The following is a 144,179-nucleotide window of genomic DNA, read 5'->3' as shown; positions in this document are numbered from 1 at the left end:
CATGTCCAACTGCAGAACAATGTGAAGATAAACCCCATCTTACAGATGAGTGAATCGAGGCACAGGCTGGCTGAGTAACTCGCCCAAGTACATACAGGAAGGACATGAAGGGGTAGGGACTCCTCTCCAGACTCCATCACAACGTCCGATTACTTCAGAGTACGAATGAGGTGGAAGAGCAAGCGTAGGAGATGGTTATTGCAAAGCTGCAGTGACGTGTCGGTGACGAGTCCAACTGCAGGGCACCCGGTGAGTCAGCGGGAGGTGAAGAAGGGAGACAGGCAGGGACTGGTGGGTGAAGCAAAGGGGGGTTTGCCCTTTCACACGTGTATTTGTTATTTCCCCCATAGTAAGAAGCAACTGCCAGTTCATACTTTCATAATGTTAATGTCTTTAAAAAATTGCCTTAGCTGTTTCTGGGTAGCACGTGGGGCTTGAGGCCGAGAACGTCCTGTGGCCACCAACATGAAGACTCTGTACCGCATCCGGTTCTTGGTGCTCCAATGTCCCCACCGGAAGCTGAAGAAGCGGCCCCGAGCACACCACCATGACAGATTATGCTCTGGTGGCGCTCTGGTGGTGGTGTCTCACTTCCTCCTCACAGGAGGTGTCTTCGTGGTACCGTCAGGCCTCCCAGCGTTGGCTGTAGGACTGATGAACATGGGCCGCAGAGGCCAGTGGCTTTCTTGGCCTATAGAGTAGATGGACCCTGTATCATACAAAAACTCGCATCCAGCTTCCTGTTCACAGTGGGAGGTTTGGCTTTCATAATCCTGCACCCAACAGTCCAAAACGCAGTAGATTTCTTCTATTCGTTGCATTTGTGTCCTATTGAGTTTCTTCATGGCCAGAATGTTTATGAGAATGGAACTGTCGGGCTGTCCAAACGGTTATGGTGCCTTTTGGGAAGAAACCAGTGGATGATGGACTTGCTCCTGCTAATGAAGTTTTGAAGGCTGTGCCAACCTTCTAATATGAAAGGTGGAAAAGGATGAAGAGCCGCAGAAAAGGAAGCATCTATGAAAAGATAGGAAGCATATTAAAGCTTGCACTAGAATGTTTTCTTGGCATCAAAGGAAAAGCTTGTCATAGTACTTTTTCCTGCTGACCTATACTGACGCACCAATGATGTAAAGTGGCATTTTCTTCTTAGTTTCTCATTTCTTAAAGAAAAATATACTCCATTTCTCCAACTATAATATTAAAGAAACTAAATATTTTTTGCAACCCCCTTAAGAGTTTTTGGAGATGACATTTCTGATTTTCAGAAATTAATGTAATATCAGGAAGCAAGATCCCCTAGGCCGAGAACTCTGGACAACTGGTCAGCTTTACCCATGGTGCTTTGCCTTTATACAGCGTGTGTAATAGTACATTACCTCAGATACATATGTAAGATTGTTTCCTGAACAATAAGACACATGAAAGGGGCAGAAATAATTTTTCTAATTAAAAAAATTACCTTTGAACATAGCAATGAAAACCTAAGCACTGCTCCATTACTTGTCTAATGTCTTCCTTATTGCAAAACTGGCCATAACAAACATTGCAGGCCTTTCTGTTTGTTATTCAACATTATGGTTTTTCTTACATTTCCTTTGTCTACAGACTCTCTTCCAGAGCTATGCTGCATGCAGAGTCACCTGGAAAGGTAAGGAGGAAGGAAGGGCCCTCCATCCCTCCTGAGGACTAGGGCAGCTCTGCCTGGGGCCATCGCTCAGGTACTCCCTTTGCCTAGAAGGCTCTTCCCTCAGGTCTGCCTGGCTGACTTCCTTGCCTCCCTCTAGTCTTCCACCATCGCAATGAGACCTTCCCTGACCATCCTGTAACACTGCGGCCAGCTTTGGGAGCACTTCATCTCCCTTTCCCTGCTCTCTTTTGTTCTTTTTTCCATAGCAACTGTCAGCTGCTAAGTAAGTAATGCTAATTATGCCTTATCTTTAGTGTTTACTGCATGTTCCCCCCCCCCCCCCATTACTACAGTGCAAGCTCCCTGAAGGTAGTCATCTTTTCTTTTTCTTTTCTTTTTTTTTTTAATTTGTATTGGGGAAGAGTGTGGTTTTCCAGAACCCAACAGCTCCAAGTCAAGTCATTGTTTTCCCTCTAGTTGTGGGGGCTGCAGCTCACTGGCCAGGTGGGAATCAAACCGGCGACATTGGTATTATGAGCACCGCACTCTAACCAACTGAGCCAACCGGCCGCCCAAAGGCAGGCATCTTTATCTGGTTTGTTTTCTGACCTATCCCAGGCGCCAAGAGCAATTCTGGGCATGCAGTAGGCTCTCCATTCATATTTTTGGATTTTAAAAAAAGGAGTATCCCAGAGGGCTGTGAGTCCTTTGTGAAACAGGAAGGGCTGTAGCCAACCCTTGAAAGATGGTTAGCCTTTCCATAGGAGAGAAAAACAGGTAAGATAACCCAATAAGGGAGCGACATAAGCAAATATTGGAAGATAGAAGCAAGTAAATCATTTGGGAGACAGTGAGTAGACCGATTTGGTAGTGCCCAGGATCTGTGGCATCGAATGACAGAATAAATGATGTGGATTTTCTTTTGTAGACTATAGGAGGGAAGGGAAGGGCTGTGGAAGGATTTTGAGCAGGGAAGGGACTCTTGATGCCAGTGACATCTTAGGAAGATTAATCTGGAGACGGGTGCCTTTTAGATGGGAGTGGTCCCTCCCGGTATGTTTTCCTCACACACTCCCCTCCCCGTTCCCCTTCTTCAGGATCACTCACCATCTGAGGCTTTCCTGTGCCCCCATCTTCTCTGTGCTCTCACTACCAAGCAAAGCCAGAATCAGAATCTGAAGGTGTGTTGCACATCTTAAATCTTGAGGGAGGAGGCTTTGGCTCTGCCTGCTCTCCTATCTCTAGGTAAAGTCGGGAGGCATTACCATGGCCTCTGGTTAGAAACGGCATGTGGCACTGACTGCTTCCTCCTGCTTCTCATCTTCAAATTTGTGCTGTGGTTCCCAAGGATGCTTTGAGATTTTCTTAAGCATCACTGAAATTCCAAAGGAGTGAAAGGCGTGGGGATCTTTGCCCAGTACATCAAGTATGTGGACAAATTTAGAACTGGAGCCTCGTGTTACAATTGCTAGTCAAACTCCAAGAGGGGCAACCAGCCCATTAGTGCAGGCACCTGGAAACTGACATTTCTGCCATCTCACACACATACACATGTGCAAACTCACATACACACATTCATTGGGTCCTGGAAAGATCAAGGCAAACAGCAAAGCACCCGTTCCCCAAGACTCCTAATTTATATTGGGAACTAGCTGTACAGCTCCCCCTGGCCCCCAGTCTTCCCTTGCAATGATAAAGAGCATGCCACATCACACTAAATGTGACACTTGATCAAAACCCATTTTCTTTAACAAACCCTTAACCTCCAGCACACAAGAGTCACCAAGGCCAAGGGACGAGACAGGGAGCCGACTCAGGTGGCACATGCTTTGATTAAGATGATACAGAATTTCTTTTATTTCACTTTCATCAGAGTTGTGAAATTCCAGATCTGTCCCCTTTTTGATTTGACAACAGCACATTTCAGTCGAGGTTGACACCAAAAAAGAAGGCTGGGACTTGTTCTCTCTTCAACTAGGAGTAGGCGATAATTTCTCTCAATCTTCTTCAGTAATGATCATCAGAGCTTCTGATCTTCCCATAAGCAAGTTTCACAGGAAACGTGGTTAAACTGAAGCACAAACCTGGCTAGCATCTGGTTCCTTTCTTAAGTGGTATCTAAATACCCTTAATCTATAGGCCCTGGAAAAGACCTCCCCTGCTCTGCCTCCTTCCTTGGGCCTTTTTTTTTCTGAGACTTAAATCCTCAAGTGAATTCTTTCGCCAGATTTCTGGGGCAGGAAATTTACTTCCTTGTCACACAGTACTTTAGAAACTTCTGGGGGCTCCAGTCACTGTCCTTTCCGATAGCATGGGCCATGGCTTTTCTCATGACCGATGTGGGATTTGGTTTTGAAATTATTTCATCACTAGCTAGTTCTATCTGTTCAATATACCTTTATGGAATCTCAATTATGGACGATGTAGGTGTTATAAGAGAGAAAAATTTACTTCTGCTTTTAAGAAACTTTCAATCTCGAAGTAAAATGCAATAATGGTGATATATGGTAGAATGTGACAAGTGAATACACGAATTCCAAGCCACAGGCAGTTCATGCATCCAGTAAGTATTAAACACCTACTGTGTGCCAGACCCTGTTCTAGGCACCGGGGTGCAGCTACGTGCACAATCCCTGCCTGCACGTCACTGACGTTCTGGTTGGAGCTGGGCAACATTTTCCACTTTTGGATATTCAGCATTTAACAACCCACACTTGCAAACTTTATACATTGACCTTCTCCACTCACCTTTTGTAGACTAAATGTGGATTTCTACATACCCACTGACAAGTGTAATGTTTGAACTGCTGTGTGACATCACACCAGTGGAACTCCAGCTCAGTACGTGCAGTGTTAATGCCATTATTATTCACTAAAAATTGGGAAGAAATTTAAGAAATGAAAGTGTGTATGCTATTGGTATGACTTGTTCTCATCAACTTACAAGTGAGACAAAAATGGAAACTGTGAGGAAGGAAAAAAGCAAAATTGGAGAACCTATTTAATATGTTGTAGAAATATCAAATATTGAGTCTGGCAAAGTATAATTAGGATTTTTAAAATTGGTTTTTTGTTTCTGTGAGAGCAGTCTTTCTTATGATGTGTTGGCAATAGCTCAGGCAGGTTTTTGGTCTTTTTCCACCGTGGAGGGCTGGGGGCTGTGGTCGGTACTTACCTTTTACTCAGACACTTAAAGGAAAATTGAATACCTAGCATATTTCAAGGCAGAAGGGTAAAAAAATAGTTTTCTAGAAAAGCCTGTGTCTCAGCTAGAAAGAGGAGCTAAGAAAATAATACAGAATCTTTCCCTTCCCAAGGCCAGGTTGAGACTAATGATTGTAGACTGACATAGAATGGGGAGGTAAAAAGGTCAGAACCAAGAAGAAAGTAAACATCAGGCCTGTTTTGCCTCTTCTAATGGGAGGCCTTCTCCGTTACACCCAAAGGACGGTCTTGACCCTGCCCCATTCCTCACAAGACGACTGGTGTAGAATTAGTCCAGAAGCCAAGTCTCAGTGAATCAGTGCAAGTTGACAGCCAGCACACTGACGGATAGTGTAGCGTGTGGGGGATGAGGGGAGCAAAAGCAACCGGAAGTTGTAATAGCGGGAACTTGACTTGGTGGCATACGGTCTGTGTCCTACTTTCCCTCACACAGGCCCCTGAACTGCTTGTGCAGTAATGCGGCACACACAGAAGGAAACCACAGCCATAAAGGCAGCGAGAGCTGGGGTGAGGAAGCTGCATTTGCCCTGGGACAGACTCTCCTTCCCCTTTCTTGCCAGGCAGAGATGCTGAGGGTGGTATTACGACCCCTGGTCAAAGATGGTAGGAGTCATTTTCGATTGGCCCTCTCTGTCACCTCCCAGTTGGGTCTGACCGTCAGGACTAAGATCCTCAGTACAGAATTCAGTCACCATCAAGGTGGGTAAACAAGTGTGATTGGTTCCTCTCTGTGAGTTTTTGGGATAAAATAGCTTATATTTTTAACTTTTATTGTGAAAAAAATTTCAACAGACATAAAAGTAGCAAGAGTAGTGTAAGGGATTCCACATTGTACACCTTAAATGTACACAATGTAATTCATTAATTATATCCTAATTTTTTAAAAATTTAATTAAAACAACTACAACAACAAAAATCTTTAGGACCAGCCCGGCGGCTCAGGTGGTTGGAGCGCTGTGCTCCTAACACCGAGGTCACCGGTTCGATTCCCACATGGGCCAGTGAGCTGCACCCTCCACAGCTAAGATTGCTAACAACAGCTCTCCCTGGAGCTGGGCTGCCATGAGCAGCCGGAGGTTGGCATGAGCTGCCGGCAGCTGGGGAGAGCTGCCGTGAGCTGCTGTGAGCAACCAATCCACTACGGCAACCAACTGCCTCAGCTGAAGTAGGGTTGGGTGGAACACAAGGCTCATCATACCAGCACGGGCCAGGGAGCTGTGTCCTACACAACCAGACTGAGAAACAATGGCTTGAACCGGAGTGGGGCGGGGGAGGCGGAAGAAAGCGGGAAAACAAAACAAAACTTTAACCATTAACACCTTGCCATATGCTAGAAACTGAACGTTTGTGTCCCCCCACAAATTCATATGTCAAAGCCTAATCCCCACTGTGATGGTATTTGGCGTTGGGGCCTTTGGGGAGTGACTAGGTCATGAGGATGGAGCCCTCAGGAATGGGATTTGCACCCTTCTGGTAGAAACCCTGGAGACCTCACCTCTTCCATCATACAGGGTTACAGTGAGAGGAGAGCAACCTATGAACCAGGCAGAAGGCTCCTATCGGACACCGAATCTGCGAGTGCCTGGATCTTGGGTTTCCTGCCTCCAGAACTGTGAGGAATAAATATTTGTTGTTCATAAGCCCCCCTGTCTACAGTATTCTGTCGCAGCAGCCCAGACGGACTAAGACACCATATTTGCTTCATCAGCTTTTTTTCCCCTTTAAATATTTTAAAACAAACTCCAGACATCCTGTTTCACCCCTAAATATTTCAGTATACACGTTTTACAAGATGAGGATATTTTCTTACGTAGTCACACCATCATCACACATCGAATTAAAAATCCGTAAATATTTTGTAATATTCAGTCCAAATTCAAATATTCCTGATTATCCCAAAAATGTCTTCTTAGAGTCGGTGTGTTTAAATTAGGGTCCAAACAAAGTGCACACCCTGCATTGGCTGGTTATGTGTCTCCAGTTGCTTTAATCTAGAGGAGCATTTTGCAGGACTTACCGATGGGTTACTCTCACCACCCATGCCTCTGTCCTCAGCTTCATTGACTCTCTCCAAGTGTGCTCCGAGGCCCCTCCCTGGCAGTCCAGGCGACCAGACCAGAGTGACTAGGGTCGGAAGGAACCAGCCTTGGCATGGAACCAGAAACACAGATTTTCAAAATTCCAGGTATAAGACCCTGAGATGTGGAATAAAGTACAATGCAGTTTCTGTCCCCTGACTCCAGACAAGATAGAGTTTCCATCTGGAGGAGGGAGAAGAGGAGGCTGGAGGAGGGAAAGAGAAGAGGAACCCCACAATTAAAGCAGAGCCAAGAGGGAGAGCAGTGCATACACCCTGGGCCCAGGCAAAGGGGCTCCATTTGTGGCTTGAACTGAGGAGCTGGGCACCTGCCCTTCTGAGGGGCCTCTGGTGAGCCCTGCCCAGCAGGCTCCTTTCGTTTGTGCCATGGGAGGGACACCCATCTCTGCCAGAATTTTGCAGTCAAAGGCCCACAACATGGGGAAGCTCCTTCATGAGGAGTGGGGCCCTAGCTCCTTGGAGACTTGGTGCTTGGAAGGAAGCCCCTCCCACCCCTTACCTTACCCCCTAACCTGGCCAGCAGCGTGTTGAGGTCATCCACACAGCAGGGCCAGGTGACACATACCCTCTGCCACATCTTCATCGAGCTGGCTGGCCACTGGCATACTCTCGTGCCCCCTCTGAGAGTTTAGCCATATACTAGGCTGGTTTCCCCCAAATTGGAAACTTTGACCAAAGGAATAGCATGAGAGTGGGCAGTGCCTGAAGCCTGAGCTTTGTCCCCTAGGACCATATTCCAGCTGACACTGCGCCCTGGACCTCTTAGACTAGAGCTAAGCATGTTGGTGAACAGAGTGGAGAGGCTGTGTGCCAACATCCAGAAGACAGCTGTGCGCTTGGCCTGGGCCATTCCGGAGCGCTGGCCGCCTTTCTGTTTGTGTCTGTGTGCAAACTTCCTGAGGAGCTCGTTTGGGGGACATTCATCTTTGATGACCCAGTTAGTGCACTTTGGGCTCTTGTCTCTTATTGGCTTTGGTGACAGTGGCACTGGGCAGGCCTTGCTGTCAGAGAGACTTCCCGTGGGACCTCCAAAGGTCCTGACTGTACCAGGACGGTGGGAACGTTGGGAAGCTGCTGCTCTGCTGGCCTCCACATGGAGCATGGAGAGCTTGGCAGCTGGCAGTCTGGTCTGTATCTGATCAATTTTATCTGCAAAGCATTCAGAAAATTTCTCCCCCAAAGAACATGTTGACCCTCTGAAGGAGAGATTGCAGTGCGGGTCGCTTGTTTGAAGACATTCTCCGTTTTGATGAGGCTTGTGCAGAGACCCAAGATAAGCCTCAGAACGTGAGCCAAGCGGGTGGGGAAGAGGCTCTCTGGTGACACTCCGCATCTTCCCCTGCCTTCCATTTTACGTGTTTACCAATTGTGAAAGCAAATCCAGCTGTTGGGAGGAATTGCTTCCAGATGACATTATGGGAAAGGAAAACACACTTTATTAAAAAGCTGCAGAATAAAAAGCAGAACATGTACGTTCTGTGGGCCAGGATTTCATATGGACTATTTCCTGAAATTGTGCAATAAGCCAGCTCCTAGGGTAATAATAACAGGGCAAATGTTCCCTGTACTAGAGTCAGGAGACCAGAGCTGGGACCAGACTTGGCAGAACGTGGGGAAAATCACTTGAATCACTTGACCTCGCTGGGCCACCGTATTTTTTACTCTCTCAAGAACTGCTTGCCACCTTCACTGGGGATCCCTGTCAGAGCCTCAGAAAATGCCTTCTGTATGCTGGGTGATGTGAAAGAAACCATGAGAAAGTAAGGACATTTTGCTTTTGAAAATGGCATGCGTTTCTCAGCCCCCCAACACAGAAATTTGCTGTGTTGGCTTTCTCAAAGATTTTAGAAGCTCTCTAGCGAGCTGGAATTAAAGTGTCCCTTTACTAATTTGGTTTTACAGGTCACTGGATAAAACCTACTTAGAGTGGTTTAGAAGAGGATTAGGACATTTGTGTCTCTTCCAAGTTGACTTTCCAGGCAGGGTCAGTCAGCAGCTGGAGACTCCCTTGGCTCAGGGCCAGCGCTCTTTTGTAAGCTGCAACTTTGTAAGGGCCTGCTGAGCACACTGTAACTCTATTATCCAAGAAACAGAAAGTTTGCAGGGAAATGAACATGTAAATGTATAAAACCAAGGCACACATTGCCAAGTTTGCCTGCAAGAGAGAGAATGCCAGAAAGCCCAGCATTTCAGTTCCCCAGGGCAAGGGAAATAAACAGCCAAGGCCATTGAGTTACTGCCTTAACCCCTTTTGGGGCAGAGTGGACTTCAGTAGCTAGAGAACTGCCTTATGCTCAGGAAATCTCCTTAGGCAGGCGCCATAGCCACTGGCTACGTGTCCTGTATGAGACAGCACAGATAAAATGAACATTCACTCACTTATTCAACAAGTATTTATTGAGTGCCACAGCAGTGAAGGAAACATACAAAATATCTGCCCCTGTGGAGTTTACGTTCTAAAAGGGAAGGTAAACAATAGACAATAAACATGAGTAACTTTGTATCAGTTGTGGTTCCAACAGGAAACAGATGACTACCCCATTGAGAATGGAGAGGATTTGAATAGTGGGAGAATTTACCAAGACAGGGGCAGACTTCAGGGAAACCTACAATGAATGGTGCAGCACCCAAGAATTACCCACTGTGGGGAACCACCACCCACGCCTAGGCCTGCCGCAGCAAGAGGAAGGGAGATCACCAGAACCAAGCGAGGGGAGCCATGGGGTGGGGCCGTGGCCTCTGCTAGAGGGACCCAACCAGGGGAGGCACACAGGTAGGGAAGGGGCCTAAGGACTCCATGCCTCCTACTGGCCGGTCCCAGGGCAGACACTGGTGGGGAAAAGAGTGGAGAGGGAATCCAGAGGGACAGAGCCTCTAGCAGAAGCATACCGTCTGTTAGAAGGTAGGAGGTGTAGGAGGAAGAGGAGTAGGGGAGAAGATTGCCGGTCGGGCAGCGCAGCCAAGTAAAAGGAATTGCCTGACGTGCAGGGTCTCCTTCGTTTGCTCTCCCACCACCCTTCCCTTTCCTGTTTTCTTATGACTAATTGTGCCCGCTCCTCCAGGTCCTTCTGTCACGTCGCGCCATTTGTCTCATCCCCTCTCCCTGGGCACCTTCACAAGTCCCTTGGAGCCAAACCAGGGCAGCTCTGCAGAACCTTTGGTAAGTCTCTACGCTCTGTTACCTTAGGAACACGTGGGGCCACTTTTATTTTAAATGTCAAGAGACTTTCTTTTTTAGAATAGTTTTAATTTTACAGAAACATTGAGAAAATAGCACAGAGTTCCCAAAACTTCACACCCAGCTCCCCTTATTAGGATGGTATATTTGTTACAATTAATGAACCAATAATGATATATGATTAACTAAAGTCTATGTTGTTTCTGATTTTCTCAGGTTTTCCATCAACGGGCGCTGTCTCCATGCCCACTCTGCCGCTCCCTAAGCTGGCTGCCTGTTTTCTCTCATCCCCTTCCAGGCCTTCAGCAGCTCACAGAGAAAAGTCATAAGTCTGAGGTGAGTTTGGATGAGAGAACTCACGGAAATACTAGTGACAAAGCCATCTGCACATTGCAGGTATTATCAGTAGCCTCCTACCCAGGCCCTCAGCTTCTTAGCACTCCCCTCATTGAAGCCATCATGTAGAGTTCCCGTAGACCCTTCATCCAGCTGCCCCTAGTGTTAATTTCTTACGTATCATGGCACAGTTATCAAAACGGAGAAACTAACATTGACATGAGACTGTTAACGAAACTACAAACTTGATTCCGATGTCACCACTTTTTCCACTAATATCCTTTTTCTGTTCTAGAATCCCATCCAGGATACCACATTGTATTCACTTGTCATGTCTCCTTAGTCTCCTCCAATCTGTGACAGTCTCTCAGGCTTTCCTTGTCTTTCATGACCTTGACACTTTTGAAGAGTATTGGTCAGGTATTTCGTAGAATGTCTCCCAGTTTGGGTTTGGGCCTAATGGTTTCCTACGACTAGGCTGGGGCTATGAATTTTGCGGAAGACAACCCCAGAGGGCAAGTGCCTTTCTCATGACATCGAGTCAGGGGGGTCGTGATATGAGCATGACATATTACAGATGATGTTAACTTTGGTCACTTGGTTAAGATGGTGTCCCCACTATAAAGTTCCTCATTTCCTTTTTCCATACTCTGTTTGTTACCAGTAAGTGACTACATCCAGCCCACACTCAGGGGATAAGGAACGAAGCTCCTTCTCTAGAGGAAGGAGTATCACAGCATTTGTGGACATATGTTTAAAAAACCTCCACAGTAATGAATTAATGTTTCGGGGTAGATACAAAGATCCTGTTTCTCCTTAATGTTTCACCCATTAATTTCCCGCATTCCTCACTGGCTCTTTTCTGCAGCAGTTATTACTGTGGAGCTCGAACGGTGATTTTTCTGCTTCCCTCATTCCTTCTACATTTATAATTTGGAATCCTTCTGTAAGGACAATTTGTTTCTTCTACTTATTTATTTATATAGTCAACCATTTATATCAGTATGGACCCATGGATCTTTATTTTTTCTTTGCGTTATAATCTAACACTATTGTTATTAATTTTATTGCTCAAATTGTTCCAGTTTGGACATTGGGAACTCTTTTAGGTGTGCTTCTATGCGCTTTTGACATACCCTCATCCTTTTTTGTTTTGTTTTGTTTTGTTTTGAGCACTACTTTACTTTCCGTCAGTATAAAAGGCCCAAAGCTGCCCCAGCCCTAGAATCTGCCATTTCTCCAGAGGGCCTCCCAGGGCATTTTAAACCTCCCAGCTGATAAGCTACTTTATTTAGGGGCTGCTGCCCTGCCAGGATCAGAATCCTTTCTTTACAGGCAATTCTCACAGGGGTCGAGAGTCTGACAGATCCATTGTCCCTGCCCCGGCACTTACTAGTTAAGTGGCTCAGTGTTCTCTTCCATAAAATGGGACTAATCATACTTTCTTGTGGGGTTTGTGTGAGAATTAAATGAGAGAATGAATGTGAAGCAGTTTACATGCCTAAGTATTCAACAAATATTGTTTGATGATAATGAAATAGTGGGGGTGTTTGGTTGTAAGGGCATGAGGCACACTGCCTGGCTATGTAACCTTAATAAGATTCTGTGCCTCAATTTCTCGTAAAATGTGCCTTAATATTCTCAATTTCTTGTAAAATGGGGAAAGTAACAATAACTATCTCACAAAGTTTTTGTTGGGTTTAAATGACTCAAGACACACAAAGCACTCAGAACAGGGTGTAGCATATAGTATTCATTAACTGTTAGCTATTATTGTTTTTGTAGTTTTTATTATCATTATAGAGTAAATCTCAGGTTCCTTTGGTGTTATCCTGCTTACGGTTGGAAGGCCAAGAATTATGGTAGAAAAGTTAAACTATCTGTTTTTTTTTAACTATGAAATTTAAAGGTAATAGATGGCTAATATCATATAGTTAAAATCCTTAGAAGGAGTACAACCAAATTCAAATTCATTACTAGTTTGATCACTGTCATGCACTGCTGATATTTTCTCTTCTGAGGTGTTGGCAAATGGCTGAGACGGAATTACTAAATTCCCATTTGTCCTGCACCGATGCATGAGGCCCAAATGGCCAGGAGCTTTGGGGAAACTCTTTGTAAATCCATGAAATTTGGCCATTAAAAAATGATAACCGTGATCAGCCAATGCTGATGGACCCATTTTGTGGAAAAAAGAATGGAACCAACACGGATAGTGACCCAATAATTAGGACGCAGGGGTGACTGCTGACAATTTGGAGCTGTTTTCTCAGAGAAAATAACAAATAACTTACAGTTTGCAGGACATCGATAATTAAATTGGCGATTTATTGGTGCAGAGTGACAGTTGCGGCCCTCTCCTCTGTGTACATGGAGTCAAGTATCCAAAGGCAAATCCTACCCTCTCTCAATTGTAAGATACAGAGTCGTGAAAACTCCTTCCCTCCCACTGAAAACCCCAGTGAGTTTTCTTGTCAAGAATGTTAGGATTTTCTCTTAGTGGTAAAGTGCAGCCAAAGCTACACTCAAGGAAGAGTGTGGGGATGTGATGACATGAGGGGAGGCCCATGGGCTCAGACCAGTCCTTACAGGATCCTGTTCCCCTTTCTGTCTGTCACTCATCTCCAGACCCCCGGCCTCCCTCCGGCCCCCACACCCCCAGTTCAGGCCTAAGTTATTCACTGATGAATGTTTCCCCAGCTATAGACATTTATGAACAACTTTCATGATTTTGCCTTATTCACAAACCATATGGGTTGTCATTTATTTAATATTTTTCTTTTAATAAACTCACTTTTGAACAACATGAATGCTCAAGTTAGCCTCATGCTAACCACAATATCCACGGAACCACCGGGCTCTGATGACGATGAGGCCATGTGCCCTCAGCCAATGGCTAGGCCCTTGGCTAGGCCCTCCCCTCTGTATGAGGGAAAATCCACTGTGAGCAAGCTGGCTGGGAATAGAAGCAGAACAGGCAAAGGTCTATAGGACAAACTGCGCTCTCTTCATGGAGAGATGAAGACGTTTTCTCCAAAATAATATGACAGCAGCGGCAAGCCCTTCTAACATGAAGGGACACATGTCTGTTCACTATTGACAAACATTAGGGTTCCTGAGATCCAAAAGGATGAAAAGACATATCCAGATGAGCGATGCACAAAACCAATGGAGTTTGTGGAGGTGAACAGGAGCTAACAAACTACCGAGATCAAATTTGATAGCTGACCCTACCTAGGATGTAGGAAGAAGAGGAGCTTATGATGATGACACCTGGGCTTCTAGCGTAGGTAACAGACATCATGACCAAGGACAGGAATAGTGTCCATGTTATAATGGAAGTTGTGGGCATGGATAACCCCATCCAGGAAGAAGAGAAGGAAAGCAAGGATTCACTTTACATAACGCAAGGAAGGACAGAGAGGAGCCCAGGAAGGAGACTGAGAAAGGACAGTCAGAGAAATAGGAGAGACACACAAAATCAAGAGGCGTAGTTTCAGAAAAGGAGGAATGGGTAAGCAGTCAGAAAATACTGAAAATTAACCATTGAGGGTTTGGCCAAAGAGAAGGTACTGGGGACTTTGGAGCTTTTTCTGAGGAGCGGTGAGGGCAAAGGCTGGACCATGAATGGGAGATGTGGCTTGAGAGGGAAGCCTATTGTGATGAAAGCAAGGTAAAGGCAGGAAGCTGATTTTAAATTGACTTTGTCCATGAGGTGGGCAGGGAGCTTGGTTATCTGCTGAGACAGGGTTGGGGTAAATCTCATGCCTATTTTACATCCTGTATCTGTGACACTGGTATAATTACACTTTCTCACAGTACACAGGAGAGGCTGTTAATTCTCGCTGTCTCTCCTTTGCCTACATTTTCCTTTCGTTCCTCACAAATCCAGCATCCCCACCCAACAATTTGAAAATTAAAGTAATTTTTGGTTTTGGCCAAATTAATCAACTGCCTATTTGTTTCTCCTTGAAGTAATCTTAGCTAAACTGTCTGGATGGTATTTGGGTCTCTCTTGAGTAAACCCTTCAGCGTCTTTGAAAACCCTTCAGCACCTTAGAAAACAAACAAACTATAGTTGGGTGACATGTTTGGCAAAACGAATGCAAATTGTATTGGGCAGCAGTTTTAAAACAGAATTGTCAATTATGTATAGTATGTGTGTATGAGTACATGAGGATTCTTCCACAAATTCAAGTATTCTAAGAACCTAAAAGGATGGGATCATAAAACAATATTTTGGATTCAGTAAGCATGTCAGTTCCCCTCACCATTTCTATTTATTTGCTTTGCTTTGGAAAACTTAAGAGTTTTTGCCACTCAGGTGGGGCCAGGTTCTTTTATTTTTTTATGTTTTTTAAATAACTATTTCTTCTTTTTTTAAAAAATTTTTATTGGGGAATATTGGGGAAGAGTGTGTTTTTCCAAGACCCATCAGCTCCAAGTCCAAGTCATTGTTTTCAATCTAGTTGTGGATGGCTCAGTTCAGCTCCAAGTCAAGTCGTTTTCAATCTAGTTGTGGAGGGCGCAGCTCACGGGCCAATGTGGGAATTGAACCGGTGACCTTGGTGTTATGAGCACTGCGCTCTAACCACTGAGCAAACCGGCCACCCAGGGTTTTTTATTTTTTTAGTTTTTTGATGGGTAAACTGAGGTGCAATATCCTGGTAACTTATTCACATGGGTTATTACAATAGGAACAATAATAAAACCAGCACATACTGTGCCCATAATAAATATTTGTGGTTATGAAGATTAAATATTATTTACCTGGGACTTATGCTTCCTTTAGTGATAATAGCTATAAAGAAGCATTTCCCAAACTTCTTGTCCCACTTTTGAATAGTTTTTAGTGACATGGATAGTTAGTTGCAGGCCAGAAGTTACAAACTGACAGCCCACGGAATGAGTTTTGATGGTCCCGCAAGTGTTTTTCTAGAAGTCTGAATTAGCTGATATTTAGAAATCAGGTGATTTCATGTAAAAATGCAGATTTCTTGCTTCTCTTGAAAGATTGGAGATGTAGTAACCTGGCCCTGCATGTCAACAACTGTTGACATGTGCAAGGCGGCTGCCCCTCCAGCCCCCAGGCCCATCTTCCCTGATTTGCAGGCCCAGCCTCTCTCACTTTTGTTACCTGTCTCCTCTCTGGTAGGCATTTGAGACCAGACCCCTGCTCCAGGCCAACTGACAGCTGCTCAAAGTGAATGGCTGGTCTCATTGTCAGTCATTATTTGTGCTGATCTCCTCCTGAGATTGGGAATTCCTTGAGGGCTGAAGTAACACTTGTTTCATGGGCTTCTGTACCTGTAGCCCTGTGCTATGCCTGGCATATAAGCACTCAATAAAAGTTTGGTCAAGAACCTATAAGGTTTAATTCTTTGTAAGCTTTTGGCTACAATGAGGAAGGTGAAATTCCCATGACTTGCCTCAAATCCAAAAGCTTAGAAATCCAAGTATGAGACTAGTTCAACCTGCCTGTGAGGAAGTGAATAAAGGAGAGGCTTGGTGTTCAAGTGCATTTCTTGACAGATTCATCAGTCCTGAAATGCTTTTTCCTGGGAATCTCTTTTGAGTCACAATAGTGTACACATACCAGAGGTTCTGGAGTAAAACAACCTTTGTTATTTGGTTTAACTGAATGCTTCCTAATCTTCATCTACCTTTTCACTATTTGACACAATCTTTGATTCACAACATTTCCTCTTCTCAAGCTATTTAAAATTTTTTTTTTTTTTTTTTTTTTTTTTTTTATATTGGGGAACAGTGTGTTTCTCCAGGGCCCATCAGCTTCAAGTCATTGTCCTTCCATCTAGTTGTGGAGGGCGCAGCTCAGCTCCAAGTCCAGTCGCCATTTTCAATCTTAGTTGCAGGGGGTGCAGCCCACCATCCCATGCAGGAATTGAACCGGCAACCTTGTTGTTGAGAGCTCGTGCTCTAACCAACTGAACCATCCCGCCACCCCTCAAGCTGTTTTTTAATGATGGTGAAATACAAGTATCCTGGTTAAGACAATTGTGCAAGAATTTTGTGACAGTCCCACAGGTCCCTGGGGTCTCTTCAGGGTATTACTCAAACAGTGTTGGGAAATATGGTCTCCAAGGAAGTCAGGGTTAAGCTATTTTGTTTCTTTTTCTCCTTAGACTGGGCCATAAATCTCTGAAGATATAATAGTTTATATTTGTATGGCATTTTACGGTTTACATTATCATATACAGGATTCCAGTTTCTCCTCACAACAGCCCTGAGGGTAGGGATTATTATTCCATTTTATAGATAAAGAAACAATCTCAGATCTTCAGTGACTAACACAAGGCAATGCTGAGATTTAAGCCAATTTTCTTTTACTCTAGATCCCACATTCTTCCTGTCCTTCCAGCTGAGTTTTTTTTTTTTTTTATCCTTGAGAACATCATTCTGCTTTTTGGTCAAATCAGAATGTTGGCACTAAATTCTTAAGGTTTGGGGTTGTAATCCCCTCCCCCAACAGAATATACTGGTTCTAGTGTTCTCTAATGAAGCCTTGAGGGCACCAGGGAAGGTGCTAAAGATGGTTCTAGACCTCAAGGGCCTGGGGCGCACATGCTGGGACGTGGGGGGGGGGGCGCTCAGATCCCCTTGAAAAGGACCAGGGCATAGGCCAACTGGGTCTGACCTGGAACTTTTGCTCCTTGACCTAAACTCTTTCCCACTCTCCACCGTGCCCCAGCGCCCTATCTGCGTCCAAATATTTTCTCTAAGGAGTTGCAATCGTGCCTCTTCGGTCCGCCCCCCCTCCCCCCCACCCCCGGTCCAAAGGAAGGAGCCACTCGTGCGAAAAGCTTCATTCGCTTAAGAGCCTTCTCGGAAACCCATTTGCTCGCCCTTAACCGGCTTGGCGGGTGTCACTGGCTCAGGGTTTGCAGATTCCAGGTCCGGCAGCGCCGGGACACAGGCGGGCAGCGAGGCCGGGCCTTAAGTTCCACAGCTTCCAGCTCCCTGGGGAGGGAAGGGGTCTTCACCTCTGCCCGCTGCCCCCCTCCCAGCCGAGCGGGAAGCAGGAAGGGGGAGGGGGAGGCGATAGAGACCCGGGAAAGATAGAGGGGTGGGGGAGAGGGGGAAGAAGAGAGAGTGGAAGGAAGGAGAGTTGGAGGAGGGTAGGAGGGCAGAGTGGGGGATGGGAGAGAGGCAGCGCGCAGGGCGGGGAGAGGAGGCAGGCGGAGAGCCCGCCAAGATTGCGGGCCCCGAGGCCGCGGGAGCGGCGGGGCGGCGGCGGGGAGCCAAGACCCGCCCACACCGGCCGCTGGTGCCGGTCCTGCCCGGGCGCGCGGTCCGAAGGCGAGCCGGGCCCTGGGGAGGTCCTAAGAGAGAGGCCGGCGAGCGACCGTAACGTCGACGGGAGCGTCACCGTCTGTTTCCCGCGCTGACTGAGCTCCGGCCGCCGGGCCCGTCCGGCCCGCGTCCCCGGGGAGGCGGGGGGACCGCCCCCGGTGTTGGAGGCCTGGGGGAGTGAGCGGAAGTCAGGCCCGAAACCGCGGGAGGAGGGGCGGCTGGCGGAGGGCGCCGCGGCTCCGAGGCCCGTTCACGTTTGCTCTTGCCTCTTCAACTTGGGTGAAGACGAGTGTGGCCACCTCTGCTTTCTGTAGACAGCAATGGCAGAGAGTGCGTCTCGCTTCTGGTGCTCGGGTCTGAAGGACGGGACTTTGATGGTCAGGGGGCTTCAGTGCCACTCACGTATGAGTCCTCAACCAAACCCTCCAAGGGGCTTCTTGTTCTGAAAATGAGGCCTGTGTGCACGCGTTGGAAATTTGCAGAGAAAGGGGGACAGGGCTCAATCTTAAGGTTGAAGGTGTGTGTCAGTGGGAGGTATGGAAGCAGGATGAGGACTTTTGTTCCAGGAACCCCGCTCCCCAAACCTCTAGTAAGTGGTGGGGTGAAAGGTTATGATTCCCTGAAGGCCATTCAGTTTGTCCCCGTTCAAAAGGGCAGGAGGTCCCCAGGGAAGTTTCATAGTCCAATATAACCCAAGTGCTGAGAATCTCAAATAATGGTCCAGAAACCTTGCCTGTGTCCTATCCTGCTCATGGTGAACTCCTGGGAAGCTTATTAAATAGTGACGTTTATTGCTTTGTTCTCTCTTCTTGCCTATTAGTGTCTGCTCCCATTCCCAGATTACACGTGAACGTGCCAGATGTTAGAGTTGGAGCCCCGATGTAGGAGGTTTATGAGTGGGGTTTTTTTCCTCCTGCTTTATAATTTTGTTGCTTTCCAACTTTTCCACAGTCAGTATGTATTACTTTGTAACTCAGGAAAAGTACTTTAATTATATGTATTATTTAGCTAATAAAAAATGATCATATTTTTGGATATTTAGAGATAGAGGGGGGAAAATGCTGAGAATAAAGCAATAGTTTTCCTTCGTTTTTTTTCCCCAGACAAGCTGATTATTTATAATTTGTGCTAGAAAATCAACTCATCAGTTTGAAGTGTAAGGACCTTTCCTTTTCTGTGACCAGAATACCTATCTTGCCTGCTTAGGAGACTTTCTTTGAAGTGTCAAGATCCCCCGCAGGGAACCAAAATTATAGATGGGTTCATTTTCAATGCAGAGTTAAAAGCAAAGTGAGTGGAATGGTCTTAATGGTTATTTCAACCAAGCTGTGACAGTCCAGTGAACTTTGACCTTTCCAATGATGCACCAGTGCATCATTACTAAACGCTTTTTTAATTTCCAAATTTCCAATTTACTTCAGTTACCTTCCATTTTTATGGAAAATAAGGACCAAACTTTGATTTATCGGTGCACAGAGTCATTCATTCAACAAAAATTTAGTAAGCACCTGCAGAGTGCCAGACCCTGGTCTGATGCTGAGAATACCAGGCAAGACCTGGTCCTTATCTTTAGGAGCATTGGGGTCTAGTTGGTGGACATGCATATGTAAACAGTGATGTATAGAGAATTATTTCAGCAGCTTTGGTAGGTCCCTCAGTAGACAGACTTAAGCCTCCAGACGGGCATGAAGGAGTAGCTGGATCTTGGGCAAGAGGACAGTGCGAATGAGGAGGCAGGAAAAGCTGCATAGAAAATTAGTTGTCTGGGCTCATTATGAATCCTTAGTTTATAAATGGTTAGTCCCTCCTGATGTGAGACTCTTATTTTTTCTGTACTTTTCCCTAATCATGTCATTCTCTGACATATTAAAGGTATGCTTTGTGATTTCTTCCTTCATTGACAGGTGCAATGAGTTTATAATATTTCATCACATGCCAAGGACTGGCCAAAATTTAAAAATCTATAATTCCTTTTGTCAGGTATCACTGAGATTATAAAACACATTAAACCTTAAACTTTTTATTTAAGGCACATAATTGTACATTCATTCCTCAGTCGTTAGGTGTTGGTTGACTATATGGGTGCTCTGAAATTACTCATTGTTTTTCTTGTATTAGCTCCACTCTTGATATCCTAGGTTGAGGATTTCTAGCCTTTGTTTTTCTATGGTGGAGAGAGAGCTTAAAGACACCTGTAAAACAATATCACTGAGTTCTTTTAGGCTTTACAATTTCTTTCCTCATCTTTTACACTTTTCTAGCTCATAACTAATTTACAGATTTTATTATTTATTTTTTAAGCGGCCTTCCTTTCACAGCATTCAACTTCATTTTTATATCATTTTTCATGTCTTTTTTATTTGGGTTCCCCCCCCACACTCATTTCATTGTTTTATTAGGCATAAACACATTTTAGAACAAACAACTGATTCCAAGCATACAATTCAACCTTTCTGTACTGTCTCATTTTTAAAATGCTACTCATGACCCTGTGAATTTATTTCAACCCAGTGAATTGATACGAAGCCGAACAATGTGAAAAACACTGTGTTAGAGTAACCTTGTGGTGTTCAGTACACCTGACATCAGTGGGGGTTAGAGAGGGCTAAGGAGTGCAGGCTAATCCTGTGAGTTGGTTAAGCAGCGTTCTGATAACAGAGCTTCTAACTGTATTAAAATTTTGTTGGATTAAATTTCTGCACCAACCACTAGGGTTTGGAGAAATATTGTACTCAAGTTTTGGCTGTTGTGATTTGAGTTTTGAAGAAACCTGGCCTGGATCTAAAACTCTCATGCTTAGAGTTAGTGCTAATGGCCCACAGAGTTCATGTTATATATTTAACCAACCATAACAGCCATTTTAAGACCATTTGATTATATCCTTTTCTGTGGCTAGAATAAGGAGATTAATTGATAAAATGTCCAAGCTAATGTAAGAAAACATTTCTCCTAGTTTATGACAATGTCTGGGGATTCTAAGACCCTCTACTAAGTCTGAGCCCTGTATTCTTTTTAGGGACACAAGACTTGAAAGATATTTGATGAAGCCAGGAAAGGATATTGGCAAGCAAGAATATTTGTTTAAATTGAAATCAAGACCTTCCTTCTCCTTGGTGGAGGCTCTCACATACAAAAGGTATTGGACTATTTTATGAAAGAGTTTAGTAAAGTCAGGTGGGTATTTTCCTGGGTTGACATCTTTATTTACCTTGGTCTTCAGGATGAGCTCCCTTTTCAAAATGCCTGTTACTCAGGGAAAATGGGCCAGTGAAAACAAGGACTATCTGTGGCAAAAATCTGAGAATCCCCACCTGTGACCCAGGTAGCTCTATCCCCTTTGTAACAAGGGCACACAGTACGACATCTTTCATTTCTGAGGATGTCAGATCTGGAGGCTGAGAAGTAGATTTTGTGTGGAGCTTGCTGGGAGGCAGGGCTGGCGAGAGATGTGCGCTAGGCACCTCACCCGGCTTCGCTAGCTGGCTTTCTGAATTTTCTAAGATGGAGGTCCCTCTTATAGTTACAGAGAGGGCACAGTGATGTCAGAAAGAGAAGCCAACCCATTCTGCAAACAGAATTGAGGGGTCATCACAGTTATGTAGTCCCCAAAACTCATGCTGTCAGTGCCACAAGAGTGACTAGACTCTCGGGAACTGATTCATGCTGGCCAGACTCACTGAAGACTCTGAAGGGAACAGAATGCCATTCACAATGGGGACATTCATGTCCAGTGACCAACATACTCATGTATGTTCTTCAGAACCCCCACTGCTAAAGCCTGGGCACCTGGGGAATATTAGTAACCAGAAAGGCGCTTGGTGACCTCAGAATCACAAGAGAGAAAGGGATGGTGTTATGAATTGAATTGTGTCCCCTCTAAATTCCAATGTCGAAGTCCTAATTCCTAGTACCTCAGAATGTGACGTTATTTGGAAATAGAATCATTGCAGGTGTAATTAGGTTAAGAGTAGAGTGGCTTCTAATCTAGTATTACTAGATTATCCTTATAAAACGGGAAAATGTGGACACAGACACACACATAGATAGAGGACACCACGTGAGGATGAAGGCAGAGGTCTATAAGCCAAGGGACACCGCAGGTTACCAGCAAACTGCCAGAAGCCAGGGGACAGGCATGGGACAGGTTCTCCCTCACAGCCCTCACTCAGAAGAAGCCAACCCAGCTGACACCTCGACCTCAGACTTCTAGCCTCCAGAACTGTGAGACAATAAGTTGTTTAAATCAGCTTGTTGTTTTAAACTTTTTACAGCAGCCCTAACAAACTAGTACAGGTGGTTTTGCAGACTATTTCACGTTGTGGAGCTTGACAAATTACCTCATAAACCTGTCTAGTGGCTAGATCATCTGTAATCCCTAGATCTAGCCTTTGTTCCTGGGTCAGTACCGTAAAAACACTCCCCAAATTTTTGTCTTTGAGTTTCCTTTTCCTGAATGCAAGAACATCTTTCTTGTTCTGTTTATACATTCTTTCGTCTGTTAGGTTAATACCACTTATTTATATCTCAGTTCTCTTGTCGTATTCCAATTAAGTCTCAGTGCACCTGTGGTGCTCTATGCCAAGCATTTACACACACTCACCAGACTATTTCCAGTTTTAGTGAATAGAAGAATCACCTGGGGGCTGCTGATTACAAAAAGAAAAAGGAAAAAAGAACAAGAAAAAAAGATTTATGACCCGCCCCTCAGAATTTTGATTTGTAATTTTGTGGTGGGCCCGAAGAATGATGGTCTTCAATAAGCAGTACAGGAGCTGTTAACCTCAGGATCTGTCGATTCTTACCAGTTTCTTTCTTAGAGCATAATCTAAATTCTAAGCTCTGGAGACACTCAGCTCAGTCCAGAGCTGGTAGGTCCTACTCCCAGCTTTAAGGATTTAGGCATCCCGCCCCTCCACCCCCAAAAGCTCAGAAGTAGAGTGGGTGTCCAAGTCAGTCTAATGTGTTTATTCATTCAACAAAATTTTTGACTGCCTGCTATGAACTAGATACTATTCTAGGGTCTGAGGGATACATCAATAAAATAAATAGACAAAAATCCCACATTCTGGCTGGGAGGAAATAATAAATCAAGAAACATTCTAGGTGAGCAGCACTATGGGAAAAACTAAGCAAGGTAGGGGATCCTGAGTGCAGAGGGTCTGGGGACACTGCAGTTTTCAGTGGGGTGTCCTGGGTAGGCCTACTGACAAGGTGACTCGAAGGTGAGCCATGTGGGCCCCAGAAGAGTGTTCCCAGCAGAGGGGACAGCCAGGATAGAGTCCCCAGTCAGAAGCTGAGCACATCTGGTATGTTAACAGAAGCAGGAGACCAGTGTGGCTGGAGTGGAGTGAGAGAGGGGCAGGGTGGCAGGAGCTGAGGTCAGAAAAGTTACAGGGGAGGCACCTTGTGCCCTTATGGGTGGTTGGCTTTTACTCGGTGAGAGGGAGCCACTGGAGGATTCTGAGCAGTGACACGATCTGACCTACATTTGTAAATATCACTCAGGCTGCTGTAGTGGGGACAGGAGTGGAAGGAGGGAGATCAGTTAGGAGATGATTGGTAATCCAGGTGAAATGTTCATGGCTGGCAGTGGGGTGGTAGCAGCGGAGATGGCGAAAGGTGGTTGGATGCTGGATATATTGTGAAGGTAGACCCAACAGTTTCTGACAAACTGGTTGTGGAATGTTGGGAAAGAGAGATGTCAACCAGGGCGACGCTTGGAATTCTTGCTCAGAAAGCTGAGCAGAAGCACCCCCAAACGAGGAAGCACGTGGCCCGCATGGAGCTGGCAGCCGTCCTGGGCCCTGGGCCCGTGAGGAGAGCCAGCCTGAGGGTGGAGCCAGCGCTGAGTCTGGCAGGGCAGACGGGCAGAAAGAAATTGTCCTGGGGGCAGTGCAGAGCCACTGGGTCCGCACCTGAAGCCTGATCCGCCTCTGCACGTCTAGTTACAAGAGCCAGTGAGTGCCCCTTGTGACTTGCATCCAAAACGTGCTTCCTACTGCCCTGATCCAGACTCCGAGACGTCCCTGATATGTACTATTTGCTTAAGGAAACTTCACAGTTCGGCCAGAGGTAGTCACCAGACCTGCAGATGCTTTTCCCAGAACGTGGTTCTTCCTTACGCCTCTCTCATCTCATTGGTCTCTTGGCAAATTGTAAGCCCTTGGAGTACTGTGTCAGGAGTGGGGCCAGACGAACCCAGCTTGGCAGAATGCAGAAATGATTAGTACAACATCCCTGATGGTGGTGGTGGTGCTGCTGAGGGTGGTGATAGTAGTACTAATATCGTCGCCTGTGTTTTACAAAGTTGAGAGCAAGGTTAAGGGACTTACCCAGGACCAGAAACTCTTGATTTCAAATCTCAGATCGGTTTGTTTCATTAACCAATCACAGTCCATCTGCCATATAGAAGAGAATATTGCTTTTCTGGAGGGGGCCGTCTGGCTGGCTGCTTCACTGGCTGGCAATATATTGGTACAGATACCACAGATCTGATCCTCAGCTTTACAGATGCAATAACTACTGGGCCCCTTGACTGGGGTGATTAAGCTTGAAAGGATCAATTCATCATAGCCAAACTTATAAGAGACTGATGTATAAACCAGCCTGTCAGATTATTTACAATGTGAACTGTTTCTCAAAATTGAAAACTTGGAGACTCTTGTATATATTCCAGTTTGAGAAACATTAAATTCACATTTACATTATGAGACTTTAAAAGGCAAGTCTATTCTGGTCATTGATATTACATGGCATGTAAAGAAGGTGGTGATCTAGGGGATGTATGTGTTAAAATGTTTACATATCTTTAAAGTGAAAACACTAAATTTAAAATTATTCTAAAGAATTGATGGGTATCTGAGAATATGATTGAAAAACAATGCAATAGGAGAAAGGCTTTATTTGAAAACTGTGGCTGGTTATGTATACAGGATACCCTAAAGCAAGTCCACTCAGGAAACGGGATTGAAGATCAGAAGGCAGATTGGTGGGTGCAGAATAAGAACACAGGGAGTGGCCTTTCTCAGGGAGCACAGCCCTCAGACAAGGGTAGCTGGTTATCCTATCTGCATTTGCTCTACCGATATTTCTGTTTAGGACTCTACCAGTCGTGGAAAACAGCACCATCGTCCTTGCATTATGGTAGAGAAACACTGACAAATCATTAGTCACTGATTTCCCTTTTCCTAAACTTCATCTTGAATCCATGCACCTTCTCTGCCATCATTTCTAGGGAAATAGGAATTGTGCTCTCTTCCTGACAGGGAAGGGACTTGGACCAGATCAGTGGAACTCCGGAGCCCGTGCTCTTTCACTTAGTATGTTGCTAATTTCTGTCACTGAACTAAAATTATGAGGGACTCTTATATGCAATAGAGCAGGGGTGTCAAAACTGCAGCCCACAGGCCAACTGCAGCCCGCAATCCATTGTTAATTGGCCCGCAGCAAATTCCAAAAATATATTTAGTTTACTTAAATAAACCAGGTGAGGCAATACGTACTTCACCTCGAGTGAGTGGCCCGGCTGTTTGTGTATTTTACCGCATATGGCCCTTGGTGAACACCGTTGAAAAAAGTTTGGACACCCCTGCTATAGAGGATGGCAGAACAACTTTTTAATCTCTCCCAAGTCTGTCTATAGCAGACTCAGAATCAATCATTCTTCTCAAGTGAGTTCTCCAGTGGTCTCTGCCTACTCCTCGTTTAGATCTGCATTTGACCAACCTTCCCCTTTCCCACCTCCAGCCTCAATTGAGTGAGTGCTAGGAACTGGGGAGCCTCACTGCCCATGGCCATGTACTCCCTCCTGGCTCTGAACCAGATTGGAGGAGAGCCAGGCTCAGCGCTGGGCCGCCTCCAAGCTGAGAGACGGCATCCTGTTCCCAGGCAGCAATTCCTGGGGCAGCATCCAATCGCCAGTACTTCCCTGGCCCTGTCAGAGCAAGGCATGTAATCCCTTAGGCCATTTGACAAATGCCTACTTGTCCTTTAATATGGTCAGAACAGAGGGAGGGGGTTGCCTGGCCAGTTTAGAAATGAGAGGGCTCCCAGGGAGCACTGCTCCTGAGTGTGCAGTGGCTGCTGACCCCCTTAACTGTCTGACACCCCACTCCGTGCTGATGCCTGCACACGTGCCTCCAGCCAGGCTGGACTGCAGCTGTTGCCTTCGTGTATCCTACCGGTTCTTACCTACACGCGCCACTTCTTCCCCAGCCCGAAACACTTGTCCCTTGTAGCTCTTCCTCACCAAATCTCCCCCACCCTTGAAAAGCCATGGCTTGCTAAATTTATTACTATTAATATGTATTTAATTCTTTTTTATTGCAATTGCAAAAGAATTGTTTGTTTCATTTCTTTTTCTGAAATTTCATTGTTAGTATAGAGGAACACAATGGATTTTTGTACAATGATTTTGTAACCTGCAACTTTACTGTATTCTTTTATTGTTTCTAATAGTTTTTTGGTGGAGTCTTTAGGGTTTTTTTATATAAAGAATCATGTCATTTGCAAAAAATAAAAAATAAAAAATAAATGCCATGGCTGAAATAAGCCGTCCAGAAAACCTTCTCTGATCTACAACCAGAAAGGATTCCTCCTTTTATTCCCAACTGCCATACCTGTTTTCCTGGACCTATCTTCAAACAGACAACTTTCTGGTTTCTAATGTAGCTACTGAGGTACATTTCTGATCTATTCTACCAAGAAATATGGTAGGACACGGGGGGGCATGTTTGACTGTCTTTGTTTTTCCCATAAGCTTCTGCATGTTGTAGGTGCTTAATATTTGTTCAATAAATAATAAATCAGAAGCATGTACACATGGTACACAAATTACAGAACATGGGGTCCTTTACAAGTTTCCCTTCCAAAGCTGGGGTCTTATACCTAAGCTGGGCTCCCCTGGGATCCCTGTTAGCTCCCCATCCACACCCAACAGACACACCCCTGCAGCTAAAGGGACCTCCTGCGTGGGAAGGGCAGCCTCCAGGTCCTTGACCCAACCAGCGTCCCTTCTGATTGGTCGGTGCCTAGGCCATACCAGTTAAATGCTTTGGCTGTCAGCCCTGCATCTAAGACAGGCAGCACTCAAACAAAAGACAAAGAAGAGACACTGGATACAAACGCATGTTACAGCAGTAAGCTGTTCCCTCTGCGTGAGGCACAGGCCAGATGTGTTGAGGGGAGGGAGAAAGGGTGGGAAGCTGGATGTTGCTGGAAGCTGGAAGGCAGGGACTGAGTTCGCCTTTTGTTAATTACTTGTGTAACCTTGGACAAAAAAGCACGGGCCTGTCACTCAGGAGACCTGAGTTCTAGATCTGGTTCTGACCCCTGCGTTTGGATCTTGGGCATATTCCTTCGTCTTTTCACAGTTAATTCATTGACACAATAGATGGGTGACTGGGGTTATAGTGAAATACAAGTTGCTCCGCAGATGTAGAAAGTCATGAATGGAGCCTCGAGAATGGTTAAGTCACAGGGAAAGCATTTATATATTGAGCCTTCCTATGGAAGAAAACAGCCGTTTCTTCCTGTGCTTTAACAGGATATGTTTATTGGTTCTACACCAAGCTTTGGAATTGAGCATCTGGCAAAAGATGGAGAAAATAAACAGGTATATTCAACATCAACCTGGCAATGTATCCAATGGTCTGAAGTATTTTTGCTTGAAGCAGATCAGAAGTGTTTCTTGTCAGGTCAAATCACAATTAAAAGCCACGCTGCTGCTGTTCCTCCTCCTCCTCCTCCTCCTCCTCCTCCTCCTTCTCCTTCTTCTTCTATAAAGATGATTTTTGTCGTTTAAATTCTTTGTTATTTCCCCGCTGAAGGGCTCATAAGCCCTTGCCAGATGAGCCCAAGCTGTGCCCAGTGAGCATGGAATAGGTTATATAAATATCTGGCATAGTTTAATTTATTATTACTTTTAGTACTTGGTTAAAAAAAATCACTTGTTGGTTATATTTTTCTGTGCAAATAGAATTGCTTAATAGAAAAAAAGGAAATAGAGCAACTGTTAGCTAAATGACCCCAAAGCAGAAGTTGGGTTCCTTCCACCCAAGTATGAAGTGCTTCAGCCACATACTCTGGTGTTGGCAGCTCAGAACTGGGGACGCCTGAGCTGTGCTGCGCAAAGTAAGAAGTGAAGATACATGAGGTGCCCGAGGACTGCAGGCAGGAGGCAGACCCGTGGCAGTGGGAGTATTGGGATGAATCTTGGAGCAGAGTCATTTAACGGCTGTGAATACCACTCACAAACCCAGTTAGAATCATGTAACAGAAATGCATGTTGTGGACTTTCTATTTCTCAGACACACATTGTGTTTCAGGAATCTTGAAAGCTTCCCACAAGAACATTCTCTAAATGGGTTCCCTTCAAGACCAGAGCCCTGACCAGTAAGACAATTTTCTAGATTTGGGAGCCATTTGGAATCTGAAAGTCTTCAAATGAAGCATGTTACAATAATGGAACAGAGATGACAATTTTAACAACATGCACTTAAACGTAAGTTGTTATCATTGGTTAGACAGATACCAGATTTATCCAACAGGCAATTCCTAGCCTCTTTTTACCCCATAAAGGCCAGAAGTATAGCACCAAGTGAGAAATAAAGGCTGCTGGGTGAGTGCTAAGGCAGCTGATTGTTTCTCTGGCAAAGGGAGTTTTCATAACTCATTCCTACACCACTGAATGCTAAGACTTGCTGTTGGCTATTAATTAGCTCCTACAAATTTTGCTTTCTGTTTTTAATCTTGATAAGAGAGTTAGTGGCAGAACAAATTGCCACCAACTGCAAATTCAGAGAAAGCATGGACCCTGAAAGAGAGTCGCACTGACAGGTAGGGCCAAAATTTTAACAAAGGTAGCTTTGTTACACGAAAAGGATTTTGGAGATGGAATTTTAACACATTCTGCCTCAGAAAATTAACTTTTCTGGTTGCTTTTGTTGTTAAAATGCAAGTGTATAAAATATGTGTCTGATTAGTTTCATAATAAAAGGGCCAGTCCCCAATTTGGCTTATAGCAGATACAAGCTGATGCTTTCATTTTACCTTAAGTTTGATGTTTCAAGAAAGACTTTAAATTTAAGAATCATAACTAAGGGACAGCACAGTTACCGCCTTCAGGTCTCTGACGAATGTCACAATCTCAATGAGGCCTACTTTAACTATCTCATTTAAAATTGTGATAATGTCCCCAACCCTTTCTTTTCTCCATAGCACTTACTACCTTCCAACCTACTAATTGACGTATTTGTGATACTTACTGTTTTATTCTCTCTGTCCTTAGACTAGAAGGTAGCCTTCACGAAGGCAGGATTGCCTGTGTTGTTCACTGGCACATTTTTAGTGCCATGAACAGTGCCTGGTATATAGTAGGCACACAGGAAACGTGTTAAATGATTGACCGGGCATCTATATATCTGCACTTTCAAATCCTCTGCTGTTCATAGAATACGACCAACATCTAAGAACACTGAGGTGCATTTCTTAAAGGCAAAACCCCTGTAGGTGTATACTTTGTATGAAAGCATAGACAGAGAAATGACGTTGGACACACATGTTTGAAGCTCCAGTACTCTTCAAACGTTTGCTAGAAGCAGCTAAGTGCCAAGTCTGTATCGGACATAGAGAGAAAGCTGTCTGTTCCTAGGAGGTCAGGCAGCACATATGTGTGAAGCGCTCACGTCTGTACCCAGAGCTGAGTGCTGAGGGGCCTCCAAAAGCACAAAGCCCTGCCCTGGTGCTCAACAAGGCGGCCCTCTGGCTGGGAAGCTTGTCCAGTAACGTTTCCTTGTGGTTCATGACTTATGAGCAAGAGGATCCTCCTAAGTTTGACCAATGAACTGCTTTAAGAAAAGAAAATCTCAAGTCAATGAAGATCATTAAAAGTACTTGCAATCACTTGCCCAGACCAGTAGCCAATTCCTCTGATCTGGTGACCAAAGATTTTAAAAAGTTAATTATTTGTACAGTGAGGCAGTCCTGAATATTTTCAAATATCTCCATATCTGAGTACTTTCAATGGAGAGCTTGTATGTCTCCCTGGTGTCTTCTACTTGATAAACAATTCGTTCGTGATGGAATGCCTGACTCTCACCCTCGCTCCTCAGGCAGAGCCCCCAGGTCCTCCTGGGTCAGCTCCCCCCCTCCCCCTTCTCACCTGATGGAAGCTGCCATCTGCTGGTTTCACTGTCTCTGGTCCCTCCACCTCTAGCCCCCCCTACTCACCAGGAATAGATTAATCCTTCTAAATCATGGCTTTCACCTTGTCAGGCCCCTTTTTAGAAATTCATTTTACAACAACGCATAGAACTAAATCCACATTCCTCACCCTAGAATGTCAAGCCCTCCGTCAAATTGTCACACCTGGTTGAGATGATATCAGCTCCTACCCTTTGTCACCATGAGCACTGTGCTCCAGTCTGGTCTCTTGGCTCTTCTTTCCCCTTCCACTATCTCATTTTCCCTTTCCCAGTCCTTGCTCTCCATCCTTATATCTATCTCCTTGCCTTTGTACAGTTTCGCATTCATTCATCCATTAAATAAGCATTGAGCTTCTGCCATATACACTTGACCCTAGAATAACACGCTGACCCCACACACAGTTGAAAATCCATGTATGACGTTAGACTCCCCCAAAACTTAACTAATAGCCTACTGTTCTCTGGAAGCCTTACTGTTAACATAAACAGTCAATGAACATTTATTTTGTATGTTTTGTGTATTATATACTGTACTCTTACAATAAAGTAAGTTAGAGAAAAGAAAATATTAAGGAAATCATAAGGAAGAGAAAATACATTTATAGTATTGTATGTGTTTATTGAAAAAAATCTGTGTATAAGTGGACCTGTGCAGTTCAAATTTGTGTTGTTCAAGGGTCAACTGTCTATACTAGGCAATGTTTTAAGCCCTGGGGATATAAACTCAGCAATTTTGGAACATGCCCTCCTCTTCTCCCTCAATCCAAGGCAATGCAAGCCATACACTACCCTCAGAACCAATTCAAGTCTCACCTTCCCAAAGATTTCCTAATGGGCCCCTCAGGACAATGAAAGGCAGTTGAGTATAATGGGTGAGAGCAAAGGCTTGGGAATCAGATAAATCTGGGTTGGAATTTTTGCTCTGCCACCAACTATCTGTGGACTATTAGGCAAGTTGCTCAACTGTTCTAAGCCTCCTATTACCTCATCTATAAAATGTGGATCATGGTACCTCATGGGTTTGTTACGAGAATAGAGATAATAGTCAATTGTTATGTTGCTGTTATTATCTCTTTTTTTCTCTGAAACCTTATAGCAGATAAGTGATGCCTGGACTCTTAAGAACAAGTGAATAATGCTTGTAATGCTTTTCATGAAACTCCTTCCTCGCTCAGCAGGATTTAACAAGTGTGTAATGAATGGATGTACAGTAAGAAGGCACTTGACTGTCTCATTGTCTCTTTCTTACTGGATCCCCAATTGCTCAGGGACATCAGCTTCTGGCTGTCCTTTCTATACCAGCTCCCTGTCAAGATGAACCCTTTCCGTGGACTGAAAACCATCAAAATAGAAATGGGGATACCTCTGTCTGACCTGGGGCCAATGAAAGAGTGGAAACTTCTACAAACTGGAGGGTACCTGAATTTCCAGCTAGTGTTAAGTGGCCATAGCAAATTATAACCCATGGCTTCAATTTGGTCTGTCAAAGATGGAATTAAAAGTAAATTTGAAGTTTCACAACATAGTTTTCTCTATTACGGGGGCTACTGTGCATTGAAATCATCTGTGTGAGGCTCATTGGGATGGACAGAGATTCAATCACTGTTAATGGCTTAGGGAAATGGGGTGGTGAGAATTAGGGTCATCCATCCCAATTGGGGCAAGAAAAAGAACCAGGAAATGTGTTTTTCAATCCTGACATCTTGCCAGCTGGAGCTAGAAGGAAATGTTTTTTTGAACTACTGAGCAGCCTGTTCACAAATCATAGAGATAGCTGCATGCAATGAGAATAGGTATAATTTTTCTGTGGGCTAGTTAAAGGCTTGTGCCACCCACTCAGAGCTGTGCAGAGCACCCCTTAGGGACCGTTGAAACAATACTACGTTACTAGGTAGAAGCCACTTTAGCAAATGCCATGATAACTGGTTTTATGCAATGCGGCTGTTTACACATCCCCAGTAACAGTTTGGAGTATTATAAGAAAAACACAATATAGCTGATGTGCCCATAAAATCCTGCATATTCAGGCATCAGTAGATAACTAAGATATTATTTAGGTATAATATGTAGGTGTGGTATCTGGTTTTGCATATCTATTGACGTTAAGTAGTCTTAAAAAGAATGAACATTCAAAACAGGTGACAAATCAACTTTATAGCTTTCAAAAATACTTTCACAGAATCTCATCTGGTTCTTATGACAACCCTGGCCTAAAGGCAGGGTAGATAATTATCACTGTTTTACAGGTGAAGAGAGGGGTTACAGGACTTGAGCAAAGTCACACAGCCTCTAAGGAACAGAACTAGGAGAAGAAGCCTAGTGGCCAGTCTTGCTTCGCTCATTGAAATCAAGACGCTTATTCCACGGACTCCCCGACACTCTTCTCTGACGTTTCTGCTCTTCTGTCCTGTACACAGAAATTTCTGGAATGCATGTACCCCTGAGCCGCTCCGTCCACCCTGGGCTGTGGAGTAGGGTGTCCCTGACTGGCTCTTCCACTTGCACAGGAGCAGCTGGGGGCTGGCTGGAAGCCTGGCCTGGCCCTCATGGCCCATTTTCTAGTTTTGTCTTGGCCGATTAGAGTCAGATGGTTAGAGCTAGAGCCCTTTTTACATTTCATGTTTTTCTGGTTTCTAAAAATGAAACTTGGGCAAGAAACCCCTGCAGCAGGAGTGTTTGTTCCAGGCAGGGCGTTCCCTGCCAGTCTCCTCCTGTTGGAGGATCTGCCTTTGGGCATTCCTATTCCCCTACCTTGCTACCTTGGTATGTGATCACTCTGACAAGTTTTAAAGATAAATCACAGTCAGTGTCCAGATCTGACTACTGGATTAGAATGCAAATACAGTAGATGATCTGATCTCATGTCATTTAAAACAGGATTCTTGAAGTTGGGAGGAGCATGTGCTTATTAATATGCTGATGCTTTAGCAAGGGACTGTCCCCCGCCCCCAGGCATCAGGCTGGAGGAGGTGAGTCTGGGGTAGATACCAGCTCTGGCTGGCACCGACTGGCTTGGTGGTCGGACACAGCTCAAGCCGGCCTCTGGTGGTTCATTATCTGAACAACAGATCATTCACTCTCATTTGGTCTTTACTTGACTTTCATTTGGAAAAAGAAAAAGAAAAAGAAAGAAACACACCCAAAATTCCAAGTAATGGAACTTCAGTAAGTTGGAAGCACCGAGGTTGCATGAATCCGTTGGGTTTGGGTTGAACAAGAAAATGTTCATAGCTGGCACTCATCCACACACATCTGCACGAGTCCTGCTGCCATGCTTTTCACGGTTGTTTCTGAGGGCAAGGACCTGCGTTTTGGATGCTCACAAATCTGGACGGTGCCAGGGGAAACCCAGAAACATTTAGCAACTCTACTCAGAGAATGCAAAATAGTCACACACTCTTGTTGAGTCCCGTCACACACGGCCTAGAGACAGGGGACTCTGAAGGCTGCAAGGGGAGGCCTGACTTTGAAAGTCTCTTTAATAGGCTGTAAGAACATGCTTTCCCACGTAAACTCTGGACATCTGGAGAGAGAGCGATTGGAAGAAAGACGGGTGGAGGCAGGGAGACCTTCTCTGTATAAAATAAGCCAAGAGCGCAACAGCCGCACAAACATGCCAGAGGAAGGCAGGCAGATAGCCAAGATTCTCTGAGCAAGAGCGAAGCAGCAGCGTGGCAGGCCTCTCTCCCAGGAGAGTCACTGGCCTAGAAGAGTTGGGTGGCGCCCACCCATTGCCATAGCAACCAGGGGGTGTTTAAAACCCCTGGGGGTTGGTTAGACTTCTGGGCTGCGGGGGTTGGGCTGCTCCTTCTTTCCAAAATTCGGAGGGTCTGAAGGGACTGTGGTGGGAGGGGCTTCGGGAGTGACTTTCCCCCTGGCCAGCTGAGTCTCTGGCCTTCGCGTGATCAGGGATGGCCTGTCACGTCAGCTGCCGTGTGTCTCTCCACTACGATCTACATGTACAGTCATATTTGTTGTTGTACCTTAATCTTTTCAGCATAGATGTGACTTAATTTTTAAATTGTCTTTTGTGGGCTGAGAATTGTCTTTATCTCCCCAGGGTCTCTGCATCACAGCTCCCGAGTATCTGGTGTCTTCCGTGACTTAGTTTTTCCCCCCTCTTCCATCCCAGCAAGACAGAAACTGAGCATTGTGATGCTTAAAGGCTCTCATCCTCCAAGTCCCAGGGAGGATCAGGCCTCCTGAGAGGAGCTGGCCCCGTGTACGCCAGCTGTTTGCCGGCACATGGGGGGGGGGGGGGGAGGGGGCAGCCCTGGGAGGCCGGCCTCCTCCAGGCCTTTGCACCACCTCTCTTTTCAGCGCTCTTCCTTTCTAAAACTAAACTGCATTCCCTAAGCCGTACTCTGTTTCCTGGCTCCCAGAAATCTTTGGTGTGAGAACAGGCAAAGGAATCTCCTGGGGTATATTTGGAAGGAAGGGAGTAAGCTCAGGGTTGGATAACGTCCACAAGCGGAATCTAAAGCAGTGGTTCTTAACCCTGCTGCACAATAGAATCATCTGGGAGCTGTTCAAAACAATTGAGACGCCAGGCCCGGGCCTGGAGGTTCAATTCAACAGGACTGGACAAAATGGTTTTTGTTTTGTGTTTTTTTTTGACAAAGGTAGTTTTTGGAACCATTCCCAGGTGATTCTGAGATGCAACCAGGGTTGAGAACCACTGAAGTAAAGGTGAGTAACCTGGATGCAGGACAGACAAAATCCCTGTGTGCTACACAATGGGTCCCAACCTTTTTTGTCTTCAGGAAGTCCTTAGTTTGGGCCCATCAGGCAACTGTGCTGGGTGGCAGAGTCTTCTTTCCTCCTCTCTTTATCTATCAGATATGCCCTTTAACTTGTGCTAAACTTGAGGGAGGCAGTCCTGGGTAAAAGGAACACATTTCTGTGGCACCGTTATAATAAGGGAGCTCTTAGAAAGTCAGCAGAGGAGAAATACAACTTCAGAGCACACTGGGTGTGAGGCAGCGGTTGGTTGATGTTCTTTTTCTTTACATCTAAAATAAAACGCAGAGGAGGGGTGGGGCGAAGACACAGGGAGGGGAGAAAAGGAAGTGAAATAGCAGATAGAGTCATGAATGAAAATGAGAGAATCAGGAAGATTAAGTCCTTCTGCAAACCTGTTCTTTGAGACTCAGAAGGTGGGGTTTTGACTCAATTAAAATTGCAAGTGGCCTTCCCTGGTAATCTGTCCCAAACCTCTGCATAGCTATAGGTCTGGCAGCTGCTTTGGGACAGTTATTTCAGTATCCCAGAGGAAAGATATTTTTGGGTTTAGTCTTTGCCAGAAATGAGAAGCCAAGGGAAAAGGAGAAACATTACAGAATTTCCAAAAATATTTTGATAGCAATGCAAAACTTTGTGGAGGCTTAAAGAAAAACTAGAGCACACTCTTATTTTAAGAATGCCTAGTGAACTGGCTTTGTATTTTGGCTAGTAGGTTAATTATGTTATCCTGTGTTGTCTGCGGAAGGCACGGTAAGGTGACAGACAGACATGTGGGAGCATGTGTGTGCATGTGCATGCATGTGTATACTTGTTTATACATTTGTACTTAGTGTTGTGATTTGTATCTATGGAATAGATAACGTTCATTTTAAAGTTTAAAACAGTACATAACTTTTCCTGTTTGGGAAAATAAGGAAGATGATACCCGATCTAAATCTGGTAGGAAAGTGAAACGGGGAAGGCTTTAGTTAGTGATTTAAAGTTGGACTACACATCTTGAGAAAGGATCATCTCAGATATTACCCTGTGTGGCTATGGCCATCAGGGCAGTGCTGGCCCATTAGCATGCCCAGAGATCGTTTTTCAGGTCTGCTGGGAAATAACGTGCTCTTAATAAAGAATAAAACTTGCTGTTTTCCTCCTCCAGTCCTTGGTCTACCAACTCCTGCTTCCGAGGAAAAGCCTCTTCTTTCTAATGCCTCCCAGTCTTAGTGGTTACAGGACCTTGCTCCTCCCCAGTGGGCCAGCAATAAGACTGTTTTATGGGTTCTTATTTTAATTAGCTTAAGCTATTAGTTGTTGTTCTGCAATATTGTATTTGTTATAATGTGCTCATTTTCTCTACAGGCACCCAAGGGCTGTGTTGCACAGGGTGCAATTTAAAAAAATAAAATAATTATGCCCTGGAGGTTAGCAGGTGTGGACTTAAGAATTATTGCATAGTCAGGGTATCTCTCAGTGATGCGTGTACTCATAAGTGTCTGCCCATCAGTCAACTTGTCCCGGGTAGCCAAATCTGTAGAATCAGTGGGATCAAAGGTATGAAAGTGGCAAAGCTTTGCTTATCTCAGCAAAGAAGGTCTTCATGCAATTTGGGATCAAGTAACATGCATTTCTATGATGGAAATGAAAGTAGAGGATCTGAAGGAGCAAGATTTTCCCAGAAGTCCAAAGTGTGAGCCCTTTTGTGGGGATGGGCAGCTGATACTGACTTGTGCTGCTCTGGCACTCAGCAACTTAGTCAGCAATATCCACCTGCTCCATAAAGTGTGTATTAAAAAACTCACCCGAGTGGCTCTTTTATTCCTAACTTTTCCTCGATAAAGGAAAGAAATTATATTTTTATCTATATAATTGTACCTGTAAGAATTTGTTTTGTTTCTCTGAATTTTAAAATATTGATGTTGGTCATATGCAAAGCCCCCAAAACAGAGTTTCAAGTTCATACTGTTACTAAATTTAATTAAGGTAGAGTTTAATTAAGAAAGTCTTCAAGTTCAATGTTAATTGATAATGATAATTAAAATTTTATAGTTCTTTACAGTTTATAAAAAGTGTTCACATGCCTGCTCATTTAATTTTCACTATGTAGAGAGGAAGATGAAGCAGGTTTGATTATCTCCACTTTATGGATAGAGAGGCCAAGACTCAGAAAAGTGAAGTCATAAAACTGGTACATGAAGGGTGTGTCTTCTGATCCCAAACCCACTCTGTTACTTAACTGCTAATTGATTCGTTGGTAAGGATTGTTAAAAGCTAATGAATTATGGGTATGTGTCTTGGATCATATGGTTTCTTATTCAAGTTTGAAATTTTGTTTGGGTTCTTAAAATGGTAAGCAAGCTCAAGCTTCCTATGGTTCCAAGCTCTTTGTCCCATATTCATCAGCCTCGTTGGCTCAGGCAGTTGTTCCTAATCCCAATACTGAATGAGATCTAGAAAAATTCTCTTTCCTCTTAGCGTAGTCCAGTGCAGCTGTGATAACACTGGACCCTTTCAAAGTTGGCTCATCCTAGTAAACAGAAAACAATTATAAAAAAAAGGGAGGAGGCGGTTGGTTGGTTGGCCCAGTTGGTTACAGTGCAGTGCTCATAACACCAAGGTCACCGGTTCGATTCCCACATGGGCCAGTGAGTTGCGCACTCCACTAGATTGAAGACAACGACTTGACTTGGAGCTAATGGGTCCTGGAAAAACACACTGTTCCCCAATAAAAATTAAAACAAACAAAAAAAAAGAATTCAATTTGCCCACTTTTAAAAACAGCAACAACAAAAAAAACATAAATGGATTAGTTTATGGAACACAGATTTTCAAATTCTAATTTAACTGTAGTCTGGTGTGTAGCCACGATGATATCTTTCAGGACATTCAACTCCAGTTCCTATGCCTTGCTTTAATCCTGTTTGGGGTGATAAAGAGGATGTGACACCAAGGTACTCAAACACTTACTAGCCTCAGGGTGGATTTCAGGTCTAACAAGATATTCAGTCCTCCAAAGTATTATTCTTAAGTGTGAGCTCTCTCTGACCATGAGTCCTGCTGCACCTCTGTTTTGTAGCCACATTGAGCTCTTTTGGCCTGTTAGATCCCGCAGGATGTGTCACTTATGATAAGATGGAAAACCACTAGGCTGCAAGAAAGGGCCTGGTGAAAAGCCCAGGTCCCTCTGTGTGACACTGGCAAGTCACTTTGCTTTGCTTTTGTGGGTTTCAGTGTCTACACCTGGGAAATAAATGGGTTAAACCAGACGATCTCTCATATTTTCCCAATCTCTGTCCTGGAAGTCGCTGTAGTTACAGAACCCCAATGGGTAGAACCTAAGAAGATACAGGCTGAGGTGATGAGGAAAATGTCTTATTTAACCAGTACCTGTGAGATTGGACCTGGGACCCAACAATGCAGATACCCTGCTTTTCCGAAGACTTAGAGAGCTGAAAACAAACTCATCTGGGGCCCAGAGATGCAAATAACAGAGATAAGCAAGATAATGACCTCCAGGAGTTCAGACCAACAAAAGATGCAAAACTACCACAAGGATTGACAGATGATGCCCAGATGGGACTCTTTTCTGATAGAATGTAAACTTCATCAGGCAGGGATTTTCATTCTGTTTGGTGATGGATTCCACACAGAGCCACTCAATACATGCTGTTGAGTGACAAATGAATATTTTATTTATTTATTATTATTTTTTTTAAGGACGGCACAGCTCACAGTGGCCCACAGTGGCAACCTTGGTGCTACCAGCAACACACTGTAACCAACTGAGCTAACCAGCCACACCATAAATGATTACTTTAAAGTTGTGATAAGTTAAATGAGCAATGTGAGATTATCTAATTTATCAAATTGCATTCTCTCTCAAATTACCCCTGTGTCCTAGGGCCGATCTGTGGGTAGTAGGAGTTAATTTAGAATCACTAGCTAAGCTACTAGCCATGTAGCCACTCATTGGCTTGTCCTTTCCATCTACTATTTAAACTTTCCCTAGTTCGTCCCTTGCCCATGGAATGGTTGGGCTGATGTTTATGACTCTGGTTTCCATCAGTTAATAAGCAAACATCACCAGGATGACCATATGGTCACAATTCAGTCATTAAGCTGCAATGGTCATCAAGATAACGCAATTTTCTAGAGATTTTGATTGTAGAGAACCAAGAGTGTGTTAATGTGTAGCTATATATGTAAATAAATATTAAACTGAGTAGAAAAGGAAAAAAAGTTGCCGGTCTTTGTGCGTGCCTCTCTCTGATAATCAGGGATATGCTCAAATCCATTTAAAAATACTCTGCGTAGCCTGTATTCTAACTGAAAACAGACTTACTACATAAAGCAATTTCATTAACATCATTTTACATATAATAGCGCAGTCAGGGTTTTTTGAACACAAGAAAAGCCTGACACAAATAGGAAACAAACCAAATAGAGTCCTAGGGCCAGAAAAAACGTGGCAGCTCTTGCCAAACCCGCATAGAGCCAATGCCAAGATTCGTTGTCCATCCCCACCCTCTCTGAGGCTGGGCTGTTTCTTGTTTGCACTGTCCTTCTTGAGACAGGTTCAGGCTGTTCTCGCTTTGGTTTATCTCCTCTTCAGAATTCACTTCTAGAACCTGATGATTTTGCTCTTCTGCTTAGCTCTTACTAATAGGTTTTTTCTTTTTTTGTGTTTTCTACCAACCTCTGTTCTGTCCTTGGGTCTGTGTCTTCTTCTTCTCTCTTTTTTAAATTTTAGTGGGGAATATTGGGGAACAGTGTGTTTCTCCAGGGCCCATCAGCTCCAAGTTGTTGTCCTTCAATCTAGTTGTGGAGGGCGCAGCTCAGCTCCAAGTCCAGTTGCCGTTTTCAATCTTTAGTTGCAGGGGGAGCAGCCCACCATCCCACACGGGAATTGAACTGGCAACCTTGTTATTCAGAGCTCACGCTCTAACCAACTGAGCCATCCGGCTGCCCCTCCGGAAGCTCAGTGGCAGCTCATTGCCCTCAATCCAGTTGTGGAGGGCGCAGCCCACTGGCCCATGTGGAAATTGAACCGGCAACCCTGCTGTTCAGAGCTCGCACTCTAATCAACTGAGCCATCCGGCCACCCCCGGGTCTGTGTCTTCTTATGAAAGATTTCCTCATGGGCATGCTGATCAGGGTGCTGAACACATTGGTCAGCGCCATATGTATCTCCCACGAGGCATGTAGGTTTACATAGTTTGGGTTATATGTGGTCTTTGCCCTCTAAGCAGTTTACAACTAAATAAGCAGATAAGGCAGGTAAATATTGGATGATGTGTAAAAAAGTAAGTCAATTGACTCCAGCAATATAAATTATAAGGAATATATTTAAAATGCATAATTTACAAGGAAATAGGGTTAATTGCTTTTAGTAGACAGATAAAAAAGGTTTGGCAGATAGGATAGATTTATGATTTGTTCATTCCCTTGTCCAATGATAACTAAGTAAATATACAATGTTGGACACAGAAAGAAAAAGAACATTGGTAAGACTTGATTCCTACTTTCAAAGCTTGTAGTTTCTGGAAGATACATGATGTGTGTGCACATACCCAAAATACAGATAAAAAGTTGGCGCGGCTGGTTAGCTTAGTTGGTTAGAGCGCACTGGTCGTAACAACAAGGAAGCTGGTTTGATCCCCACATGGGCCACTGTGAGCTGCCCCCTCCACAACTAGATTGAAACAACTACTTGAGGGCCGGTAGCTCAGGTGGTTGGAGCGCCATGTTTAAAACACACTTAAATAAAAGTTAAAAAAAAAAATACAGATAAAAAATGTTAAGTGTCAGGAGAGGTACACAAACAAGACTTAGGCAAGGGAGCAATCATTTTTGGCTGGGGTGGGGGTGGAAGCATTTGAGGTGGCCTTGAAGCATAGGTGGGCTTTCAGATTTTCAGATAACTAGTGTTTTCAGGTGACTGATGCCACAAGGTAGATATTAATATGTCACGTTAACTGAAAAAAACGTAGTATTTTTCTGGCGTTGGCCCATATCTACTACAGTGGCATTCTCAGAATCTTACAAAATCTGCTTGCCCCAATATTTGTTTTGGCAGTTGCCAGTTCTTAACCTTTTGAGGATCACATCCTCTTTTCAGAATCTCAGAAATGTGTAAAACCTATTTCTAGAAAAATAAACATAGGCACCCACTAAGTTGCATGCAGTTTTCAGGAGTTCATGGACCCCTGCCACCTATTCTTGGACTCCCAGGGGGTCCATGGTCCCTACTGAAGGATTCCTTAGGCAGACACTCCTTGAAGTGTGGAAGCTGTTGGTGTTCAGAGCTACATAGCAGGGCCACACTGCCAGAGCCTTGGGAATTCTCACATACAGAAGCCACCCTGTGTTCTCTGCAGTCCGCAGTGCCCTTGGTGTAGGCTGATCTGCGGAACTCTGAGGGCCAATTTTGGTGTGAAAGTAGTGATTCTTGCTAGTGTGCGCCCACATGAACACACACACACACACACACACACACACACACACACACACTCACTCAGAACCGGGATGCATTTGTACAGAGTGTATATATTTTTAGTTTCCCGGGTGATTCTGATACCTGTGTCCCCCCACACCCACTGCCTTAGGATGTTATTTCCTTAGCCTCCTCCATCTCTCATGCTGAGAGACACCTGGCAAGCCCATCAGACATGCCCAGACGAATCTGATTCCTGGCTGTGAGCCCAGCTTAGGCTCAGGCTGGGACATCCTTCCATGCCCCTTCCATGCTCAATTAATGTTGAAGCTGGATGGCAAAATAAGGTCACCAACAAGGAAACTCTCCAAAGCAGGCAGTTTAAAAGTATTAAAGAAATATTTCCATAACACACTGAGCAGTTGCTGGGCTGGAGCCTCCTAGAATCAGGGATGTGACCTGCATTTGCTCCCTGACTGTTGAGTTGTTCTGATTTGCAGCTTCTGAAGTAGACCAGTTTCTGTGAGTAGTGATTGGGGTGATACTGCATCCCTTTTCCTATTTTTCATACCATTTAACATCAATGTAGTATTCCCTCAGGACCAAGGCTGGATTACCCAGTGGGCAGAATGAGCACTTGTGTAGGCACCAATAGACCCTCCTCCTGGTTCCCGCTTCTACCTTATCGAGGCCATATGGGCTCTTGTCTCCACCAAGACCCCCTCTTCAACTGGAAAGGGCAAATCAGGCAAAACTCCAGTGCTCTTTTGTTTCTAGAGGGCAGTCTGCATCTCTGAAGACTTGAGAACAAACAGCTAGTTCTTAGACCTCAGTACTTCCCAAGAATTATTACATTTCTAACAGCGACTCACAAATACCCACTCTATCTGGGTATGGGGTCTGGCATGTCAGAACGGAACTGTTTATGACAGGCTGTGGCGGGAGTATCCTGGGGAACGTGTGAGGAGGAGGCCTTCCCGAGGTCCCTGCACTCACAGCACACAAGCAGCTATGTTTACTGTCTGTGAACCAGGCCGGCTTGCCTTAAGTTTTTCTACCTTTTTTTCTTGGCTTACATGTAATGTAAAAATTTACTGTCTTAAATGTTTTCATGTTTCAAAAAGATGAAGAAGGTAGCTATTAAATCTTTGTGGTTCTAGTAATTTTCAGTCCTGACATTTGCCCTGAAATTGTCATGACTTTATTCATTCTAACATGGAGGCAAGGACAGCGGGACACGGGAGGAGAACACTGGCCTCCCTGAGCCTGACTGCAGAGCCCGGGCTCTCTTCTCTGTTCAGAGAGAGCTGGGAGCCCCAGGGAGGGGCTTGGAGTTGGGGGTACTCACAAACAGCGGGCTGGGGATCCCTACTCTGTATAGCATGAAAGCTGTTAAAACAGACAATTTTGAGGTTTGGGAGCTGAATTGTCTTAAAAGATGGTTTTGTTTGTTTGTTTGTTTGTTTGTTTGTTTCTGAGAGTTATCACTATCTTTGGACTTTATTTCCTTGGAGGTGTGTGGCAGCCTGAATTTGGCAGCTTTCAGGGCAGTGTACTTTTGAATTTGCTTTCAGTTCTTTTTTCTCTCCTAAAGCTTGGGACTGTGAGGACTCAGGGCATTGCCTCGTTAGGAAAGGGAACATGTCAACCTGTGCTGAAAGTGCGGGGTTACAGGATTCCTAGACTCATGTCAGCTGCCCTGAAGATGAATAGTCATTTAGACCAAACCAAAACCAAGCAGAAAACCAAAAACAGCTACCACAGGTAGAAAACAAATAAGAATGATTCACACCTCTGAAAAATCAAAATATCATTAAAAAGCAAATAAAAACTGGGAAAATAATTTGAAACATGTATGAGAGAAAAAGTTTAATGTCATTAATGTGTGCTTTCACATCAATAAGAAAACGAAGAATGCCTCGATAGAAAATTAGATAAAGGGTATAAACAAAGTAATGCACTGTATAAGAAAGAAATACTAGTGGCACCAATCATATAAAAATGCTCACCCTTGCTAGTAATCAAAAAAATACAACTTCAAACAAAACAAAAAATGCCATATTTTTGATTATCAACTTGGAAAGATTAAAAAAAAACAACTAGTGGATGAGTATGTGGAGAAATGAGTACTTCTCTAAATTGCTAGTGAGTGTATACATTGGTATAACCCCTCTAGAGGGCAATTTGGCAGTGCATAGCAGAACCCTTAAAATTGTGTATACCCTTGGATACAGCAAGTCCAGTTAAAGAAATTTAACCTTGGGAAATTATCAAGGATCTGTGTAAATATTTAGCTACAGGATGTTAAATCATATGAAATATTAGACAGATATTAAAAATGATGTCATAGGTGTTTAATTATATAAAAGGATATTCACGATATATAAAAATTTAAAAGTTAGTTGAAATTAGCATGTAACAGTATAATCCAATTTTTACAGAAAAAAATGTGACGGATAGAAAAACGACTAAAAGGACGTAAAAATTGTTAACAGTTAAAATCAGTGTTTTTTCTACGGTGGTAGAATTACAGATAATTTAATATTCTTCCTTTTCATTATTTTCTAAATTTTTTACAAAGAATACGTTTTCTTTTCAAAACTAGAAAAATAAACCTTCATAGCTTTATTTATTTAGCCAAATAGTGGTATATTTTCACCCTTTGAGAATGGTACCAATGGAGAAGTTACCTTAAGGCTTCAAAGGTAACTTGGGCAATGTCCTCTGTCATTTTCAAAGTTTAAATAAGTTTCAGATTTTGAAGCATTTGATTTTGCCCTTTGTGGAATCTAATGTGAGTACTGTATCTAGAATCTAAAATTTACCCTGACTCTTGGGCAAGTGATTTAATCTCCTTTTAAAATTAAAATGATATTCTGAGGAATTTAAAGTCCACAATGGCTAATGTAAACATGAAAATAAGCACTGACATTTGCAGAGTTCAAAAATAATTTAGGGCCCCAAGGCCCGTATCACCAGTCTAAACAGAGAACATCATTAGACAAACACAAATTGAGGGACATTCTACACAATACTTTAGAATTACTCCTCATAAGAGTCAAGGTCATGAGAAGCAAGGAAAGACTGAGAAACTGTCACAGGCCAGAAGACTCTAAAACATGATGACTCAATACAATGTGATACCATGAATTAGATTCTGGGACAGAAGAAGGACATTAATGGAAAAACTGGTGAAATCCAAATAAAGCCTGGAGTTTAGTTGGTAGTGACACACCAATGTTGGTTTCTTAATTTTGATGAATGTGCCATGGTAGTGTAAGATGTTAACATTGTAGGGTGACTAACCATCCAGGTTTGCCTGGGAGGGGGTTGGGGTAGGGGTTCTTTGGGATGTGGGACTTTGGTGCTAAAACCAGGAGAGTCCCTGGAAAATTGAGATGATTGGTCAACCCACGTTAGGGGGAACTAGGTGAGAAGTATATGGCACCTCTGTATTATCTTTGTAACTTTTTTTGTAAGTCTAGAAATATTCTAAAATAAAAAGTTTATTAAAAAGTAACAAAATAAATAAAAACAAAAGACAGCTTACTAATAATGGGACAGTAGGCTAAAGAAGTTAAAATCCATCTATTCAATACATTTATTGAAGTGCTCAGTTTTCTGCTGGTCTCTGCTTTAAAGTGGACAAATCACATACATCCAATTTATATAGTAGTGCTCTCTGTTATCTTGCTGTTACATTTTTAGAGATAATGTGGTTGTGGGGAGCTCCGTGGGTTTATTCATTTGTCCTTTTTATGCATTCACTTTTAACATACATTAAATACTCTTTAAAAACTGCACTTCTCTCCATTCTATGGCTTTATCCATGAATTTTACCTGCTTTAGAAATATTTCTCTCTAAGCCTTTCCTCATATATTCTGATTTCCTCCTCAAAAGTTTCCATGATTAAACTCTGATCAACCCTACTATGTACTAGTCCCTTTGCTATTCTCAGTCTTTCACTTTCAGTATTCTACTAGATACTTAAAAATGAAGATACTCTCTTCCTTCTATTTAAAAAATTAAGTTATAATTTTACATATAGTAAAACTCACCTTTTTAAGGTGCAATTCTAGGAATTTTTGACTACTAGATTTTTTTTTTTTTTAAACAGGACTTTATTGGGGAACAGTGTGTACTTCCAGGACTTTTTTTCTTTTTTTTTCTTTTTCCAAGTCAAGTTGTTGTCCTTTCAGTCTTAGTTGTGGAGGGCGCAGCTCAGCTCCAGGTCCAGTTGCCATTGCTAGTTGCAGGGGGCACAGCCCACCATTCCTTGCGTGAGTTGAACTGGCAACTTTGTGGTTGAGAGGACGCGCTCCAACCAACTGAGCCATCCCGGAGCTCAGGGGCAGCTCAGCTCAAGGTGCCATGTTCAATTTTAGTTGCAGGGGACGCTGCCCACGATCCCTTGCGGGAGTCGAGGAATAGAACTGGCAACCTTGTGGTTGAGAGCCTGCGCTCCAACCAACAACTGAGCCATCCAGGAGGCAGCTCAGCTCAAGGTGCCATTTTCAATCTTAGTTGCAGGAGGCAGAGCCCACCATCCTTTGCGGGACTCGAGGAATTGAACTGGCAACCTTGTGGTTGAGAGCCCACTGGCCCATGTGGGAATCGAACCGGCAGCCTTCGGAGTTAGGAGCACGGAGCTCTAACTGCCTGAGCCACCAGGCCGGCCCTTGACTACTAGATTTTGACTATTGTAATTCAAATATTTTCTTCATTCTTAGTAGATGTTTGAATTCATCGATAAAGATATAGGTGACTTGAAATACTTTCTCTTTGATTGTGTATCAGTTATAATAAATAAAACCCTATTGTTCATTCCCTAAATATCCCTTCTCACCTGAGTACAAGATTCAGATTATTAAGTTTAACTTCAGTGAATGACAGGACATTGGTAAATTTTGTAGGAAATCAACGATGGCAAATATCAGAAAGTTATGATTTAATTTAGAGTCAGCATGGATTTATGTCTTATCTGCCCTAGGTCTAGTGACAAATATCAGCTGAGGGAGGCCATGAGCCAATTACTTGGGATAAAGCACCATGAAAAGAATACTATACAAACAAGTAATTTAGAAGGTAGAGAAGTATGGTACAGGGATGACCTACTTAAGTAGATTAAACATTGACTTTGATATCAAAGGCTGGCATAGTTTGGAAGGATGGATGCAAAGCCCCAGGGATCAATATTAGGACCAATTTTATTCATTTTGTATGTCAATGACTTAGAAGAAGGAATATGCAGTAAGCTTGTTATACAAAACCAGAGAGAGGGACAGTCAGTACAAAGAAGGAATAAAATGACTTGAGTAGACTAGGAACATAAGCAGTTAAGTGGCTTCTTCAATGCAGCGTGAAGGAAATATGAAGCAAAAAGATTATCTCATAGTAATGTGAAATTAGAATGTTTAAAATAGAGTAAAAAAGTAAAAACTCATGACGTGAGTAAATAAGCATGCCAGAAATAAAATAATTCAAATGCTATGAGTAAGGTAGGAATATTGACCATAGAATTTAAATATTAATTTAAATATTAATATTTTAAAAGAAAATTAAGTATATTTTTAACACACTAGCCTAAGAAAATAACTCACTTGGATAGCTGTCAAGGGTGATAGAAATTAAATTATGGTTAGTTATCAATACCAGAAATGTTTTAAATGAGGTGATAGGGTCACCTAATTTATTATTTATTAGGATTTATAATTTACATGTACATTACACACACACACACACACACACACATATATCAAATGGCTCATATACAAACACTTAAAGATCTCCTTTTAAGTTTTTGATGATTTATTCAGCTAGTTTTGTGGCCCCTTTACAATTAGCAGGTCATATTACTAGCAGTTTCGCTATTAAAATAAGTCTGAAACTTTAATCCTAACGGAACCCAAATTCACGGCTTATTGAAATCAATGAATTATCCAATAGATATTTGTTGATTATCTTCTATTTGCTCAACATTGTAGAATTGTTTCTTGAACTCTTTTGTTAGACAATACATGTTTTTGATAAAGCATAAAAATCTCACAATTTGAATAAGTTAGTGTCATAGCTTAAAAAAAAATGTCCCAGTGGGACCAATGAAGAGCTGTTTTGTTTTCAAACCATACTTCACTCCTTTCTTGAGAATCACCTCTTATGAGCCACAGAAGAGTGAGACAGCATGCTTGTGCACTAAATGCTTACGATGTCAACCGTGGTGCCAACCCTGTTATGAATTAAGTGTAATATTAAGGGTACAGACTCCTAGTGTAACGGAAAGATAAAGGCAAGGGAATTGCTAATTGCTGGAAGCCGTGGCTTTATGGAAAGAAGTGGCTTTAAGACTTGAACTGAGGCCTAAAGGCTTTTTAGAATTTGCATGAGCCCTGGGAAAGGGAACTACAAACCCGATGGCAGGGGTAAGAGTGATTAAATACAGGGCAGTAAGGAGTTGCAAGAGAGACCCTTTCATGCAGAATATCATGGAAATCACTAATGTTTTTTGAACACGGTAAAGGAAGATTAATTTGATGGCAGATACAGAACAGAAAGGAGCAGGAAAGTCTGGAGTATCGTCTAGAGCTGCAGAAGTCCAGCTAGGGCAAAGAATGCTGTGATCTCTTTCAGAAGGAGTCTCGGTGGTTTCTGAATTTGGAGGGCACTCCTTTGGCAATGCATCTAGCGTACTTTAGATTTTGTTATTTCTCTTCTATGTTATCTAATCTGTGTTTTCTATTTTGTCTCTTAATTGGATAATCTGCTTCTTGTGGGTAGGGGCCATACATAATCTTGAGGAGTGGGGTTCAATAAAGTTTATGGTTTCAATGAATGGGTAGCAGAAAGACATTCTGCAGGAAAACTTGTTAGTTCCTGGTAACTGGCCACCAATGAGAGAAGAAAGCGATATGCCAAAGGTAATTTCATGTCTGGGCATCTGAGAAAATGATGAGGACATTGCTGTCAGAGATAGGACTGTCATAAGGGAGAAGAGAGCTGGTTCTGTAGGAAAAATTATGGGTTCAGTTTGGAACATTTTTAGTTTGAGGTGAAAGTGAGACATTCAGGAGGAATTTATAGTGCTTGGGGACAGGGAACTGGAACTCAGGTGACAACTAAAGATAAGATTTGTAATTGAATTTAGAGACAGGGCTGAAGTTACAGGGATGGTTGAGCTTCCAGGGGGATGAGCTTGTAAAGAAAAGCTCAGGGAATCAAAAACTGACTCTGGAGTAATGTTCATATTTAGAGGCTGGAAGGAGGGAAAGAAAGCCTGAAACTACACGGTCCAATAAGGTACTCACTAGCTACATGTGGCCATTTAAATGTAAACTAATTAAAATTAAACACAATTAAACATTCAGTTCCTTGGGCACAGGAAGCACATTTCAAGTGCTCAATAACCACACGTGGTTAGTGGCTACTGTACTGAACAGTGCAACAGAACATTTCCATCACCACAGATTGTTTTATTGGATAGCATTGCAAAGATACAGAGAAATGCTCATTTGAGAGGAAACCAGAGAGTAGGTGACCTTTCAAGGGAGGACAGAGTTTTCAGGAGGAAATGTTTACACTGTCAAATGCTGTGAAAAGCTGAAAAGGAATGAAAATGGGGGAGAGGGGAGGAAGGGGATGAAGGGGATGAAGGCGGGCAGGGACCTACGGCTTTGACAATAAGGAAGCTGTTGGAGACCATTAAGAGTAGCACGGTAGGACAAAAACTGGGTGTAGCATTCAATTAGGAAGGCAGTAGATAGAGACTAAGTTATTGAGACCTTGGACAAGGAAAGGAAAGAAAGAAAGACAATAGTTAGAGAAAACTGCAGTCACGTGGAGCGTTTTTAAAGATAGAGACTAGTTCATGTTTGAAGAGAAGGAGACAGATACCTGTGAAGATGGTAAGGGCTCTGTGTAGGAAACACTCCGTTTCTCTTTACTCTCACTCACAATACTTAGATCACTTCACTTCTGGTTAACAAATGTGTGTGTTTATTTCCCACACCAGACAATTCTCCGCCACCAGCTGAGTGTTCTACAACTCAATTCAGTTCTGACACTATCTACTTGGAGTTAGCGTCAGACCTCACAGGTTAAATGCTCAGTCCTACAAGGGTGTTTCCACTTCAGACACCAATTTCAAGTCCTAGGTTATCATCAGTACTTCTAACTGACGGACTATAAATTGGGGTTCCCACAACCCTTTCCTTGGGTTCAATAATTTGTAGAATGGCTCACATAACTCAGGGAAACATGTTTACCATAACGGATATAGATGAACAGCCAGATACACAGGACCAGGTATGGGGAAGGGGTGAGGAGCTTCCATGCCTTCTCTGGTCACGTCACCTTCTTAGCACCTTCCATGTGTTCAGTAAGCTTTCCGAACTCTACTTGAGGCATTTGTATAGAGACTCCATCACATAGGCATGACTGATTATTATTACTGCATTTTCCAGCCCCTCTCCGAAGGATTAGGGGGTGGGGGATGGGACTGAAAGTTCAAGGTTCTAATCATGGTTTGGTCTTTCCAGTGACCAGCCTCCTTCCAGGAACCCACCCAAAGTTGCCTCATTAAAACAAAAGATTCTCTTATCACCTAGGAAATTCCAAGGGATTTAGGAGCTTGGTATTAAGATCCAGGGTCAAAGACCAAATATTTGAACAAGAGATGCATCTAGTGCTCTTATCACATAGGAAATCACAAGAGTTTTAGGAGCTCTATGCCAGGAACCGGGGGCAGAGACAATATATATATTTTCTACTATTTCCCAGGCTCCCAAATCTGTGCCCTGCACTTTCTTCTCTTTTTAGCTCTGGGTTCAAATTTATAGTAGCATGTTGGCTATCACATGGGTACCCTGCGAGCATGTCCAACTCAACACATCTAAAACCAATTCATGATTGTCCATCCCATACCCATTCCCATTTTTTTACATTCCTTATTCCAGCTCATCTTTCCAGTTACTAAAACTGGAAAACTTAGTCATTTGTGAATCATTCTCTTCCTCCCCTCCACTCGTTCAGTCAGTCAGTTGCCTGAGTACGCTTATTTTACTACCTCTGCCATGGACTCATTTATTAATTTTTGCTTTTTGTTTGCTTAAAATAATGATTATGAAGTATTTCAGGCAGAGTAGTAATAGAGAGCAATATAACATACTTAGCCTAGTTTGAGGAAATCTTGCAAATACAAACAAAGCCCCCTGGAATACCCACTCAAATCTCATTCTTCTCTCCATACCAAGGGTAATCATTATTTAAAATTTAGCATTTATCATTCCAAGATTTTATAGTTTTATTCCATACATACGTATCTGTATACAGTATATAATATAAATTCGTATGTTTTAAAATTTTATATAAATGGTATTATACTGTTTATCCTGCTATAATAACTTTTTTCACTCATTTTTGAGATTTATACATGATGACTCATCTTTTCATTTAGTTATTTGTTGAACACAATTTATTAATTATTGTGCATTATATTATATATCATACGATATATTATGATTATACTGTATATTATATGTGTGTGTGTGTGTGTGTAATTGCATTGATATTTTTACTCTACCCCTTGGGTTGCAATGGAGTGATCACATGGTGTAGCAATTCAGCCATTTTAGGGGTAATTGGAAAAATTTTATTCCTTCAAGGCAGGTAAAAACCAGTTTTCAATATTTTCCACAGTTCTATCCAACTTTCTCCCTCCCAACTCATTCTTTATTTTTTCCACTTCTTACCTTCTCTAACTAGGCCTTGGGTACGGTTGGCTTTTTTGAGAGTAGTTGATGGATATGTCTGATTTACAGGATTAAAGGATAGAAAAAAATTCCATTATAAGATAGAAATCGAATCATGAAGTATGAATACACTTTATGCTGAAGGTTGTTGCTCATCGTGTAAGGACACCACACCTAGTGGCATCTGACTTAGGTCATTTATTAGTATCACTTGTTAGGTGAAGCTCCTTGGTAAGTTTGCTAACTTACAACCAAGAGAATTTCTAGCAGTCTATAGTCTTCTAAGAAAGGTAATTAACAAGACACTTTCTAGTATTCTGTAGTCTTCTAAGACAGATTATTAACAAAGGAATGCATAAACCATTTCTTCTCAGAAAATTGCAACAACACAGAAATCTCTCAATGGACTAAACCTCCTGAACTGACATGAAGATGACTTCAGAAGTGACATGGATAATTAGAAAATTTAGAACACCCAGGGATGTCAATAGCTGGATAAAGAGAATGAGATTTATTGAATTATAAAAACATCAGTCCCTTTGTATCATGATGATATCGTTGGTATGGAGCTTGAGTGAAAATGAGGGTCTAACTCATTTGAGATAGGTGATCTTGAAAGAGGTGAACTATTGTAAGGTCAAAGACATTTTATCATACAATATTTATTGGTTAATTGTAATTTTGTATTCATTATTCATGTTCCCACAAGGTAATTGTCTTAACATTCTTTTTGCTTATTAAATATTGGTTAGAACATCCCAAATATATGACCCCTAACACAAGGAGCTCACATTCTAAACAGACTTGCTTTAAAAGTGAACTTCCTTATAAATATGTACCTCTTTTATCTACTTTATTGTGTTCTTTATCCTTTCTTTTCTTTTTTCTTTACTTTTCCCATAATGGGAGGGTGAATCTCGTAAACTGATCTCTTAAGACTTGATATGTTGATTGGTGAGACCAACACATGTGAGTTTGAATCTGCCACTTATTTGAAGATGACACTAAGCAAGTCCCATAATCCCGCTGAGCTTCACTTTCCTCATCTATAAAATGACATACCTATGATACTTATCTACTAGCGCTGTAAGGATTAAAGATGTGAAAGAGTTAGCACATAGTAAAAGCTGAAAAATGTTACCTCTCCCTTTTGGTTGACTAAGAAAAAATAAGACAAGAGATATGGGTTTTGAGGTATATTTTTGAGAAAGTAGGGAAGATACGAAATTTGAAGGTCGTTAAATATACTTAGTTAATGTTAACCAAAATACTTTTGAAATAGGATAGTGATTATGTCAGTAGAACAAACTTGAAGATACCTGAAATCCAGCATGCACAGGTTAGAAAGAGACCCAGGGGCAGGTCAAAGGAGGGTCAAAATCATAGCAACAAAGGTTATGTTAAAGAGACATCGATTTAGGTGAAACTGCACAAAACCTCCACCTTTTTAGATAAAAAACGGTTGAATATTGGCAATTTCATGTGGTCCACTTAATCGATGCTAAGGAGGGGAGAAAAGCAGTAGAGACTACGAAGGAAAGGCAGAGTCCTTCAGGTGTGGTGCAGTTAACCAAAGCTGTGGACAGAATGGCTAGGCTCTTGCAGATGTGAATCAAGCATTATTTAGTGCCCTCGTCTCTGTGTAGAGAAAATGGCGGCGGGGGGGTGGTGTTGAAATGGGTGAAATAGTTCATGTGATTCTATAGACGTCTTTAAGGCCTTTCGATATTCATCAATTTCCAAAGGATTTAAGAAAATTTATAAAAACACATACAAGATTTAAAAAATAAATGAGGAAATTGAGGATAAAGGAAAATAAAGTGACACCCAGATCTCCTACTGTGATGTAAGCAGTGGCTAGCACAGAGCTTCCTCAAATCATCTTTGGAAAGGAGAAAGTATAAATAATATCCAGCACAGTGCTCCGTTCTTGATAAGCAGCTGCAATTCTGGATTCCCAAGTAATGTAGCAGTAGGTACCATTGAGAGGCTGACTTCTGCTGAGAAAACAGATTATCTTTTAATTAACATAAACTGTATTTCAAGATTTGACTAAACTACTGGAATAGCTATGAAAAGGTGTTTTTTTCCAGAGACTATTTCCAGCCTTAATATTCCATGACAACCACTCTTTCAAGTGTGGTCTGAGAGGGTCCTCTGAATCTGATTGTGTAGTCGTGATATTTTTGGTATACGTATCACTTAAAAGCACTGCATTAAAAGCAGAATTGTTAACTCTGGTAGGTCATTTTCTCTTTTCAGAAAGACTAGATGAAGTATTTTCTCATTTTATGAGGATGATCTGTAGACCAAAAAATTTGATAATGATTTCATTCCATTTATCAATTGGTATGTATGAGGAAATGAATTGAATTCCTGTGGCCAAGTACTTTGCTCTCTATGGGTGACAGGACGAAGATTGTAAAAGAGGCATGAGGTAATATCCTTAGACCCATAAAACACATCTCCATTCCTGGAAAAAACACCTCAAATATCTCTTCTAGGGAGAGCTATCCTCTATCCAACATGTCCATGTAAGAAAAGTGACAGTACTGTGACTTCCCTCTGTTTTCACTTGTTCTCTTCAGCCTCCCATCCCTTTTTCTATTACCCCCACCCGTTTAGTCCACACTTTAATTTTCCTTTAAAATGTAAGTATAAAATACTACAGCGTTTATATTATTTATCATTTAAAGTGATTCTTCTACTTAAATGAGACTTAAAGCTCCTACTTTTAGAAGAGATCAACCCCGTTCTTGGATTCAGAATTTCAAGTCTAGTTTTTCCCCGTTTATGGTTTTTAGGTCACTTTCCTGGAAGTTCTATCCATTGTACAATTAAGTGCCAATTAACCATACAATGTTTCTGATTCTATGAGAATAGGTCACAAGTTATAAGTGCTTTAGTTAGTAGAGAGGAAAACTCAGTCTCTCACAAATGGATTACGAATTCTTTTTAGTTGGAGCACACAAAATCTAGTTCAAGTGTGTGAACTTTACAACCCCATCGCCCCGTACAACTTTATCAAACAAAATGTAATAATCACAGTAAGTGGAACACTGATTCTTGAGTCAAATTTCTGAAAAAAGTGTACCGCGGACAGGGTTTCCACCTCTTGATTTAACATTTTTCTTGGCAATTAGATCTAAAGGTAATAGGCAGAGATGTCTCTCAGTTGGCAAAACACACGCATAAAACATGAACATTTTCCTCCCCAGGATGACAGCAAGATATCTAGGATGCCAAAAAGCAAAGGAGTGTTAACCTAATCGAAAGAGTGAAAGATTTTAAATTAAGGTATAACTAAAATGTTCCAAGAAAAAAAATATTCGCTGAGATTCACTATTTTAAAAATGTTGGCAAATGTTGATGGGCTTTCTCAGATGTTTTACTTGTTACCAAGACGATCCAGAAGCAGGGAATGTTTGTGCAGCAAAATGATTGTGCCTGGATTTTTTTATAAAAAGGATTCTGCACTTTTGAATATAGTATATACACGCCACGTATTAAATGAAATATACTTTAAGTGCCTGTTCTGGTGCCACTGGCCAGAAGGAAAGCTCTCTTCCTAGATGTGAGGTGAACTGAGATTTTTGTTTTAAATGCCTGCCTTCAGGGTACGTAAAAGCGGGAGATGGATTGGAAACCGGGGGCTAAGGGGGATGGGACCGACATGGCTCAGAGTGAATCTATGAGCTGAATGTGAGAAAATCCTCCTCCAGCTACGGAGGGGGTGTCTCCCCCAATACCAGCTCCCTCCCTCCGGGCTCGTGGGGCGGGTCTGGTTTGCTCTGTAGCAGCAGCGGCCGCAGCAGCAGCCCTGGGGCTGAGCGGCGGCAGCCTCCAGGCACTGCAGGAAAGCGGCGGCTCAGAGAGCGCAAGGCCCTGGGGAGATCCGGCTGAGGCTGCCACCGGGATGGAGGAAGCGTCGAGTGGAGCCGAGCCACCGGGGACGGATTTCCTCCCCAGCTCAGCTCCCCTACAGCTTGACGGGGCCTGTTCCGAGCGCCTGCGAGGTGAAAGAGGCCTGCGCCTCGGATCTGGCAGCAGCAGCCGGCGAGCGAACCGGGCACAGCGGGGTAACTGGCGAGCTGTAGCCGCTTTCGGGAACCTACGCCGCCACGGCCGCTCATTGTCTCTCCCTTTCCACCCCGGGCAAACAGGAAGCGCGCCGCCTGGCCGAGCGACGGACGGGCGTCCTGGCCAATGAGCCCTGCCAACGTAGAGCGTGGTGGCGAATGAGCGTGGAGAAGAGGGGCGGGATTTCCGGGCGGGCTGTCACCCTCTTCCCCCCTTTTGGGCTGGAGGCTCCACCTTTTGTGTTTCCCGCACAGTCAATCAAAATAGGAAAAAAAAATCCCCGGACCGCTCCGGCCGTGTCCGCCGCCGCTTCCCGCATCCTCTCCCGCCGCCGCCGCCTTCGCTCCTCACCATGTGTAAGGCGGCGGGGAGCCCCGCCTGAGGTGCCCTAAACACACTATGACCGGTACGTAAAGCCGAGAGAGAGCAACCCTTGCTGCTGCTGCCGCCGCCGCTGCCGCCGACCACAGCCAGCCCCGGGCCGCCGCTGGCGGCTCCCGGCCCCGTGTGTGCGACCGAGTGTCTGTGAGAGGCAGAAAGCCGCATTCCCCTCCGCCTCCTTCCCCTCCCCGCCAGCTACCGTCCACCCCTCAAGCCCCAGCAACGCCGTGTCCCCGCCGGGCCCCGGGGCGGGCGGCCCGGTCCGCCGGGACCGCATCCCCCTGTGTGCGGGCGCGGGCGGCGGGCGTGTGAGTGACTGACGGTGCGAGAGGAGCAAGCGCGAGTGAGAGCGAGCGGCGCGAAGGGAAAGGGGAGGAGAGGAGAGGGGGCAGGGGCAGCGCGGGGAGGAGGAGGAGGAGGGAAAGAGGAGGAGGAGGAGGGTTACAGGCAGTGGCGGGCGGGGGCAGCAGCAGGAGGGGAGGAGGGAGCCGCCGCCGCCGCCGCCGCCGCCGGGGGGCGGGTGGGGGAGGGGAAGGGGACTCGGTCCGGGCTTTCGGAATAATTTCGCCACGGCCCGCGGGCCCCCTCCCTCTCCTCCACCCGCCTTCCTCCCCACCCCCACCCCCCCGCGCTGTGCCTGCAGCTCCCGAAAAGCCTGTGAAACAAGAGGAAATGGCTGCCTTGGACGTGGACAGCGGCGGCGGCCACGGCGAGTATCTGCAGCAGCAGCAGCAGCAGCAGCAGCACGGAAACGGCGCGGTGGCGGCGGCGGCGGCCCAGGTGAGGAGCGGCTGAGCCCCGGCCCGGCTCCCCCCTCGCGCCGCTTTCTCCTCCCCTCGCCTCTCCCCTCCCTCCGCGCCTCTCTCCTCCCCTCCCCCCGCCCGGGGAGCTGCCTGCCCGAGGCGCCAACGCTCCGACCCCGCCCGCGCTCCCCCTCCCGCCGCTTTTGTGTGTATGAGTGTGTGTGTGTGTGTGTGTGTGTGTGTGAGAGTGTGAGAGAGAGAGTGTGTGTGTATGTGTGTGTGTGTCCGCGCGCGAGCGCGCGCGCGCCCTCCCGGGGGTGGGTTCCGGGCGGAAAGTGGAGGCCGGGCGCGCAGCCCGCCGCCCGCTTTCCCGGGGACGGCGGAGCTGGTGTGCGTGCTAGCGGGAGGACGCGAGCCGGACTCCAGGAGGAAGAGGAGGAGGAGAGCGCGGACTGGCGCTCGCCGGGGCGCAGCCTGCGAGGAGCGAGTCGCACTTCCTGTGCGAGCGGCGGCCCGGCCCTAACCGCCACCCCTCCCCCTGTCTCCCTCTCTGAACCCGCCCATCGGGGGTAGGACACTCAGCCGTCACCGCTCGCTCTGCTGGCCGCTACCTGCAGCAAGATAGGGCCGCCATCGCCGGGCGACGACGAGGAGGAGGCGGCCGCCGCAGCCGGGGCCCCCGCCGCCGGAGCGGTAAGTCTCGCGCGCGCGGCCCGCCCCCGCCGAGGCCCAGCGCCCGCCATCCCGGGCCTGCAGCGCGCCGGCCCAAAAGGCCTCCCGGGCGCTCGCGCCTTCCCGGATTCGGACGGATCGCGCAGCCACGGCGCCCTTTCCTGCTCATTCGCATGCCTGTTTAGATCAGGAGCCAGCCCTGGCTTTCTCTAAATTGTCACTGCGGAACCTCGATCCAAATTCACTACAAAATGAAGTCTGAGAGGGCGGGGGGTAGAGGACTCCAAAATGGATGTTTGAGCAATTCATATCACTGTTGAAAACTCCTTCGCTGAACACTACAAAATTTTCAAGCACAGCCTATCGGCCATAGATAGTATCAACTACAGAGGCAGTGACTTGAGTTTTAGTGTTTTTGAACCTGGAGCTTTTTTTGCTGGAAGTTGCTAGATCTTATTGATTTAAACCGTAAATCTTTAAAAGGAATGGTTTACTGTTCGAATTATCCTTTTGTATGCAGGAGTAGGCACTTTTTGAATGCTTTTTCAGTGGCCATTCTAAATTGTTGAATTTTAGTTTTTGCAGACCCCTTAATTTTACAGTCATTTTTCATAAGTAGAATAAGTGAAACGTTTAATTAGCGACCGTTGAAATCGGTGAAGTTACTTAGATAATACTTTGGCTTTTGAAATTGAGTATGGATTACCAGTGTTAGAAGTAAAGTACCATGTAAGGAATTGGCAGAGCTGTATTTTCATTTTATTGTGATTGCTAGTTTGATAGGGTGGGTGGGATTCTTTTTGTAGTGTTTTTAGTGTGCCTAGGGCAGGGGGAGGAGCTGGCCTGTGTTTTGTGAGGGCTTACTACAGATGATCTAGGAACAGTTTTTAGGACTGTTGTGAATTTTTTATTTGTTTGAATCATCGATGTTGCATTAGTTTAACATGTAGATGTGTTTACTTATTAAAATGAAACTTTTCCCCATTCCGTTTTTTGAGGTGGATTATAGGAGTTGATTTGTGTAGTGATTTTTGTATAATCACTATAGACAAAGTTTGGTATTTGATTTGATATAGCAGGAAATTGTTAGTATATCTAGACTTTAAAAGCGAAGCTAAAGTTGAGTAATACTGTTAAATGTATTTTAATTTTAGTGCTTCGAAGCTAAAGTTGTTAAATGTTGTATTTTAATTTTAGTGCTTTGAATTATACTGTAGAGGGATGTGAATGATTTTAGTGTCTTAAAAGTATGATATCAGGTTTTGTAAGCAGATTAAAATGTAAAAGTATAAAATTATGTTTGTTTGAGGCATTGCTACCTTTAAACAACTTACAGATTGGTGAGCCTTTTTAATGAACTATATATATCCCCCTAGCCTCACAATGCCAAAATAAATTGAAACCACTGCATAAGTAAAATTGCAAAGCAGATTGTTTCCACTTACCTTTTTAATATTTTTCAACTGGAACAAAAACTTGTAACTGCAACTTACCAAGTTTAGGTATCAGCTCACTGATGGGGGAGGGGAGAAATGAAAGAGGAAGTTATGGGTGAAAAATATGTGTTATACATGTATATGTGAATCTCAGCCCCAGGAATGGAGTGTTACCTCCAACTTTAGCCTGCTGTGGCTGTACATCATTTGTAGGAAAGTTATTTCCGTGCCTTTTCCCCTCCTCCTCTGAACTACCAGATCTCTACTGCCATCACGTTTTTCTCACGTTTTAGTTCAACTTGAAATTTGAACTAGAATCAGTTGGAGCATTTTTTTCCTTTGTATGTTTGATACCTGTGCATAAAACTTTTCACTGAGTAAAATTGGTAAGACTACCATGAATGTTTGCCTTAGCAAATGGGAAAATTATTTCCAGTTTAAATGAATTTCAGACATGTATATCTCAAAAAATGAGAATTTAAGTGATTTTATGGGCATTTTTTTCCACTTAAAAATGTGCTTCGATAATCTTAGTTATTCAAATTACTGGGAATCATGAGAAGTCTATAGTGAGTTTTTTTTGTAGCTGTGTTTTTTTATAATTTTATTTTGGAAGAATTTTATATTTACAGAAAAGTTGCAGAGCTAGAACTGAATTACCTTATACCCTTCACCCAGCTTCCCCTAATGTTAATATAACCATGGTATGTTTTTCAAAACTGGGAAATTAACCAATGATACAGTATTATTAACTACAGACTTTATTCTGATTTCACCAGTTTTTTCACTAATGCTCATTTTCTGTTCCAGGATCCAATCCAGGCTACCACATTGCATATAATAGTGTTGTATTTAAAATCAAGTGAAATACACACAGTTCAACTTTATGCCAGCTTAGTTTGGTATTTTTAAGTTTAAAAGGTCATTGAAAAGCCAATTTGCTTTAAATATTTTGAGTTTAGAATTTGTTATAATATGATATGGGTTCATCCTGGATCCTGGCCAAGAATATTTGGTTACCCTCAGTACAGTACTGAATAGTTCTAATCACAAGGCATCCTCACTTCTATTGCCCTATAACATGGACTTCCAAGGTTGATTTGATGGCAAGGCTTTTTTGTACTTTATTATTAAAAGTTGCATAGTTATATTTTGTAATAAATCAGGAAATGGAATAAAGTAGACCTTTATGCGGTATTAACTTGTACATTTAGCCTTTGTGTGAAGTTGTGGATTATGAACCTATTTCATTTGTACTGTAGTGTAATAAACTGCAGAAGTAAATATTATGAAAGTCATTGCCTGGTCCTCAGTTTAGGTTGTAAATTTAGTGTTCCTTAATTTAGTATATAAATGTTGGTGAGCTAAAAAATGAGTAAGGAATAACAGCTTATTTAAAAATAAGGTTATTTTTACCCTTACTTAAAATAAGACCTATATTGTCATTGTAATGAATTCATTGGGTAATTGTTTTTATTTGAAGTCTGTTTGAGTTCTTTAGTGTTCCTTGACGATTTTAAGAAATTTGAGTACATACTTGCCTAAGAATGGTTTTTAGTTTATGTCTACCTAGTTTCACACTTGTTCTTGTTTCCAGTTATACTCCTGTTTTTGGCTTTCATAAAGTCATTTGTGGGAACTGAGAAATTACTGTCCTTTTAAAATGCTATACAATAAGTGGTATGAACTCCCCCCGCCCCCCCCCCATTCACAGGTATTATCTGAGAAGACAACCTCTTTTTTTCTTTCCTTGCACACACACACCCCCCCCCCCCCCCCATTTTTATGCCTGGTTGTAGTGAATTCCCTTGTAATGAATTGCTGTAGCAACATCCCAGGGCTACTCTTGGTGGTGGTCCTTTTCACTGTGTGATTGTGTTTATATGCAGAGGGAGACTTAGAGTAGCCTCAGTTACAACGTTTTACAGTAACGCCAATTTCCATGTTAAATGGTATTTTGCTTGTTAGTTCAATGAGAATGTTAGAGTTACTGAGAGAAACTGGTGGATTTTTCTTTTAGTGTGAAACAATGTAGAGGGTCATCTTGAACCTATACCAAATACTAGTTCTTGCATGGGTTATGTGTTTTTATGTCTGTTTTCCTTTTGTTTGTATAGTGTTTCCAAATAGCCTAACAGCAAACATTTTTACAACTCTTTTTGGTCTCAGATGATTTACTCATTTATTCCTTTCCCATTTTGTATTTAGTGTACTTTATCTCTTTTAGTGGCATGCTGCTGGTGAAATTTCTCTTACAAATGAATGGGTTTAGTAGGCTTTGTTATTTGAAATATTTGGGGCTTATTCATTGTGGAATTATGGAAATAAATAGGTTTAAAATTGGTGTAGAGTTTTTCATAGAAGACTCATATCTCAGGGTTAGTTTTATTGATACATTCTATCATTTTCTTTGTAATGATTTGAAAGTATAACACCTGTAACTATTCATTCAGTTGAGTACTGTGTTTCCCCCAAAATAAGGCCTAGCTGGACAATGAGCTCTAATGTGTCTTTTGGAACAAAAATTAATATAAAACCCGGTCTTATTTTAGTATAGTATAGGACCGGGTCTTATATAATGTAATATAAGACCGGTCTTATATAATATAATGTTAGGCTGGGTCTTATATTAATTTTTGCTCCAAAAGACGCATTAGAGCTGATTGTCCGGCTAGGTCTTATTTTCGGGGAAACACGGTATTTACTGATCTCTGTGTGAGGAATTTTGGTAGGCATCTAATGGATTCTTTCAAATCTGTCCTTATAGTCTTAGTAATAATGATATCTTAGGCTTGTACAGTGCTTTATAGTTTATAAAACTTAACACTTGGTTTTTATAACGCTGCAAGGCAATATTTTTCCCATTTCAACATAAGGAAATTGAATCCTGCTCTAAATCACACACAATTCTACATTCTACCTAGGATCAAAACTCAGTTCTGAGAGTTCTTTCTTTCTAGTGTAATATATGTGCTTTCCCCAAGCATAGTCTTAGCTTAAATCATGAAAGTCTAGTAGTTTTCTGATTGTGTTTTTTCCCCTTTTATTTAAAAAAAATTAACACTTAGTAAATCTTTTAACACTGTAAATTTATTTCGTTAAAGAAAAAGCTTTTTTGTTGCCTGGTTTGTTTTTTTCCCCCTTAAATTATCTCTTGCTGTTCCCAGTCTCCCCCTCCCCCAGGCTTGTGCTCCATAAATATTTTTTGTATATGCTTTTCACCTTAGGTTTATTCAAAAAAGTTCAAACACATCATTTTGTCCTAGGATTTCCTTTCAATTAATGACTTGCATGTTGGAAAAAGTGATGCTACAGTTTATTTAGTTTCTGAAGAGGGAGGGGCATGCTTGGGTGGTGTTTACTCAGACTTGTCATTTGAGTAGTTGTATTTATTTTCAAGGAATTTCTTGATTAGAAAACTGTTCATCAATGGTTGAATATCTGTCTTTATTACTATTTTGGGAAGAAAAATACTTTAGATGCCATAAATTAACCTTTTTTAAAGATAAAAATGGGACAGAATGCTAGTATTGTAAAACTAATTTGTATCTGAGACACTATTCGTTGATATGAGTGGAATAATTGTAAATTTAATGCTGGTCAGAAAAAAATTCAACAGTTGATTCTTTAAAGGTGATAAGTAACCTTAAGAAGATAAGGAGTATATTTTAGACATTATAGTTTACTGTAGATTTCAGTATGAAGTATAGACTTAAATGTCTTTAGTTTATTTAAAATGCCCTGAGACTGAAATGAAACATGAATTGTTACTCTAATATTGGGAAAGATGATTTAAGCTTGTAACTTCCATACCAGCTAGAAGTTGAAGAGTGGTATGTGACTTCAATGTCCAGTGCTTCATTTTAATAATTTAAGTTTGATAAATTTAAAAGATTGTATTTAAAGTGTTATTATTTTAGTTCAGACTTAGATTTTTTTACTGGGTCCCATAGTTGATCTGCCATAAGTCTCTTCCGCCTTTCTTTCAGTCTCCTTAACTGGGCCTTAGTTTATCTTTATAAAGCACAGATCTGATTGCACCACTCACTTGCTTAAAAAGCTTTTATAGCTTCATTCACTATCTGCAGGATAAAGTCCAAACTCCTTAGCAGGATCTACAATGCCTTTTACTACACGCCCTGATAAAAATATCTAGTCTTGTTCGCCATTACTTTATGAATGTGAACCTTTTCTGGATCCCCTCTTAAATACCAACTACATATTAATTTTTAGAGTTTCTTTTTGTCTGTGACTTTATTGTTTCTGTACCTTTATTAATGCCTCTGTCTCTATTTCCTAATTGCCCACAGTGAAATCTTAAATTTTATTTTAAGATTATTTTAAATATCGCCTATGTGAAATCATTTTTTTTTCAGTTTTCTATGTTCCCAAATAGGGTTTTGATCATAGGGCTAGTGTATACCACTATTCACACAGTAGTAGCATGTATGTGTCTGTCTGCGGGGATAGATTGTGAACCATTTGTGGAGAAAGATTGTGTATCTTATGGGCTTACTCATATGCTTATTTCATCTTGGCAGATATGTGTAAATATCTTTTGAGTCATTAATACTGTGGTTTATCCATTGAAATATATACTTTTAAATTGCATCTACATGAAAATTAGGTAACGAGTTTCTTTAAGAAACTTAAAGTCTTCTGGTTCTACAGTATTTATATTAAAAATGCGGAATGGTTTACGTTGAGATAACAGTATTTGTCTTAACCTTTTTTGTGGTCGCGAACCCTCTTTGAGAATATGATGAACCGCTCCTCATCCCCCAATTGCACTTTCTCAAAAAGTTGAAACACTAGTTTTAGAGGATTCAAAGAGCCTTTGAAGCCCAGGCATGGGTCCTAGGTTGAGAATGCTGGGCTAGATATACATATACTCTCATTGTCTACGGATATGTGGAGTTTTAGGAAATCACATACAGATCAAGAGGGAAGTAGAATAGGAATGTTTTTATTTTGATGGTGTGTAATTAAGGTAGGGTCTCATTTCCCATGTCTTTACCTTTGGTCTTAGTAGAAGACAAGTATGGTGTAGTATTTAAGGGCCTGGGTTCTAGAGTTAGACTTGAGCCAGTTTTAAATCTTGACATTGGATATCTGTGATTTTTGTCTCTCAATTTTCTCATCTGTGAAATGGGGATAATAGCAATACCTACCTCCTAGGATTGTTGTAAGGAGTAGATGATAAAATCTTATAAACCCCTATCATCGTACTGACATATAAAAGAACAGCTCACATGTTAGACATTACTGTTCTTATTTCCTTAAAAAAAAATCTACCCTTTGACATTGACATACAGGGTTTTGTTGCTGTCTGCTTTCCTACATTGGTATTTTTCCAGTCTTGCTTAATCTATAAAATACGGGGATACCGGAGATTCTAGCAGGTCACAGAATGCAAAATGTATGTGCCTGGCACTCAACCACAGACTTAAGTAGAATAGTAGGTAAAGCCACAGTCTGTATCCTCTAGCTTTTAGATTCTGGAAAAACTTTTCAGACTTTGCCATATGGTCACAGGGCGTAACATTTCGTCATTAAATTTTTAGAGGTCTGATATTTTTTAAATTAGTTCATGGGAAAAGTAAAGAATTGCTAATGGAATAGCCCTAACCATGAATTTGGTTTGGAGTACATTAATACATGCCATAGAAGAGTAGCTTTTGTTTGATTTAAGGTTTATACCAATAATACACAAATCTCAGCTTTTCTAATTCAGATGACTTGATAACACTACACTAATGGTTTTTTCCCCTCAAATATAATGCACCTGGTTTAGTGATACATTTTAAGTGAGTTGTATACTTTCTGAAGTCTCTTCAGTGTTTGAGGTATGTTTGGTTTGAGCTATCCATAATCTTTTCTAACCACTTCTACTTTATTTTTAATTGTATAGCATTAGAGATCATAGATGAGGGATTAGGAGATCAATTTGTGGTCATAAAACAGACTATAGTGATTGAAGTTTTTTTTCCCTTCTCAAATAGCATGGGTTATCTTTGCAGTAACAAAATGGGAAATGATAATTATTGTAGTTTGTATAGTACCGCTTCTGTATTTGAAGTCTTTTGTGTTATTAAGAGAATTTTTATTTCAGGTAGTAGGATTTATATCAGTTTTCAGAGTTTTTTGAGGATTGGTTTAAATATACCACAAATACATATCACATAGTATTTTTTGTTTTCTTCATTCAGACAGGTGATTTGGCTTCTGCACAGTTAGGAGGAGCACCAAACCGATGGGAAGTTTTGTCAGCCACACCTACAACGATAAAAGATGAAGCTGGTAATCTAGTACAGATTCCAAGTGCTGCTACTTCGAGTGGGCAGTATGTTCTTCCCCTTCAGAATCTGCAAAATCAACAAATATTTTCAGTTGCACCAGGATCAGATTCATCAAATGGTACAGTGTCCAGTGTTCAATATCAAGTAATACCACAGATTCAGGCAACAGATGGTCAGCAGGTTCAGATTGGTTTCACAGGCTCTTCAGATAATGGAGGTATAAATCAAGAAAGTGGTCAAATTCAGATCATTCCTGGCTCTAATCAAACCTTGCTTGCCTCTGGAACACCTCCTGCTAATATCCAGAATCTCATACCACAAACTGGTCAAGTCCAGGTTCAGGGAGTTGCAATTGGTGGTTCATCTTTTCCTGGCCAAACCCAAGTAGTTGCTAATGTGCCTCTTGGTCTGCCAGGAAATATTACCTTTGTACCAATCAATAGTGTTGATCTAGATTCTTTGGGACTGTCGGGCAGTTCTCAGACAATGACTGCAGGCATTAATGCCGATGGACATTTGATAAACACAGGACAAGCGATGGATAGTTCAGACAATTCAGAAAGGACTGGTGAGCGAGTTTCTCCTGATATTAATGAAACTAATACTGATACAGATTTATTTGTGCCAACATCCTCTTCATCACAGTTGCCTGTTACTATAGATAGTACAGGTATATTACAACAAAACACAAATAACTTGACTACTTCTAGTGGGCAAGTCCATTCTTCAGATCTTCAGGGAAATTATATCCAGTCGCCTGTTTCTGAAGAGACACAGGCTCAGAATATTCAGGTTTCTACAGCACAGCCTGTTGTACAACATCTACAACTTCAAGAGTCTCAGCAGCCAACCAGTCAAGCCCAAATTGTGCAAGGTATTACACCACAGACAATCCATGGTGTGCAAACTAGTGGTCAAAATATATCACAACAGGCTTTGCAAAATCTTCAGTTGCAGCTGAATCCTGGAACCTTTTTAATTCAGGCACAGACAGTGACCCCTTCTGGACAGATAACTTGGCAAACATTTCAAGTACAGGGGGTCCAGAACTTGCAGAATTTGCAAATACAGAATACTGCTGCCCAACAAATAACTTTGACGCCTGTTCAGACACTCACGCTTGGTCAAGTTGCAGCAGCAGGTGGAGCCTTGACTTCAACTCCAGTTAGTCTAAGCACTGGTCAGTTGCCAAATCTACAGACAGTTACAGTCAACTCTATAGATTCTACTGGTATACAGCTACACCCAGGAGAGAACGCTGACAGTCCTGCAGGTGAGTTTTAAGTCCTGTCATACCATAGATAGATACGTTCAGGGATTTGTTAATACGTAGGGACATTTTTTTGTTTTAGGTGTTTATCAGTATCTGTATCAGTGTTTAGGTGTTTAGCTTTAAAGCCTTGTTTATATGAAAAGTAGACATCAAAGTGTCTTCTAAATTGTTCTTCATTGAAAGTTAATAGTTAGAAGGATTCATTTCTCCATTATGCCAATTACATTTGTAGTTTTTCCTTACTCAATTATATATTTGTTTTCATATCTGATTGGTATTGTCAAGCATTACAGAATTTTTATTTGGCAGGTAAGGTGTCTTGGTCATCCTTGGTGTGATGTAAATTAAATGTTTTATGCATTGTATTTGGTTGGGGAATCTGGTTGGCATAGTGAAAACATGGTACTGGGAGTAAAGACTGTTTATTTATCCTGTCTCAGCCCGTAGTACCTAGCTGTGTGAGTTTGGCCAAGTTACTTTTTTTCCTCACAAACTCAGGTTCCTTATCGTGTAACATGGGGTTTGTTGGACTAGGTAACTATATCTACGGTAACTTCCAGACCTAAAATACTTTGATTCTGTGAGTTTTTTTTTTTTTTTTTTTTAATTTATTGTGGTGACATCGGTTAGTAGAATTATATAGGTTTCAAGTGTACATTTCTATAGTACATCATCTATATGTTGCATTGTGTCTTCACCACGCAGAGTCAGTTTTCCTTCAATTGCTATATATTTGATCCTCTTTTCCCACTTTTACCATCCCCATCCCCCCTTACCCTCCAGTAACCACTAAACTGTTGTCTGTGTCTATGAGTTTTTGTTTCTTTGTTTGTTTGTCTGGTTCTTTGTTGCTTTCAGTTTTATAATCCCACGTATGAGTGAAATTATATGGTTGTAAATCAGACAGAAAAGGTCAGGATAATTTATTCTTATAAGTGCGTAGTGGGCATTGAACTTGGCTGTGCTAGATGTATTAATGTTATTTATTTAGATAACATTTTATTGAATGTTTTGTTGTGTATTAAATCCTTTTCTCCTTTTATTTGGGTTTTTGTGGAGCTTACAAACTGGAATATACTGGAATATAATATTTTAATATTCCAGTAAGCCAGTGATTCTAAACTCTTAAATTGGGACACTTGAATTTATTGAAATAATTTCCATCACAGTAAAGACTACCTTTTTTCTCTTGAGAAATTTGTGATATTCAAGGTGTGATCAAACAATACAGTGAATGTTAAAATTTAAAAAAATTATTACAGTAAAAGATACATTGCCATTAATCCCCTCAAAATGCTCCCTCTCGCTTTGAACACACTTATCCCATCGTTCTTGCCTCTTTCTGAAGCAGTTCTGGAAGTCCTCTTTCGTGAGTGTCTAGTTGTGCTGTCGTGCCTGCCTCGATGTCCTGAATCATTTCGACTTGGGCAAAGAGCCAAAAGTCGCAGGGTGCTAGATCCAGTGAATAAGGTGGATGAGGACACGCTGTGATGTTTTTATTTGACAGAAATTGCCATATACCTGAAGCGATGTGTGACACGGAGACTTGTCATGATGGAGGATCATTTACGGCGCACTTTAAAAACACACCTTCTCTCAAGCACAGCTCGCACCCGACTGACTGCACTGAACAAGTTGAAACTTGTCACACACTGTTACTAAGGTTCGACATACCGCTTCCCGTTTTGAAGATCCCTGCCTTCCCGTTGGATGGCACTTGGCAGCTGCATTCATTGTATTTTGTGATCACAACAGGAAAGGCTCCGTGTCACACGTCACTTCTGGTGTACGGCAATTTCTGTCAAATAAAAACATGGTGTGTCCTCATCCACCTTATTTACCAGATCTGGCACCATGCGACTTCTGACTCTTCCTCAAAGTCAAAATGACCATGAAAAGTAAACGTTTTGTATCAATTCAGGACATTGAAGCAGCTGCAACAGCACAGCTAAAGACACAAAAGAGGACTTCCAGAATTGCTTCAGAAAGTGGCAAGGACAATGGGATAAGTGTGTTTGGGAGTGTCTTGAGGGGGATTAATGGCAATGTATCTTTTACTGTAATAAATTTCTTAATTTAAACATTCACCGTGTTTTTTGGTCACACCTCGTATGCTAAGAAAACTGAAATTGTCTTGAAACCTCAGGTCTGTCCTTGGAAAGGCTTTAATTGCCTTTGAGTCTTCTAAAGCTATGGTTTAGAACAGTTCTCAAAAAGTGTGGTCTGTGGATCCCTGGGGTATTTCTGAGACTCTCAGAGGTCCTTGATGTCAAACTACTTTTCATAATAATGCTGAAGTTATTTGCCTTTTTCATTGTGTTGACATTTTCACTGAAGGTGGCTAAAACTGCTTCAGTCTTGGCACAAATCAAAGCAGTGGCACAAAACTACTAGTAGTTGTATTCTTCATGACATTGCACTTGAAATTAAAAAAGCATTTCACTGAAGAGTGACCTTGATAAACCAGTCGAAAATAGTTGTTTTTACTCAATCTTGACTTTCTTTCTTTTTTTTTTTTTTTAGATTTTATTGGGGAAGGAGAACAGGACTTTATTGGGGAACAGTGTGTACTTCCAGGCCTTTTTTTTTTCCCCCCAAGTCAAGTTGTCCTTTCAATCTTAGTTCAGCTTCAAGTTGTTGTTCTTTCAGTCTTAGTTGTGGAGGGCGCAGCTCAGCTCCAGGTCCAGTTGCCGTTCCTAGTTGCAGGGGGCACAGCCCACCATCCCTTGCGGGAGTCTAGCTGGCAACCTTGTGGTTGAGAGGATGCGCTCCAACCAACTGAGCCATCTGGGAGCTCAGCAGCAGCTCAGCTCAAGGTGCCGTGTTCAATCTTAGTTGCAGGGGGTGGAGCCCACCATCCCTTGCGGGACTCGAGGGATTGAACTGGCGACCTTGTGGTTGAGAGCCCACCGGCCCATGTGGGAATCGAACCGGTAGCCTTCGGAGTTAGGAGCTTGGAGCTCTAACTGCCTGAGCCACTGGGCCGACCAACTCAGTCTTGACTCTTGGTTGCTGCATGTTTTAAAAAAAACAAACAGGTTTATTGAAATATAGTTCACATAACCATAAAATTTACCCTTTAAAGTATATGACTGATTTTTTAAATAAAGTCACAGACTAATGCAACCATCACCATGATCTAATTTTGGATAATTTTCATCATCCTTCTCCACGAAACCCATACCTTTAGCAGTCACTCCTCATATCTACACCCACCTTAGCCCCTCGTCACCACTAATCTATTTTTTCTCTCTGGATTTGCCTTTCATATCAATGGAATTTTATGTCATATCAATGGAATTACATAATAAATGGCTTTTTTTGCATCTGATTTTTATTTAGCATGGTATTTTCAAGATCTCATTGTAGCCTGTATCTGTATTTCATTTCTATTTGTGATTGAATAATATTCCATTGTATGGATATACCACATTTTATTCAATCATTTGTTGATGGGCGAAGTTTCCACTTTTGGCTATTATACATAATTCTGCTGTGGACATTCTGTGTACAGTTTTTTTGTGTGGACATGTTTTCATTTCTTTTGGATATATATTTAGGAGTGGAATTGCTGCATTGTATGGTAACTCTGTGTTTAACATTTGAGGAACTGCCAAATTGTTTTTCTGAAGTGACTGCACCTTTTTCATTCTCACCAGCAATGTATGAGGGTTCCAATTTCTCTACATCCTCTACCAACACTTAACCATTGTCCTTTTTGATTATAGCCATCCTAATGGGTACGAAGTGGTGGTTTTGATTTGCAGTTCCTGCTGCATGTCTTTAAATATTTTTGTGTGTGTGTGACAAAAAGTATGCTTTAATAAAGCACTTTTAGATGATTACATTTGAAAAAAATGCTTCCCCCCCCCAGTTTTGTAGTTGTGTGAGCTGTAAGCTGAACTAGATGCTATTTTAATGAAACATGTTTTACTTGAAGGAATGACTGACAGACTGGTTATTGAGAGATTCATGTATTTAAGTGACAGATATTTCAAAAAAAAAAATGAATTGAGCATTACTTAAAGGAAAAAACCTGGTGTTATTTGCTACCAATGATAAAATTTGGGCTTTCCAGTGAAAATTAGAGTTTTGGAAAGCTCAAATCTACTACTATGAACTTGACAGCTCATTAATAATTAAGTACGTTTCTGATGAGATGGGTAGTGATATTAATAAACAGGATTTTTTTTGGATACTGTTATAATAAAATGTGCCAACATTTGAGATTGGTATGATTGGAAGATTGGTATGATTGCTCAGTGAACCAGTAGTTTTCAAATGACCAACAAAATCATACTCATGGAATTGCTGCATTGTATGGTAACTCTCTGTTTAACATTTAAAGACAAATATTTAAAGACATGTTACAAAATCATGCATTGGTAAAAGATACATTCTGAGTTAAAGGTAGATCAGCAACAAACGTATGGAACATTTACCAACATGGTTTCAGATTCTAAGCTGTAACAGACTTTTAAGAAACTGCTCCTTGTCAAGTTTCACTATATTACACTGACTTGGTATAGTATCAAAAGAATACCCGGAGTTGGCTGAAAGGCTATCAAATTACTCCTTCCTTTTCCAGCCATATAATCTTTGTGGGACTAGATATATTTCATATGCTTTTTTTTTTTTTTTTTTAAATAACATTGATCTTTTACATATTTATCTTTTTTTCTTTTTTAATTTTATTGGGGATTATGAGGGAACAGTGTGTTTTTCCATGGCCCATTAGCTCCAAGTCGTTGCTCTTCAATCTAGTTGTGGAGGGCGCAGCTGAGCTCCAAGTCTAGTTGCCCGTTTTCAGTCTTTAGTTGCAGGGGGCACCGCCCACCATCCCATGTGGGAATTGAACCGACAACCTTGTTCAACAAGCTGAGCCATCCGGCCACCCTATTTCATATGCTTTAGCACAAATCACATATTGCAACAGATTGAATGTAGAAGCAGTATTAGACTCCAGCTGTTTTTTTAACCTAGACATTAAAGAGATTTGCAGAAATGTAAAAAAACATGGCTTCTTACTGAAATTTTATTTATATTTTTGGAAGATAGTTGTTTTTTATCAAATGCTAATTTGTGTTAACATAATTTACTATTTTTAAATGAATTAAAATTTAAATTTCCCTTACAATTTCTAATACAATAAATATCAAAATCTATGCCCTATATGAAGAAAAGCTTTTTGGGGACCTCAGTAATACTTGTATTTTAAGAGTTTAGAAGATGTCCGAGACCAAAAAGTTTGAGAACTGCTGGTAGATTGACAGACTTCTGAAGACATAGCAGATAGTTTTTAGAAACCAGTTTTTAAAGCTTGTACAAAGTTAAGGTTATGGCGTTCTATATATGTTAGAAAAGCATTTCTAGAGAATTTGTGATTTTGTGGATTTATGTTGGTCATGAAATTAGAGTGGTATAAAGCACCAAGTGTTTCAGTACAGTAGTTTCTAAAATACTATCAGTATAGCAATACTGTATGAATTAAATACAAAACGGAATTTAAAAAGTGGTAATTTAAATTACTGAATATGGCAAGGAAGGATAAAATAAAGAAGCACTTCAGAAGGCCATTACATTTGAATTTTGTCCTAATTTTAAGGAATTGGGAAAGAATTTGAGAAAATGAAAGTTAAAGTAAATAGAATAAAAATGCTGCAGTGTACACAGTAGCATATTTAGCAATAAAAACCAGGAAATTTTAATTTTGGGGATATTTGGTAATAGGAAAACTATCCCTTGGTGCACTGTCTTTTTAATTGGCAAGAAGAAACATAAATTATCTTAGGATGTATCAGAGTAAAAAATAAATATTTTTAAAATCTATTAGCGCATAGTGTAACCAGATGAAATGCTTTTTAAAACTTTGACCTCTTTTTATTTTTTGATAAATATGGAATTAATGTAACAATTTTCCAAGATACATGGGAACACTTTTGTTTTTAACCTGGGCTCTGGAATTTCTTTGACTTCTAAGGTCCCCTTTAATAAAAATGACCTCTACTTATCCTGTTTTAAGCGGTGAATGTGACTCTGAGCCCCTCCTCATGAAGGGTATGTTAAGTGCCTCTTATCCTTAGAAATTTAACCCCCATCTTCCTTGCCAACATAGAGCTCATCAGGCCCCAAACTGCAGCCCTGCTTACTGCGTTTATTTCTCTTTGTTTCTTGCCCACTGAGAAATGCATGCTGTTTTAGAGAACTTGTTTTTGAAGTTTTATTTTTACTTTTGTCATTGCTGTGTATTTGATGCTGGGTGGGAGGAGACACTTGGAAAGAATTTACATATCTTTCCAATGTCTTTTCTAGTTAGAAAATTTTCCCCAAATTCAAGCCAAGACTTATTCTCTGAAATTTTAGTCTTCTACCAGAATTTGATCTAAATACAGAGTTACCCTTCAAGACTGACAAAGTTTAAAATGCAGTCAGGTATTTGAGGTAGGAAGAAAGATTTACAGAAGTCATTACTTATTTAAAACAAAAACCTAATGTTTAGAATTCCCATTATCCATGAAAAACTGCATAGTTGTGGACTAATTGGTAGCTGTGCTTTTTAAAATTAGTGAGAGAATAGAAGCGCTACAAAAAATTGTATTTTAAAAATTTTATTTAAATATTGAAGGACAAAAGGGAAAGATCCCTTAATGTACTACTGTGTCAGGTCCTATTTAATTTTTAGAAATACCATCTTACGTAATTCTTTCTTGCAATAATCCTATTACTATTCTGACATTTGGGTAGGGAAGGAAACTGTCCCAAAGCTTCACAACTAGTCTTAGTTTTTTTGTTTTTCACTATATTACACTGACTTGGTGTTCTATTTAATTTACGTCAATCGTGTATTTTTCTTCCTTTTTTGTTTTATTTTGTTTTGTTTTGCTTCAGTATTTTGCATTTTGGGAGGAAGGATACTAGCCTTATGTATTTTGTTCATGGTAAGTGAAGGAGATGTCTTCTGAAGCATACTGATTGGTGATTCTAACGAAATGAAAGTAATAATCTTTATTGGTTTTACCTAAGGAGTCAGATGCCAGAACTGGCTGATTGTAGAAATGTACAACCACTACTAACATGCGAAACCTACTGCATGAAAAGCAGAGTGTATGGTGGAAATAGTCTTTATTTTTATTTTTTTACTTAAAGTTTATTGGGGTGACAGTTGTTAGTAAAGTTACATTGGTTTCACGTGTACAATTCTGTAATACATCGTCTATATATCACATTGTGTGTTCACCACCCAGAGTTAGTTCTCCTTCTATCACCATGATCCCTTTTACCCTCATCTACCACCCCTCCAATGCCCCCCCCCGAACCACTAAACTATTGTCTGTGTCTATGAGTTTGTTATTTTTTATTTTAATTAAATTTATTGGAATGACATTGGTTAATAAAATTAGGTTTCAAGTGTGTAATTCTATAATACATCATCTGTATATAGCATTGTGTTCACCACCCAAAGTCAAATCTTCTGTCACCATATATTTGACCCCCTTTACCCATTTCTACTCTCCATCCCTTTTTTCTCTGGTAACCACAAAATTGCCCGTGTCTATGAGTTTTTGTTTCTTGTTCATTTGTTGCTTTCAAGTTTTATATCCCACATAGGAGTGAAATACAGTTCTCGACTTTTTCTGTCTGACTTTTTTCTCTTAGCATGATATTTTCAAGATCCATCCATGTTGTCACAAATGGCAGTATTTCATCTTTTCTTTTGGCTGAGTAATATTTCATTGTATATATGTTACAACTTCTTTATCCAATCATCTATTGAAGGACAGTTTGGTTGTTTCCATGTCTCAGCCACTGTGAATAATGCTTCAGTGAACACAGTGAATACATATATTTTTACTCATAAGTGTTTTCAGATTTTTTTGGGGTAGATACCCAGAAGAGGGATTGATTGCTGGGTCATATGGGAATTCTATTCTTAAGTTTTTTGAGGAACCTGTATACTGTTTTCCATAGTGGTTGTAACACTTTACATTCCCACCTGTAGTGTATGAGGGTTCCTTTTTCCCCACAACCTCTCTGACACTTGTTATTCTTGTCTTGTTGATGATAGCCATTCTAATGAGTAAGTGTGACGTGATATCTCATTGTGGTTTTGATTTGCATTTGCCTAATAGCTAGCTAGTAAAGTTGAGCATCTTTTCACATCTGTTGGTTGTTAGTATGTCTTCTTGGGAGAAGTGTCTGTTCAGGTCCTCTCTTTTTATAGCTAAAAAGTGGGGGTAGGGGTGGCTGGTTAGCTCAGTTGGTTAGATCATGGTGCTGGCAGTGCCAAGGTTGCCGGTTTGATCCCCTCATGGGCCACTGTGAGCTGTGCCCTCCTTTTAAAAAAAAAAGTGGGGGTAAATGTGAATATACTTTGTTTCCCTGAAAATAAGACCTAACTGGAAAATAAGACCTAGTCTGATTTTTCAGGGTGACATCCCCTGAACATAAGCCCTAATAGGTCTTTTGGAGCAAAAATTAAGATAAGACCCGGTCTTATTTTTGGGGAAACACGGTAATCTATACTGATTTAAAGTAACTGGTAGATCTTTTAGCTCTTTTACACAAATGGAGGACGAATGGAGCTATTGTTTTATGTAGACTTAAAGTTTTATTGTTAACCATAACCTGAGGACATTTTCGTTAGGTATGGTACAGTGTACGGAGCTTTGTTTCTAATTCTGAACTCTTCATTCGGTAATCCCTATAATGGGGGTGCCAAAAAAATGTATACACAAGACTTGTATTCATCTTTTTTATTGGCATATATTGAGTATTACAATTTTAATGTAGTTTTTTCCTTTCTTAAAACGCGTATGCATTTTTTGGCACCTTCTGTATATGCATGCCACCAACATAAGAATTTCAGAAAGAGAGAATAGTAAGGTGAATGAAGAACTAAAAAAAGAGCAATATTTGATGAGATAATCACTGGCAATTTTCTTGTGTTGAAGAAATATAGTCTACAGATGAAAACTTTACTTCAAGTATTAAGTAACGTAAATAAAAATAAGACCACCCCTGACTTATACTAAAATTACAGAGAAAGAGATAATCTTAAATTTTGACATAAAGAAAAGACAGATTACTAAAAAAGAAACTATAGACCTACAAACTTCTATCAGCCACACAGATGCCAGAAGATTGCGTAGTAGTATCTTCTTAGTACTAAGAGAAAGTAACCATCAGTTGAAAATTCTATATGCAATTAAACCCCTCGTCAAGAATTAGGAAATAATGAAAACATTAAAAATATTCAAGGACTGAGAGTTTATTATTCCAAGACCCTTGCTAAACTAAGATCCAGAGGAAATGAAGAAATAATAGTCATCACAGAAATGGATAAAAAAATTAATGATTTAACGGACTGTAAAATACTAGTAACTTTCAACGTTATAGAAAATTTCAAAATTACACAAAAGCAGAGAAATGTATAATGAACTGTAATGTAACCACCTCTAGCTTCAGTAGTCACCGTTCTACCATTTTTGTTTCCTTTATTTCTACCATTTAAATTTTTATTTTTGCAGGAGTATTTTAAAGCAGATCCCAGACATTGTATAATTTTACCCAAAATTCTAATGGAGTGGTTTTTTAATGTGCAGTCTGGGAGTCCCTGAGACTTTCATGGGTCTGTAAGGTCAAAGATATTTTCTTAATAATACTAAGATGTTATTTGCCTGTTCCATTCTCAGGCAAATGTACAAGTAATGTACAGTGGAGTTTTCCAGAGGCTACATGTGTGATAACACAACAGATTGAACACAGACAAGCTAGATATTAGAGATTTGCAGAAATGTCAAACTATTCTCACTAACTTTTTGAAAAATATATTTTTCATAAAAAGATGTTACTTATGTTAACATTTAATAAGTTTATTTTAAAATTAATGCACTTTAAAGTTTTTCTCAGTTTTGATTTCTAATATTATAAATGTTGATAGATATATGTACTTATATACACAAAGGCCCTTTGAGGTCCTCAAAATTTTGAAAAAATTTTGGCACAGTTATCACCACCACAATCAAGAGTATTATTTCATCACCTCTACCCATTCCCATGCACCACTTAAACCATTCACCCTCATGCTGGTTCTCCGGCAAATAGCTATAACTCACCTAAACGAAAACTCCTTTAAGTCCTCAGTAATTTTTAAGAGTTAGAGTGATCCTGATATCAGAAAGTTTGAGAACTGCCACTGTAATGAATAAGGGATTTTTAAAAACAAGCATGGTAACTTTTGTTTTTTTAAACAATTTGTACATTTGTTTACACTATACATTTGTTTTTAAACAATGTATTCAGAGCATTTTCCCACATCAGTAGTTTTATGACTGTTTGGTTTCGTTTCTAAGTATTTTTGTATGGGTGTTCCATGGTTTAACCCTCTACTATTGTGTGTTTAGGTTATTTCTCATTTTTTCTTGTTACGTAGAAATTGTTGCTTATATTTCTAATTATTTCCGTAGGCAAAAGTACTAAAAGGGAATTGTTGAGTAAAGAATGTTACTTTTTAAGGCTTTTATTATATATTGCAAAATGCTCCTTAACCAGCATTGTATGAGAGTATTGGGTATCAAATGGACAAAGTTTTGGGGGTTATAAAGAGAATATAATGCATTCATTTATTATTAAGGAACTTGAACATTTTTGCATGTTTATTGGCTGTTTGTGTTTCTTTGGTCAGTTGCCTTTCATGTTTTTTGCTTGTTCCCCCCCACCCCCACTACTAATTTGTAAGACATTAAAAAAGGAGAAACAGCTTTATATGTTAAAGGCATTAATTAATGTTTTGTCACACACCATAAATGTATTCTTCATTTGTTTGTCTTTAAGTTTTGTCATGGTGAATTTTAGTACATGAAGTTCTTACTAGACTTTGTTTGGAGCAAAACTGAATTTAGAAACTTGGAAACATAGTTTTTGAGTTTAGTTTGTATTGATATACAGTCATCTGATGCAATGATGCAGCTTAACAGTTTGTGGAAGAAACTGGAAATTTCAAGTTATTCTTATGACTAGAAAAATACCTAGAATACATTATGTGCCTTCTAAAATAAAATTTTAACTGTATGTTTTTGGTCACTCTTGTTATTAGTATTCTCTGGAAAAATAGTGCTCAAATCCCTGAGTAATTCTTTGAGAATAATACTTACAACAGTCTCAAATATCTAATTTAACATTGGTAGAAATAATAACTGTTATTCTGACTAGCAATGTGATTTCAAGTCCATGGAACCTTGGAGAGGGTCAACTAACAACTTATTAGGTGCTTCCTCAAGAAATGACTGCTCACTGTTTTTAAATAACTTCTTTTTAATCTGTTTTTTTATTCCCCCTCACCTTTTTGTGGATTTATTTTCTGAATTAGTATATTCAGTTTGTGGTTAAACAGATTTACTCTACGTAATGTACCGTGTTTCCCCAAAAATAAGACCTAGCCGGACAGTCCGCTCTAATGCATATTTTGGAGCAAAAATTAATATTATAGTAAAATAAGACTGGGTCTTATATTAATTTTTGGTCCAAAAGATGCATTAGAGCGGATTGTCTGGCTAGGTCTTGTTTTCAGGGAAACAAGGTAGTGAGTAATAATGCAAATTAGAATTCTAGATGGAAACAACAAAATGGAAATCACCTAATGTATGATTTTCATTAGAATACTTTCTTTGATACATTGTTCTATAGTGCTGTATTACAGATAATCTAAAAGAATAACTATTATAAAGCTAGTCTCTAAACTACTTGGTCATTTTAGTGGTTTGTGGGAACATTTCTTGCATCCAACTTTATTTTATGAGGGTACTTGACACATGACACTTCATAAGTCTCATTAAGTTTTCTTCAGATGAATACTGCCATTACCCTTCCAGAAACCTGGATTAGAGAATTCAGTAATTCATTCAGCCAACAAATGTTTGAGGGTATACTACAGTATTCCAGGAAATGTTTTTTATGATCTTCGCAACAGTGGAAGAGACAAAGTTCCCAATCGCTTGAATTTTGTGTCTTAGTGGATGAAGACAAATAAGCAAACAGTAATTTTAGAGTGTTAATGAAGAAAATAAAGTAGAATTATGGATTAGTAAGGAATATGGAAAAACCATGGAGGATGGTAGGTATTTTAGGTAGGATGGTTAGGAAATGCCTCCTCGTAAGGAGGTGAAATTGAAGTACAGATCTGAACATTGAGAAAGGAGCCTGTCATGTTGAATTCTGGAGGAAAGAGTATTCCAGGAAGAGAAACTGAGCCAAGGTGGCTGGAGCTTAGTGAAAGAGGGGTGTTAGAAGATAAGGAATTTGAATTTTATTTTCTAATAGGAAAACATTGGAGGGGTTTGAGTAGGGAAATGACATCATTTTATTCATGTTTTAAAAAGATCCCTGTGGCAGATCGGGATGGAGGGGTGGAGGTTGGAATGGCAGGAGTAAGCACAAGGCTAATGCGGGAATACTGGCAACGGATACTGAGATCGGCTAGGCTAGTGATAAGGGAAGTCTGGGGCAGGGTGGGATGAAGGAAGAATTAAGACTTCTGTTTTGGCTTTGTTAAATTTGAAATGCCTGTTCCCAAGTGGATGGTTCAAATCAACAGTTGGATACCAGAATCTGGAGCTCAGGTTGGGTTAGAGATAAAATTTTTGGAGTCATTAATGTAGATAGATGTGACCAGATAAAACTATTTGGGTCATAGCTTTTCACCATTTGGCTGCATTATAGAATCTCACAGGGAACCATTCATTCATTCATTCATTTATTATATTGGGGAGCAGTGTGTTTCTCCAGGGTCCATCAGCTCCAAGTCATTGTCCTTCAGTCTAGTTGTGGAGGGCGCAGCTCAGCTCCAAGTCCAGTCGCCGTTTTCAATCTTTAGTTGCAGGGGGCACAGCCCACCATACCACGCGGAAATCAGATTGGTAACCGTGTTGTTCAGAACCTGTGCTCTAACCAACTGAGCCATCTGGCCGCCCCATCACAGGGAACTTTTAAAAAATGCCAAGAACTTGTGTTCACCCTCCCCCCAGTTCTAATTTTATGGCTTTGCATAAGGTGTAATTAAGATATTTTAAAAGTCCCCAAGTGATTTTGAAGTAGGGAAAGAATATAGATAAGAGATTAGAAAAATAGTAGCATTTTGAGCCTCAAATTATTTTTCTAGATTTTTCAAATGCAATGTCCAGCACAGAATCAAAGGTAATCGGGCATATGAGGAGATGAGACACCATGAGTGAGAGCCAGCAGAAACAACAGAGAACAGAAATAAAACTAAACTGTAACTCTAAATACTAGAATTATCAAACATAGACTAAAATAACTGTTGACTGTGGTCTAAAGATAAAAGCCAACCTTGAAAAAATTTTTAATGGAATTGGAGACTATAACAAAAATTACATAAACAGGAAGAGCTCCCAGGAGAGAATGATAATCCTGGAAGCCAAAGGAATAAACTTAAGAAAGCAGGATAGAGTTCTTAACTTTTCAGATATTGGGGAGGATATATAAGATGATAGAGAATGGGATTCTGGTTGTTGGTGAAAAGTGGTTTCAGTGGAGTGCCAGGGAGGAAAGCCTGAGTAGAAAAGGAGATTCAGGAAAGACGTAGTAACAGTAATTAAAATATTTTAAAATTTTTTTTTTTTTTTTTTTTTTTTCCCTGTTAAGAAAAGGAACATTGAAATAGGAGATGATGGTAGCTGGAGGTGTACTTGAGGTTGCGGCAGGGTTTTTCTGGGAATGTCTCCATCAAATGAGAAATTGGTGATCCAGGAAGAAGGTAGAAACTAGAGGAGTTTTTAAGAAAGGAAGCAAGATGCAACAACAGGACACTGGTATACGGATTGGCCACAGATAAGATTGGGGATCATGTTTTTAATGGGAAGGGCATAGGATAGAGCTTTACAGATGCAGATATGTTGGTAAGAAGATAAAGTAATTCTTGTCAGATTGCTTCTAATTTCCTTTTGTAATAAGCAAGCTGAAATAAGTGAGGAGGGCAGGTGTTAGAAATTTAAGAAGAAGGTATGAAATGGTCATCTGAGAGAATTGGAAAGTGAAATTACTGTTGAGATGTAGAATTGCAGGTTTGGGTGCCCACTGGAGTAATTAGCACAATTGTGTTTTTGTCTCTGGTTACTTTTCGCTAGCTGCTTGGATGCAGGTACAGGGTTAACTCTTTTCTGTTTCCTGGTAGAAAGTTCCAAGTCCCTTTGGTTTGGTTTTATCTCGGCTATATTTTTGTGATCTTTCTTCCTCTCCGTTCTCATTTTGTTAGTCTGGCTTTTACTGTTCTCCTAGGCTATTGTATTAACATTTAATCTGTTTTTCATGCCTCTCTTTCCTTTTTCTGGTGCATTTAAAATTCTTTTTTAAAAATTTGTAGTAGTGTCCCCTTGTCCGAAGGGGATATGTTTCAAGACTCCCAGTGGATACCTGAAACCATGGATAATACCAAAACCCCTATATATACTCTGTTTTTTCCTATACATACCTACCTATGATAAAGTTTAATTTATAAATTAGGCACAGTAAGAGATTAACAATAACAACACAATAGAACAATTTATAACAGTATTCTGTAATAAAAGTTATGTGAGTGTGGTCTCTTAAAATATCTTATTGTATTGTACTCACCTTATGATGTGAGGTGACAAAATGCATATGTAAGGAGATGAAATGAGATGAAGGACATAGGCACTGGAACATAGCGTTAGGCTACTGTTGACCTCATGATGTGTCAGAAGGAAGAGCATCTGCTTTGCGTGATCCTAGATCATCGGACGATAATATTTTCAGACTGCAGTTGACCTCAAGGTAACTGAAACATAGGAAAGCGAAACTGGATGGGGAGGGGCTACTGTAGTTTTTGAATACTGTATTTCTTGAATACCTGCACATGGCACAAATTCAGAAGGATAGTCATTAAAAAGTTAGTCTCTTTCCTTCCTTAATCCTCTAGTTCCCCTCCCTAGAGTTAGTTTTTTTTTTTTTTAATGTATGGAATATCTGCTGGAAGGATACATTTACTAACATTACCGTACCTATACTCTGCCATTCCCTGAAATTGTATGATACTATACCCATTCTTCTGCATTGAACTTTTTTGTTGGTATAGTGCTATCTCATTCTTAGCAATGGCAATAACAATATTCTTGAACAAATATTTTGCCATTTATTTAATAAGATCCTTATTGATAGGTATTTTCAATTTTATATCATACGATATTACAGTGAATATCCTTATATACCTATATTTTTCCCCATTAGGCAAAGTATGTATATCTGAAGGGTGTATATCTAGAAGCAAAATTCCTGGGTTAGAGATTTTAATTTTGGAATATACTGGAAACTATTTATATCCTTTACATCAATTATCTTCCCTAAACACACTGTTGCCTTTAAATTTTTCACTAGGTCTTACATTTTTAAAAAATTTCAGCCTTGATTTTTTCATTTCAGCTTTATTGAGGTTTAATTGAAATATAAAATTGTATTCCATTGTCTTTAACTTATAGTCAATTGAGTCTACAAATATGTGTAGAATTTCTGCTGTACCAGATGCTGGGGATACAAAGATAAATATGGTACGTAGGCTGCAGTTGTTCATAATCTGAGACATTGAGTGGCATCTCTCATTTTTATCCACTAGATGCCAGTAGCACCCCCTACCCTCCATTTGGGACAATGAAAAATGGCTTTAGACATTGTCAAGTACCCCTGGGTGGCAAAATCCCCCCTCTTCCCTTTGAGAACCATTGGGTTAGATAGACATGTAGGATATTCTGATACAACGTGGTAAATGGTACGCTAACATTGAACCCCATAGTACTTTAGGAACAAAGAGGAGTAGAGGAGTAACCTTGACATCTTTCAAGGCTTAGCTCAGATATTGTATGTCTCTTGCTGTAGCCTCTCCTGACTCCTGCCTGATTTAAATTACTGTTTGTTTAATAGTACCTGTTTCCTTTGTTTTGTGTTTTAGTTAACATGTTTGTCTCCTTTTGGAATTCAGCAATCATTTCTTATTCATCTTTCTATCTGCTTTTTTTGGAGAATGAATGAAGAAATACCAGTAATGGATAAAAAATAAACAGATTTGTGTGGTAACACATAATGTAAATTTTGCCTGTTGATTTCTGAAACTATCAACTTTGTTCACATATGTGAGATGCGTGGTACCCGTTTATTTCATGCCACTACCAGTGGTGTAATTGTATTAAATTTGTAGCTTTTTAAAGACTCCTGACACTTAGAATTATGTTTCAGAAACCAATGTATAAACCTGTGTGGGTAAAAAAAAAAGCAAGAGAAGTGAAAGAAATTTTAGATTTAGTCTTGCCTGCATATGAGGGAATTTAGAATTAAATGACTTCCCCCAAAGTCTTTTTTAGCACTATAGGTTTCATGTATTTATTCTAAGAATATCATGATGACAGATTTTTAAAATGTAAGCCCAGTACCAAAATACTGCAGTATTTGTGGATGAAATGTTATGTGTGGGATTTGTTTCAAAATAATATAGAATCAGTGTGGCATAAAGCTGAAAAAGAATTGTCCCAGAGTTGATTGTTAAAGCTGTGTGATGGGTACATTGGGATTTGTTATATTGTTCTAGTTTTGTATGTATTTGAGGTTTTTCTATAATGAAAAGCTTTTGAAAATGTAGTTTTTTTTTTCCTTTCCTGTTTTTGATTATGGGCATTTTGGATTGTTAATTCTTTAAAAAAATTTTAATATACAAGTAAGATTGAACTTGAATTTTCGTGTCAAAATTCTCTGTAATATTTGGGTTAGTGAGCCTTGTTCATAGTTAACAGGTTAAACAGGGTGTGAATACTTGGTTGTTTTACAAGTGTCAAGAGGATTTTATGGTTGTATGAAAACCTTGAAGATGGATTTTGACTGTTTAGATTACGTATTTCCCTGCTTTATCACCTATAATATGAAGAAGGTAGTTGATAAATCTTAGATCAGAAAATAGGTAGTTACATTAAACTGCAGTGATGTACTCAAATTCTTGGTTTTTCTTGAAGGGGAAAGCTATATATATATATTTCAAGATTTTATTGGGGAAGAGGGAGGAACAGGACTTTATTGGGGAACAGTATGTACTTCCAGGCCTTTTTTTTCCCCAAGTCAAGTTGTTGTCCTTTCAGTCTTAGTTGTGGAGGGTGCAGCTCAGCTCTAGGTCCAGTTGCCGTTTTCTAGTTGCAGGGGGCACAGCCCACCATCCCTTGCGGGAGTCGAACCGGCAACCTTGTGGTTGAGAGGACGCACACCAACCAACTGAGCCATCTGGGAGCTCAGCGGCAGCTCAGCTCAAGGTGCCGTGTTCAATCTTAGTTGCAGGGGGCGGAGCCCACCATCCCTTGCGGGACTCGAGGGATTGAACTGGCAACCTTGTGGTTGAGAGCCCACCGGCCCATGTGGGAATCGAACCGGCAGCCTTCGGAGTTAGGAGCACGGAGCTCTAACCGCCTGAGCCACCGGGCCGGCCCAATTTTTTTTTTTTCTTTTTTTTAATTTTGTTGGGGAACAGTGTTTCTCCAGGGCCCATCAGATCCAAGTCATTGTCCTTCAATCTAGTTGTGGAGGGCACAGCTCAGCTCCAAGTCCAGTTGCCATTTTCATTCTTTAGTTGCAGGGGGCACAGCCCACCATCCCATGCGGGAATTGAACCAGCAACCTTGTTGTTGAGAGCTTGAGCTCTAACCAACTGAGCCATCCGGCCGCCCCTCCGGAAGCTCAGCTGCAGCTTGTTGTCTTCAATCTAGTTGTGGAGGGCGCAGCTCACTGGCCCATGTGGGAATCAAACCAGTAAAACCCTGTCGCTCAGAGCTCGCCCTCCAACCAACTGAGCCATCCGGCTGGCCGCCCCTAGATTTTTTTATAAACGCCCTGGGTGCTTAAATTTTGGCAGCTTTGTTTGGGCAGAGGGATGATAAAAGCTCAAGAACTCGAGAGAGGAGAGAAGTTGAACAAGTTTCTTAGAGTGGAACTATATTTAGTCAGATAAATAAAAGAATTAGCACTTTTTTGATACTTTGTGGTCTGTAAGAGAAACATGTATATGTTTATATTCCTAAAATGCTTACAGATTTGTTGGGTGTATTTAAAGCAGACACATGGAGCAGTAATCAACAATATAAACCAATGTGTAATTGACAGTATATGTGATTGTAATGTTACTAATTGCGTGGTATACAGATAATTGTGTAGAAGTTCAGGGGAGTGGAAAATCAAAGAGGGCTCCAGTTGTCAGTAAGACTATAGAGAAGGGAGAACTTCAGTGGAGGAATTTAGATTTGTATACATGGAGAGATGTTTACTGACAAGGCAAAGAGCAATATAATTGAGAATAGAGGCAGCGTATTCCTCCAGAAATGGTTTTCAAGATGTTAATAGGTATTATTAAATATGTTATGAAAATTCTCATTGCGTTAAAGTATCTGAGAAACCTCTGACTTTTTAAGGGAAGGAAACAGCGTCCTTTTTCTTTTTTATATTGTACATCTCTAGAGATTACTATTTCATTGGGTTAATTATAAGAAACCCTTTGGGAGAGGCTGTAATAATACTATGAGTAGAGAGGGCTGGGATGCTGGTTGAGGACTAGGATTAGTGGCTGATAGGACACATTTAGGTAAGAGAGTGGAGAGCTCTGAATATTACTGGTGAGGATTTTACTATTTTTAACTTAAGGAGCCCTTACGTTTTTTGAACAGATGAATAACGTGAATAAATCTGTTTGGAAGATGTATATCAGGAATAGATTGAAATGGGACGAAATAGCACTAAAGAAGGTAGGCTGTTTCAGTTAAACAGGGATAGAGGAAGTAAGAATGCTAATACATCTCAAAAGATGAATCTACAAGATTTGGTGATTAGCTACTGGGAATAAAAGATGAGTCCTTTGTTTTAAAAAAGGTCATGCCATTGGCTGAGTTGGGAAGGGAAATTGATCAGGAGGAGCCAGAGGGATACATACCAGTTTTAGTGCATTGAATTTGTGGAGCTAGATTTAAATGACTGTTGGTAGTAGAGATAGAGGACTGAGCTCAGGACAAAGGACTGAAATTCTGTAGACTAGAGGTGATAGATATAATTGAAGTCATGAGAGTAGATAAACTAAACAAGAGAATTATAATTTTTTATAAAAGAAAGATGTTTTAGAAGATTTTGGGGGATGGGGACTATAAATTAATTAGCTATCCTGTTAGCATCAATAAAACATGCAGAAAAATGTGTGTGTGTGTTTTTTGTTTTTTTTTTACCCTTTTAAAGATATTTTAGGATTGTAAAGTTTTAGTGGGTAATATATTTCTCTGGGTAGCAGGAAAACAGGTATTTTTTTTGTCTTCTGACATCAGGGATGGAAAGTTTCGTTTGGACTCAGTTAGTTTTGGTTTTGTTTATTTTGTTGGTTGGGATTTAGTTTTGTCTTTATTTTTCTCTCAGAAAAGCGTCCACATGGATTGCTTATCAGTTTGAGATATTATCATTTCTGCTTTATTTAAAAGAGCTTATTTTATCCTAGATTCATAATAAGTTAGAACACCCAACTTCAAAACAAAGATTTTGTATAGAGGAATTAACTGCTGTATGAAACCAGCCCACACATATACAAGTACATTTATTCCCGAAGCAAACTTTGCTGTTTTATTTACATAAGCCCCTTCTTGTGAAACCTTTTTTATTGTCTACCACTTATATCTAACTGGGATACTCCTTAATTCCCAATACTTCATGTAATCCAGCCATTATTTTGGGTAATCTAATATGCTAAAATTCTTTGAATGCTTAAGTGAAGGTAGGATAGAATTTAAGCATTTATTTTTAGAAGAAAGGGGTTTCAGCCTTAGACATGTGAAAGTAAAGCTTTACGCTTTGAAGTGTAATACCTTATATTTTGGATAAATGGGCCATTGATTTTAATTTTACAGTGTTAAATGGCAGAAAGTTAATTTATAAAGGCGGTAAGGAAATCTTTGTGAAAGATGGTAAAAATATCTAGGTTTCCCCCCCCCCCCCCCAGAGATTTTATTGGGAAAGAGGAATAGGACTTTATTGGGGAACAGTGTGTACTTGCAGGATTTTTTCCAAGTCAGGTTGTCCTTTCAGTCTTAGTTGTGGAGGGCGCAGCTCAGCTCCAGGTCCAGTTACCTTTGTTAGTTGCAGGGGGCGCAGCCCACCATCCCTTGCGGGAGTTGAACCGGCAACTTCGTGGTTGAGAGCCTGCACTCCAACCAACTGAGCCATCCATGAGCTCAGCTGCAGCTCAGCTCAAGGTGCCGTGTTCAATCTTAGTTGCAGGGGGTGCTGCCCACCATCCCTTGCGGGAGTCAAGGAGTCGAACTGGCAACCTTGTTGAGAGCCCGCGCTCCAACTAACTGAGCCATCTTGCCACCTGGGAGCTGAGCGGCAGCTCATTGCTTTATTCTAGTTGCGGAGGGCGCAGCTCGCAGGCCCATGTGGGAATGGAACTGGCTGCCCTGTTGTCCAGAGCTCACGCTCTAACCAACTGAGCCACCCGTCTGCCCCAATATCTTAACATTATTAACATTATTTCCCTCTTCATTTTCCTCTATTTTACCCCACTTTTGAGGAATAAATTTGCTCTTCCCCCCTTCTATTTGATTTTCCTTAAGCCTGTACTTGTTTCAGTAGCAGTAATCCTTGGAAAGACTTGGTAAGAGAAATTAAAGAGGATTTGGAGTACTTGTTTGCTAAAACGAAGTAAAAGGAATGGTGTTTGAACTCTGTTCACATCTTTTCAATTGCTCTTACCAAATAAATCTTCAGAAACTTTGTTGAAGAAAAAAAATTATGTTCCGTAGTAAAGAAACTACACTCGTCTTAGAGTTCCTATTTCAACTGGTGAGTAGTAGAAGTACAGCTGAACCTTGAGCGATATAGGGGATAGAGACCCCCCAATACCCCCCCCCCCCGTGCAGTTGAAATCCACATATAATTTCTCTGACTCCCCCAGAATTTAACTACTAATAGCCTACTGTTGACCAGAAGCCTTACCAATAACATAGTCATTTAACAAATATTTTATGTGTTATGTGTATTATATCCTGTATTTTTACAATAAAATAAGCTAGAGAAAAGAAAAATCATAAAGAAAATACATTACAGTATTTGTTGGGGAAAAAACAACACCTGCACATAAGTGGACCCATGCAGTTCAAACCCGTGTTGTTCAAGGGTCAAATGTAATTTACCATTTTATCATTTTGTTTACTTTTGAAGTAGGTGTATATTGGGGAAAAAAGGAAAATTTAAAAGATACACTACCTTGAAGACATAATTTGAAAGTTTTAAATTGCGACTTAAAAAGGGATATGGTAGTCATGAGTGCCATCTACCTAATGTTTCTGGTTTTCTTTTTTGGGCAAACCCAGGTTTGGTGTAGCTATGTAGTAGCTTGCTTTGGCCAATAAACTATGCATAGTGACTACTCTACCGCCTTGATTCCCTAAGTGAGGAAAGCATGCAGTACACCTCTGCTAACCTATGATGGGCATGAATAAAAAAATAAACCTTTGTTTTAAGCCACTGAGATTTCAGAGGTTGCTTGCTACTGCAGATTAATTTTTCCCTGCCTGTATGGTCCAGTATGGTAGCCGCTAACTCCGTGATGCTCTTATTTTAAGCTTTTGAAATGTGGCTAGACTAAATTAAGGTGTGATTGTGTGTAAAATGCAAAGTGGATTTTTAAGATTTAGTATATAAAAAAAAAAAGAATGTAAAATATCTCAATAATTTCTATATTGATTGCAGGTTGAAATTAATTATTTTGGGTTTATTAGGTTAAATGAAATATATCACTAAAATTAATTTCACTGTTTCTTTTTAATGTGACTGCTAGAAAATATAAAATTACTCATGTGACTCACATTATATTTCTCTTGGGCAATACCTATGTAGCCTATCTTGACTAAAATCAAAATTGATACAAGTAGGGTGCTCTAACAAAAAGTCTTAAATGTGACACTGGCTGGAGGATCAGGCAGCAAGGAAACTGATACTAGATGCTGGGAAGATGCAGTGCAGGGAAGCATTTGGCAATAAATTGGAAAGAGAGTAATGTAATGTATTCAATGCATTTGTAACTTTAGAGGATGAGGTTTGAAAACATTGTATTTTAGCTGATAATGACTCCATTTGACAAGATATACGAGTGAAAAAGAGATGAGCTAGAAAATAATTGGCTGGTTTGCAAGTAGGAATGAGAAGCAATAGAGTCCAGAAATTGGGGATTTCTAGGATTGGAAGAAGCAACTTCTTCTCACCTTTGGTCAGTAAGAAATGAAACCGAGAAGCCTTTTGAGTAGATAATTAAACTCAGTCTCATGGCAAGAATCCAGTCAAGATTATAACAATGACTCATTGTTAAAATATCTGAATGGATTAAGGTGACTCAGAGTAAAGGTCTACTAAGGGAGTGTGGTTCCTAACCTTTCAGTGTGGTTAGGAAAACGACTAAAGCTATGGATTCCTTATGAAAGCCAGGTAAGCCCGAGGTACTCACAATTTAGTAGAGAGAAATAGGCACACAGTTCTCATGGGGCCAATAGAAAGCGAATAGAAGTTTAAGAACAGGATGTGATTTACCACATTTCTTTTTATCGTCCTTGGCAAGGCAATCTTGGAAGCATGTGTCAAGCGTAGCCTAGGTTCCTGAGGGACTGATGAGCAGCTCTCCCCAGTCAGTTCAAATTGGACATGTAAAATTAGTGAGAAATAAACTTGTGTCAAGCCGTTGAGATTTTGGGATTGTTTGTTATTGTAGCAAAACCTCACTAGTCCTGACTGATGTTTTCATAAAAGTTATAATTTTAGTCACAGTAGGTGCTCAATAAATGTTTGAATTGAATACATTGAAATTTGAGGGCAAAAGAAAATGTACAAATTCTGAAACAGCCAAGATACAACTTTTTGGCTTATACTCCTTAATATAATAGCCCACACAATGTCTAAGTCCCTTTTTTATAGGGAATATGGCAAAGAGATTATGTAGGTAGAAGGCACAGAAAAAAGTAGAACACAACGAAACTTGTAACATAACTAGAAATAATTTGTAACATAACTAGAAATAATTCACAGAAAGTGTTGTGAATAATCTTTAGAAAAAATAATATGCATTTCTAACACAGTATTGAGGAAAAGGAATCTTGTTTTAAGGGAGTATTTTTTAAAATGAGGGGGTGGGGGAAAAAAATCTCCAACCCATTATTTTTTCTAGCCATAGCAGCAGTGGCAGCGACATCAGTTTCAGTCTAGTTCTAGAGTAGAACCCTTTCCTCAAATGAAGTCTCAGGTAGAACCCAGTGTATAAAACTGATCTTATGAGGCTGTTCTGATTTACCTGAGGACCTGGGACCCCATGTAGTTAGTCATGCTCTCTGCTGACCCAGTGTCCTTTAAGGAAATAGTTTGAAAGTCTCTACGCTGGAAGCAAGTACAGCCACTTGTGGCCATCTTCATTTTTTGGTGTTTGGATTTCTTAGGAAAAGTCTCAGGTTCTTTTTTTTGGGCCTAATTTATCTACTATTTATATACAGTTTTGACAATCCTGGCTGATTTCCAACTTTAAACTGGCTTGGAAGATGCATGTTAGAAGGCACGATAGGTGTGGTGGCCTAAGAGATGGGAGATGGAGAGAGTTGGTATCACCAGAGTTGGGAAGAAGGCGGAAAAACAAGTAGATAAACTAGAATTCTGGATGTTTTTAGTGTAGTGTTTTAGGGCTTGTCTTAATACCATAAATTATTTTTAATAATGCATTGGAGTCATTAGACAAAGATTAAATAATATTCTGAGCTTCCTGTAGGTAAATATGTAATTCTGGAGAGATTTCCATTCAAAATATAGTAACCCACAGTTAACCATCCTAGAAACAACTCATGCCCTGAAGATTTTGAATTTTCTGATGTATTTTTAAAGTGATACACAAATAACATTGAAGTAATAGATACTATTATTTTCCAATGTGTAGTTTCAAAAAGTTTTTATAATTAAAACTTAAAAGAACCCCAGGTTATTTAAATTTGACAGAATAAGTTTATATTATGCTATTATGCCATTGCCATTGTAGTTTTTCCCCCTTCTTCCGCGCCACCCCCACCCCCATCCCCACTCCAGTTCAAGCCGTTGTTTCTCAGTCTAGTTGTGTAGGACACAGCTCCCTGGCCCATGCTGGTATTATGAGCCTTGCACTCCCCCCGGCTGAGGCAGTTGGTCACCAGTCGTTGGTCGGCTGCTCACAGCAGCTCACGGTGGTTGCCAGCCACTCACGCTGGCCACCGGCTGCTCATGGCAGCCCACGGCAGCACATAGCAGCACACGCCAACCTCCGGCTGCCCACAACAGCTCAGCTCCAGGAAGAGCTGTTGTTCACAATCTTAGCTGGAGAGGGCGCAGCTCACTGGCCCATGTAGCAATCGAACCGGCAGCCACGGCCTTAGGTACACGGCGCTCCAACCACCTGAGCCACCGGGCTGGCCTGCGATTGTATTTCAATAAATTATTTTAAAGAGTGTTTAAAGGCATGAACACAAACCATCCAGTTTTGAAGAGAGTTTTCTTGTAATGCGAAATTTGAATGGATTAGTGATACAATTAATATAGAGCTATTTTTTGCATTTATGGTAACATAAACGTATGTATGTATGTATATATGTATGTATGTACGTACGAGGTGTGATCAAACAATACAGTGAATATTTAAATAAAAAAAAAATGTATTATAGTAAAAGACACGTTGCCATTAATCCCCCTCAAAATACTCCCCTCTGCTTCGAACACACTTGTCCCCTCATTCTTGCCACTTTCTGAAGCAGTTCTGGAAGTCCTCTTTCGTGAGTGTCTTCAGTTGCACTGTCATGTCTGCTTCAATGTCCTGAATCATTTTGACTTTGGGGAAGAGCCAGAAGTCACACGGTGCCAGATCCGGTGAATAAGGTGGATGAGGACACACCGTAATGTTTTTATTTGACAGAAATTGCCGTATACCAGAAGCGATGTGTGACACGGAGCGTTGTCATGATGGAGGATGATTTACGGCACACTTGAAAACACACCTTCTCTCAACCACAGCTCACACCTGACTGCACCGAACAAGTTGAAACTTGTCACACTATGTTACTCAGGATCGACATGCCGCTTCACTGCTTCCTATATTGAAGATCCGTGCCTTTCCATTGGATGGCACTCAGCAGCAGCATTCACTGTACAGTGGTACCTCGGTTTTTGAATGTAATCTGTTCCGTTAGACTGTTCGAGTTCTGAAACGTTCGAAAACAGCTGACAGGTAGGCCTCAGAATCTTGCACTCAGTGGAAACCATGTGACATGTTCGACTTCAGAGGCGTGTTTGAAAACCGAAGCATTTATTCCCGGGTTTGCAGCGTTCATAAACTGAAATTTTCATCAACGGAGACATTCGAAAACTGAGGTACTACTGTATTTTGTGATCACGACAGGATAGGCTCCGTGTCACATATTGCTTCTGGTATATGGCAATTTCTGTCAAATAAAAACATTACGGTGTGTCCTCATCCACTGGATCTGGCACTATGTGACTTCTGGAACTTCCCCAAAGTCAAAATGACCATGAAAGGTAAATGTTTTGAATCAATTCGGGACATTGAGGCAGCTGCAACAGCACAGCTAAAGACACGAAGGAGGACTTCCAGAATTGCTTCAGAAAGTGGCAAGGACAATGGGATAACTGTGTTTGAAGCGAGGGAGAGTATTTTGAGGGGGATTAATGACAACGTGTCTTTTAACTGTAATAAAAAGTTTTTTAATTTAAACATTCACTGTGTTGTTTGATCATACCTCGTATACAGATGGTGCCAAAAAACTGTACAGTAGTACCTTGGTTTTCGAATGTCTCTGTTGACCAACATTTCGGTTTACGAATGCTGTAAACCTGGAAGTAAACGGTTCGGTTTTCGAACACGCCTCAGAAGTTGAACATGTCACGTGGCTTCCGCTGAGTGCAAGATCCTGAGGCCTGGCTGTTGGCTGTTTTCGAACGTTTCAGAGCTTGAACGCTCTTCTGAAATGGGTTACATTCGAAAACTGAGGTACCACTGTATACACATTTTAAGAAAGGAAAAAACTGTATTAAAATTGTAACAAGCAATATATACCGATAACAAAAGATGAATACAAGTCATGTGTATACATTTTTTGTCACCCCTGGTATATGAACCTGGAAGAAGATATGTTTACAGGGTATATGGTATGAAAACTGAGAATAGGCTTGTGAGAGGTGAGGTTAAAAAATCATGTATAAGTTATTGCTGTTTTTGTATGTTTCTCCTCCTTGGTTTTTCGTGAAAAATGAAAAACAAAAAAACCCCAACAGTATATTTTTATTCCAGCGATACAATGTTTAGAATATTGGGGGGGGGGGAACTACTGTAGGATGCAGTTCATACTATGTTCATAAATAGTTTGTTTTGAATCGAGCAATATTCTGTCTCCTGGTTTAAATACTATATGACTTCAGATCGTCTTTAGTTGTCTCTAAAAATTGAATCTACTCTTAGGATGAATGTTTGGTACTGTTAGGATTTGAAAAGTGAGAGTTGTGATAGCTGCTGGTAAGAAATCGATTTCTTGCTGTTTCTTAGATAGCAGTCAGGGAGTATTGGGAACTGGGGAAGTGGTGGAGGAAAACAATATTTTATTTTTAAAAAAACTTTATAGTAGCTTTAAAGTAGTCTTTTTTAATCTGAAAGAAAGGGAAAAACTAGCTTATGGAGGAAGGTGGGAGCCTTAGGAAAGAGTAATGTCTAACAATTTTTTATCTTACTGTGTAGTCTTCGTAGTTACTCTGAACTTCTTACCTGTGACATTGAAGATTTTATATGTGAGGTTCCTAAAATAAGTCCTCTATGGGAATGAGAAACAACAAGAGAGATTTTTCCCAGATTTTTAAAAAAAATTACGGTGAAAAACATAACATTAAATTTACCATGTTAACCATTTTAAGTATAGTTCAGTGCCATTAAGTATATTCACACTGTTGTGCAACAGATCTCGGGAACTTTTCATCTGGCAAAACTAAAACTCTATACCCATTGCCCCCTTTTCCCTCTCTTTAGCCTTTAGCAATGACCTTTCTACTTTTTATTTCTATGATTTTGACTGTTTTAGATACTTCATATTGGTAGTCAGACAGCTTTTGCCCTTTTGTGAATGGCTTATTTCACTTAGCATAATGTTCTCAAAGGTTCACCCATGTTGTAGCACGTGACAGGATTTCCTTTTTAAAGGCGGCACAATATTCCATTCCATCCCATAGCAGCATTTTCTTTATCCTCCCCAGATTTTTAAGGTTACATTATTTTGATTTGCTCAAACTACAGTTAAAAGCACATGTTCTTATGTAGGGCGGCTAATTTACAGCTGCTGTTCCTGGGGACTAGCTCTGGTCGGGGACTGATCTATAGTAATACTTCCAATATGGTTTTGTGTAATTCTTTGTCGTATGTCCTGGCTCCATCCATTTTCAGTTGTGTGACTTCAGGCAAACTGTTTAACTTCTTTGTGTTCCCATCTAGAAAGTAGGGAAAAAATACTACCAACCTTAGGATAGTTGGGAGCACGAAGTAAGTTAATATATGTTAAATGCTTATAATAGTGTCTGACAAGTAGTAAATCTTATGTGTAAATTATCATCACCATCATCTGATAGAGTAGAACACTGTTCCCTTAACAGGGACTTACCTAGTATTTCAGACTAAATAAAGTGAAGTTAATATTTCACTACTTATAGTGTATTATTGTAAGTCACATAGTCTTTCTCGTGTATTTGTGCTATGACTATAAAATGAGATCTTTTATATAAGCCATATTAGAAAATTAGTTATTTCCAGTTGCGTTTATATCTATGTGAGTATTCTATAAAAGCTCGTATTGTCTAGATTTAATAGGAAGAATAGTCCTATTAATGTACACAATCTCCAATTGTAGAAAAGCTTTGAAGATAATGTAGAAAACTGCTATTAAGAAATAGAAGGGGGGATTTGAAAAAGATTAGTAGAGATGAAATTAAAGGTTAATTTTAAATGGGGAGAGGGGAGCAGTCATAGATGAGTAATGATCCAATCTAAGGAGATAAGGTTTATAGGAAAGAGATTGCTTAATGTTAACAGAGAGGATAGATACTAGGTTGGTGCAAAAGTAATTGCGGTTTAAAAGGTTAAAAATAATTGCAAAAACCACAATTACTTTTGCACCACCTTACTAGATAGATAGATAAATTAGATAGATTATATTTGATAAAGGAATAAAAGTTGGTTTTGAAACTCCCTAAAGTGTTAACTTTTTTCTAAGTGTTAACATCTTTTGATTAGAGTGGTAAAGTTATATTTTTAGGAATCCATGTCTATAATTTTAGAACTATCCCCTTGAAAGAAAAATTGGGGGGAAAAAGACTTTTGGGAGCTCTGAAATGTCCAAAGAAATCTGAATAGTTATGAATGTGAAAATCTAATTAAAATAATATGTGATATCTTGTAGGATTATCCTGTTAATTCTGTTTAGGTGATTTGTATGACAGGTAAAACATTAAAGGAAACAGGTAAATAAAGTCAACTTTAGAATCAAATGAATTAATTTCATTAATTCTTTAAAAATTGAAGAGACTGAAAGCCTTTGATAAGAACAACAAAATCCTAACGATAAGGTATTGATAAAGGACAATATCTCATTTTATCAACAGTACTGTAACTCATATTGATCTAGTGTTAATTGTTTAAATTGAATATGTATGTTCCAGACTTAATAAACCAGTTACAAATTTATCTTAAATAGTCTATTAACTTTATTGAAAAATAATTAAAAATTCGTTTTAGGAGGAAGCATATAGCATTTTCTTGTAACATTTTTTTTTTTACTTTTTGATTAATATTTTTTTCAATTACAGTTGCCTTACAATGGTATATTTCAGGTGTATAATACAGTGATTAGGTATTTCTATAACTTATGAAGTTATTTAGAAATTAAGGCATGCTGTGAATTATTAGTGAGTAGCTAATATTGATTGATGCCTTCACTAATGCCATGTTAGCTATGTTTGTATTACATATGATATGACCATCTACTCCCTCACTTTTTGTACGCTTTTAGTATGTTGCTACCTATTGCTATTTATATATTCTTGTATTAAATGGATTACATTTTCTGATTTTAACTGAATAACTTTCAGAGTAGACAGCTTTAATATTCACGTAAAGAAACCATGGATTGAATGGAAAAAAAAATGCAGGTACCACTGAAACAATAAGAAAATAGTAGGCACTTTTCATCTGTTGATAACATCTAAACTCAGCCTAAATATTTTGTTGTGATATGTTGTCTAATATTGAGTTATTGCAATTAATAATAGTTAACATTGTTTCTCTTATATATTTGTTTTATAATATTTCATAATCAGAATAATATTACATACGTGTTTAATTAATGAACACATTTATGGGGTCCGTGTTTAAAACGTTAGTACTGGTGCTGAGCAGTCAGGAAGGTTTGGAGATCAGCGACGTCATCCTCTTCCTGGTCCACAGAAGCAGCCAAACGCTGTGACGTCAGCAGTGCTGTGTAGTGGTGGCTCTGGGAAGTCGGTTCCATCTGAACCCTCACCACCACACGTATACCCCAGGAGATGGTGCTTCTATCACAGCCTCCTTTTTTTGGTATTTCTCTCCTTAAAGTGTTCTAGAATATGTTAAGCTATCTATCTTTTTACAATTTTGTGTTTGTCCATTGGCTATATAAGAAAATTAGTCTTCTTAACCATATTGTGTGTGTGTGTTCTCATCGTTTAAACTTTGTTTCCCTCTCTTTTCTTTACCTCTTGCCCAGGCATGCAGAAAATTTTGTAATTTTTATATATCTTCCCAAACTTGTTTTATTGGGGGTAGGCCTTGAAAACAACCATAATCATGGGACAAAGATACTGTCACTATATACCAGGGCAGATGAAAAGGAAATTTAAACATTTTGACAGAGAGAGTTGACATAATAAAAAACAAGTGCTGTTAGTTTATAAAGTTCTTAAATGTGTACTCAAATCTCCTTGAGGATTTGTATTTCCATTGCTTACTTTTTTTTGCATTTAAACTCATTTTTTCCTTAAGTCAAATAATGATGTTCATTTTTCATATTGCTAGTGTATATTATCCTGGTGTTGCTACTGAATGTAAAGGTTAGTTTACACTATTTCAGGTACTGTTTTGTGTTAAATCAACCTTTGTGGTCTAGCTTAGGAACTTTAGTGCCATATTTATAATACTTGCTTTCCCAACAAAACTCTTGGGAAGAGTTGTATATACTTGTTTCCATTTCATCTCCTTCCGTTTTCTTGAATCTACTCTAGGTAGGGTTGTGTCCTCATTTCTCTACTGAAACAGGTCTTGTCAAGATCACCAGTGATTACCACATTGTTACGTCCAAAAGTCACTTCTCAGTCCTCGTTTTACTTGACTTAATCAAGCTTTTGACACCTATAATTATGATCTTTTTGAAGTGACTTCCTCTCTTGGCTTCTTGACACCAGTTTTCTCCTATCTCACTGGCTGGTTCTTTTAAATATTCTCTCCTTGTTAATTTGAGGTGCCCCCGTGTTTCTTCCTACAGCCCCCATTCCAGTTGACTCTCAGTACCAATTACTCATATACATGCTGACGATGCCCAGATTTATGTTTGCAGCCCATGCTTCTGCGTGAGCTCCAGACCCATCAAACTGCCTAGTCCGCATCATCGTATGGGTGTTTCATAGGCACTTCAGTAGTTCACATCCCAGAATGCGCCCCTGATTGGCACCCTCCGCCCATAATCTTTTCACCCTGCAGCCTATCCTGTCCATGGTTCACGGTAACTTCATCTTTGTAGTTGCTCAGGACAAAAACCTTGGTGTTGTCTGTTATCAAATATCTGACTCATCCTACAAAATAGTTCCGGACTCTGACCATCCCTTATCACTTCCTCATCAACACCCTAGTTTTAGGCCACTGTCTTCTTTGTTTTGGTAATTGTAGTAGCCTCCTAATTTAATTAGTCGCCCTACCTCTGCCCTTGCCTCTCTGTTGTCTCTTTAATACAGCAACCAGAGAGATCTTGGATTTATTTTAATAAAATATAATTTAAATTATATCATCCCTTTACTGTTAATCCTTCAGTGGCTTCCCTCACTTTGAATAAAATGTAAAACCCTTATACTGGCTTAGGAGCACCCTCCTCCCCGCGATCTTATTACTATTCTTCCTCCAGATTCATTCCTTTCTAGCTACACAGGCCTTCTTGCTTTTTCCCTTAACCCACCAAGCGTACATCAGACTAGCTTTTCCTTTTGCCTGGAATACTTTCCCCCACCTTCTTGCTCCTTTACCTCCTTAGGAGTCAAGTGTCAACATATTGCCCAAGTTTTCTCTGACTGCTCTATTGAAAACAGCAAGTACTTCCCTGCTTTGACTTCTTGTCCCTCCTCACCCTGCTTTTTCCTCTTAACACTTAATCACAGCATAAAACACTGTGTATTTACTTGTTTATCTTCTCCCAACTAAAAAGTAAACTTAATAAAAGCATGAACTTAACTCTTAACTGTTTTGTCCTTAGAACCTAGAACAGAGACCCACACATCGTAATCATTCACGTATTTGCTGAGTAATAGTTATTCTGAACTTCAAATTATGGACATAATTTTTGGGGCACACTCATATTGTTATTTTTTCTTTTTAAATTCCTATGGGGGGGAAGGTGCTAGTTGATTATATAGGAACTAGAGATGAAGCCACAACAAAAGAAGATGATAGTCTTTAACAGAATTCCTAAGTAATTTCTTATAGATTACTTAAAGTTTTCTTCATTAGAATAATCTTTATATTAATGTATAATATACATTCAGAAAAATGTACCAATCATATGTGTATAACTTGATTAATTTTTACGAAATGAGCACAAAGGAAATATTAGCACCCAGATAAAGAAAGGTATATTTACCAGTAACCCAGTCAATTACCTTCTTAAAGGTAGGCAGTCACCATAGAGTAGTTTTGCCCATTTTGAGCTTTATATAAATGGAATTTGTATCTCTGTATCTATATATGGTGTGTATGTGGCTTCTTTTGTTTAAAATTAGGTTTGTGACATTCATTCCTGTTGCCTGTAAGTTGTTGATTTTCATTGTTTTAGCATATTCCATTGTACAACCACGATTTGTTTTCTATTTCAATACTAGTGGATATATCAGTTGTTTCCTATTTAGGGTGAAATTTTGTACTTTTGGTGTCATGTATACGCATTTCTCTTAGAGTGAAATTGCTGGGGTTATAGGGTATGCATGGGTTCAGCCTTAGAAGATACAGTCAAAAGATTTCCCAAAGTTGTTATACCAATTAACACACCCACCTGCAGTGTGGGAGAGTTTTCACTGCCCTGGCAACAATTGGCCTGGTTTGTTTTTAAAATTTTAGCCATTTTGGTTGGTGTGGGGGATATCTCATTGTGATTTTAATTTTTTCCCCTAATATCTAATAATATTGAGTACCATTTTAATACTTTTATGAGGTTTTGATGGATTATTACTTCCCTTTCTGCTGAGCCTTAGTAAATTTCTAAGAATAACTAGGGACAACATTGGATACTAATACAGCATAGTAAAAAGTATTTTCTTGTCATCTTCGCTGAGTTGTTGAGGAAGATGTAAGCTTGACTGTCTAATACTGAAGACTTACTTTTAAGGTGTTTGTAATAAATTGGTATGCAGTTGACAAAGGGGAATTATTTAGAATTTACGAGATTAATGGATTTTATGATTAAGATTGTAAAATATCCCAGATGTGTATGAACAAGTGAAATGATTAAAAATTGGGTATAACACTTGCGGGGCAATTAATTTACTGTCTTTAGTGAGCAACTCTGTAGTCCTATGCATATGAACTAATTCTTAATCTCATAAAAATCTTCTCTTTATGTATTATTTGCAGATAGAAGGAGCGTAGAAAAATAGAGGGCAGAGTCTTTTCATGTAGATTGTTACCTATATTGGAAGCTCTTCCTTAGGAAAGGTTTATTCATTTAGATAGGTTGTATTTTCTGAGCACTTTTGAGTGGAAGCATTTATTATCTAAAGGGACGTATGGGCCAATAAATATAGTTAATTCTTTCACAGGCATATATAAAGGAGGTGACATTTGAACTAGTCTTAAAGGATAAATAGAGGTTAGTTAGATGAAAAAGGAAAGTGTTAGGAAACAGTCTAGGACAAAGGCACATACAGGAAAGAACCTGTGGGGGTGGCCAGATAGGTGCTCTTAACAACAAGGTTGTGAGTTTGATCCCCACATGGGCCACTGTGAGCTGCGCCCTCCACAACTAGATTGAAACAACTTACTCGACTTGGAGCTGATGGATACTTGAAAAACACAAATAAATAAAAGTTAAAAAAAAAAAAAAAAGACGTGTGTTCTGAAAATTATGAGAATGTGAGTGTATTAATACACAAGTCGAAGAGCAGGTTGGGGCCAGGTTTGAGAATGTCCTTGAATACCAAGTCAATGAGTTTGGACTTATACTATAGAAAATAGGGAATTAGTGCAAGTATTGAATCAGGAAAGTGATACCATTGAATTTTTACTTACGAAGAAAATTCTGGAAGCTATGTAGAAGACAGATTGGCAGAAGAGAGATTAGAGACTGGGAATGGACTGACAGGACTCACCTGAAGTAGCTAGTTTGAGTAATTAGGTGGCTTGTAATGCTATTAACTGAGGGTGATACAAGAAGTTTTGACAGGTGGAGAAGATGTGTTCAATTTAGACATACTCTATGAGCCTGTGTTGTATTTGTATTCAATAAGAAAGAAAACTAATTTGTAAGTATCCATATCCATGGCACATTCTTTAAACATACTTTGTAGGTTCCAGTTAGAGAATTAGCAATAGGAGCAGGAATGTCCTATAGTATCTTCATCCCCTGAGTAAGGTTGCCCTCTCTCATCAATTGCTTTTTTTGTTGTCTTTAAATCTTCTCTTTTTCTATATAACTTTCTCCATTCTTGATATTAGTATTTTGTCTTTTTTTTACCTGCTACCTTGTTACAAATAATGTAAGGTGAGCAGCTTTAAAAACATTTGATAAAATTCCTCATTTTATGGACTTAAAATCATCCAACTCTGGATATGTGATATCCATATGCTGTGTCTTTTGTTTAGATTGTGAAAGCTAATACTGTAATATTTGTGCAAGTACGTAAATGTTTTGTGATAATGATTATAAACAGAGGTCCACTCATTTATGTTGTCTATCTGAAGGAATTTTAAATATATCTGATTCTTATGCCATTACTTCACTGAGGAAGTAGAAACCAATTTCCCCTTAATTACCGACCATCACAGTCCCTCTGCATTTGGGGTCGAGCAAAGTTCGTGGCACACAGTAGCTCTTCCTTGTGTAACAGAGGAAGAAGTAGGTGGCTGTGCTCCATCAGCTAAACCTGTAAGTGCTTTGGGTCTTGCCCTGACTTCTTAGGCCTTCACACCAGTGTTTTCACTTTCTTCCTCTGTAATCGATCTTTCTCATAAGTGTTTAAACACGTGCAAGTCTTTTCTATCTTTCAAAACAAAACACTCCTTCCCTCCAATTCGCTTCCTTGGTCCCCTTTAGTCTCTGCCATGTTAGCCGCTGCCATGTTTCTGTCACTTTTCTCAAGCCAGATTTCTTGGAAAACTATGATCCTTGTTCAATACTTTCTTCTTAAGTCGTTTTCTTTTTTTTAAACATTCCTGACTTAGATGCCTTTTTTTTTTTTTTAATTGGGGAATATTGGGGAACAGTGTGTTTCTCCGGGGCCCATCAGCTCCAAGTCGTTGTCCTTCAGTCTAGTTGTGGAGGGTGCAGCTCAGCTCCAAGTCCAGTCATTGTTTTCAGTCTTTAGTTGCAGGGGGTGCAGCCCACCATCCCATGCGGGACTTGAACCAGCAACTTTGTTGTTGAGAGCTCGAGCTCTAACCAACTGAGCCATCCGGCCGCGCCAGTCATTTTCTTTCTTGATTTGTCTGCAGTATTTGATGTTGACCACTTTTTCTTGAAACCGTTCATTCCTTTCTTTAGCACATTTTCCTGGCTGCATCAATTCTTTGCAGGGTCCTCCTTATCTGCCTGTTCCTTAAATATTGGGCTACTCGTTGGCCACTTTCTCTTCTCATTCTACTCATAATCCTTGAGTGATTTAACCTCCTTCCTTGGATGGACTCTTATCACTTGTGTACGTACTGATAACTTCTATATCTCTAGCATATGCCTCTTTCTGAGATCCAGACCTGTAGGTCTAGCTCGTTTTTCTTGTGTGTCTCACAAAGAGTTTAGACTCCATGACCTTTAACTTTGAACTCATTAACTGTCCTTGTTTAGCTGCACCGGGACCTCCTCCATTAGTTCCTATGTCAGTGAGTGCCACCACCATCTACCCTGTTGCCCAGGCCAGAGTCCCCTTTTCCCCCATTTCCCCCTGATTCTTGGTTGTGATTATTCTGATAAACTAGTTTTAAACTGTTTGAGCCATTTTTCTTGATTGTTGGTTATACAGTCTAGTTGGACCAACATTCAGGAGTTATTAGGTACATTTGATATTTTTAGGCTATTTGTGTCCCAATTGTTAGTGACTGATACAGATCTAAAGTAATAAATGTTCATTAAGACTTTTAGTTTACATACATCAGAATGAAAATTTGTGGGAATTTGTTTTACCCAAAGATTTTTTTTTTAAATTTTATTTTATTAAATTTATTGGGGTGACAATTGTTAGTACAAAGATTTTTTTATATTCATTGTTTGTTGTAAATCAAGTATTGTTACTTTAAAAAAGAATCAGTTTCTGAGATTTAAAAAAAAACCCTCTTAGTTTCTAGTGGAAAAGATGTTCTATCATTACTCGTATAAATAAAGATGTTTAGCTCTGCTGAGATAATGACATAACTTTCTGCCATATTCACTCTTCCTCACCATTGTTCATTTTGTTTCTCAGCCTGGTTAATAATAAAACTCCTTGAAAATAGAAACTGTCTCTCATACTTCTACACCTTGTACAGTGATGTTGTGACCAGTCTAGATATTTTTGTAATGATTGACTTTAAAGCTTAAGTTTGTGACAGTTTTAAGTGAATGGCAGGTTTATTTTTGCATTCACATAGTACCTGTAGACGGGCATAATTGATACAGGCTGTAAAAGAGAGGTTTAAGGTATTAGTATTTGTTCCAGTCTGAATTGACTATTGGACTTATTGATTAATCAAACAATTATAATCGAAGTTTCAAGTTGTTTATGACTCAACTTGCTCAAAAGAAATTACTTGTTTTTCTTTTGAATTTTTTAAAAAGCAAGCTCTCATGCTGGCTTTATTCCCTTTTTGGCTTAATCTCTGATATTTACAATAAAATAGAATTGTTTTGAAAGAATAAGCCACAATAAGGAGCAGTGATTATGCTTCACAAACAGATAATTTTTGACTTTTACACAGTATTCACTTTAGTGAGGCTCAGATCTCCTGCTGCTTTTTTGGGCCAATGGGCTGCTTCTCATCTGTATTTGTTTTTTTTTCTTTAGATATTAGGATCAAGGAAGAAGAACCTGATCCTGAAGAGTGGCAGCTCAGTGGTGATTCTACTTTGAATACCAATGATCTAACACACTTAAGAGTACAGGTGGTAGATGAAGAAGGGGACCAACAACATCAAGAAGGAAAAAGACTTCGGAGGGTAGCTTGTACCTGTCCCAACTGTAAAGAAGGTGGTGGGAGGTATGCACACATGAAACATATTCTTATTTTTTTAAGACTGCTAATATCATCACTAATTTTTGAAAGACTGCATGCCATGTCACTTAATGGGATATTATTCATCACATGATCATTTTGTGTGTATGCCTGTATGAGTGTGGCAGAATAAGTTAAGAGAACAAAATACATGAAAACAAAACTTTCAGGTCTAAACACCCTTTTTAGAACTAAAATTATTTTGTTTGCTTTAGAAAACAACAACAACAGTATAACAGGTGCCATTTAACAGGCCCATATCAGAAATTAGCCTATTTGCAAACTAGCCATGGATTTGCCTAAATACAAATAAAAAGTTTATTCTTAGCTTGAGAATAACAGTTGTATAAACATAAGAAGTTCAGAAATAGTTGATAATCATAAGCATTTCCATTTTTAACAGAAATGAATAATAAGTCTTAATGGTGGAATTAAAAAAATAGAACTGTAGTATTTCAATTCAGTGTTTTTAAAAACAAACATTAAGATATTAACATGATAGGAATAAACTCAAAGCAGATGAGTAATTAAATGGGGTTGGATTAAGCTTAATAATTAAGGGACTGAGACTCAGATTGTATTTCAAAAACTTAGAATCCAGCCTTATGTTGATTATAAGGAACACCTCAAATAATTGGTACTGATTGGAATGTTCAAGATAAAAGCATAGAAAAAAATTTATTAGACAAATGTTAAGAAGAAAACTTGGATAGTAATGTTACTGTCAGGCAAGGTAGAATTAAAGTAAAAATCATCAAATGGGTAGATACATATTTCTTAGTAATATGAATTTTTCACCAAGAAGATTTAATAGTCATCGTACCTTTTCCCACACTTTGAAATTATAGAACTCTAAAGACATACTAACTAAATCCCTAGTCATAGTGAAAGGCCTTAATGTACCTCTCTCAGAAATGCACTATTTAAACAGACAAAAAATACTATTAATATAGTTAATGAGCTTGATCTAATAGAGACCTTCTACCTGCCTTTGAGTTGGTCTTATTAGTTGATTTGCATATTGGTCAGCCCGTTCGCAGTAACAGCAATGAATAATAACTGCCAGCATTGAGAGCTCTAGACAGTCTTATAGGTGAAGCATAGAGAGGTGAGTGGCTCGTAAGAGCACACACAACAGGGATTTGGACCTAGTTTCTTACTCCAGAGCTTTACCACTATACTGTCCTGCGTCCCAACTGGATTTACTCCTGCATCTGATAACTTAGGTACTTGTATTTACTGGTAATTATTCAGTTGTTTGAAATTTTATTATTTGAAATGTTTTGGTCAGTTTATATAAGTAAGTGGAATTCTAGTTAGGCAATAACTTCTGAAATTTACTCTCATTTTTAGAGGAACTTTGAAGATATTTGTTTATGAAAGTCAGATCTAATTGAGGATCAAGGTCTGGCCTGTTTTACGTACTCTTTAAAGTCAAAATCTTAAAAATACATATTTATTAAACTAATGCATGCTCATAAAAATTCAGAAATATAGAAGAGTATTATAGAATACCAAAATCCTACCCCACTTCAGGATAACCACTGTGACACTTTACATGTATTTTAAAGTAGAATCATCTTATTCTCACTGTTTTACATGTCTGCTCTTTGAAAATTTTTGTGACCATATTTCCAGGTCTGTGTAAAGTCTGCATCATTTTTTTTTTAAATGGCTGTATAGTAGTCTGTTGTATGGATGCATAAGAATTTAACATCTTTTTTTTTTTTTTGGAGTTTATTGTTGTCATTGTAATCCTTATACATACATTTTTTGCACATTTGTCTGATTATTTCATCAGTGTAAGTTGGTAGAGTGAGATTCTTAGATCAAAGGAAATTGTCTGCTAGAAAGGCTGCACTAGTTTTTACTTCCATCATTGGTGTATGAGAGTATCTGTTTTCCCACACCCTTGCCAATAATGGTTTTTATCATTTTTTCAAATCTTTTTAAGTTGACATATGAAACATGATACCTCAGTATTGTTTTATTTCGTATTTTTAAAATCACTTTGCAAGATTGAAGACTTTTTGGTATGTTTTTTTACCATTTTAAAATTTGTTTTGTGAATTGTTTGTCTTTTTGATCTGTTAATTTGTGTGTTTAACTGTCATATATGCAGATGTTTTTTCTGGTTTTACATTGCCTTTCAACTTTTCTGTCAGCAAAATGCATTGTTACACAAGTAAAGAATGAGTTTCATCACTTAAAGTTTGCAGCCTTTTATAAGCACAGAATTTTTTAGTTGGTCAGTCTTTATAAGATGCCTTGTTATCATGCTATTAAAAATCTTCCCTATCCTGAGGATTATAAAAATACCTACATTTATTTCTAGAAGTTTCATGAAAATTTTAAAATAACTTATTCTAAGCAATCAAAATTGAAGTTCTTTAGAATAAAAACTATTATTTCTTAGCTCTCATTTGAACAGAATTCAGCTAGTATATATATAGTAGACACAATTGTATCATTGAAGATGGCTGCATCTAATTAATAAAAGTATAACACATATAGTAAATCCAAGATATTCCAAAGTATTTTGCAAAGGTGAGATAGGTGGTACTTTAAAAATATTAGAATATTGGCCTTTTTTTCTCAGCCATAGTCTTAAAAAAATATATATGTATAAGGTGGCATCTTTAGAGAACTAAATTTCATTTTTTTACCCTTTTGAGCACATGATGAGATATAATTAATGTAAAAAAATAATATTCATTTGGGCTTTTAGCCAATATTAAACAGAACTAGTCTTCAGAAACTTTTTACTCTAGTGGGAAGAGAAATAACTTTAATAAAGTGAAATTCTAAAGGCATTATTGTAGGTTTTGTGTGGATTATACAACAATCCATATTTTAAAAATTAAATTATTTTGCAAAATCTGTTTTCTTTGTCAGTATTTCAGTTTGTGTCCTGTTTCTCCCATCCCAAGCAAAAGAAAGACTTGATTTATTTAACTTCTTAATTCCTCTACCTTTTTTGTTTTGTGTCTTGCCATTATAAAATTATTTGCTACATGTTTAGGCACTGAAGAATAGCAGAAATGGAAAATTGTTAGTTTTTGCAGGATATATAATAAGTATTAGTGGAATGATTATGAAAATCAAGAAGAATACTTACAGCTAAATCTTTTATTACCTGAAGTTTTTTGAGAAATTTACTTCAGTTCTTTTTCTTTCTTTATATCACGTCGTAAATTTGCATCTAGCATGTCTAGATCTTATCTAGAATAAAATTTCCCTTTTAAATGGAAACTTGGATCTGAGTATTGAGCCTTTCCCTTAAATTATATATATGTATGCCCCCCATCTCCATTTTTTCCTTTCTTAGATGCCTCTCGTATTTCCAAACAATGATCAGTTCTCATTTCCTTATAATGAGGAATATCTTTAACTTTCCTTGGCTTCTTGGTTCTTTGAGAACCCAGATTTGTTGCTGTAATATGTTACATTCTTATGCTTTGTTAGTGTTCTCAAGCTAAATGTTGCTAAGTTAGTAAAATAGCACTTTTGACTTTATAAAAGCACATTGATTCACCTGAGTGGTAGGCTTAGAAGAGAGGCAAGAAGTCAGAGTACAACAGTGCACTGAATTGGGTTCTTTGTGAAATTGCTATGGTGAACACAATATGTAAAATTGGATTGTACACGAGTGGCCAATAAGCATTTCTCTTTTTATTAGGACTATTTAAGAATAAAATAAATTTAAAAAGCTAAATTAAATGGAAATGATATTGGCTTTGGTTAAGACTGGCATTGCAGGTGAGCCAGAAAAACCTGTTTCACTCAACTCAGCTCTTTGAAGAGAGTTGTAGAAATTGGGGGTGGACTGGAGCAGAAACTAGAATTGTGTTAGATTATGACATCCTTGCCCTTGAGACAACAGCATGACTCCTCCTTGTCTTTGCTTATGCTATTCCTCTGCCTGGAATGCCTTCCCTCCTTTCTATCTAAATCCTACCCACCTCCTCCACGAAGCCTTCTCTAACTACTGGAGCCCACATTGATGTCTCCCTGTTCAGAACACCTATGGCATCTAACAGCCAGCACTGCACCGTTTAGCACTGTTTGTCCTATGGCAATTTCACATGCTACTGAGTGTGAGTACATTAAAATATAAATGTGGGGAAATATGCATTTTTCCAGTAAAATTTGAAAAACAATAGGTGTATTATATACAAGAGGATTTTCAGGCTTATGGAAGGTCTATAGGCTATAACTAGACTGAGATTGGGGGAGGAGGGGAAGTTGGAGGGGGTCTTAAATGTACCTTTTCTAATCTCAGAGAAACATTGCAAAATTTATATAATATGATTTTGACAATTGTTGAGTCTAAAATGTCTTTTTTTTTTAACTCTTTTATTCAGTAACTAGCCTATTTTTTTTTTAAGCTTGAGTATTAACATTTTCAGAAGTGTTTAATACTATTTGAATATCAGTTCTGGAATCAAAAAAATTTTCTTCTTGCTTAGGCTAAGATACCTCTTTGACCCATCTAAGCACATACTTCCCAAACCCTGTTCGTGGTATCAAATACTGAAATGTAACAAGTGTCAAATTTTGCGATGTGGAGAACCTGTATTTTATTATGTTTCTGATGTATAATTTGGGGGTATCTTCGCATGGTTAATATGAAGAGAATTTTAACTGGCAAGATAATTTTGATTTATATGTATTTCATATAGGCTAAGGGAGCTAAGATAATAACTTTGTCCAGATTTTTTTCTTTGACTCCAGTGTATATTCCGGATGTAGCCATACAAATATATGAATAAATATGCTTAAATCATGTTAATTAAAGTCTGCTTAAGGTGCCTATCTGCCTTTTAATTGTACCTGTGATTAATTATGCCTTCATGCTTGGTTTATTTACTTTTTAAATTAGCTGGCATCATGATTTGGAGTAGAGCATATAGTTTCCCATACCACTAAATTGGATTGGACCTATACATAGAATTTGTGAATGGTTCTGACAGAATAATAAATAGCTTTATTATACATTACATATGACATGTCCTTTTAAATTATATAATACTTGAGCATATTTACATTTGGACAGCAATTGCATTAATTCTGGAGTAAAATTATGTAAAACTTCTATGTTTGAGATATACAAATTTTTACTTAAATTGATTTTAAATGATCTTAGTTTCTGACCTCATGTAATGTCTTCTATTTGAAATTCAACGTGGGGATATGTAAGTGGTAATATCCATTTGAATATTTTCATGTAAGTGTATATTATTCTGTGTGTGTTTTTTAGAGGTACCAATCTTGGGAAAAAGAAGCAACACATTTGTCATATACCAGGATGTGGTAAAGTCTATGGGAAGACCTCACATCTGAGAGCTCACCTGCGTTGGCATTCTGGGGAACGCCCTTTTGTTTGTAACTGGATGTTCTGTGGTAAAAGATTTACTCGAAGTGATGAATTACAGAGGCACAGAAGAACACATACAGGTTACTAATATTTACTTTTAACAGACAAAAATGAGTTACAGGGCTACATGCTACCGTGAAATTTTTTGTTTTTTAGCATACCTTACTGAACTGAATTTTTAAAATATGACCGAGCACATCAAATTTTTATCTTTAGTAACACCAATTTAAAAACACTAATTCCAAACAAGCCCATACAGCTTATGTTGTAAAATAACATTTTATTTTATGTAGACTTTGGTTAGCATTTTTTTTTAGTTAGCTTTTTTGTTATTTTGACATTGAATGTTTTAAACCACACTTATACTGTTACTGTTTATTTACATTTTAAATTAGTTGCCTGCTTTTACTCTTTGATCTTACTCTTTTTCCCTCTTATGTAACATTTTAATAAAGAATAATTCCTTTTCCTCTGATGAATTTAGGCATTTCACCTTTCCTCATTTTAATATTTGTGAGGTAAGCAGAAGACATTTCATTGAGGAATGTTCAAGGCATTGTTGATGTCAAGATTCTTTCATGTAATTGTTTTGTGTGGTTGTTAAAAGAAATGGACCTAGATATAATAACCAAGACTGAATCCTGTAACTTAGATATAATGTGTTTATAGTCCCTAGAGAGCTTAGAAGGAAGAAGCATGGTAAAATGAAGGACGTTATGGATTTTGAAGTCTCCTAGATCTGCATTAAAATGTTAGATTAAGCAAATATTCTGTCTCTGACTGGTTTCACACCTCCTACATTACTTTAAATAATACATAAGTAACGTGAAGTATTTAGTCGTATAAGTATTAGATGTACTACTTGTTTTTGTTTCTGTCTCACTCATCAGGTGGGTAGACAGATGAGCTGTTTCTAACTGCAACAAGCAATATAAGAAAGTAGATCAAGTGTGCTCCGGGGCAGAGATCGCTATTGCTTGGAATACTGAGGCATTGTTGGCCAGTGGGCTGCTATAGTAGACCTTAAGATGGTCCTATAACAGACTTTTCCTCAGTGGAATTTGAATAGCAAGATGTAAAAAGCAATGTAAAGGGAAATAAAAGAGGTCTGTGATCCAATAAGTATGGAAAATACTGGGTTAAAGAGGTTTACTACCTGTGCCTTTAAGGCAGCACCTCTTAGGATATTCTGTTGAATGTTATTAAGCACCACGCATCTCTAAGTAGGGGGCATGTAGTGTGTGGAGCATTTCCCAGTTATCTGCTCATTTTGCCATTTGCTATGGAACATCTCAGGATTAATTTTCCAAAAGAAACTTCGGGAAATACCTTCCAGAAGAATATAATACTATGTGATTAAAAGAGGTGAGAGACCATTTGACATGAGTACAGATGGGATTTTATAAATAACACATTTCTGTTAAATAGGATTGAGTCACAATCCTAGTTATCTGCAAGTTAGTCTTGCACTCCCATACCACTTATTACAATGGTGAAGTTTTATACTGTAATAAAATTTGGTATTTAAGGAAGATTTGTCCGGCATTGATTTGTTGGATTGGAGAGGGAAAGACTAGGGTGTCATTGCTGTATAGTTCAGGCATGAGGTTAGGTGAGGAGCTACCTAGGGTAGAGATGCTGGAACAGGAGCTATGTAAGACATTTGGAAGAAAGCAAAGTAAGAAAATGTTAGATTTGTTTGTAGATTGACTTCACTCAATTCCTTTTAGGCTGGCCTTTTGCCTTCTAATATTCCTCTTACACAGTAGGCCTTCAACATAATAGAAGTCAGTCTGTCTTGTGTATTAAAAATATTTTATTTATGTTGGGAAATGAATTGAGGCATCAGGGTGTTACTAACTTTAATACTATGATATGTTAGGCTTGCTCTTGATTAGCTGAAATCAAGTTAGCTAGCCATCGCCATCATTCTTAGGATTAATCAATCTTATTGGACCTCAAGCTGCATCTTTGCTTTAATCTAGAAGTGTAGTTACTTTAAGTTTAAGAGGTGAAGGCTTAGTATCATGGGTATGACATGTTAATACCTTAAATATAGCTTAAGACAGTATACTTTTCTTTACAGAAGTACAGTGAGTCCTCACTTAACATCATTGATAGGTTCTTGGAAACAGATTTTAAGTGAAATAACGTATAACGAAACCAATTTTACAATAGGCTAATTAATATAAACAAAAGTTAAGTTCCTATGGCATATTTCTGGTCACAGAAACATCACCAAACTTCTAAATAAAGACCCAAGCAAGACACTCTTAATATTAAACATCAAAATACATGTGATGTACGTATATGAACATATATATATAAAGAAAGATGAGTAAAACAAGTAAGAGAATTGTTTTCCAACCTGCTTGTCCCAGTTCAGAGTTGGCGGAGGCCAGAGTCTCTCCCAGGGCACAAGGCAGGAGCCAACCCTGAACGAGGCCCTCCTGTCACAGTTTGCACTCACACCCCCCGACTCAGACTGGACTATGTAGACACACCAGTTCACCCCACGTGCACATTTTTGGGATATTGGAGGAAAGCAGAGTACTTGGAGAAAACCCATGCAGACATGGGGAGAACGTGCGACCTCCACACAGTGGCCCTGCTGGGAATCAGTTTTTTCCTCATTGTTATAACAAAATGACGTTGAATTAAATGCTTTTATTCGAGGACCTGCTGTGTTACAGATGATCATTTTTCAGCTGACATTTTATAACATGTTTCAAAACAAACTATTAGCCTAGTTGAGGTATTAAAATCTTATCTGAAATCATCAGTCTATAATAAGTTTGGAGGTTGCTTTTCATCAAAAAGTAAAGATGACATTCATTTTGAGAAATACTCTGAGGAATTTGCAGAGGCAGCTCGTGAAACTAATACAGTTTTAATTGAACTTGGTTCTCTGTCCTTCACTGTCAGTGTTGGATTATTTTCTTTCTCAGGGAATGTTCAGTCTATTAATGTTGAATTTTAAAAGCTAAGTAACTTAATTTTCTTCCTAACAGGTGAGAAGAAATTTGTTTGTCCAGAATGTTCAAAACGCTTTATGAGAAGTGACCACCTTGCCAAACATATTAAAACACACCAGAATAAAAAAGGTATTCATTCTAGCAGTACAGTGCTGGCATCTGTGGAAGCTGCACGAGATGATACTTTGATTACTGCAGGAGGAACAACACTTATCCTTGCAAATATTCAACAAGGTTCTGTTTCAGGGATAGGAACTGTTAATACTTCCACCACCAGCAATCAAGATATCCTTACCAACACTGAAATACCTTTACAGCTTGTGACAGTTTCTGGAAATGAGACAATGGAGTAAATATTACACAAATACTTATTCATTGTGGTTATTTTTATACAGTAGTGAGAAGAATATTGTTCCTAAGTTCTTAGATATCTTTTTATTGATGTGCAAAAATTTTTGGATTGACAGTAACTTGGTTATACATGACACTGAAATGCCTTACTTTGTATGATATTCCATAGTATATTAAAAATGGTAAAATTGCATGGGTTTTGTAGGTACTTTTGGAATCTAGAAGAAATGAAATTTTACCAAGTTATATAAAGAGAAAATTGAATTTAACAATGCGAATGGTAGTCTAACCAAATGCATCAATCCTGTGTGGTTTAGTGTAAAAATGAGAACATGTTGGTATTTATCTATTGTAAGATAAAAAAGTTGGTGGGTGAAAGAAATCATGTTATGATAAAATTTTTTGTAATTTTCTTGATGACTGGAATTTTTATTATGCATAACTGACAAATCAAGTTTCCAAGCAAATGTTACATAGTGTAGGCTTTACTTAGCTTATCAATTTGTCATTTTGAAGCTAATTATTTTAATTAGGTTAACTATGTACAATATTTTAAGCATTACTCTTGTAAGATTTTGAAAACTACATTTTAACATGGAACTCTAGGGATAGTCACCTTTTAAATCCTGTTGAAAAGCCATGTTTAAGATTTAATTTGCCAAAATAATGTCTTGTTAATATTCTTTCAATAACGAAGTTGGGCAATATAACCAATGTTTAAAAAAGTTTAAAATGTATAGGTTGAGGCATTTGGGTGGTAAGAAAATGTTATAGTGGAATACCCCCTTTCTTGCATATTGGAGGACCAAAAAAATAAGGTGTATTGCGTCTTAGCAGTGATTTTTTTATCCAATCTTGTTTCCAAAAACCATGTCTGCCAGGGCCTTAAAAGCCATCATGTAAGTTACCAGTAAAGTATAACAAACATATGCAAACCTAATAAAATCACTTCCATAGTGACAATACTCCAACCATATGGATATTAGTCATAGAAAACTAGCGGTTTTATGATATTTTTTTAACTTTCTTTTTTTTGTCTAGGTAGTCAGTCTGCACTTAAATATCAACCATTTTCCTTTTTTGCTTCTTCCCTTAAAATTTATATGTATTCAGTACATTTAATTGAGAAACGTATGTTTTTTATTACGCTGTATTTTCTTTTTATTTTTAATTATTGTTTATATTTTCAATTATTAAAAATGTACAAAATAAAAGTTTCATTGCTGGTCTTGTAAGAGCTATACGATTTTCTTAAATGTATACCTATAACTGCAGCAGTTCACCTATTTCAAAAATTTGGAATTCTGTTCATTTGTTACTCTTAAGACCACCTCAAATTTAAAGGCTACCTTATTGTACGTTTAAAGTGTATTATAACAGTGTGGTAGTTAATAAAACACTATTTTTTTTTCTTTTGAGTTTGTTGTATTCCTATGCATTTAAAATGCAGTGGTATGGGGTAAGAAAATCTGTATGGTTTATTTTCCTTCAACTTGCACCTTTTATTTGCAGATTGTTGATTTCAAACATCGAAATTATCTTAAACAGGCATATTTACTTAGAAAGGGAAGAATAGAGGAACCAGCAGATTACTACTTTTTCACCTAAGAATAAGCTTATTAAGTAAAGCTTTTGAAAAAAATCTTAACTTTTAGCCCACATTGGGTCATCTCAATTTTATCAGTGCCATTTTGCAAGCGTTTTTTGTTCCCACAGTTAAAGCAATGCAGAATATTTTGATTTATCAAAAACTTGAATTTTCATGAAGATTCTTGAAACTGATAATATAAGACAAGCTTTGGTAACAATAGCAAGACTTCTTTGAAAAAGGTTATGTTTTGAATTTGTGTAAGTCTAATAAAGGCAGGGTAGGAGGCAAGGAAAAATTAACAATATTAATATGACTATTTTAGATGGTTTTAAATTAAAAATCCAGTAACTCTGCACATGTAATACACTGGGGGGGTAAATATTTCCATAGTCTTTTCCCAGGCTCAGTCTGACACTTGTCAATAATATCTTTGAATGCATAGGACAACTCTAGTTACACATACACAAAGTTTTTCCAAATGTGAGATTTAAGCTTGTGATATGAAATAGGACTTGCAATTATAGAAATGAATGGAATGTACAATTATTGAAGTTACAAGGATTAGGATTTGAATCTTCAAACTCCTTTAGATAATTAAAAAACTTACTTAGGATGTATGAAGAGGAATATGTTAGGAAGTTGCTCACTTGAGCAAAATACCATTTAATCAGGAGATTAAAAAACTTTTTAGAGTGATAGAGATGTTTTCAAATATACTGAAATTTTACAGTAAGTTTATAAAGCCTTTTTTTTTTTTTTTTTTAAGATTTTATTGGGGAAGGGGACCAGGACTTTATTGGGGAACAGTGTGTACTTCCAGACCTTTTTTCCAAGTCAAGTTGTTGTCCTTTCAATCTTAGTTGTGGAGGGTGCCGTTCAGCTTCAAGTTGTCCTTTCAGTCTTAGTTGTGGAGGGTGCAGCTCAGCTCCAGGTCCAGTTGCCGTTGCTAGTTGCACGGGGCACAGCCCACCATCCCTTGCGGGAGTCAAACCTGCAACCCTGTGGTTGAGAGGACACATTCCAACCAACAGCCATTAGCGAGCTCAGCGGCAGCTCAGCTCAAGGTGCCGTGTTCAATCTTAGTTGCAGGGCGTGCTGCCCACCATCCCTTGCGGGACTCAAGGAGTTGAACTGGCAACCTTGTGGTTGAGAGCCCACTGGCCCATGTGGGAATCGAACCGGCAGCCTTCAGAGTTAGGAGCATGGAGCTCTAACCGCCTGAGCCACCGGGCCAGCCCCTGTAAAGTGTTTTTGATCCATAAGTTTCCAAGCATATTTTACCAGTTCTTAGAGCATGAATGCAATGAAGAAAGTAAGTAGTCTTGACAATTATTTAAATAAGTTTTTTTTGTTTTTTGTTTTTTTGAGTGCCTACTAGAAATACTCACCAAAGTGAACTTTGGATCTTGACCTAACAAAGAAATCAAAGTATTCAACGTCAGCCTAAGTGGTTTTTAAATATTTCTATTTTTGTATTTAAAAATGTTGAGTATACTCTGGAAACATAATATTTGAAGAATTACCCTGACATCATTTTTTTCTAGTTATAAAATTAGTATTGTGTGTGAGCATAATATTTCTTATTGTAAGTATGCTCTTTAATAGTTGTTTTCGTCAGTTGCCTTTGTTTTCGTAAAAGTTCATGTATAGTCATTGTACTTACATAGAGATAATTCCTGTTTATCAGAATCTAGTGGAGTAGGAGTTTAATTTAAATAAAATATCACTTAAGAAAAAATTTCATTTTCTGTTAATAACTTTGAAAAGTAACTGTTAACCAAAAAGCACATAAAGCTTTAAAGGAGTACACCTATTGCAAAAAGTCTGGTGCCCTGAAAGTAGCTTTTGAGAAAATAGTGAAAATGCTTAAGATACTTAACATAGTGAAAATGATTAAATAGTAAACATACATACGAGTATAAGCTAAAGGCGTGTGAAACATATTTCTTGGAAAATAGTTCTTACCCAGTATTTATCAGAAAGTGCTGGGAGCATTTTAAAATGTTCACAGGCCTAGCTTAATCCTTGACCTACTAAACCTACATCTCTGAGGATGGGGACTATGTACGACTATGTGTTGTGTAACAGCTTCTCAAATGACTGATAAACACTCCTGGAATAGAAGAATCATTTAAATAGAGCAGGCATTCCCTTAGCATCTTGATTGTGGTTCAGATCTTAATGAGTACTCATGATCCCAAAGTTTCTTGTTTTATTAAAATTTTTATTGTACTCAATACTGTTTGAAATTTGGGGTTAAAATGTGTAAGTTGACATGTTGGTCATGCTACCTATTAGACAATTTGATTTTCAGTTTTAAGTTGGTAAGAATTGTTCTCAATGTAAAAGAACTATTTGTTTCACTAAATAGTATGTTTAAAACTTCTTGCCATGAATGAGTAGTAAGTCTTGTTCAATAATGAGCACAAAACAAACTGCTTGATATCATGGGAACAAGATTTGATATTTTAGATCATCTCCTTTATTTATTGTTGGAGACACAAAGGTACATTGATTTGGCCCCTTCCCTGGTTCAGATAGATTCACATATAATCAAATGTATTGTGGCAAATTTATACTAGTGGAGATACAAAGTGCTCTGCGAACTTAGGGGGAATTTTTCGTGGAGAAGTTTTGGAAACAGGAAAGAGCATTAACAAAGGTACTGTGTTTTGTTGCGGGTGACGGGAATTTGTGAGGTGGAGCGGCAGAGTTTTGGAGGAGTAGCTGTCATTTGTAAAGCAGTAAAGATTTTAATCTTTACCAGTGCCTCCTAATCTTTTGGGGAGGATCATAGATCTTAGAAAAATGCACCTTAAATTCATTCAAGTTCAGGGTGTTCAAACTCCCTGTGGCTCTGAGCTTAGGTTTGAGCCTTGGAAACAGCCACACACAAGGAACTGTTGGAGGAAGGACTCATTAAGGAGATTCATACAGAAACTGTAGAAGCTTCAAGATGGTAATGAACACCAAACGCAGCAGTAGAGAGGGTAAGCTGGATGAAAAGAAATGGCTGTTGATTTGGGGAATGAGGAGATGCCTACTGATCTTTGCAGTTGAGAGTCTTTTGGTAAGGGACTGGTTGAGGGTACAGGAGAAGAGGCTAGGGAGGCAGCAAACGTAGAATATTAAGTTTGGTGGTGGTGAAAAGAAAGATGGGCAGATGCATGGCTGAGTCAGGACTGAGAAATGTTTCTGATTATAAAGGTGACAGAAATTGATGAAAATCAAGAAGAGTATAGAAGAATTTAAATTCTGAGCTACCCAGAGACATTGTTCCTTTTTAAAATGCATAGCAAAATTGGAGTGAAATTTAAACAGCGTGATATGCTGTCATGTAATACTATTCATATCATTTCATTTTATATATATATATATATATATATATATATATATAGAGAGAGAGAGAGAGAGAGAGAGAGAGAGAGAGAGAGAGAGAGTAAAGTTACATAGATTTCAGGTGTACAATTGTATAATACATCATCTATATCTCACATTGTATGTTCACCACCCAGAGTCCGTTCTCCTTCCATCACCATATATTTGATCCCCCTTTACCCTCATCTACCACCTCCCTCCCCCCTTACCCTCTGGTAACCACTAAACTATTGTCTGTGTCTATGAGTTTTTGTTCCTTCATTTGTTTGTCTTGACCTTTTGTTGTTTTCAGTTTTATATACCACATATCAGTGAAATCATATGGTTCTCTGCTTTTTCTGTCTGACTTATTTCGCTTAGCATTATATTCTCAAGATCCATCCATGTTGTCACAAATGGTACTATTTCATCTTTTCTTACTGCCGAATAGCATTCCATTGTGTATACATACCACAACTTCTTTATCGATTCATCTATTGAAGGACATTTTGGTTGTTTCCATGTCTTAGCCACTGTAAACAAAGCTGCAGTGAACATTGGAGCACACATGTCTTTATGGATAAATGTTTTCAGATTTTTTGGGTAGATACCCAGGAGAGGGATTGCTGGGTCATATGGTAATTCTATTCGTAATTTTTTGAGGAACCTCCACAATGCCTTCCATAACGGCTGCACCAGTCTGCATTCCCACCAACAGTGTATGAGGGTTCCTTTTTCTCCACGGCCTCTCCAACACTTGTTACTGTTTGTCTTGTTGATGATAGTCATTCTAACTGGGATGAGGTGATATCTCATTGTGGTTTTTAGTTGCATTTCTCTGATGATTAGTGACGTTGAGCATTTTTTCATATGTCTATTGGCCATTTGTATGTCCTCTTTGGAGAAATGTCTCTTTAGGTCCTCTGCCCATGTTTCAATTGGGTTGTTTGTTTTTTGTTGTTGAGTTGTATGAGTTCCTTGTATGTTTTGGATATTAGCCCTTTATCGGAGGCACTGTTTGCAAAGATCTTCTCCCATTCAGTTGGTTGCCTCTTTATTTTGTCGATGGTTTCTTTTGCTGTGCAGAAGCTTTTAAGTTTGATATACTCCCATTCATTATTTTAGCTTTTCCCTTGCCTTTGGACATTATATATTTAAGATACAATTTCTTTGCTGTTACAAATGATGTGCTGAAAAGGGGTCTCTTTCCTTCAGCCTTTCTCTCCTACCCACCTCCCAGCTTTTAGCTCCCTTGGTTCTCTTCTCCACCCATATTAACCAGCATACTAAATGTGTGATACTGCGTAGGTTTCTTACCTTAAAACATAGTTTTCATCATCAAAAAAGGGGTAATAGTACCCATCGTAGGATTGTTGTGAGGATTAAAATGTAAGCATTTAGCATAGTGCCTGGCTTACAGTAGGGACTCAAATGGTATGTTTTTTTCTCACATCTGTTTATTAACTCTGGGGATTTCATTTTTTTGTAGTGAAGGGACCAGTATTCTGGAGTTTACATTGTTTGGTTCATGCATTGGTTTACTTTCTCAGAATGAGGGGGAGTTTTGTTTTAAAGGCCAAATTGTGGAAAGTGACTACAGAATCTAACTTGATAGTGGGCAGTGTGTCTGAAGTGACTACCCCTTTAGAAAGGATGGAATAAGAAGAAAAGAATGAAGCACAGAAAAGTGTCTTGTCTTGAACAAATTACATCCTGATGTAGGATTCTATTTTATCATTTCTAGGAACCAGCCAAAGAAAGAACCTTTAGGTTCATTTTGATTGAAAGATAAAATTGAGCATTTAGTGGTTTCAAGCTTAACGTTGGAAAAGACCATCAAATAAGTGCAGCTTATTTCTCCAAAAAAAAGTCTAAGCCTCCAATTAATAGACAACGGAAATACAGGAAGTGTTAGAGTAGATAACTTGAAAGGTATCTGCCAATTTTATGTCCCGTTTTTGGAATATTCCTCAAGGATGAGTTGTTTAAGATGATTGGACAGAATACACATCTGGTCAAATTTGAGCCAATTAGATGATTTCTCCAAAGAATTTGGAATCGGAAAACTGATGTCTTTGGAAGTTGCATTTGGAACATGCACGTGAAGCGGCAAGAGAATAAAGCAAAGATGAGAGACATACAATCCCAGCAGAAAAAAGATGAAGAAATTGGCTGCCTTAATTCCTGGTAACTGCAGTTTTTGTTCTAGTGTTTTGTGCCTGTCTGCACTTCCTGCTCCTCGGTTCCTTAAGGTACCCTTAAAACCTCACAAAGAGACTGCCCGACTTCCGCTGCTAGTTTTTTCCTTAAATTCGAGAGGCTGTTACTTGCTACCAAATAATGCCAGCTAAAGCATCTGAGATACATACAATTCCTTCTCCCATAAAATACAGTCGTTTGAAATAGTTGATGACTTGGTCCTGCAGAGAATCACAACAAAGAGTCAGAGTTAGTGCCAGATGAGTCAGGTGTAGATGAGGGAGAATTGAGTGTAGAGTCTGAGTGAGTCATATTGGACCTTAAAGGGCCAGTGAAATGTGCCCAAGAGAACTGATGAAAAGGCTTAGAAGTCCGTCTACAGTCTGAGCACTCTTTTCAAGGTGTTGTCTCTGTCTGCTTGGTCTTAAGGAATACTTTCTGCCAACATTAGCTTTATAGTTAATATCTCACCCCACTGTCTTCCCTTTACATTTTCATTAGGTATTTGGACTCAGGTTTGGTTTAGGGCCTCACTTTTAACTAAACCTAATTACTCAGTCTTCCTCACATCCTGATCCTTTAAAAATTCTTAGTTAATTGGATCTGTCTCATTTTTACTCTGGCTTTTTCATCTTGAATCATTTAGTAGCCCTTTCACAGTATAGTGTAGTGCATAGGTTTTGGACTTTGGTACACCTGGGTTGCTGTCCTGGCGCTGCTGCTTACTAGCTATGAGCTTCTGGACTCTACCTCTCCATTCGAGCCTGTTTTCTAATCTGTAAAATGGGGATAATAGCATCATTTTCATCGGGTAATAGAGAAGATTAAATAAGTTAATGCATGTAAGCCACAGTGCCTGGCATATAGTTAAGTATTAGTAAATAAGCCTCCTACACTTAGAAATAATTACCCCCGTTCTGTATTAATGTGTTTATTATTCACTTTGATCCACATTAACAAAATTTCTAGCATTTGTTTTGTGCCTTTTTTTATTATGAAGCATTTCAAACATACAGAAAAATATATAGACAGTATAACAAACCCCTGTCCACCATCCACCTTTTGCAGTCATAATTTTATAATATTTGATTGTTTTCTTTAAAAAAGAAAAGATTATAGCAGTAGTTGAAATCTGTATAGTCCTGTCTCGTTCCATTTTCCCTTCACCCACAGTGGTTTACTGTTGCTCTGAATGTGATGTTTGTCAGAATGATACCATGAATGGTTTTAAATGCTTATTATATGTACATATATAGGATTGTTTTCATGTTCCTGAAACTTTTATATAAATGGTATCATAGTGTATGTAACCTTTTCGGACTTGTTTTTTCACTCACATTTTAAAGATGTATCCATTTTAACACATTTTTCTAAATTACTCATTTTAAACACTAGCTCATTGACTATGACAATTGATTTTCTTGATGCACATTTCAATTATTTTGAATTTTTGGTTATAAACAGTGCTGCAGTGAAGTACGTGATGTTTCCTTGTGAACACGTGTGTTTCTCTAAGGTATGTATCCAGAACCTCATCATCACTGGCCCGTGGGATATTCTTCTCTTCAGATTTACCAGATACTGCCAAATTGTTCTCCACAGTGTACGTACCAAATTGCACTCCTACCAACAATGTATAGGAGTTCGTATTTTCCCACATCCTCCCAATCCTTGGCCTTGGCAGATATTTTTTCCCAATAAAAAGAACAATGTTATTTTGGAGTTTGACAAAATGATTTAAAATTCGTCTGGGGAAAAAAACCAGAAGCCATGTGTATACATAAAGAAATTGGTACCAGTATGCATAACCAAACATTCATTAACTATAGCAAAAATAATGCATGTTTTTCTTACTGGTTCCACATTTTTAACTCTCATTCAAACCCTGCCCTGGTATGGTGCTCCCCACATCTCTTGCTGCAGGAGTCTCTTCACACAGTAGACAGCCCTCTTGGGTCAAATGTAAAGAAGGCTCCAGCCAGCTAGCTCTCTTCCATGGTGTTTACTTCAGGGGTTGGAAGTCTTGTAAGCTACTGCACTGCGGCCTCTTGTCTCTGCCCTGTTCTCTCCAGTTCTCCCTCCACCCCACCCACCCTCACCCCAACTCCAGTAATTATTGATCAGCCAGGCAGCTGAATGAGGCGACTTCTAACTGGGGAAATAGTTTCTTGCAGAGACCGCCAGTATTGCCTCTTACATATGTTTATGTGTGTATACATACATACATACATACCATGTTTCCCCGAAAATAAGACCTAACTGGGAAACAAGCCCTAGCATGATTTTTCAGGATGACATCCCCTGAACATAAGCCTTAATGCATCTTTTGGAGCAAAAATTAATATAAGATCCAGTCTTATTTTCGGGGAAACATGGTACATATATGATGGATGCGAAATGATAACTCATGATTTTGATTTCTCATTTCCCTGTATGCTGGTGAGGTGGAGCATATCTTCATTAAGTTTATAATCCATATGTTTCCTCTGAAGGGAATTGCCTATTTGAATTCTTTGCCCACTTGCTTTTTTTATTTGCAATTTTTATTGATTTTTAAATGTTTTTAATAAATTCCAGGTACATATTATTTTAGAGACATATGGGCTGATAATACCTTTTGCAGGCTAGGGCTTATCCTTTAACTTTGTTTATGGTGTTTTGTGTGTGTGTTGGTTTTATGGTGTTTTGTTTTGTGTGTGTGTGTGTGTTTTAAGAAGTTTTATTGAGTATGAGTTGGTATTATTTTTGAAGAAATTCTCTGGTGTCATAAAAATATTTTTCTCAAAAATATGATCTTGCCTTTTAATTTAATTTATTTACATTAAAATAATTTTTGCTTATGGTTTTAAGTCTGTATTTTCCATATGAATAACCAGTTGTCTTACCACCGTTTGTTTATTCAATGGTCCAGCTTTCCCCCACTGCTTGTAATAATGCTCTTTGTCAGTTACCAAGTTTCCATTTGTGTGTGGGTCCATTCCTGGATTCCTTTCTGTCTTCTCTGTGCTGAGACGATACAATCAATACCATGCCTTTCACGTTTTGACATCTAGTTAGGCAAGTTTCCTCTGTTCACACCTTACCTGTCCTTCAAGTTTTGACTTCTTGAGCCCTGGATCTTTCTATAAGTTTTAGGATTAAATTGTCAAGTACCATTGAAAAATCATGTTCTGGTTTTTACTCAAATTACATTGAGTTTACAGATTAAATTGGAGAAAGAAGGTTATCTTCCTACCCATGGACATTCTGTATCTCCATTTATTCAAGTCTAATGTTTTTTATAAAGTATTTTCTGTTCGAAAGGTCTTACATGTCTTTTCATACGTTTATTCCTATGTAACTTTTTTTCAGTTGTTGCTATGGGGAATATAGATAGGCTTTTTAAATTGAATGTGTACGTTGATCAATGCTGGTCTATAGAAATGCTTTTAAATTTTATAAATTGATTTTGTCTAACAAGCCTGCATACTTCTCTTGCTAGTTCTAATAGTTTGCCTATAGATTCTACTAATATAAAGCTTTCTATGGAGACAGTCATAGTGTCCTCAAATAAGAAAAGGTTTGTCTCCTCATTTCCAATTCTGATACCTTTTTTAAAAAAGATTGCATTGTCAGCTTGATGTTAAATAGACGTGGTGGTAACAGATCTCGCTGTCTTCTTTCTGACTCCCATTTACTTCTCTTTCCCACATATTACCTTATTTGATCCTTATGCCATTATAAGAGGCAGAATAAGCGCTATCTCCATTTATAGTTCAGACGCAGGGAAAGTATCACTCCGTTATAACTAACAAATGCCAGAGAATGTGGACTCAAATCCAGGTTTTCTGACTTCAGGTCCTGTGTGGTGATCCCAAGTACCATAGCTGTCTTCACAGAATTTATAGACTCGATGGCAGTGTTCCCCTTCCTTCAACAAACACTGGGTGTGTGCTATACGCTAGGTCCTTGGGATAAAATGATGAATACACAATTTCTGTCCTGAAGGATACAATCTGAGGCTGATGATATCCTCACTACAATTACCCTTCTGACTTAAAAAAAACAAAAAAAAACTTATCTGGTTTCTCTAGTTTCCTGTACTCTTTCCATTAGACAACATATTCCCCTTTATTTCGAAGTTTGGAGAAGAGTAGTTTTTTTTTGTTTTTTTTTTTCCCCTTAAACACGATCCTCTGAAAGCTACAGCACAACCCTGCTAAGTGCCCACAGATGTGACATCTGGAACGCCGTACTCCAAGCATGCAAGGGCCTGAGTGAAGGCTCTCTGTCTGCTTGGCACAGGATTATATGCACGAGGGCACCTAATAAACCTTTTATGATATTCAGAGCAAGAACACAGCTCAGGCTCCAGTGTTCAGCTCAAGGGTTCCTTACTTGATAGGCCAAATTCAGGGTAGGAAAGAACAAAGTACAAGAAGTTGCTTACGGGGGTCTGTCTTTCTGACCAAGGCTCCTCAAATCCACTCTAACACTGGAGACAATGAATGAGTCAACCCTGAAATGGAAACTAGAGACTACAACCAACTTTCTAATCGCAGTTGGTGAAGAAGGAAAAAGCACTGTTCTGCCCTGTAAGATCATTATTTGATGATGCACAGGGAAGCGGCAGTAGGTGTAAACACCACCCCAGCCAGGGCCCTTGCGTTTTCGGGGCTCCTCCTTGCTGGGCTGGTTCCTTTTTCAATTGGCAGAGGCTAAAGGGACGGTTTTTGGGATACTCTTTTGTCCCAGAATTTAAATTTAGGGCACAGGGAGGAGAGGGTTGCAGGAAGGAAGGAAGCAGTTAAGAGCGACTGGAGTGGGGGAATGTGCAGAAAAATCAGGCGGGCTCAGCCTTTAGCTTCAGGTGCTGGGTGTCTTCATCTGTATACGAAGTGCTGCGCTCTCGGAGGCAACTGCGTGCTGCCGGTACAGAGTCTTGACAGTGTTTGAAGGGGGCCTTTTGGACTATGACTCGGTGGGATCATACCTTCTCTGTTCTTGAGGCTTCGCCCCACAACTTGAGAGCTGCTGGGGAGCAAGCGGCACACTTAAATGCCTCTTTGGTTTTGCTCTGTAACTTCAGAGAAAACTGTTTCTTTTGCAAACAGTCATCAAATGAACAGGATCACGGCCTGGCTTCTATCAGTTTGCTGGACAGTCAGGCCTACATCATGCTTATCACTGATCTCGAAGACTTAGCAGCACCAGGTTGCTAATTCCTTTGTTTGGGGCAAAGTTTCTTCTGCCTAATTTCCCTCTTGCCCTGGGTGGGCTGCTAGGGTGAGTGGAGTCAGGGTGTGGCTTTTTTCATTGTCACCTACTCCTGACCTTTACAATCAGCTTATTGAAGGAGTTGTCCACACTGTTTCCAATTCCTCTTCTACTTTCTTCTCAATATATTCTCTGGTTTCTGCCCCATCGCTCCACTGACAATGCTCTTGAAAAGGCCAGCGATAACTGCCATGTCACTAAACCATAGAACATTCAAACATCACATCCTGCTTGACCTCAAGAGCGTTCAGGTCCGCTGGCTGTTGTCCCCTTCTTGAAACAGTCTCTTTCTGTGATATCCATGATGCTGACTTCCCTTCTGCCTCTTTTCACTTCTCTTTCCTTTGCCAGGTCTTCTTCTTAACCTGACACTTAAATGTCAGGTTTTCTCAAGGCGTGATCCCGAGCTGATGTCTCTTCTCACTTTGCACTTTTTTTTTACTGGATGATCTCATTCATTCTAAGGATTTCCTTTTACTCCAGATATGGACAACACCCAAGTTTTCTATCTCTACTCCACTCTTCAGCTGAGTTGTAGCCAAGATACTGAATTATCTATTTGGCCCCTCTATTGGATGTTTCACAGGTGCCTCAAACTTTGTGTTCAAAGTTCAATTTATGAGTGTCTGCCCCTAAACCGGTATTTATCTTAATGAATAGCATTATCATACGTATCTAGATGCTCATGACAGAAATGTGCGATTTAAGCTTGACAGCCCTTTCCTTCTCATCCGCCATTTTGGTCCTTTTTATATTCCAAGTGTCTCAGAGGCCATGAATCTCTCTACATCTCTTCCAGCAACCATCACTTTTTGTCTGAATTATGGCAATGTTCTCTAATTGGGGTTGCCGATAATGACGTCTTGATCCCCTCCCCACTGGTCCACTCTCCACATAGCAGCCCACAGCGATCTTTTAAAAACAGCAATCGTCACATTTCCTGTGATGCCTCTTAAGACTCTACTGGCACTTCCAGGAGCATCCTGTTTGCCGTGGCCTGGCTGGTCCTGGGCTGACTTCATCCACCGCCTCAGATGAGTCTGCCCCTCATTTGCTGTGCTCTGGCCCCACCACCTCTCTCGCTCCTCACATAGCTCACGTTCCTTCGGGGTTGCGTCTGGGCCTTGTGTATTCTGTCAGGGCTGCAGTATGACTTCCGTGGGCCCTAGGCACTTCTGCCTTGTGGGCTCCTTCATAGCCTTTTTAAAAAATTATATTTTATGACTGCATTGGTACAAAGATTCATATAATCCAGGTTGGATGGGTTCATTTTTTTTTCTTTTTCTACATAACATAAAATTGACCATTTTAAAACGTACAATTCAGTGATATTTAATACAGTCACCATGTCATGCAACCACCACCTCTATCTAGATACAAAACTACCCAACAGGAAACCCTGTACACAGTTAAGCAGTTGCTCCCCATTACACCACCCTCCCAGCCCCTGAGAACCACGAATCTGCAATCAGTCTCTCTAAATTGACTTCTTTGGGATATTTCATATATGAGTAAGTGGAATCATACACTGTATGACCTTTTATGTCTGCCTCCTTTCACTTGCATAATGTCTCAGAGGTTCATCCACATTGGAGCATGTATCAGTACTTCCTGACTTTTTGGTGGCTGAATAATATTCCATTATATGGACATACCACATTTGTTTATACGTTCATTCACTGATGGGCATTTGAGTTTCACATTTTTGGTGTTGTCAGTAGTGCTGAGATGAATGTTTGAATGCTTGTTTCAGTTATTTTGGATGTATGCCTAGGAGTGGAATCACCAGATTAATATTCTCTTGATTTTAAAAGAAATGAAAAATATTTTCATGGGCCCTTTGCCGTATTGTGAGCTGAGGCACCGTGCCGACTGTGCCTGATGACTAAGTGGACGCTGCACATTAGTCCTTCTGTCTGAGATGCTTCTGTTTCATTTTCACTGCACGAGGTGAGGGGCAGCACCAGCTAGCAAACGGTCCATTGGGAAGACCTACTGTGCATGCGTGTCAGACAGCAGATGGGGCCCACTGAGTAGGACAGAGAGTGGATCTATTCTCACTTCCCATCCCAGGGAGAAATATGAATTGATGGCAATAGTCAGTCTGAGCTCAAAGCAGAGAAGTGCCCTGTGCATCTTCAGAGTCACCTCTCCTGGCCCCTCGGTAAGAGTCATCCTCTGTCCCCAGCCCTGGCGGCAGGGTCGTCTTGGTTCTCTCTCATGCTTTCACCCCACCTCAGCTACCTCCCGTTGGGGAATCTGACCCTAACAAAAGAAAAATAACCAATCCCTCTAGTCTTGAGTACAGCAGTGATGGTATTAGATAGTAAAATATGACCTAGTTATGCTGACATCATTATTTTTTCAAGACCTTGGGATTATATTCTTGCGTTAATTGGAAAGTCTTGAGTAAAATTTGAACTTTATGAAGAAAGAAATTCCAGGTGGAATAAAGGGTAGCAGAGGGCGGTGCGTTCCCTAGCACTCTATCACAGTCTCCTCTGGCACTTGTGCAGCAGCCTGACGGGAGCAGAAGACGGAGAGGAGAACCATGTTTTATTTGAACATGTCTCTCTCTTTTTATGTTAACCTCAGTTTTCTTTATTTTCTTTCTCTTTCTTCCTTCTTTTTCTTACATGTTAGTTCAGCTACAAGACTAACGGGACAGTTACCGGACTTTTATCAAAGGGAATGAAGTATCTAACTCGACTAGCCTTACCATCTGTCTTTCTCACTACTCATCTGCATACCAGGTGGTTAAGAGGGAAAACCCGGACAGGTCTGCCATCGTTTCCTGTTGTTTTGCTTCCTTATGCTGACATTTGTAACAAGAGAAGAGTATAGTCAGTCAGGAAAAGTCCCTACCCAATTTTTTTTTTTTTTTCAGTCAAACCCACAATATTTTCCATTCCCCCTTTTAATTACATTTGCTCTGTGGTTTGGGGTAAGCAGACCACATTGCCTGCTGCCTAAATTATTTTCCAACTACCAAATTGCTATGTCCCTGAACACATCCCCAAAGCATCTCCTACGTGTTTTCAGAAGCTGGTTTAGGACATTGAGTTATAGCCTTTACTACGGTATATAATAATCACAGCATCAGTGTCTATACACCTTTTTAAAAAATATATGCTGATTATTTTTTCCTATTTAAAGATTGCTAAAGCATTAAAGGGCACTGTCAACAGAGTAAATATTGAACAGAAGATTGGGGGAAAATCCAAGGAAGCAAAGTTTCCATAAATTAACCGAATAACTTCATACTTGCCATGATGCCTCTTAATGTGCTTTTGACAGTAGTTGGTAGATTGCCCTACCTTCCTTTGATTATTTTGTGAAATCTTATGAGTCATTATGAAGTCTACATACTCAGTAATCTTATTTTATCATGTCAAAATGAGCTCCATTTGGAGATGTGCAAATGGTATTTGTCAGTCCTTAGCGCATGGTTTTCTGTGCTGGAAAATTGCCCCTACATTTGTCAAGAGCTCAAGATGGTACTAACAACCATCTTAATACAGAATGGCAGTGGGGCTGGGAAACCTGAGAACAGAGGCCAAGATTATCACGGATTAAGGTAAAATGCAAGCAGGAGAAAGAGTCAAAAGGGCTTTCTGAATCCTAGAGACTGTGACTTTCTCCAAGACTCCATATTTTATGAGATAAACTAGACATAAAAGGGTTTTCTTAGCCTATTTGATAAATTTTCTCCCCTCTACTTTAGTTTCACTTTCATTTTACATCTTTCACTCTCATATACAGGTCTGATTTTAATTTCAAATTTTGAACATGGGTCATGGGCCCTTGAATACTCTTAATTCTCAATTATAAGCTCTATTTATTGAAATAATTCTATTTGCTAACCCAGGAATGTGCAGGAAGACATAAGAAGGTACACTGTGAATCTCAAAACTAAAATCTGGGCTAGGTAAGTCTGGTGGCAGGCAGTCTAGTTCTTTTGCTCATTAATACTGGACACTTGGGTGAGGACAGCAGGAGTCTATGGTGTAGTGTCTGTGACATACCTAATTAAGATAATAAAGCAGAGCCTATCAGGGCTTTGCCAGAGTTAATTAGTTCTGCCCCTTATCTGATGTTTCATTACCTTCTGAAGTTTCTTATGGAAAGTCTCGCAAGAGCTATTTTATGAACAAGTTGTAACTGTTTTTATGGATTTTAGTGATTTAGACCGGATTCATAACCCACAACCACATGCCATTCTGAGCAATATAGACTTCATTTTTTCCAGATTCTGTGCAATGAATATCAATTTTTCCCTCCTCTGAGTAGCATTTAGAATGATGTTTTAAGAGTTATTTTATGTGGTTCTTTACAACTGAAATGAAAATGAAAGGAGATTTTGAAATGTAAACTAACCTTTGCCCCTATTTGAAATCTGGGAACGGGAGTGTTTGTGCTCAGTGCCTTCAGGGTGTGCACAGAACGTTGTGGGGGAACAGAAGAGGGTCATTTCAACCAGAGTTGGGGCTCACGGAAGGCTTCCTGGAGGAGTGAAAAAAACTGAAAATGAAAAAGAAATTGGACAGATAAGAAAGGCAAGCGAGACAGGAGGCTGCACCACGCTTTCCTCTGGGCCCAGCAGAGCCCTGATTAAGTATAGTAAGCAGTTACTAAATATTTGTTGCAGGAGTGAGGAAAGGGCCACTCATGTGCTATTCTTTCGAAGTATTGTGCTCGCATTTAGCAGGGCCATTTGGAAACATGACACCTTATCCTTATGCAAATATTTTCAGCAGGAGCAGACTATTGGGAGGAAAAGCTTAAGGACAGATGATGTCTCAAGTGAAAAGCTCCTAGGTGGCTGCTTCCTCTACTTTTGGCACCTGCATTATGTCATTGATCGGAAATACTGAGAGAAAAACAAACAAGGAAATAAAGGCTAATGACAATCTCCTAAGCTCCTTTACCAGTGGAATTCCGGCTCTCATCTGGGCTCACTAAGCGTGTGTGGTGCTCTGCGGAAGTGGCAGCGGTTCTGGGGAAACACCAGAGGACTACTGGTTCACGTGAGACTCAGCTTCCATCAATGACCAGAGAAGAAACTGCAGAAAAGAGTTTGGGCAAAACCAAAATGAGCATTCGCTCATTATCTTCCTCAGGTAAGATACTCTAAGGCCAGAGGGGATTTTCTGCGAACCTCTCTCTACTGCTCTAAAGAGAGAGGTGCTAATTTGTCCCTTTCTCCTTGTCACATGTGTTAGAAGCCATCCTGCAAATTGACACTGTCCTGAAAGCAGAAGGGCAAAATAACTTACAAAGCACAGTGATTCAGTGATTTCCCTAACTTTGACTCCATTTTTTTTTTTTTTTTTTTTTGCAGTAAATAATGTAGCAGAAAATAGGGTAAAGATGTTACATTTTATATTTTTGTTGAATAGGATTCTGGTGGCATGAAAGCTTCCTCAGTTGCCCTTCTCCTCTAACCACCCCAAACAATAGATAACCTACATGCATGGTTTCTAGTAAAGACTTTGCTCCGGTAGCCCTGTCATTGGAAATAATGTGATAACTGCTGTGAAGTTCTTTCCTGAGCAACAGCCTCCTGTCCTCTGCTTTCTGCCACCTCCAAAACCAGCCTGAGTGTCAGGAGGGTGACTGGGGTGGCAGTGGCCTGGGTGCACAGTTGAGGTGGAAGGCAACCAGGTCCCTTGTCACATTCCCCAAAGTGGACGAAGATTTTGATGCAGGCCTGCCACTGCAAAACATCTGCACCATTTAGAGAAAGGCATCTCCCTGGGCAGATGCAGCCCTCTCCAGGAAGCAGGGCGTGGCAAGGGGAGCTTGGGCTGGATTTCAGTCCTTGTGCAAGAACAACCGGCATGACTGTGCGTGGTAGCCCTGATCTGACGTGCTCCTTAGACGGTGCCTATATTATTACTGCAAATGGCGGCTGCCGATAGGAATAGTTGGGAGGTCTGTGCTTGGCACGGTGGCATTCTTCTTTCCCTGTTCCTTTTCTCTCTGCTCCTCTCGCCTCTCCACCTGGTACCTTTGAGCTGGACCCCACACATCAGCACACTATCCAGGTAATCCTTCCTCCCTCCTAGTTTTCCATTAAAAATTACTTACCCTCTGTCCCATTCCTCCAAAACCCTCGTAGGGGGCAGAAATCAATGTGGTTAACAAATTGGTGCAAAGTTGCTAATGATGGATAATATATTATACTTCCAGATAGAACCTGGATGAATATTTATAGCTGTGATGCCAGGATGTCATATTCTGGGAATGTTGATTTAAAGTGGTGTCTACTGACTTTCTCCAATGAAAAGTTATTCCATCTCCCTTTGTAATTAATAAATATCTTGGGGGAGATACTTTGAGACTACACGAATATCTCGTTTCTCCTCAAACTTTTGCCCACTAATTTTAGAAACCATTGGTGAAATTGCCTGCCACAATTATTACGGTATTATTCTAATAGTAATTTTCTGTTTCCCTCATTTCACCTACATTGTTGGTTGGAATTTTTCTGTAAGAAGAGCTGTCTCTTCTCCATTCATTTATTCAATTATTTATTTATATCATTATGGACTCATGGGCCTTTATTTTATTCTAAGATTATAATCCAGTACTCTCATTATTTATTTTGTTGCTCAAATTGTTCCAGCTTTAGCTAGTGGGAGTTCTTTCATTCCCTTTGATATGCCTCTCCCTTTTTTTTTGAGCCCTCCCCTGCTAGCTAATACTGTGAAATACTCAGGCTCGTATTTGTCTACTTCAGACTTGGAATCAATCACTTCTGCAAGGAGCCCTGGTTCCTTTTACTAGAGAATGATGTTTAAAACCCAAGATCTGGGAGCTAGGCATGCTCATCACTACTGGGGTGCTGTTGCATCTAGGTCTTCTCAGAAGATGAGGCCAGGAAATATACTAACCCATGTGCACACACATCTATATTTATTTCTGTGTCTATTTATCTGGGTATATAGCAAAAACCCCAAAGCATGAATTCATAATAGTACCTCCAATTCCAAACCAAAATCTCAGGATCGTTCAGTTAGCCTCCCCGCTTTCCTTATTTTTAACTTCTTTCTCTGACAGTGAGTAACCTGGCTCTCTCTCTCTCTTCAATGTGTTTCCTTATTTGCTTAACCCTTAGGAAAAACATATAGTCACCAAATTGCTAACCTGTAGGCAACTCCCCTTTCTGTTGACTACTTTGTTCTGTGTAAGCCTCTCTCTCAGGCAGGCTCTCTCCATGTGGAGGCTCCCAGCATCTTTGAGTTTACAGTCTCTCCTCCTAATAACCCTTGAAGAAAGATTCTTTTTCTTTCCTAGGAGTTTGAGAAAAAGCTCCAAGATGGGTTCTTTCTGGACTGACTGGGTTCTATGGTCATCCTTGATCCATTTACTGTGGTCAGAGGAATGGAACAACTTGACTGGTCAGGCCTGACATATGTGCCCAGCCCTGAGCCTGGGAGGGGGTGACTGTCCCACCCAAACCATGGGGAATACTATATAAAAGGCGTGGTTCTCCAAAGGAAAATTAAAGTCCAATTATCAGAAGAAAGAGAAATAATTCTGGGCATGTTAAACATGTTCGTGTTTGCTGCACCATCAAATGGGACAGTACCCGTATTGAGAGGCATTGGGATGGAGGGGAGACGTGTAGGTATACTGCATAGATGCAAATGACTGCAAAAAAAGGTGAATTTTAAAACATGTATGGATAGTTGGTAGGAAAAGGAATATTGCTCCAATTTAACAAGAGTTATTGCCAGGCATGTTAGCTTGACCTAAGTTAAGAGGAAATAAAGAGAAGCTTGATAACTTGAAGGCTTTTTGTCCAAATTCATGCAGAGACTCTATGCTATGGCCTCTAAACTCTGTTTGGTTCCAACAGGTGACTCAGCCCAAGATTTGGGCAGCTCCACCTTGTGGTCAGGACTGCCCCATGAGATTGGAGGGGCCAGGTGAGTCTTCCTGAGTTGCTGTCTGCAGATATTGAGATCACTTTTTTATGTTACTAATCAAATGACTATAGCTTAAAGCTTCTATACAGTAGAAAACCTTCAAAATTCAATCTGTTTTTGCAGGATTGGAAAGCCACAGAAAACTTAAGTAAGATGTAGAGGGTGTTGCTTGTTTTTCTGTTTGTTTTTGTTTTGTTTTGTTTGTTTTGGAGATGTAGAGTTAACAGTTGCTTTGTAGTTTTGGGCTGTGAATTTACTCTAAATCTTTCCTTCAGGAGAGACTTCTTTGGGATTTTGCTTGCTCTGATCTCCAGCCCTAAAAAGAAACCAGTTCTGAGTTTGAAAGAGAGAGTTCCAGGGATCAACGTGGGGCTCTGTTAGCCTCATTCTAGGCCGAGCTAATATTTTCCTTGTTTGCTCAGTAACCATGCTGCTAACTATCCCTCCCTCTTTACTGCCTTCTGTCTAATTAATACATTATTTATATAAAAGGAAACTAATTAAACATTGTATTTCATTAATCTAGGATTCTTCTAAAAAATCACTTTTTAACAACACTATATCTCCAGCCTCTTTTAAAAGCATTTGTATCTTTTAAGGGGCTTGTCCCTTTTTCTCTTCTGAGTAGTTAGAATGTATCCACCATAGAACAATAGTTTTTATGCAGCTACTCAGTGGTTTAATCACCATCCAGAAACAACATTGCTAATCTGACCAATCTACATGGATGACAACTCATTGAAATAACTATCAATTAACAACATAATTGTCACTTATACGTTGCCAACATTAAAATAGGCAATTGTTACTTCTATGAGGCTTTGTGCATTTTTTTTTTCTTCTCTCACAGGGTGTGGATTTAGGGCAGGAGCCTGGATTGCAAAGTTTAAACTGATGACCAAGTACATTGTTGTTTTAATCATTAGATCATCTTTCTTATAGGTCATTCCAAAGTGAAAACAGTGGTGCTAGTTATAAAATTTCACTGCGGGCTTTCCGGCTCAACCCTGATTTGGAACTGAACTGTCTATAGCATCAAATATGTTGCCAGGTCTATGTTCTCTTTAATAGGGGGCTATTGTAGACAGAGCGTGACATGTGATTCTCTCCTATTTTGTTCCATCATGAGCATGTCAAAAAAAAAACACAAAAAACCCCAGCTTCTGTATGAAGGCGAAGTCCACTTTTGCTAAAGCAGCTGAAAATATTTAGCTCAGCACTATTAGGATAATGGCCTCAGTGTCTTCCTCTCTACGCTATTTCAACACAGAGCAACCCCCAGCTTCTGTGAGCGCAAAAAGAGCAGAAGGAAAAGAATCAGATTCGGTGGAGGAAGGGTACCGTGACCACCGTATGTGTTGCATCTCTCACTTGGCAGAGGACAGGGTGAAACATTTCCTGGTTGTGCAGGAATACCTTCAGGAAGAATGGCCCACAGCTAAGACCAACTTGTGCTTGGGCACAGCTCACTTCCTGGAACTAGCTAAAATAGGAAATAGGACATCACTCCATTGGCTCTTTTGCATTGGGCCAATTCACCTGCACTTCTTCAGGTGGTACTTCTCCGTTGGAAGACAAAAGTTTGACTTGGAACTTGCCAGGAGCCACTCTCTCCTTGGAGAGCACTGCACTAGGATGGAGAGAAAACAGGCTTTCCAGCCAATCTCCGGGAATTGGAACAGCAGTGTTGAGTAATTGCCAAGTGTGGCCAGGCTCTTGTTTTGGATCTTTAAGTTTTTACCTGATGATCTTTAAGTTTTAAATGATGTTTATCTTTTAAATGATCTTTAAGTTTTACCTTTGGATCTTTAAGTTTTAAATGATGAGGTAAATAACCCATTTTGCAGGGTTGTTTAGGGGATTAAGTAAATTGTCGCACGTAAAGTATAAGGTGCATTGTTGGTGCTTCCAGGTGACTGGTTACTATTAATTTAAAGAGACAGCAACAAAGACTATTACTGACCTACAAATATTTAAGTTAATGAAGTAGCTTTGTTTCTTTCATCTTAATGAAAGGGAATTTAAATTCTTAAAAAAAAATTTTAAAGTCATCAATTAATGTTTACATTTTAAAACTCTTAAAATTCAATGGACTATAATTATTACTATGCATAATAACTTCATTAATCATTAACTTCTGAATGAAGTTTTTCTGTGCAGTTCAGTAGCTGCTGTTTATAAGTGAGCCAGTTTTGCAAAGAGGCTGTGACATGTACAGGTGGCATTTAATAATAGTATAGCAAATATCCTTTGTCTTCCCCTTGTCGTCCTGTGACTGTTTATAGTATAGTCAGCATTCCAAAGGCGCAAGAGCCCTCTGCTATCCTAATTTAACAATGTCTTACTCGGAGAAGATAGGACTCCGCTTTTTATGTCCATCGGCTTAGGGCTGTGGGGGACACCTTTTAGGTGCTAAAGAACAAGGTTTCCATTTATTCAATGTTTTGCATATTTTCCTTCTCTAAATGCCTCCCTCAAGCCAGCCATTGTTGCTTCTGTGATTCTAGAAGTGTGTCTGTCTGCTTCTCCGGCTGTGTGGGAGACGCACTTCACCTCGTGGCTCCGCCCTTCAAAGCTTACGTTTGCTGCATGGAAGAACAGTTGACTCTGATGATAGGGAATGTCTCATTGTACCCCTTTTCCACACCATCTGTCTGACCTGGACCCATTCCAAACACTACGGCTTTGCTGGCAGAATGGTCTTCCTGCTACAGAAGTTTTGTAATCTACTAATTGACAGGGTAAGGAAAATTTATATTTGGGTTACAGCTGAGAAGTTGGATGTTTCTTTGATGGGGCTTTAAATACTGACATATGCTGCATTGGATTTGATTTTAGGCATTTCCATTTGTGCACGATCACGCACTCTCCCCTGTGTTCTCTGCCTCATTGAGAATATGGCATCCTTTGGAGAAGAACATCAATATGACCTACCAGGGAATTATCCTCTACTTAGTTTACTCATTAAGCAATGATTTTAGTATTATTATCTCTTTGTAGTATGAGACAGATGGCTAAGAAGGAGTTTGCTGTATTGAACAAGATGCAGTTTCGGGCATAGCAGGTCTCCCTGAATGGTTAATATCTTTAATAGTCACTCTGTCGAATAAGTATCTTTATTTTTGTACAGGGCCTGGTCCTACATTCAGCTCTTAAAGTACGAAGTTGTTATCAATCCTCTTTTTCTATACATAGGCTGAGGGCAGAAGAATCCCAGAGAAGGAAGTACCGTTAAAGTCATGCTGTTCAAGTTGGCGTTTGTGACTGTCCTCATCTTGAAATTGTGCTTTAAGATTCAGAGTGAGCCAACTCCACGTCGGTGACTGTGGTCGTGCTGACTGATCCAGGCGGCGTCCCCAGAGCCCCGGCCTCTCCGCACAGAAGCTACATGCACAGGTTGGGGGCAGGGCACACGTGCGGCGTGATGCTGAGCCTCTGGCCCCCACGGGCCCCTCTCTCAGTTGCAGCCCCTTCAACTTGTGCTGAACAACGCCCGGCACGAGGAAAGATGAGAATGAAAGAGGATTTCTTCCCTACCTTTGAAAACTTCAAAGAAATGTTCCCCAGTCTGGATCTGATGATCCACGTCTCAGTGCAAAGCATACGTACAAATCTGAAATCCGCACGCTGATCAGAACTAGTTTTTGGAAAGTCGGATTTAATCCCATGAGCCAAATGATCACTACCAACAGCGATCAGGAAAAACCAAAGTCCACAGCAAATTTTAATTTGGCAAATGCATAAAATGTTCAAAAGAGCAGAGGTCTCATTTACATTCCTGCTTCTTGCATGGGATTTTCTTCTATATTAGTAATTAAAGGATGCAGGCTCGAGAGCGCAACTATATCACATAATAGCCACCGGGGACACACTAACAACTTCCTTGAAGTAACGCACACGAGGGTGTTTATGGTTCAGTGTCACATGGACTCTCTTTGATCTAAATTAGGATTCATTGGCAAACTCACAATAGGCTCCACATGTACCCCTCTCAACCTCTTTCTTTTAATCATGGAAATTAGAGATGGAAAATACCCATTAAGTCGCTTAGTCCACTTCCCTGCCAGGGTGAAATTATTGTCTATGATACATGGGTAGTGCTTGGTCCAGCTTAAATTGAAATGTCTCAGGGGATACATAGGCTCCTGGTTTTATAATTTTCCTCTTTCCCTGAAAATTCAGGGAGGGAAAAAAACAAACAAAAAAGAAAACAGGAAGAGATTTCCTCTGCTCCTGATGGGTTGGAGGTAATGTCAGTGGGTCGGTGAATATGTTCACAGGGTGTCAGCTTTCTGGAAACCACACCCATTGCTATGGCAGTTTCATTACTCATAAGGTATGCAGTTAAATTCAACCCCTGTCCCCAGCATGTTTTACTCTTCAGCTCAATGGAACTCTCCAGATTCCTACAGGAATTTAATTATAGGACCAATCCTGTAAACTCAGGAGAGCAAGTACTCCAGGTTTGGTGAGGGAGGTGAGGCCCAACAAAGGAGAAGCTGCCTCAGAGACTCCCTGGTTGATTGGTTATAAAATGCACATGCCCTCCTGCTCAGAGTGTGATGTCACTCCTGTGCTATGAGCTCATGAATGGAATACTGCCAGTATTATTCTGGTGAGTGACCAGCTGAGGTCACTTTAAACATTTGGCATCTGAAAGATGAGCAATGGGTGTTGTTGCACAATGAATTCTCTCCCTCACTCTTGTTCAGCAGCAGAAGACTGTCACTCAGCATCTGCCCACATCTCCTGCTGTTGAAGTCAGTTGATGGGAACGTTGCAAATATCTCATGACCATCTCCCCAGTGGGATTGCGACGAGACACACAGCAGTGGCTGAGATGGGACTTCAAAAGGGAAATGATGACCCGTTATGAGATTTGCATTTTGGGTTTGTTTCAGAGAATTTCTTTTAGTCTGATGCAATCACTGGTGAGATTGCACTAATTTAGGGAACTGTGACAAGTGAACATTTCAAATTCTGATACAGACGTGTTGGAGTGTGATTATTCACATTATAAGATGGAAGTCTTATCCCCCTCCCCCTAATTCACTGCAGGTTTCATTAAACAGCTAACTTTCCTAAAGCATTTGCAGGAGGGTCAGGTTTGCAAAACCCGATGTACAGTAACGTCTTAGGAAGCTACCTAGTGTGGTTTCTATTAAACAGGAAAAGTCTTTGGGACTCTCCATGTTAACGTTGTATTCACAGAGACATTTTCAGGGCTTTTCAATGTACAATATATTCCTGGGATGATTCTTGCTTTAAATACCTCTGGGTGGTAATAGATAATGGGTCTTTGGATGGAAAAATAAGATTAGAATCAGTTATACGTTGATGGTCTAGAATTAGAATTCTGCTGAAAGCAGTTCTAACATTGGCACCTGTGCTTTGCAAATGGAAATCTCCAGTTTTAAAGCAGATGTGTCAGAGACTGCTCTCCCTGATTTTTAGTGCCTATGTGTCCCACCCACCTGTAGGCCATTACTGTGTTCTAGCCAAGGTGACATGAGAGAAGTGGCGTGGAGCCCTCCCCCTCCCGCCATGTGTGCTCAGGGGCATCACCCTTCCCCCTCCCTCCTCTTACTGCCAACCTAAGAAACAGACGTGGTGGTTGGCGCTCCAGCTTAGGTCCCAGGGATGAAGAGCACATCCTAGAAGTGCCTGGAGCTGGCTTGTCCCCGATGACTTCATGCAGCTGCCAAGACGAACCCTACAGGATCTTCCTCTGGACTTCTTTTGAAATGAAAGAATAAAATCTAACATGTTAAAATCACTCTTATCCTCTCACCAAAGCCATCACCAAACCTATCCTGATTGGGTAGATACTTCACATCTCCTTAAAGTCTAAATATTTGAGGTTCAGGCAATAAGCAATGCCAGCTCATATTTAGTCCTCCGAGCATGACCTTGAAATGTTTGGAGAGACAGCTGCATGGAATAACCCAAAACCTACAGATTCCCAAACACACCATTAGCTAAAATAGCAATATGGACGTTGAGGAAAAGACTTCTTGTTCAATTTTTTGTATCCATTCTGTACACTCTCATTCCATAAAGTATTTAATGAGAACCCGGGCCAAAAACAATGGTTAGTACAAATAAAAATAGAGTGAGGGCAAAGAAAAAACACGAATAGGAGGTCAGGGCCAGGAAAAGGTAAAAATGGACAGAGGTACAGAACGATGGGTTGGTTCCATAGGGATGTATTTACATGAGACTAATTGAAGAATGGGAAGAAAATATATTAGAATGTTGAAGACATTTTTTCCATCCTAAAATGAGGAGCGTTAAGATTTACTACTAACATGCGCTTGTCACTGCTTCCCTTGGCCAGCCCATGACACGTCCAGAAGGCATCCTGGGGAACTCTGGGCAGATGTCCACAGCCAGACAGGCCGCAGGGCCTCTTCATTTGCTAGGTTGCTTTCGGCAGGCTGTGACGTCTTGCTTCACGCCCGTGTCCCGTTATGTGGGTTTCTGCTTATGTCATCCATGTGTAAGTATATTCTTACAAAAGGAGCATAGTAGCTTAAGAATATTCTTGCCAACAAACTTCTTATTTTGCTTGTCATTCTCGTCTTACCGTCAACTGAAGAAGAAAATGGCCAAGCTGGTACTTCTCGTGCTCCTCGGACGAGCTCCTCGTCAGCCTCATTAAAAGTAAATATAATGACAGTTCACTCTGGTCAGGACTGAGAGAAGAAGCTAAAACAATTTTGAAATTATTAGAAGAGGCTTTGAAATATGAATTTATATCCTCAGTCATTAACAATGCACTGTGTCTTCTGGTACATTATGCTTTAAACTATCAGGTAATAGTAGATAATCAAGTACACACAATTTATAAACAAACAAACATTTATTAGGGGGTTGTCCTTAACGTTTTCCCTGTGAAGATGACAAGATTTAAGAAAAAGTTTTGAGGCCCCTGGTATAGGCTATAAAGGCCCAGACTGTATTTGAATTTCAAGTTTCACTCTGAGCTTCTAGAAGCTTTAAAAAAAATGGAGGGAGACAGAAAGGAAGAAAGAGGGACTGTTAGAACATAATTCTTATCCTCAGAAATGACAAAACATACTATTTCCTCAAGGTAAGTAAAACTTTTCTCAGCTTAGAAAAACGAAAAGGTTTTTTTGTGAGGAGTTTCCTGTGGGGACTGAATGATACAGTGGACAGTATTCTCCCAATTTTTCCAATGGCAGATTCTATAAGAGTGTTTCACAAAGGATTTTTGATAAATGTCAACAGCAAAATATCCAAATGAAACTCAAGGGAAGAAATTCTGCCCGGGACCAGGACAACACAACCCAGGTATTTTGCTTTCTGGGGGTCCATGTAAATGCAAGGATTGGATGTAGAGTGAATATATCTTTCTGTAATGGTCACTTCCTCCAGCAGGGCTTTGGGTTGGAGTGGCTGGCAATCAGCCTGAGCTTAGGTTCTCTGATGAGGGCTAGAGTGCCTGTTGGGGGCAGGTCCACATGCTGAGAAAACTAAACACAGAGGCTATCTTTTTGCAACAACAAAGGGCATGTCCTGACCTGGGCGGAGAACCCTTCCACTTGTGCCGAGAGGGTGAGTCCCAGGGCAAAGCCACACATGATACATTGGGGCACCAGCTCACACAGCAATGATACCAAAGGGTGTCCTTCTCATCTGTTCCTGTGATTTCTGTGTCCCTAATGTGGACAGCCAGATGGGCATTTTCCCCGTTCATGACTTTGATCAGATTTCAGGCAGTGAAATTCTTTAATGCTTTCAAATCTCAGTGACTGCTTTCCCTCAAAGCCGATGTGTGTGTTTCTTAGGCAGTGACTGGCTGGTTAGGAGCCTGAATCCCAGAACAAGACTACTGAGTTTTCAACCCTGGCTCCACCTCGTATTAAATGTGAGAGCTGGGGAAATTTACCTCTCTTCTCTGTGCCTTAGTTTTCCCACTTGTCACAAACAAATAAATAAGTAAATACATACATACATACATACATACATACATACATACATACATACATACATAGTATACCATAACAATGAGAGTAAAATGAGATAATACCTGTAAACCACGTAAGACAAAGTGTCTGGAACATAGTAAGTGCCCAGTAAATGTCAGCGATTAACATTGTAAGCAAAACGGCACATACATATACAGAAATGATGGGCTCTGGACTCAGACTGCCTGGACTCAGCCTTGACTCTGCCATGTACCACTGTGTGGCCTCCTTAGTTTGTCCTTTGTTACATGGGACTGGGGTTGACACTTTGCGTGTGGGTTGCTGTACGGATTATATGAGGTGGCATCTGGAATACGGTCAAGACAGGTGCCCCACATACTGAGCTCTCCTCAGGTGCTGGCTGTCGCTACTGTAAATGCTGTGCTAATAACCGGGACCTTTGCAGTGCTAACCTTCAGCTTTCAGGTGAATTTTACATCCAAAGAGCTCAATTTTCACTGTTACCCTATAACTATTGACTGGTGGTTTGATGTTTGGCTTAAATTCAAACCAGGGCCCCTCACCCATTTGTTTGACATAGGATACCCCCTTTCCTTATGTTCTGAGTCCTTTCAATCTGTGCAAAGTGATTGCCAGGGCATTGCCTAAACAAGATATATCAGCCCATATTTTTCTTTACAAATTTTTTATTCCATAATTCGGTTAACATCTCTGAAGCAGCAAACTCGTGATTTGTGTTCACTGTATTCTCCTGAGACTCACAACTCTGTTGCAATCTTCTGACTTTCCTGTGGGCCTCCCACCCCCTCCCTCATCCCTCCCTCCTCTTCCTTCCCCCTCTTTGCTCCCCCTCTTCCCCCTCTCCCTCCCTCCCTCCCTCTTCCTGCTGGATGACCTGTTTCTCAGAAGTTGCCAAAACCATGATACTCTTGCTTAGCAGGCTGAAAACTTGCAACACTGAAGCAATGAGCTGCTCCAGTTGGTTATATGTTGGGTGTGTTTTTCCCAGCGCAAATGTTAAGTTTGAGATAAATTTTGGTAATATTTTAGGAATCACTTCTCCTTTCTCCCTACCCTTCTACCTGCCAAGTTCTTCATATGCAACAATTATTGGCCTCAGCTTCCAAACAGAGCCCCAGGATGGCCTTCTGGTGGAGGGAGGGGGAACTGTGATGCAGTTAGTGCACTCATGCTGGCCAAGTTGAGACATCTGGGACCTCATTAAAGATGGGTTAAGGAGGATGCCAAAGGGCTTTTAAAAAATTTAAATCTCCTAAACCACATAAAACCTTATGTTCTGTATCTGTACTGTATCTGTGCTGTGTTAAACCAGAACTCATATTTTGCTGTCACACTGATGCACATACTGGTTGTTTGAACATGGAAATCTATCTGTACCCATTGGTAGATTGTCCCTGCCCCAAGCCTCTGTGCCATGCTCTCTTCCTCACCATGGCTGCTCTGGATCCCACAGGAACCCCCTCATCATGTCTCCGTGATCCAGAATATCACACCTGGATTAAATCAGATGGTGAGGTTGATTTTTGAAGTGCCTCACCATGCTGCAGATCTGGCCCCAGCAAGCCTCTAGAGTCCTCCATCTGCCCTCTTAGAGTCTCTTTGTTGTCCCCTAGCATCCTTGATCCCTTGGTAGCCTTCACATCTGGACTGGTGAGTGCTTCTGCCACTCACAGCTGGTTCTGGGGACTCTTGGGAGGGGCTCTGGTGCAGGCCCAGGTTAACCACTGCCTGTGACAGGCTGAGGACTACCTGGTAGGAGCTACAAAGCAATCTGTGGTTGTTTGCTGCCTGTGCTAAAGTTGGAGATGCATGGGAGAGGCCATGCTGTGCACTGAGGACATCTGTCACCTGTACCGGGCCTGGGGTAGCTCCGCAAAAAGCCAGGACAACCCTTGTCCTGCTGCCACCTCCTGGCTCCCTTAAGGTTCAGTCAGTGATAAAGCCTTGTGGGATATACAAGTTGGGTGAGGCAGGATCTCAGGGAGTCACTAGAGTGGGAAGAGTTGTGGTCACCAGGTTAAGGTAAAATTCTGGTTTGGTGCCAGTGCTGAGCCTGGAGCTACTCAGCAAAAGTCTCAGAGCACACTGAGGCCAGTTGCCATCCACCTGGGGCCTGCAGACTCTGATAGTTTTCCAAGAAAGAGAGCAGGTGGGGCTGGCTGCTCGCTGAGAAAGTGCCTCCAGTGCTGAGGCAGTTGGGTGAGGCAGGGTCTCAGCAGAGCTCACCAGGCCAATCAGATTCAGATTTGGCCTGTTGGGGGAGGGCTCAACACAGGAAAGATGGCGCCCACCTGCTGGCTACATGGGAGAAGAACCTCACAGAGGGAAAATGGTGACTGTCCTCCAGCCCTCATTCTGAGGCCACACACCTCAGTCTGTCCCCCGGTATGCTGCTGACACCCCCGAGTCACCGTCCCTGTTCCGGAGCTCAAGGTAAGTGCCTGCGAGTGAGTGAGTCTGGGCGTGGGCCCTGTAAGAGGACATCTGGGTTTCCTGCAGCCTCCATCCCACCCAGATGGTCAGAATCCCCACTGTTTTTCACAGCCACGTGTTGTGGGAGCTCCTCTTCCCAGCACTAGTACTCCAGGCTGGGGAGACTGGTTTGTGGCTGGGGTCCCTCGCTCCTCCTGGCTGAGATATTCCTTCTGATTCTCAACTGCCACCCAGAGGTTTGGGGTCAGCCCATTTCGTGTCTCTACCCCTCCTACCAGTCTTGACGTGGCTTCTTTATAGTCTTAGTTGTAAAACTTCTGTTCAGCTAGTCTTCCGATGGTTCTCCAGGCTGATTGTTTTATAATTTAGTTGCAATTTCAATGTGTTCATGGAAGGAAGCAGGAACAGTGATTATTTACTCTACCATCTTGGATCTCTTTCTCTATCCACTTCTCATTGACTCTTGAAGAATATTCAAGAGGATGAGTGTGTTCCCAATTTTCCAGTGACTTTTTAAAAATTTAGTTTTATTGGGGAATATCGAGGAACAGTGTGTTTCTCCAGGGCCCATCGACTCCAAGTTGTTGTCTTCAATCTAGTTGTGGAGGGCGCAGCTCAGCTCCAAGTCCAGTTGCTGTTTTCAATCTTTAGTTGGAGGGGGCACAGCCCACCATCCCATGGGGGAAATGGAACTGGCAACCTGGTTGTTGAGAGCTCGCGCTGTAACCAACTGAGCCATCCAGTCGCCCTTCCCGTGAATTTTGGGATGCAGCTTTCAGTCATTTAATCCTAGAAATGACAGACAGGCACCCTGCTGGGACTGCCCTATGCCATCCCAGTCTCTTGTTTGCATTTTGTAGTTCTTATCTTTTTTGGCAAATCTGGTCTCAGGGGCTTTGTTGGATGGTTTGTCAGTGGTTCCTAAACTTTTCTACACAGTGGGATCACCTGAGTACATTCAACCAATACTGATGCCTGGCTCCCACTCCTAGACATTCTGATTTGATCTGTATGGGGCACTAACTTGGCTTTAAAATCTCCCTGAGTCTAATTGATTCTAATGTACAGCAAAGTCTGGGAACGATTGTCAGTCATAGCAACCTAACACCATGTCAGACACAGGGATACTAGATAAATGCTTGCTGAGTTTTTGAGTGTGGGCGGGGAATGGGTCAATGAGTGGTATTTAGTTGTAATAAGAAACTTTTGTCGCTTTGTTTATCATTTCCTAAAGGCAGTGGTTCTCAACCTTTAGTGTGCATCAGAATTATCTGGAAGGTTTGGTAAAACCCAGAATACTGGGCCCCACTCCCACAATTTCTGACTCAGTAAGTGTAGCGTGGGCCCAAGAATTTGCATTTGTAACGAGTTCCCAGGTGACATTGATTGTTGCTGGTACAGCAACCACAATTTGAGCACCGCTGCCTTAAAGCAGTGTTTCCCTTCCTCGTCCAGGGCACTTGTTAAAAGGCCTGGGTCAGAGACTTCTGGGTCCCCACCCCAACCTGCTGAACCTGACACCCCAGGGGAGGAGTCTGGTCTTAGCGTTATTAACAGGCACCTAGTGATTCTTACCTGGAATGTTTGGAAATGGGGCCTTAACGCAACACCAAGTGACAACCAGACTCACTAGTCTATATTAGAATAACAAATATTTGAGTTTGAAGTTTTATAGTAGCTAGTGGTTTTGCTGGTAATTAAAACCAAGCAAACAAAAAAGGCTAAAGTTGATATATTTGTAGAGAGATTCTGAAAGCCTTCCTTTTTCATGTTGTAGGACTTTCCCCTCTTTCTATCCCACACTCATCCTTAGATATTAGTACTGGATCTTCTAATGGATGGAATGGCTTCTTTTAGGCAGTGGTTCTCTTGCCAAACATTGGTGAGCATTGTAGTGCCTTATTTTATAGAATATAGCTGATCTGAACTTATTTTTGAACTCCATTCAGCAGATAATTTGAGGACTAGGGAAGAATTTAAATTTGAAAACTGAAGACAAATGTCTCTATGTTCTGGTTAAAACAGTAAATGTAGCTCTTTTTGGTAAATGCTCAATCTTTGGGAGTTTCTCCCCCTATCTCCTTCCCCTGAACAATCTGGTTTCTGGTATAGGGGGATGCTTGTGTGTTCAGTGTAT

At 40.1% G+C, this 144,179-nt stretch overlaps 1 protein-coding gene, 1 long non-coding RNA gene and 1 pseudogene across 4 annotated transcripts; all 3 read left to right on the top strand.

Moving 5' to 3' along the window:
* Window positions 1-242: 242 nt before the first annotated feature.
* Window positions 243-1,463, top strand: LOC141567597 (oligosaccharyltransferase complex subunit OSTC pseudogene; annotated as a pseudogene).
* A 53,600-nt stretch (window positions 1,464-55,063) lies between these two features.
* On the top strand, window positions 55,064-112,717 carry SP3 (Sp3 transcription factor). Its single transcript, XM_074338189.2, has 7 exons — window positions 55,064-55,372; window positions 55,991-56,127; window positions 56,664-56,783; window positions 64,408-65,770; window positions 102,389-102,581; window positions 107,857-108,053; window positions 110,985-112,717. Exons 1-7 carry the CDS (start codon window positions 55,366-55,368, stop codon window positions 111,299-111,301), a joined length of 2,334 nt encoding a protein of 777 aa, XP_074194290.1. The 5' UTR covers window positions 55,064-55,365; the 3' UTR covers window positions 111,302-112,717.
* A 10,085-nt stretch (window positions 112,718-122,802) lies between these two features.
* Window positions 122,803-137,412, top strand: LOC141572713 (uncharacterized). 3 transcript variants are annotated; one of them, XR_012498098.2, is made up of 4 exons: window positions 122,819-128,822; window positions 131,567-131,636; window positions 134,144-134,377; window positions 134,832-137,412. It is a non-coding gene; the product is annotated as an uncharacterized LOC141572713 (long non-coding RNA). The 3 variants fall into 3 exon arrangements; XR_016019634.1 differs by having other exon boundaries at window positions 122,803-128,822; window positions 131,567-134,377; XR_016019635.1 differs by having other exon boundaries at window positions 122,803-128,822; window positions 131,567-134,377; window positions 134,767-137,412.
* The last annotated feature ends 6,767 nt before the right edge of the window (window positions 137,413-144,179 follow it).

Source organism: Rhinolophus sinicus, chromosome 17 (genome assembly GCF_057876585.1).
Source record: "Rhinolophus sinicus isolate RSI-liver-muscle chromosome 17, RSI-T2T, whole genome shotgun sequence".
NCBI classification, from domain to species: domain Eukaryota; kingdom Metazoa; phylum Chordata; class Mammalia; order Chiroptera; family Rhinolophidae; genus Rhinolophus; species Rhinolophus sinicus.
This window is presented reverse-complemented; position numbering and strand designations above follow the sequence as displayed.

What these genes read in the sequence shown, in the direction of transcription:
- SP3 (XM_074338189.2), top strand. An exon ending in TGGCGGCGGCGGCGGCCCAG is followed by an intron (nt 56,128 to 56,663) that starts GTGAGGAGCGGC and finishes CATCGGGGGTAG; the next exon opens with GACACTCAGCCGTCACCGCT. An exon ending in TGTAAAGAAGGTGGTGGGAG is followed by an intron (nt 102,582 to 107,856) that starts GTATGCACACAT and finishes TGTGTTTTTTAG; the next exon opens with AGGTACCAATCTTGGGAAAA.